Source organism: Ovis aries, chromosome 2 (genome assembly GCF_016772045.2).
Source record: "Ovis aries strain OAR_USU_Benz2616 breed Rambouillet chromosome 2, ARS-UI_Ramb_v3.0, whole genome shotgun sequence".
Classification (NCBI taxonomy): Eukaryota; Metazoa; Chordata; class Mammalia; order Artiodactyla; family Bovidae; genus Ovis; species Ovis aries.
This window is the reverse complement of record NC_056055.1, coordinates 105409474-105531369: the sequence shown is the minus strand read 5'-3', so window position 1 is coordinate 105531369 and position 121896 is coordinate 105409474. Positions and strand designations below refer to the sequence as shown.

Sequence of the window (121896 nt, the reverse complement as noted above, 5' to 3'; positions counted from 1 at the left end):
ACTTGACCTCCTCTTGACCTCCTGGGGCCTCCCTGGTGGCTCAGATGGTAAAAGAACCTGCCTGCAATGCAGGAGACCCAGGTTGGGAAGATCCCCTGGAGAAGGGAATGGCAACCCACTCCAATATTCTTGCCTGGAGAATTCTATGGACAGAGGAGCCTGACAGGCTACAGACATTGGGGTCGCAAAAAGTCAGACACGACTGAGCAACTAACATTATTATTGACCTCTTCTAAGGATACATTTGATTTGAAAAATCAACCCAGTCTGGTGAGCAAGGAGGATGAAATAAAGCTGGATTTTACCATCTGGGGTGAAGCACAAGTTATGACCATATAAGGAATGAGGTCAATCTTCTGGAACTGTGTGTGAAGGTATATATATATATCCATTCTCTGAAAGCCATTCCTAAAGGGAAGTGGCAAAAGTGTTTTCAGCTAAGACTTCATCATCAGAAAACACATCTTCCCCAAGGCTAATATAAATCCTGGTAGGTTTATTTTTGCTTCTGAATCTTTTTTGCTACTCTTTGCCAGAGTTATCAATTACTCATCTTTCTGGATGGTAGATGCATTGAATAGCTTTGGCTATTTCATAGCCAGTTTAAAGGCTTTTCCAATTTTATATCGAATGCTTGTTATAGTTTTTTATCCTCACTTGCTCAAAAAATAACGCGGGTGCTGTGAAGGGTCAAAGACCTTCAGTTACCAACTGGGTATAAGCCATCTGAGAGGCAGGAAGCTGTTACCAACAGTTCTGAGTGGGAGCGGATTTGCCTGTCTGGGTTCTTTTCCACAAACCTTAGAGTCACCCCCCTCAACCCCACTCCACTTTTAAGATGAAGCAAGTAAGCAAGTCTGTAAGCCTAAGTGAAGACAAAATGGACAAAGGAAAGGTTTTTCCCCTCCTCTCCTACTGGTATGGAACCCTTGGGGGGCTTGTTTGGATTAAACCATAATGGAGAAGATGGCAAACAACTCAGTGTGACCCTCCAGTACGTAGTGTAAAATAAGGTGGACTGGTGAGTACTACCTCGAAGCTCTCCTTCACACTTCAGCTACCAGTGTTTGCCAGCAGCTCTAGAAATGGCCCCCTTCCTGGGGCAGCAACTTCTAAAAGGCCACAGGAACTTCAGTTAAGGGCTGGGTTCAACCCACCCTAGGAAACCAAACCTAGAGGTTACCTGTCGAGTCACAGACTAGTCAGTAGCAGGGCTCAGATGCATGTCCTTGTCACTAACCCCCGGCACCTACAGAGGAAGTCTCGGCCAACTGTCAACAGGAGTGGACAGAGAAGTGATTCAGCAAAGGGGCCTCGGTGGCTCAGGATTGCTTTGCAACGGGCAGCAGTGAACTTCTTAGAAAACACCGCGGAGGGAGGAGGAGAAGGGAAAGAGGAATACAGATAAATTTATTAGTTAAATACTGATTTTACAGCCATTTCACCTTAAGACAACGTTAGCAGTTTTGTGGGTTAGGGAAGGGTATACAAGGGGTGGGGGGCGGCTTTCGTAAAAGAAAGCCGATGTAAATGATGATTAAAACAGATCTTGGGTTTAAAGATAACCCTGCTACCGCCGGGAGGATTGCGGGGCGGGGGCTGGGTGTTTGTGGAGTAGCACAGAGGAAGGCCAGTCAGCTACACTCTGCGGGCAGCCAGGGCACGGAAGGCAGCGACTTCGCGAGCCCCGGGTCACGGGTAGAAGAGTAGAGACAGGAACGCGGAGAGGAGGCCGATTGCCGAACCCAGGGAGCGGCAGGCGCCCCCTCGCGCCCTTGTATCTTCTCTCATCGCTCGTCGTCTTTCTTCCATGAGTTGTGTTGTGTTTGTTTAAATATATATTGGAAAATCCCTAGCATTTTTGCCTCCTGGACAGACGCCTTCTGCTGGAGAAAGGACGCGGGTGCAGGCAGCGCGCGCCCCTCAGATGGACTCGGCCCGCGGCCCAGGCAACCCGTGTGTTTCCAGGGAACCACAGCGCATCCGCAAGTTCCAGGCCAACAACCCCGCCCCACGCAGCGCAGCCCCAGCCTGGTTGGGGGAGGCCGTCCACCAGACATCCTGTCCAGAAGGATCTCAAGTCTTAGATGACTGCTAGTCAAATTCGCTCCAGCAGCAGAACCTTTTTTGTTCTTAGGAACCCCCCTGAGCGTGATCGGGCGGAAGCAGGATTCGGGGACTAGTTCAAACTGCAGGCTGAGCAGAATCACCGAGAGCAGCGGAGGGGAGTTTCTTTGCAGAGGCCTCGAGGAGGGCGGGGGTGAAGAGAAGGAGCGATTTGAGCCGCGGAAGGAACTTGCAGGGAGTCGAGGTTGCCAGGTAGCGAGTTTGCGGAAGCCACTCTCCCCACGCAGCATCTGGTAACACTGGCCCTACACGCAGTGTTTCTGGAGTCAAGATTCAATATGAGGGATGCGGGCGCACTGAGCCCGAAGGGGAGTGTTGGCCGAGGGCAGGACCGGCCGCGGGGCGGTCCAACAACAGATGCCCGCTCTACCTGCCCTGGGATCCCCGGTGCCCGCAGCACCGTGGAAAGGCCACCAGCTTGGGTGCAGTGGTGGAAACAGGGGAGGACTTCTCGTCTCTTGTCGGGGGTGACGGGGCAGGAAAATGAGAAAAGTCTGCAGCTCCGTGGGAGGGGCTGAGGTGTGCTCCTAGTGAAGGGGGTGGTGGGCTCCTCCTGATCAGAGTCTGAGCTCTCCAGTCCCCCACCTTAAAAAGGTATGCGCTAAAATCCCCTAAGCAAATCATTGACTTCAAGTTTCTTCCCAGTTGTTGTCTGGAGTCATCCCAGACAGAGCAGGCCGGCACCCTGGAGCCCAGAGCCTCATCTCTGCTGTCCCCCGTGTCCCCAAGTCCGGGCAGGAATCCGAAGAGGGAAGGGGTGATATTATGCAGTGATTATGTCCCCATGACTGTCAGCCAAGGCCAGGCTGTTCCAAGGGTCCTGCTTGGAGCTGGCCTGTGGTGACTGGCTGACAGAGGACGCGTAGCCTTGCGGGGAGAGCTTCAGAGCGGAGAGGACCGGGTGGATGGAGGACCCATGGCCGGACATCGCGCTGACCGAGAACGTCTGAAAGTGAAAGGTATAAGATACTATCAGCGGGATCCTTCCTACCGCAGAGAAGAGCCCTGCTCTGTAGCTGTGCCCAGGCTGACTCCCACCCCAGGAAGGGGACCAGAGGACAGGGTCAAAAGACAAGGGCGGGAGAGGTACCATGCCGCACTGCTGGCCCCCTGACCCCTGAGGTATGAGAGGCAAGGGATCTTCCTGACTGACCAGCTGCTTCTGAGCACTGACCCAGTAACTTCTGGTTTCTCAGACGCCTTTGATGATCGCATCAGACATTTTCTATAATCTTAGCACCATCAATGTCTATTTTCCAAATAGAAGCCATTCCCCCCTGCCCAGAAGGGGCTCCTGGCTCTCTTGGCCCCACAGGACCAGTTTCTCTTCACTCTGACAGCAGAAAGCTCACTAGGACATGCTCACCTCAAGTACAGGAGGAGAAGAGATCAATTAATGGGAGACTATGACCAAGTTTGGAGGGATTCTGGTCCCAAATTGGGGAGCCACAGAGGGAAGAGGGTGGAGGAGTAGGGTTGCCATCATATCTGACAGAGGGACATGAGGGTCCCGCTGGCCCATCTCTGGACACGTGTGTGAAGCTGGACCTGCAGCCAGCTCTCATTACAATAGCATCCTGCCTGTGATCCCTCATCAACCCCAAGCCTCCCACCCTGCCCGCTGCAGCTTCCACAGGCCAGGAGGGACCTCATCCTACTGTTAAAATCTACCTACCGTCAAGGTCAAGCCACCCTCACTGAGGAGAAAGACTTGCTTAGAAAGCCCCATTCTGCTTCCCACAGCCTGGGATGGGTTTGCCACTTCCCCTAGCGAGCCCACAGTCTAATTCGGGTTGCAGTCATGCTGTGTGCCAGCCCGTCTTCACTGGCCCTGGCACAGGTGTTGCTGTTTAGTCACTAAGTCGTGTGTGACTCTTTGCAACTCCCTGGACAGGCTTCTCTGTCCACAGGATTTCCCAGGCAAGAGTACTGGAGTGGGTTGCCATTTCCTTCTCCAGGGGTTCTTCCCAACCCAGGGATCAAACCTGCGTCTTCAGCATTGGCAGGCGTGTTCTTTACCATTAAGCTACCAGGGAAGCGTGGCACAGAGTGTATCACGGTTGTGTTTCCAAATCGTTGTAGCTTGATCAGATATGCTGAAATATACCCCTGTGTGGACAGCCCCTTGCCTTGGCTGGGGGCCTGGCCACCTGGAGTCTACTTCCCCATGGGCAGTACCTGCGACAGGGAGCTGCTGGGCCCGTAGTGGGATGACAGCCCGGGCTCTGTTTTGATGGGGCGCATCTCCTCACTGCTGCTGGCGGCCACACTGCTGGAGCTGCTGGAAGCGCTGGTGGTGGGAGGGAGGCTCTCACTGCCTGAGGGACCTGGAACAAGGCAGAGTCAGGACACCCAGCCCAGGGCCCGGGACACATGGATGGTGGCCCTTGGAGCCAGCTGGGGCAGATCAGCGCTAATGGCTCTGTGTCACTTGCTGGGGAGAGAAGAAGCAGGGCCCTTCATCAGGCCAGGGTGGTCATTCTCATGATGAAGCAGGAGCAGCAGAATTTCAAGGGAACTTCTTCAGGTGACTGGCTCATCCCCCCTTATCCCAGATCCTTGGGGCCACATATGTCTCAGGATTCAAAACTTTTGGATTTTAAATGGGGCAAGACCTGTATATTATAGAATACCTGTGGCAGGGTCTGGGACAACACCCAGTAATTAAATACATTAATAGTTCTCCAGCAAAATGTGAATACTCACACATGGGATAAATAAAGATTATAAATAGCCTGTGTCAGTTCAGATTACGTCTTGCTGCCAAATCTAGCTCCCTAGGTTTGGAGTTTCTGATGGGGGATCGTACACCTGATCCTCCAGGACTCCACCATGTAAAGAGATGAAGTTCCCAGGGGAAGGTGCTGGGCATACACACAGTGTGCGAGGAGGGGGAAAGGCCGGGGACCAGCTATGAGACACTGCACGTTCTAATAATACGTGACTGCCAGAAGGGGCAAGCCACTGTGGAATCTGGAAAAGGAGCACTTCGGTCATGTTCTCAGTAGTGGAACAGGGAAAGTCATCCGAACTTGTCAGGCCTTACATTAGAAGATAAAATTTCCATCAGATCAGCTGACTTATTTTCTCTGCCCCTGCCACATTTTCCAGTAAAATCTTTGACAGTGGTACTGACTGAGAAGGAAGTGCTCTTTTTTTAGACTTTTTATTTCGTATTAGAGTTTAGTTGATTAACAATGTTGTGATAGTTTCAGGTGGACAGCAAAGGGGCTCAATCATACATATATATGTGTCCATTCTCCCCCAAACTCCCCTCACATCCAGGCTGCCACATGACATTGAGCAGAGTCCCCTGTGCTACACAGTGGGTCCTTGTGGGTTATCCATTTTAAATATAGCTGTGTGTACATGTCAGTCAAGCAGGGAATGCTCTTGGTAGGGGACCCAAGTAGTCCTCATCTTGAAATCTAGAAATTGAGAGGCAGAGTGTATATTGAACAGAATATCCATATTTCCTAAGTGAAACCACAGGGGGTTTTAATTCCAGCTCTACCCATTCACAGCTATGTGACCCTTGTTAAGTCACTGCCCTCTCTGAGCCTCAGCTTGCTCATTAGTAAAATGGGGATCATAAATGGGGTCTAGTGAGGGTCTTTAAGGATCAAGGAGACAGTATTTGTGAAGGAGGTTTATAGAGCACAAAGTACACACAATGTCAATTATACACTAGCTTTCAAATCAATATCCAAATCTAACTGAACACAACTCATGGCCCCTGTGTTTCTTGACCCCAAAGCGAACCAAAGCGAACCAAAGCGAACCAAAAGGACTTGAGTTCTTGAGTAGCTGCAGCACTAAAGATGGAGGGACTGAGGAATTTTCCTTTTTCCTCTGAGACCAGTCTAGCTGGACCTCCGCAATCTTTGCAACTGGCAAAAATCCGGCCATGACAAGAACTGAGCTTGCTTTAAAAGCTCCCAATACGTTCCAATGCAGTGTTACTTTTGCATTAAGTTATTCATTCTGTCCTGAAAGGCGAGAAATGGATGATGCTATCATCACACCTCTGCAGCCTGGGCTGGCCCGCATGAGCATACACGATGCTCATTCACCCTGAGGGCTACTGAGTTATTCATAGAATTACACAGAGATCTTTTTCTCACCTGCTGGTGTCTTTGATTTGTTAAGGTTCTTGGGCTTCCGTTTTCTGGTTTGAATCCCCTCTTTCCGCATTGCAAGAGGCCTGGGGACCTAGGAGGTTGCAAGTCAACACACATGGTTTTCCAGTTGTACATGATCTGTGACAGTATTTACACAACACGCACACACACTCACACAAATACACACTAGGAAGGCCAGATCTGTACAATTCCTCTACAAACTCTGGCACTGAGTCTAAGTGAATCAGGCCTGGAATTCCTTTTGAGCAAGAAATCAATTCTATTAAAAAGATGAGTTGAACACTTACATTTTGGGATACTGTACTAGACCCTGGGGAAACAGACTTAAAGACACAGTTCCTTGCCTGTAGAGTTCACAGTGTGTTGGGAAAGACAGACAAATAGAAAATAACCAGATTTATAGGTGATGTGGGAAAACAGAAAAATAAAAACACTGAACTCTGCCTTGGACTGGGGGAGGGAAAGTGGCAGACTGGCAGGGTCCTCTTTCTAGTATTTTAAAATAGTGTACCTTGCCTACATCTGGGTTCTTTCAGGCCTGGCCAACCAAATCGTTCAGTCCCTGGTCTATGCTAGTCTCTCCTATGGGACTAATACAGGCCACACCTGCAAATACCAAAGGAAAAGCCACAACCACTTTTCAGATATGAACATGGAATTGTTAAAGAAAGAAGTGTGGGGGATTCCCTGAGAGTCCAGTGGTTACGACTCTGCACTCTCACTACCAAGGGCCCAGGTTCATTCTGTGGTCAGAGGACTAAGCCACCAGAGTGGCTGAGAAATAAAAGGCGGCAGCAGCATACGTGAACTTGAACTGCCTTCCGGTCAACCTAGTCAGATGAGACAGCACCTCCACCTCTGGAGGAAAGCGTCCTTCCCACCCAGCCCTCCTCCCCTCCGCCCACCTGGAGCCTTCTTGAACACCATCCTGACTTCAGAAGAATCCTGCCCTCATGTGCACCCCCACCCATATTAGTACTTTAAAAACATTGTCATAAAATGCAAGCCACATAAAACTTACCACCTTAAGCATTATTAAATGTATAGTTCAACACTCAAGCATATTCACACTGCTATGCAACCGTCTCCGCCATTCATCTCCAGAACGCTTTCATCTTGCAAAACTGAACTCTCTGCTCATTAAACAGGAACTCCTTATTTTCCTCTCCCCTTACCCCCTGGTTGTACTTTCTTGGGGTATCTTTTCCCATATACTAATATGAGTCGGTATACAATCAAATAGATCTTTTTATGGCTTAAGAGCTTTGAAAACTTGCTGAAGAAGAGCTCTCCTCCCATCCCCCAGGTTACATAACCTGACCTTCTACATTTTCTTCTAGTATTTTTACTGTCCCTTTTTAAAGAAGTTTTACGTTTTATATCTTTAATACACCCAAGTTTATTTTTGGTTTTGGTAGGAGGTAGAGGCCAAGTTTCATTTTTGTGTTTCAGACTGTGTCAGTACAAGCATTCTTAAAAACCTATTCTTCATCCATTGAATTGTTACCTTTGTTATATATCATACTACCACATATACAGACTACTTTTGAGTCTCTCCATCAGTAAAACAGGAATTAGACTTATGTAGTATTAAAGATGGAAGTGATGTTCCCTAGCAATGTCTCTGCTATGGTCTGAACGTGTATCCTCCTCAAACTGATATGTTCACAAACCTGTAATCCAAGGTGATTGTGTTAGGAGGTGGTGCCTTTGGAAGATGATGAGGTCATGAGGTTGAGCCCTGATGAATGGGATTAGTGGCCTTATACAGGAGACCCCACAGCATCCTTGCCCCTTCCACCATGTAAGGACACAGTAAGAAGTCTGCCACCAAACAGGGGGTCCTCCCTTGATCTGGCCTCTGATCTCAGACCTCCAGCTTCTAGAACCACAGAAATTAATTCTTGTTGGTTAAGCTGCTCAGGAGGGCTTCCCTGGTGGCTCAGACAGTAAAGAATCCATTTGGAATGTAGGAGGCCTGAGTTAGATCTCTGGGTAGGGAAGATCCCTGAAGAAGGGAATGGCTACCCACTCCAGAGAACTTGCCTGGAGAATTCTTGCCTGGAGAATCTCCCTTGGACAGAGGAGCCTGGCAGGCTCCAGTCCCTGGGGTTGCAAAGAGTCGGACATGACTGAATGACTAACACACACACACACACACACACACACACACACACACGCTGCCCCGTGGGCCTCCCAGGGGCTCAGTCAGTAAAGAATCCACCTGCAATGCAGGAAACCCCAGCTGCCCAGGCTATGGCATTGTTTCAGCAGCCTTAATAGACTCTGGACCTTCCAGATTGAAGTATATGTAAGAAGGAGACAATGAATTATGATCTGTGGGGAAGAAGAGGGATGAGACCCAAGCTGTGGAGTACGGGACGTGGTGCGCAGGGAGCCTTACGCCATGGAGCTTCATGTAGAGGCCGCAGGCATTACACACTGGCTCGCCCTCGGCGTTGCGGCGCCACAGCGTGGTGGTGGTGGTCTGGCAGTTGGCGCAGGAAAGGCCCACTCGGCGCGAGGCAGACTGCAACACAGGAGACAGACCCTTCAGGCCCAAGGCAGGTGCCGCGGCATCTGCTTCACCAGGAGCAACCGCGGGGCGGGGCCACTGCAAGGGATGCTCCGGTGCTGCGATGCCCGGATGCTGGGAATCGGGTGCCCCAGCCTTTCACGGGTGCATGGGACCGAGGGCTGGGCTGCCGGAGACAGCAAATCCTGGTCATTCCTGCTGCGTCAGCGACACTATCAGTCACTCACGTCAGGGAAGAGCCCAGCAACCACTGGGCACTGTAGGCAGTAAAACTTCTCCCCAAAGTTGAATTAACCTGGGCCTCAGGGGTGGGAGTTGACAATTACTGTATCCCAGAGACTTCAAACACTGACTTCAAGAGAGGGAAGCAAGCTCCACGGTTTATCCCCTCTGTTCTTCCTTCCCTAGTATCTGTGAAAGCTATTGGTCAAAATTAAATCATGGTGGGAATGACCAGGAAATTAGGAGCCAAAACTTGCTTCTATCTCCTCCCCAGCCACAGGGCCCAGCACACCCTCACATAATCTTTGGGTTTGTCAGCAGATCAACTGAAAACGGAGGAAGTCACAACATAAAAAGGAAGAGTCGGCCTTCCTCATGGGGTTGACGTGAGCACAGGAGACACACCACACAACGCGGGCAAGGCATAGCCTCACTTTTCACTTCTGCATAACTAAGGGGTTGAACTAAACGGCTGGATCATCCTCACAGTTCAAACTAACACTGAAGGTGGAAGAAGTGACTCTTCGCCACCCACCCAACCCTTCAACCTGCACCTTCTTTGACAGATAACTTGAAACCCCCAGATTCGAAACCAGGAGCTTCCCACCGAGGCTGAGCCCGAAGCCAGGAACTGAGAGAAGCAGAGACGCAAGCCCCCTGCGCCCTGCGCTGGCCCCGCGGCACCAGGCCCCGGCTTACCAGGCGGCGCTGGGGCTTGATGAGGGGCCGGTTGATGCCGTTCATCTTGTGGTAGAGGCCGCAGGCGTTGCACAGGTAATGTCCCGTCCCGTCCCGCCGCCACAGAGGGGTGGACATGGCCCCGCAGTTGACGCACTCTCTGCCTTCCGAGAAGTCATCAAACATGTCTACTGGGTGGGAAGCAACACAGAGGATTAGCTCTCTGCTTACGCCCGGAAATCTCACATCGGACAACCCAGAGACCACAGTAACAATGGCCTTTCCTTGCAAGGAGGGGCAGACGGGTCACCTTGGGCTGCAATGTTCTTCCTCACTCTGCCCTCACCCTGGAGGACCGGCTCCGAGGCCTGTCCTGGGGGGTGGACATTTTAGCGCCGACATCACAGACACAGCAGGGCTCTCCCTGGTTGCAACAACAGGAAGGGAGGGCGGCAGAAACCACCAGCACCTGGACCTCCCGCTCCTTCAGAGCTGGGGTCTCACCCGACACTGAGTTCCACTCAAGACCTTCTTTCTCTCTTTTTTTCCTTTCAGAATTGAGATTTCAGTTTCTTTTCAGTAAAAAGATAATAAATATTTACTTCAAGAAAGTTAAATGCTGAAATGTGTGAAAAGAATATAGGAGACACATGTAATCCTATAACTCAAAGATCACCATGTTATTAAGTTTGTTCTATTACATCCTTGGTAATACTTTATATATTGACATAGGTTTGCCTACTTGAGGTCAGGCCATGTCATTTTGAGCCTGTCTTTTCAGTTCATATCAAAGCATTTTCCCATATTAGAAATTCTTCAGAAACTTTAGTGTAGATTATTCCATCACAGAAATGCACCATCCTTTATTCTCACTGAATTTTTACTAAGCCATTACCCAGTTTCTGATTTTTGTAGACACAGCTCATTCGGTAAACCACTCTTAGCATTTCTGGTTATTTCTCAGGATATTCCCCTAGATATAGAATTACTGAGCCAAAGGGACTCTCTTTTTTGAAAGCTCTTGAAATTTTCAAACTTCCCTGCATGAGAAGGTTGTAATTCATTTTTCTCATTTCAATATCTGTATGATTATGCTATGTCCAAGTCTGACATTTTTCTTGCTTACTGGAACAAAGAAATAAAGGTGCATATTATGAGCAATGATGCCTTAGAGTGGAACCCGTCCACAGGAACGTGGCCATCCCTGCCACTCCCCTGCACTCGATCACATGCCCCTCCCTCCCCCGCATGCCCCTCCCTCCCCATCCCCTTTGTCTTCCATGGTCTATAGAAATTTTTAAATATTTACTTATTGATTGATTGATTGACTGATTTGGCCATACTGGGTCTTAGTTGTAGCATGTGGGATCTAGTTCACTGACCAGGGATCGAACTCAAGCTCCCTGCATCGGGAGCTCAAAGTCTTAACCACTGGACCACCAAGGAAGTCCTAATGTCTATAGAATGTAACAACTGACATATTTCACTCATGTCATCCTGCTGAGATAGGTTGGGCCAGTTTTCTTATTCCCTGTTATCTATATAAAGCCTGGTTAAGAACTCCCAGAAGTCTCTCTGACTCCACAGTATTGCTTCCTATTTTGGCAAATTTTATGTACTTTCTAATTTTCTGTCCCTAAATACAGCCATTCTGGTGTCCAGATTGTTCTCATCCTACTACGAGAAGCAAGAGTGGATTTTTCTCTAGTTCACGGGGAGACTTGAGGAGGAGGGTAACACCTTTCTCTGCCATCAGGACTTAGCCCCCTTGCCCTGGGGGTTAAGGTCTCACATTCTGCCAGTTCTGTGGGCCCACTACCTGCTCTAAGGGAACATGAGCTAAGAGAGAAAAGGATGGTGGGGGGCCCTCCCCTCAAGTCTGGGTACACAAACAGTCATTTGCACCTGCAAACAAGTAACTGTGAGTCAATAGTGTGCAGGTGTGAGGGGCTGTTTGCTCAGTCTGGGGAGCTGAGCACACACAGTCACAAGAGAGGCTATTTTTGCACCCAGGTCACACTGAGAACCCTCCAGCAAGGTCACTGGCCTTCAGAGCCCCACATGGCATGACGACTCCTGTACTCAGCTTTCCTTTCCCAAACCTGGGGCAGGCGTCAACAACCTGCACGTCACCCTCCACCCACCACTGCCACCCCATCCTTGCCTGCTTGCCCTGCTGCCCTGACCCAGCCTTTTGGTGAGAGGGCTGGAAAGGCCAAGGGAGTTCATAAAAGGCCCTCAGACCAAGGAGAGGCGCTTGCAATGTCCTCATTTGTAGCGTGTTTGGAATCAACACTAGATGGCGCTACAGCCTCAAAATACATACTCCGCATTCGGGTCTAACTCCGGACAGAGGCTTTCCACAGCACCTTCCCATTCCAAACCCAGTACAACTCAATTCTTCTTTTTTTTTTTTCAGGCCCAAATGTGGCCCAAATGGGAAAACGAACTCTTATTTAATTACCATCCAGCTTTCAACATTTTGTGGCCAATCTTGTCTCATGTATACCTCTACCCACTTTCCCTACCTGATTTTATTTTTAAAGAAACTCAGACTTTCTGCCATTTCACTAATAAATATTTCAGAACGTGCCTCTCACAGATAAAGAGTCACAGTCTTCTCCTTTTAAAGATGAGCAAACCAACCTCTTTCCTATGTTCCGGTTCATTTAAAGAAGGCTGCACAGAGGTTTCTCAATCCATTCCTCTTTTTTTGGAGGGAACATTCCCTTTTCTCTTCACCCTTACTGTTTTACATCCCAGACAAGGTCTCATCCCAGGAGCCTCCCCAGCAGTTCCAGTCTCTCTGCTGGTTACTAGCCTGACGCGTTGAGAACCCAACACCAAGGTTTGTGTTAGAAACACCTTCTCACCTGCCACACGGAATGGGTTACACAGTCAAGCAACTATTTTACAGGCTGGGGAAAGGCACTGGAGGTCGGCAAGTATGTATTTGTCACTGACAAATATTTACTGAGTACCTGCTATTTAAGCACTCTGATAGAGGTCATAGGAGCTATGAACACCAATGCCCTGGTTGGGCAAACTGGGCCAGAGTATCAGCAATGAATAACAGTATAAATGAACTCATTTGGGCCATGTATCTTTAAAAAAAAAATGGGGGGGGGGCTGTGCTGGGTCTTCATCGATGCACAAGGGCCTTCTCTAGTTGTGGCAAGTGGGGGCTACTCCCTAGTTGCAGTGCTCTGGGTATACAGGGGCTTCTCATCGCGGTGGCCTCTCTTGTTGCTGAACATGAGCTCAGTTGCTCCACGGCATGAGATTGTCTCAGACCAGGGATGGAACCCGTGTCTCCTGCATTGGCAGGTGGATTCTGTACCATGGGGCCACCAGGGAGGCCCTGGGACACATATCTGAAGCAAGTTGGGTATTATGGTGGCAGAGACTGCTTGTCTGAGGTAGAAGGCACCGAAGTCTGACCCAGAGTGAAGAGTCAGGCGTTAAGCAGCCAGAGGAAAGCTGTTAAGGGCGAGCTTCCTAAAAGCATCATAAACACACTATGTCTGCCTACAACCCACACCTCCAAATGGGCAAAGTCTCCAAGTCTTCTACCAGGTCTTGTCACCTGACCTACCCAATGGAATGTTACACAGACGTAAATGAGACAACCCAATGATAGAGAAAAATGCCTACCTCCCATGCTAAATAAAAAATGCAACCTGCAAAACATCCTATACACTGTGAGGGCAGCTGAGACCGCCAGGAAGGGGCTTCTTAAATTAGGCTAATAAATTGTGTGGCTTGTTCATTTTTCAAAGCATCATTCTGAAATGTTATAATTGCTTAGCTTTTAAATATGATGAAAAAATCAGAAAACAAAAATTTTTGATCATTTGCAGCAACTCCCACTATGCCATGGGGGAAGGGACCTTTTATTCTCTTACATCTGACACAAGCAGGATCCTGATGGGCCGAAGAAGGGAAAGCAAGTTCAAACACTGCTGCTGAGCTCCCGCGCTGGGGGAGGTGGGAGGCGACAGGCTGGGAGCCCCAAACCAGCACTGACATCTGTGTGAACCTTGGTAACAACCGCCTCATTACATAGACGTGCCCTGGGTGGGACTTCCCGAGGGCAAGTGGGCAGCAGCCGGATTTCTAACGAGGAAGGCCATGGCCATCAAAAGCCCCACCCACCCAGTGCCGGGCATCTTGGGATCCAGACCAACCACCTAGGCAATGGGAATCCAGCTCTCAGAAGTGGGTCAGTATTACCCCATATTCAGAGGAAAGACTTGTAATAAAAGTTGTAAAGTACTTTGCAAATAAAAGGAAAAAAAAAAAACTCACAACAATGGCTGTAAAGAGGTCTGCAAACACCCAATGAGATAACAGTGATGGGTTATTGTCAGGGCTGGAGGGGTTGGGAGAGAGTGGGAACAACCAGGGAGAAACTGGGAGCTGGGATTTGGGGAGAAGGAACAGACAGAAGAGCTAGATTTGGAAATCTGACCTTTTCTCAATTGTAAGGTGTATCACTCTCAGACTTGACCCAGTTTGAGACTCATAGGCAGAGTGAACTTGCAGGCAGGTTGACTGGTCTGGGGCTGCTCCTCATGGGAACTCTTAATTCATGATCATTTTAGCAACCAAAAGCAGAAAATGAATTGAGCCCTCACCCCAGGACTGGGGATTTAACTCCTCACTTCCATCCATGCCCAATTTAAAAAATGTTTTAAAGGAGGGGCACAAACCCAGCCTGGTTTGTTCTGTGTCCAATTTATTAATAGTACGGATATGCCTAGGAATTAAGGCAGACTACGCCCACCCAAGTGCCTGCAAGAAAAATGTGGGCCAGGAGGTTGAAGGATCCCACCCTGACTTCCCCCATGGCTAGCTGACGCAAACACGGGCTGGGAGCTGACCTCTCCCGGCCGCCTCCATCAATCTTGGGGAACCCACCCACAGGCTGGCCAGCAAGTCAGGGCTGGGAGAGGGGCTGATGGGAGAGGAAGAGAGGGGAGGTGGTGGGGGAGAAGTGAGAGGACTCAGAGGCCGGGATCACAGTTGGCAGCATCCACTGGGTACTGCGAGAAAGCTGTTTTGTCTCCCTACAGACAGAGAGCGCGAGCTCAGGCTGATGGACTTGGCCATGTTCATGCCAGCCGCTGGGTTGGAGCAGCAAAGCTGGCTCTGCTGTGCTGCAAAGGTGCCCCTCATGCCTTCCCTCTTCAGGGGGGCTACCACTTGCTGGGTCTTGAGCCAGAGCTGGGAGAGAAGAGACCCTCCTCTCCCCCAGTCCTCAGATGCTGAGTGCACCAGGTGCCTGTGCTTCTGGTGGGGGCACCAGAGCCCAGATACCTGCCGTGTATGTGTCTGCTCTGCCTGCCTTTGAAGCAAGTGCTGGACATAGAGATATACTAGGCAAAGCATAAAATGTGGAAGTGTTAGTTGCTCAGTCATCCCCAAGTCTTTGTGACCCCAAGAACTGTAGCCCACCAGGCTCTTCTGTCCACGGCAAGTCTCCAGGCAAGAATACTGGAGTGGGTTGCCATTCCCTTCTCCAGAGGATCTTTTCCACCCAGGTCTCTTGCATTGTAGACAGATTCTTTACTGTCTGAGCCACCAGGGAAGCCCATATTAGGCAAAACTGGGGCAAAAATCTCTGCCCTAAGTTGTCTTGATCTAGCTGGGGATGCACAACTCAAAGCAAATAATTTTATTAAATGCGGCAAATTGCCATGAAGCCTGGGCTTCATCACCAAGCCCCACCCCTCACGCCCACCCCCAGCACATCCTCAGCTGTCCCAGGTCACTCTGCAGTCTATCTGGGGAGGGAAGACACACAAACACAATGGAAATTACCCATGCCCAGAGCACTAATTCAGTGGTGCAAAATCAAGGCCAGAGTGGGTGCGAGGCCAGGCCGGGTGAACAGAGCGGAGGGGCTGCCCAGAGATGGGACAGAGCCAAAGGGGCTTCAGGACGTCCAGCCCCACTCAGATGTCCCCTGCTGAAGCCCAGCCCCGAGTCCCATCCAAAGTTCAGCGGACACTGTGCTTCGATTTCCCGACAGGCCAGGCTCTGTCCCTGGGCTGGCGCCTTGGTTTGAGGCACGAGCAGCAAACAAATCCCAAGGTTTTTGGGCAGCGACTGAGCCTTCGGTCTTCTGGGCTTCGTCAGGCCCGGCCGGTGACAGGCAGCTGGGCGGGGAGGGCAGACACAGCTCAGGCAGCGACCGGCTGGCTGGCAGGATTAGAGCACCTATTTTGGAAGCTCCTGCTAAACAGAAGCGGTTCTTGCTGGGCCGGGCTGGAGCTGCCCTGCGGAGCGGGAGCTGGGGGCCTGCCTCTGAGCGCCCGGCAGGGCACGTGGGAGATGCACAGAGAGTACCCACTACATCCCAACCCTGACCCACGAGGGGCGGGATAGCTTTAGCAATTTACAAACAAGGAAGCTGAGAAGAATCTGCATGAAACATGAGACCCACTACATTTCCTTTTCTTTCTTTCCTTTCTTCCTACTTTTTTTTTGCCGCACCATGTGGCTTATAGGATCTTAGCTCCTGGACCAGGGATCGAACCCATGTCCCCTGCAGTGGAAGCACAGAGCCGTAACCACTGGACCCCCAGGGAAGTCCCTGAACTACATTTCTTAATATCGACTGAGCGATATGAGAGACCTTTAAACTTTTATTCAGATGACTATTGTAATCGTACTGGAAATAGATGTCTACCAACACACATACACACTCCAGTAGCATTTACCGAGGAACCTGGCCACCAACACACACACACACTCCAGTAGCATTTACCGAGGAGCCTGGCTTTGGACTTGAGGTGAGAGTTAAAGAATGAGTCAGGTTAAGAAAATAATCACAAGTAAGCAAGGACATCCTGAAAGGACATCATGCTGCCAAGAATTAATACCACCTCATATGCTTTGGCCACCTGATGTGAAGAACTGACTCATTGGAAAAGACCCTGATGCTGGGAAAGATTGAAGGCAGGAGGAGAGGGGGATGACAAAGGATGAGACGGATGGAATCAGCGACTCGATGGACTTGAGTTTGAGCAAGCTCTGGGAGTTGGTGGTGGACAGGGAGGCCTGGCATGCTGCAGTCCATGGGGTTACAAAGGGTCAGACACAACTGAGTGACTGAACTGAATATGTTAAGAAAAATGACACGTCACACAGAGAAAGACTCCGTGGGGCAACCAGTGATGACACAGAAGCAGCTGTGGGAAGAGACAAGCTTTTCCATTCTGTGGACCAACTGATCCTTTCTTGAAGCTCTACAGGCTCCCAAGCATCCACCTCCATTCCTGTTTGGTCTGCATTCACAGCAGGGACAGAGTGGGAGGGAGGCCCGAAAGAGGTATGTTAGTGGGGTTCAGAGAAGTTAAGTCTTGTCCAGTAAATAGAGGAGCTCAGATTTCAACCCAGAGAGACTGGCCAGTCTCTTAACCGTGGGCCCAGAGTTCCACCAGGTCCTGCCGGCAGATGGATGGCTTGACCATCTTGCCGGGGGCCTGATTCTCCTCCCAGTAGCAGACAGTGATTTTTGAACATGAGCAATTAAAAAATCACTATGTGCAAGACAGTTGTGACATGACATGTTAGCAGCGAGGACCACAAGAAGTCCAGCACCGACGTATGCCTGTTTACCCAGCTCACCTGCATCACAGAAGCATCTCAAGGCATGTGCGTTTCAATGCCGTTCAGCACACCAGCTTGGGAAATGCCTCCTGGCCTGCCTCTCTGTGACCCTCAAGAGTCCCCAGGTATAGGGATATAATTAGCGTGTAAAGATTTCCCCATGACTGAAGGGGTAGTCGCTGACGTGGGAGAAATTTCTGGGAGCTTTAGGTTTGTATTTGTTTACTTGGCCGTGTCTTTGCTGCTGTGCGAGTTTCCCTCTAGTTTCGGCGCGGGGGCTGCTGTCTAGTTGCAGTGCTCAGGTCTCTCACCCCGGCGGCTGCTCTGGTTTAGGAACACGGGCTCTAGGGCGCGAGGGCTCATCTAGCTGCAGTACACGGGCTCAGCAGTTGTCTCCTGGGCCCTGGAGCACAAGCTCAGTAGTTACAGCTTGTGGGCTCAGGTGCTCCATGGCCTGCGGGATCTTCCTGGATCAGGAATCAAACCTGCACCACCTGCACCGGCAGGTGGGTTCTTTACCACTGAACAACCAGGGAAGCCCTCTGGGTGCTTTAGAACTCACAGTTGATCCTTGGTGAGCATGGTGTCCTGAGCCTCCCGCATTGTGCACGGTTAAGTCCATGAAGGATACAGACCGCCTCATGGTTATCCGCGGCGTTAGGTTCTGAGCATATTTACTTTGCTTGCTGTATCTATAAGCGAAACACATGTAGACTCCCGGGAGAGGATCCCCATGGCCCCTTTCCACTTGTGATGCATGGGCTTGGGAAACTGTCTTCAAAGTAGACAAATAAACAAAGAAAGAGACACTCAAAAGATTGTGTTGTGTTTTAATTTCGATTTTAAAACTCTTCCTAATGTTGATATTTTATCCTTCTAACAATAAATGTTTTTACAAACACTGTTTTGCCAAGTGGTCTCCTGGTCCTCTGTGGGCTCCCCCTTCCCACATCCTGTCCATTTTTACCCAGTGGATGAGCTGCCCAGAGGCTTCCCCAAGGGGCCTGGGGAAGAACCCTGCAGACATGAGTGAGGACTCTGTCAGCTGCGGCATCCAAGAGACACCCTGTCCTGCAGCCCTCCGCCTCTAAACCTGGAACTAGCGGCTCCTCCTCTTTGCACCCCCCCCCCCCCCCCCGCCCACTCCATTGGACTGGCTAGGGTACCACATAACTCGTCATTTACAGTAGAACACTTCTGAGGGAAAGGTGCTTGTTACTAATTATTCTGGGTTACCATTTTGTTGTTCAGTTGCTAAGTCGTGTCCAACTCTTCGCCACCCCATGGACTGCAGCACGCCAGGCCTCCCTGTCCCTCACTCTCTCCTGAGTTTGTCCAGGTTCACATCCATTGGATCAGTGATGCCATCCAACCATCTCATCCTCTGCCACCCTCTTCTTTTGTCTTCAATCTTTCCCAGCATCAGCATCTTTTCCAATAAGTTGGCTGTTCACATCAGGTAACTGGCTTAACATCAGATGTATGGCCACTCTTGGCAGAACTCAGGTATAAGACCTACAACCCTGACACTTACTCCCCCGGGGGCCCCCGGACACTCATTCCTCCCCAGTGTCACCACCTCCCAGAAAAGGTGTATGCAGAATGCAAGGAGAGAGGTGCCCCAAACTGCTCTGAACGCTGGCTTCTCTAGTTGGCCACTGACGTCTCCCAGCTCCCCGGGTTCAGGCTGGGTTTAGCCTTTGGCTCAGCTACAGCCACAGGAGCCCTGGGTGGGCATCGGCCACAGAAAATATTTGCTGCTTCCTGGACTCTGGGTACTGAGCCCAAACACACCCTCATTCCTTCTCTGTGCCTGGTAAGCTCTGAGCAGCTCCTCATCCTGGTGCTGGCTCCTGGAGGGTGGGCACACAAGTCTTGAAAACTGGAAGAGATGTCTGGGTGACTATGTGGACATTTGGTGGAGGAAACCAAGGTCCAAAGATGGTGAGTAAGTCATTTAAGTTTCCAGAACATTCTGTGACCTGATCTTTGCCCTCACCAGCCCCATGCTGCTCTGAGGCTGGTTCACTTCATCTGCAGTGCTCCGCACACAACAGAAACTCAGAACATTTTGACTGAACAGATTTCAAAATCCAGCGCCCTATAAGCACTCAGTGAGGCAGCAGTCACACCAGTAGGACAGTGTACATCTGAAGGCTCTGCTCCTGCCCTACCTGATTGCCTGGTCACTGAGATCCATGTTCCTGGACACACATCATAATTCAGGTGAGGGAATTATCTACACAGGGCCACAAGTTCTCCTAGCTATAAATACACATATACACATAGTGTACATATACACCCATCTGTGTGTGTGTGTGTGTGTGTATATATTATACACCCATCTGGGTGTGTGGATAGATGGATATGGGAAAGTACTCCACGAAATGCATTAAAAATCAGCCAACTCTAGCGATAAAATTGCTCTAATAATTCATTAAGATATATCAAAAAGACTCCCCAATGCTCCCAGAGATAGAGAGAGAGACAGACAAGAAGGGAGAAATATTTATATGTTAGGTGTTAATGGCAAAACACTAGCAACAACTCAAATATTCACTGGTAGGGGAATGAGTAAGAAAACTAAGATACAGTAAAAAAATTAAAAAAAGAAAACGAGTCGATTTTTTAAATGACAATTAGTAGACTATGTCAAGAATTTTCTCTTCCTGTAACACAGTTCAAAATTCATTAAATCAGCAGCTAATTAAGCAAGCATCTTTGTATTTGGGGGAACGGCATTGGAGGCAGAGGGAACAGCAGTGTGAAATCCCTGAGCTCAGGGGAAATGGATGGTTAAAAATAACATTAATACTGTGAAAGAAGCCGGTCACAAAGATCAGAGGGCATGGTTCCATTCATATGAAATGTTCAGAATCCACGAGCAAATCCACAGAGAGTAGATTAGCGGTTGCAAGGGGCTGGGGGAGAAGGAATGGGAATGTCTGTTGATAGGTACAGGGTTCTTCATGGAGTGATGAAAGTGTTCTCAAGTTGACTGTGAGACAGACACACAACTCTGTGAACATACTACCATCCACTGTCGTGTACACTTTCAATGAGTGAAATTTACAGCCTGTACATTACATATTACTTGCATAATGCATATTAATAAGGCTATTGCAAAATAACTAATATCATGTTTAATTTTCAAAAGCATCTCTGCCTAGGCACCAGGGGATTGGAGATGTCGACTTCATTCCTTTGGTTTCCCAGGATCCTCCCATTCCAATGACCAAATGCCTTCTGCACATGGACCTCAGGGCTCAGATTTCCCTCTCAGGACTCAGGTAGCCACTAAGGCACAGGCTAGTCTTCCCACCCCACAGAAGGGGGAGGAAGGTCCTTTCCACAGTGGGCAGGACCAATAAGTGCAGGCATGTACGTGACAAGCTACTCAAAAGCTGCCTGCCAATCTCGCTGTCGACAAAGTCTGGCGCTGGTTCTGGCTCTGCAGAGTCCAAGCCTCCCACCAGCCTGCCTCAGTCACCTAATTGTGCCCTGGGAGAGGACTGTGGGTAAACACACAGACCGGACATTGATGGAGAGCAGCAGATGGGGACAGGGAGGTGGGCAACATGAGGCTATCTTGGCAAGAGGATAAACACAAGCGCATCTGATCCAGAAACCCCACTTCCAGGAGTTTATCCTGCGGATGCGCTGGCACTTTCATAAAACGCTGCACGTGCAAGCATAGTTACAGTGGCACTTTTTTCCTGCAACAGCAGAGGATTCGGAAAACAACTTATGTGTTCATCAATATGGAACTGTTATTAACTCAATGAGGGTGTGCTGTGTAGCCATGAAGAATGAAAACCTTTTATACACTGATAAGGAATTCTTTCGGAGAAGGCACTGGTACCTTCTCAGTACCCACTCAGTACTCTTGCCTGGAAAATCCCATGGATGGAGGAGCCTGGTGGGCTGCAGTCCACGGGGTCACTAAGAGTCCAACACGACTGAGCGACTTCACTTTCACGCATTGGAGAAGGAAATGGCAACCCACTCCGGTGTTCTTGCCTGGAGAATCCCAGGGACGGCGGAGCCTGGTGGGCTGCCATCTATGGGGTTGCATAGAGTCTGACACGATTGATGTGACTTAGCAGCAGCAGTAGCAAGGAATTCTTTACAAAATATGCTATGAAATATTAGAAGGTAAGAACAGGGTATAGACGACTCTTTAAAAAAGAAGAGGCATCTGACACTGCTGTATCTAAAATGGATAACCAACAAGGACCTACTGTATAGTACAGGGAACTGTGCTCAGTGTTATGTGGCAGCCTGGATGGGAGAGGAGTCTGGGGGAGAATGGATACATGTATATGCAAGGCGGAGGCCCTTCCCTGTTCACCTGAAACTATCACATTTGCTTGTACGCACACCAAGTATCTCTAGGAGGACAGACAAGAAACTGATAATACTGACTGCTTCTAGGGAGACTATAATCTGGTGGCTCAGAAGTACTTTTCAACTGTATTCCCTTGTGAACCTTTTGAATAGTGAACTATGTTAACTTACCTCCTCATTGCAATTAAATAATTCTTTTATAGGTTAAATAAAGCAATAATAAATAAAGCAAATAATCAGCCCCCACCTGCATCACCACTGTTTCGTGTAGTGATGTGTTTAATTTAGGGCAGGGAAGATTCCTTTTTCTGATTTCCCATCAGAGCATCTTATCTCCCACCACTTCCCAAGTAGGTTCTCAGTCTAACTGACCCACTGTCATCTCTCAGAGCACCCCAGTTCTTATCCCGAGGTGCCCCCAAGTCCAGTCTTCTCGACCAGCTCAGGTCCCAGCCCCTAGCGAATCCTGCTTGGTTTCTAATGCTAGGCTATACCCACGCACACTGCCCGTTTAGATCCTGTTCCTTTTATTAATTAGGAAGACTGAGAAGGTGCTATGGCCAGGCCCTTTATCAGGGCCGTTGGAGGAGACTTATACCAGGCCAGTCTGGGCCCGTTTGACTCTGCAACCTCTCTTCAAGTTTGTGACAGGTTGGAAGGACGGAAAGGAAATACCGAACAAGTTGCCAGACCAGCTCCCTCAGGGATCCAGACAATGGGTCTGCAGGGAAAAGCCTTTTCCTTCCAGCCCAGTGGCCGTCCAAAGGAAACAACTTCCCTTTCACCTCCTGGAATGGCAGCAGCCAGCCAGCCAGCCGGGGAGATTTATGGAGATATAATGTGACCTCTTTATTGCTCTGAATGCTAGGGAGGCATTTCAAGGAGATTTACGCCTTTTGGAAGGGGAGGGGAGCTAAGGTGTAGCACTGTATACATGGGACTACTTTCCTCCTCTGGGGGTTTCTTAGGGATTATTTAATCAAACCCAGGTTAAATTCAATCACCAGCAGTTTATATTTTCTTCTGCCGCTAATCCACCTAGTTATCCTGCAAGCTTTTTGCATGAAACGTGGATTCTAAGGAGAGTCAGGAGGGCTCTGTTTAGCTTTGCGTTCACTTAACATAAAACAAAAAGAAGGATGAAGATCACTTACAGTAGGGCCAGGAGACTGTTCCTCCCCGGCAATGGACCCGGAGAGCACACATTCTATGCACCTATGTTTAGGACCTTCTTCGTAAAATGGAAGTGTTAGACCACATACCAAGGTCCTTCCTAGTTCAAAAATTATCCAGATTAATACCAGATCAAATGTATAAATGACTGTCAGTGATTTTTCTGTCATTTGGGGTTTTTTTAAGCTGCATAACCCTTTCTTCAATGAAAATTTTATTTAGGATTGTGAAATAAAGACAGAGAAGTGCAGCTGACTGAGTGAAAGGATGGCCCAGACTTTTCCCAGATCCCCCCTTGATATATTTAAACTCACACAGTGGCCTTGTGGGGGTCCTCCAACCACCAGAGTACGCAGAAGTATAGCTGCAGGAGTGTTACCTAGGACTCTCTACCAATGATGTGAATGAGAGCCATCTACTGCTTCAATACCACAAACTACATTTACCAAACTTATATGCTGGGAGCAGCGAGGACCAGCTCCAGAAGTGTTACAAGCCAAAACATTCACCAACAGCAGCTTTACCTCTCTTGCTTTGGTCTCCAAAACTCAGAAATAAAATATTTGGAAAAGATGATTTCTAACTCCCTGGGTTGTTTGTTGCTGTTGTTGTTTTTAATGTGGACCACTTTTAAAGTCTTTGTTGAGTTTGTTACAATACTGCTTCTGTTTTATATTTTGCTTTTTTGGCCACGAAGCATGTGGAATCTTTGCTCCCTGACCAGGCCCTGAACCTGTACCCCAAGCACTGGAAGGTGAAGTCTTAACCACTGGACCACCAGGGAAGCCCCTTGCACTCCCTACTTTTTGAATCATCTGACTTGGCACTACATTGGAACTCTTTCCATTCACGTATATATGTATTGCATTTATCCCTATATTTATGTTTAACTTGTATAAATCATTATCGCTTTAATACAAACAGTACAGAAAGATGGCACATGAAAGATAAAAGTCTCCACCATTACCACTATCCTGCTCCCTAGAAGCAACGGAGGTGAACGATTTTTCTATTTCCAGACACTTTCTATATTCTTAATTATAATTTTCATATTTAGAAATTACAAAAAGTATCAAAAATAACATAACAATTCCTTTTATTCTTTATCACCATCCCTTATCCAATCACTGTTTTGAATTCACTGTATATTCTTCCAATTCCTGTTTCTCCTCTTACACACACAGATATGCATCTCTGAACATTACAGGCATGGCTTTGTATAAATTGAAATTTCACTTTACACGAATACCCTCATACTGTACATCATGTTTACAAATTTGCTGTTTTAAAAATGTGGAATATTTCAGTAATTGAGAAGAAAAGACTATGACACCACTTTTGAAGCCGGCACCTGGCTTTGCTAAGTCTTAACATTTTTCCATATTTCCTTCCCGTTTTTTAGAGAAATAAAGCGCTGCAGATGGTTGATTCCTATCGTCCCAGTCTCCTCTTTCCCTCAGTGGATCTTGAATATGTTTACAATTCATGTGAATGCTTTTACTTTGGTAAATATATGTGCACAGTTTTTCAAAAAAATACATAGTATTTTGGCATGTCTTAAGCTTCATTAAGCTTCATAGAAATAACATGATATTTGTAGCTTTCTGTAAGTTTTATTTTTGCCTGTTACTATGTTTCTGAGTTTTAATTATGTTGACACATATGGAGCTACTTTATTTGAGTTGCTTTATAGTTTTTCTTTACATTAACAAGGCATACTTAATTTGTCAATTTCATTATTGATGTATATTTAGGTAGTTTTCAATTTTTGCCACAATAATCACTGCAACAGGAATCTTTGTACTTATCTACAGGATGTATTGCTGCTAAGTCGCTTTAGTCATGTCTGACCTTGTGCGACCCCATAGACGGCAGCCTACCAGGCTCCCCTGTCCCTGGGATTCTCCAGGCAAGAACACTGGAGTGGGTTGCCATTTCCTTTTCCAATGCATCAAAGTGAAAAGTGAAAGTGAAGGCGCTCAGTCGTGTCCGACTCTGTGAGACCCCATAGACGGCAGCCCACCAGGCTCTCCCGTCCATGGGATTTTCCAGGCAAGAGTACTGGAGTGGGGTGCCACTGCCTTCTCTGACAGGATGTACTAGGCTTGTTCAAAACCGTCCATCCCCTGTAGTTATTCACTGCATGTGTCAGACCTCTAGAAACTAGCATGTTAAACTGAACCAACTTGATGGGAGTAACTTTCCACAGGACTTATTTTCCAAAGAAAACATTGCTTCAGTTCAGTTCAGTTCAGTTCAGTCGCTCAGTCCTGTCCAACTCTTTGAGACCCCATGAATCACAGCACACCAGGCCTCCCTGTCCATCACCATCTCCCAGAGTTCGCTCAGACTCACGTCCATCAACTCAGTGATGCCATCCAGCCATCTCATCCTCGGTCGTCCCCTTCTCCTCCTGCCCCCAATCCCTCCCAGCACCAGAGTCTTTTCCAATGAGTCAACTCTTTGCATGAGGTGGCCAAAGTACTGGAGTTTCAGCTTTAGCATCATTCCTTCCAAAGAAATCCCAGGGCTGATCTCCTTCAGGATGGACTGGTTGGATCTCCTTGCAGTCCAAGGGACTCTCAAGAGTCTTCTCCAATACCACAGTTCAAAAGCATCAATTCTTTGGCGCTCAGCCTTCTTCACAGTCCAATTCCCACATCCATACATGACCACAGGAAAAACCATAGACTTGACTAGACAGAACTTTGTTGGCAAAGTAATGTCTCTGCTTTTGAATATGCTATCTAGGTTGGTCATAACTTTTCTTCTAAGGAGTAAGTGTTTTTTAATTTCATGGCTGCAGTCATCATCTGCAGTGATTTTGGAGCCCCAAACAATAAAGTCGGACACTGTTTCCACTGTTTCCCCATCTATTTGCCATGAAGTGATGGGACCAGATGCCATGTCTTAGTTTTCTGAATGTTGAGCTTTAAGCCAACTTTTTCACTCTCCTCTTTCACTTTCATCAAGAGGCTTTTAGTTCCTCTTCACTTTCTGCCATAAGGGTGGTGTCATCTGCATATCTGAGGTTATTGATATTTCTCCCAGCAATCTTGATTCCAGCTTGTGCTTCTTCCAGCCCAGCGTTTCTCATGATGTACTCTGCATAGAAGTTAAATAAGTAGGGTGACAATATACAGCCTTGACGTACTCCTTTTCCTATTTGGAACCAGTCTGTTGTTCCATGTCCAGTTCTAACTGTTGCTTCCTGACCTGCATACAGGTTTCTCAGGAGGCAGGTTAGGTGGTCTGGTGTTCCCATCTCTTTCAGAATTTTCCACAGTTTATTGTTAGCCACACAGTCAAAGGCTTTGGCATAGTCAATAAAGCAGAAATAGATGTTTTTCTGGAACTCTCTTGCTTTTTCCATGATCCAGCGGATGTTGGCAATTTGATCTCTGGTTCCTCTGCCTTTTCTAAAACCATCTTGAACATCTGGAAGTTCACAGTTCACGTATTGCTGAAGCCTGGCTTGGAGAATTTTGAGCATTATTTTACTAGCGTGTGAGATGAGTGCAATTGTGCAGTAGTTTGAGCATTCTTTGGCATTGCCTTTCTTCGAGATTGGAATGAAAACTGACCTTTTCCAGTCCTGTGGCCACTGCTGCGTTTTCCAAATTTGCTGGCATATTGAGTGCAGCACTTCCACAGCATCATCTTTCAGGATTTGAAATAGAGTAGCAAAATTATAAGCCTACTAAGGCACATTGTAAAACCTTTGAAAAGTAGCGCAGCAAGTTTTGTGAATGGAAATGTAGTACTCAAATTACATCTGCTCTAAAAGTTGTAACAAATATAGATGCATTAAAGAGAAATATATATATTCAACAAACACTTACATTTGGCTTCCGTGCTGTTTAACAATGTAGCAAACATCTTTTGCTAGGTGATGCTGTAGTAAACATCCCCAGAATCTCGGTGGTTTACTATGTTGAAGTGTTATTTTCTGCTGCTCACACTACACCTCAGTTGGCTGCAGTCCTGTTGTATGCGTGTGCTTCGATTCAATCTGAGACCCAGGCTGACAGTGCAACCTCTACCTGAGTCACGCTGGTCTCATGGCAGGGGCAAAAAAGTGATGCCAATGCTACATAATGACTCTTAAAACTTGTGCTTGGAATCTGCACAAGTGACCTGTAGTCACATGGCCTTGATCAAAGCAAGTCTCACAGGCAAGCCTGTTATCAGGGTGGGAGATGTAACCCTCCCCCTGGAAGAACAGTGCCATCGGCCCTGAACACAAATGGGATCACACCATACAGACCTTTCTGCAGCCTAGTTTCTTCATGGAAGCACATGTATTTGGACACTCCCTCCACCCTCCCCCCCAAAAAGGCCTAAAAATATTAGATCTTTATTGACATAGGATAGGAAAATGGACTGAAGTTCGCTTATGCCCAGGACTTTCTCTTATAATCAACAGCCTGGGGCTGATCAAACTCAGATCCCCACTCCTGCAGAGGGACAATCCCTGCTGGTATCAATCTGCCCTTGTTATCAGAGCCATTTTGAGCGCTATCTGGTCTAAATTTTGGTTATAAAACTATGCCCCCTGAAAAATAAGGTTTTTGACAGTGCGGTCACAATATTCTTTAGACTCCAGAGAAAGCTTGAAAAAAATTCTCTGTAAGAATCCTTGCCCTTAGGAAATAACTCCTCCTGTGCCTTAAGAGGGGCTTCCCTGGTGGCTCAGATGCTAAAGAATCCATTTGCAATGCGGGAGACATGCGTTCAGTCCCTGGGTCGGTCAGATCCCCTGGAGGAAGGCATGGCAACCTACTCCAGCATTCGTGCCTGCAGAATCCCCATGGACAGAGGAGACTTGCGGGCTACAGTCCATGGGGTTGCAAAGAGTCAGACACGACTGCCCAACTAAGCACACACTGTCAGCAAAGACCTATCTCACTCTTTGAAGAGTATTTATTAGTTTTACATGGTGAAAGTACATTTGCATTTTAATCCATAATCCCCACAGTTGTTTAGCTGCACCTGGATATCTGAAAGGATGCACTGCTCATTGCCAGTCTTTTTAGACCATGGGTTCCCCTTTCCCAATGCCTTGGCTGTCTTTCAGCAAGCAATTTTTCACTGCAAATACAGCAGGGCTGTAATGAACATCACTGCCTTAATTTCTGTGCCAGTACCTGTTTAATCTGTTTTGATTTCTGGCAGGACAAGTTCTCTCTTCTTACATCTTATTCATAAAAGCTATCTTGGCTATTCTTGCACAATAACTCATCCATATAAATTTTATAATCATCTTGATAAGTTGTATTTAAGAAATCCTGTTGGGATGTTTGCTGGGACTGCATTAAATTTATAGATTTTCTTTGAGGGGGAATCTGGAAGAAAGGATACTGCTAAGCTTTCCAATCCAAGAACACAATATCTTTTCCCATTTATCCATGTCTTTTTTATATGTCTTTAAGTTTTATAGCTTTCTCCACAGTGATCTTACATGTTTGTTTACCAAAGCTGACCATTCTTTCATCTGCAAATAATGAAAACGTTGCCTCTTCCCTTCCAGTCTCATTTATTTTATTACCAAGTAAATAAATTTATACCGGCTAGAGATCTGAGGGGTATGGACTAGTTCTCAAAGTCTTTCCCTCAACGTGGTTTGAATTTCCATCATATTTGAGAGTATTTCTAAAGGTGGGGCAATGCGTTTTTTCCCACTTTTCACTAGAGGTGAAGACATTTTGTTCCTAAACCAAGATATAAGCACATGGATATCAGACCATATTTTATATTCATTTATTGCATTAGTTTTCTTTTCTTTTTCCTTTTTTCACTCTCAGAGTGTCTGCTGGGCCTCAGCGCCACCAAGAAATGTCACAACTTCCTCCAAATGGCTCACCAACTGGACAGATTGGACATGGATGAGGATGGGGACCCAGGCTTCATATTCCTGCTCGTTGCCTGTTGTCCTCAGACCCTACGGAAAGGGCCTCAGACACTGCTTTTGCCCCTAGCTGCATAAGTCATCCTTCAGAGGTTCCTATCTTTTTCACTCTATTTCTATTTGTGCTAAAGTCATTAAAATCCACCCCCTCCTACACACACCCCAAGACTTCACCCTCACTGACTTTCAGAGGGTCAGAGCTGGACATGAGGCATATGGTTCCAATCCACTTGTTTTTACAAAGGAATCAGAAGCTGAGGGAAGCCCATATGGACAATGTAGTTTTCACCTTACAGACAGCCTGATCACCTCCTCTGAGATGGACACCAAGGCCACACCACTCCCATAATAGAGACAGAGGTACAGAGAACCCTGGATCCCAATTCCAGCCCCCCAAACCAGTCAGAGGGAGGAATGTCCAGGAAGATGCATATATTGGGTTACTTAAATAAATTAAAAAAAAACACACACACAATTCCTCCTTTTCTTCATATTCTTATCCAAATCCACTGAGAATCCAGCAGCCACCATGGGATAGGTACACTTCCTGGCAGAAATCCACCATGCAGGCGACCTGCCCCCTGCTTTCTGGCGAACACAACTTAGCACCATGATGGTATGAACCAAGTGATGCTGGACTTGAACTCTAGGGAAGAGTCCACTGAAGAGGCTCAGTGAGGAAGGGGGTCTCACTTACTCCCAGATTCCCAGAGACAGACCCTGTCTGGGCCTCCTCAGGGCATGTGCTCTCTTCCTTTCGAAATGCAACCCAAAGGGTTTGTTTTTCCCTCATGGACTGTATAGTCCATGGGGTCGCAAGAGTCAGACACGACTGAGCAACTTTCACTTCACTTCACTGCATACATGTGCCCCCATATGTAGAAAAAAAATCAGATGTTAAGCTGGATATGTCCAACTATATCCCTAAATGTACACTAATACTGAGAAAGAAGGTAACTCCTAACAAATATTTACAAAGCCCCCATGTAATTCCACCTGGCAACCTAATCTTTCATTAGTAGAACTGAAAAATTCCTATTTGAAATAATATCTGCTTAGTGATAATAGTGACTATTTATTAATGGGTGACTGATGCCTAACACTTAAGGGTGCTATGCTTTAAGAACATTATTCCTGTTACTCTCAATAACCTGATGAAGTGGCTTCTATGCACAATGGGCGTGAACAGTGGAGAACACTGCAGTGAGCAGTGAAGAAGTGAAGTGAGTGAAGTCACTCAGTCGTATCTGACTCTTCGCGACCCGTGGACTGTAGCCCACCAAGCTCCTCCGTCCATGGGATTCTCCAGGCCAGAATACTGGAGAGGGTTGCCATTTCCTTCTCCATAGCAGTGAGCAGTAGAGCTGGAATTTTAAATCAGGTGTCTTGACTCCAGACTCGTGCCCTCAACCACAAGCCTCTTCTGCCGCTCTGTTATCAGCTGCCAAATAATAAAAAGATGGAGGTCCCAACACGAAATATAAGCAAGAGTTCCGAACATGCCAAAAAAAGGTCTGGCTAATGGGCTCTGCCTTCACCGGGAACAGCTGGTCAGACGGTGCATTCGGCCAGCTCTCCCTGGCCCAGCAGATATATCCTCCCAGTCCGTCTCCCCCCACTGCCCCTTCTGCTTTGTCTTGGGAAAACGGTCCCCTTTATTAATGCCATTCCTGGAGATGTGTTTACACAGGGCAGGAAACTTAATATCAACATTCCCTGAAGGAGAGTGTCTTGTCACTTCTGTGAAGCACTTCAGGCAGGCAGAGACCAGCCTTCCAAATCAACAGGCACTTACGCCCTTTAAACAGAGTCTGATGGGAGAGTTTGTTTCTACAGAGAATCTTGGAGTTCCTGAGCCCGTTTGTTATGATGAGGTTGAGAGGTGGTTACCCGTATACACAAAACCCTCCTGGGTGCCTTAAGAGGCTCTCTAAAAAGGATCTCAAGGAATCTATTTGCAGTGAGAAGGAGGGAGAAGCAGAGATTCAGACACTCAGTGAGTTGCAAAGGACAAATCTGCCAAGGGAAATGCTGCAAGTCTCCATACGCTGGCAGGGGGAGATGGTATGGTTCTGGCTCCAGGGCCAGAGTCCTGAGAGGTTGCGAAGGCTTGGTGTGTGGTGGGGAGGTGGGGGGCGCGGCAGTTTAGAAAGTCAAAGAGGGCACCACCAGGGCCCAGCAGAGCATCACAAGATCAAGGAATGAGGTCGAGTGAATTTTACAAGGTGAACGTGGAGAACACTGCTGCTGCTGCTGCCAAGTCACTTCAGTCGTGTCCGACTCTGTGCAACCCCATGGACGACAGCCCACCAGGCTCCCCCGTCCCTGGGATTCTCCAGGCAAGAACACCGGAGTGGGTTGCCATCTCCTTCTCCAATGCATGAAAGTGAAAAGTGAAAGTGAAGTCACTCAGTCATGTCAGACTCTTCTCGACCCCATGGACTGCAGCCTACCAGGCTCCACTGTCCATGGGATTTTCCAGGCAAGAGTACTGGAGTGGGGTGCCATCGCCTACTCTGCACATAACTATCGATTTTTTTCCAGCTTCCTTCCTTGGTTCCTCTTGCCAGGCATCTCTTTACCTGTTATCACTCCCACCTCCACTAGAGGCCAGTGCTGCCTAGCCACCTCCCCCACCCCCACTCTCCCACCAACTCTCCCCACAACCTGGGGGCTCTCTCCTGTTCTCAAGGCTTCAAAGAGAGTGATGATCCCAGACTGGCTCATCCGCCTCCTGCCACCTACCTGTCCCTCCCCCATGCCTCAGGACCACCATGTCCAATACCCTGACCCTCCCCTAGATCCCCTGTTGCCTCGTTACCTCTGAGAGCACATCACTGGAGTTTTCTACACTCTCCTCTCTCCCCTGGCCTGCTAGGTTTGGGCTGCCTGAGCCTGATTCTTTTTTTTGTTTGTTTTAATCTTTGTTTGGCTGCGTTGGGTCTTAGTTGCAGCATGTAGGCTGTAACTCCCTGACCCGGCTCCCTGCATCGGAAGTGCAGAGTCTTGGCCACTGGACCAACAGGGGAGCCCCTGAGCATGGTTCTTACAACTCCTCGGCCTCCTCCCCTCCCACACTCAGTCCCACCAGGTCCTTCTCCTTGTCAAACTGCTCATGCTCCTCCCTGGACCTCTGCCTCTCAGGTTCCAAGGATGATCCCCTCCTCTCAGACAAAGTCTCAGTGGGGCCAGACTGCAGGTATGAAAATGTGAGCCGAAGGGGCCACAGACTCTGATGAATTCCTGATTTTATCTTTTCAGATAATGAACGCTCACTTAGTATCTTCCCTGTAACTGTATCATGTACGGCAAAATGAGTGAGGTGGGATTCTTACCCTGGAAACACTTCCTATGTAGTAGAACTATAATCCAGATTAAAGGGCAGCACCAAGGATAGACAGGTGTGTACAGGTTGAGAACGCTGGTCGTGTACAAGTCTCAGGAATCCTGTCTGTGGGCGAGTCGTGCATTCATGACAAGATCCAGCTCTGCTCCCTCTGGGCTACCGAGAGGCAGCATGAACCTGATTTCTTTCATTCTTCCTTGTTTGCTTCTGTTTCTTCCATGGTCAGGTGAGTAAGAAGAAACAAATGTGTTTGCATTAAAAAGCCAGAATGAAATGACTAGGGTAGAAGGAAAAATGAGGCCATGCATGCCTAGTCGCCCAGTCGTGTCCGACTCTTTTGCGATGCCATAGATTGCAGCCCGCCAGGCTCCTCAGTCCATGGGATTCTCCAGGCAAGAATACTAGAGTGGGTTGCCATGCCCTCCTCCAAGGGATCTTCCTGACCCAGGAAACAAAGCCGCATCTACCGTGTCTCCTGCGTTGAACATGGATTCTTTACCACTGAGCCTACCTGGGAAACCCTACGTCTGTGTATACGTGTTCTCAGTTTATTGTTTTCCAGTCATGTTTTCCCTGTTCACAAAGCCCTGAACTCCTCTGCCTGATTTTCAAGGCCCTCCACATGTGGCCCCAAGGTGTCAACCTGGGCAACCCCAAAAGGAGAACCAGGCTGCAGGAGCACCTGGAAAAGGTCCAAGATGTGTGTGGGGGGGGAATATCCAAGATGCCCCAGGTGGTCCTGCAGGGTGGAAAACTGTATCAGGGAGCAAGAGGCAGGGGACGTCGCTGTGAGCAACCAGCTCACGTACTTGCTCAAGAGCCCAGAGCCCAGGGCTGGAAACACTGGAGGTAAACCCCCAAATCAAAACAGACAGAGCAGGTCTCAGTAACCAAGCTTCAGTGTTCGCATCGATACTGCTTTGCTCAGACTCTACGGACGGCATAAAGCAAACGAGGAATTCTGTTGGGGTTTTCTGAGAATGAGATTCTTGATGTGGATGAAAGGATTTAAAGATGTAAAGATGCATGAGAGATGTAAAATGGTGCAGTTGTCATGGAAATCAGTATAGTAGTACCTCAAAAGCCACTCACAACTACCACAGGATCCAGCAATTCCACTTCTGGGTATATTCCCAAAAGAAATGAAAGCAGGAACTTGAATAGATATTGGTGCATCTGTGGGCAAACGGCATGATTCACAACAGTCGAAAGGCAGAATAACCCAAGTGTCCATCAACAGGTGAATGGATAAATAAAATGTGGCCTATCCGTGCAACGGAATATTATTCAGTATTTAAAAGGAAGGAAAGAGACTTCATTGGTTGTCTGTGGTTAAGACTCTGTACTTCCCATGTGGGGGTGAGGTGAGGTGAGGTGAAGTTGCTCAGTCGTGTCTGACTCTTTGCGACCCCGTGGACTGTAGCCTACCAGGCTCCTCCGTCCAGGGGATTCTCCAGGCAAGAATACTGGAGTGGGTTGCCATTTCCTTCTCCAGAGGATCTTCCCAACCCAGGGATCGAACCCAGGTCTCCCGCATTGGAGGCAGACGCTTTAACCTCTGAGCCACCAGGGCAATCCAATGTGGAGGCATGGGTTCAATCCCTGGTCAAGGAACTAAGACCCAACGTGCCATGTGGTGCTGCCAAAAAAGGAAGGAAATTCTGACACAGGCTTACAACATGAATGGGCCCTGTGGACATATGCTATGTGAAACAATCCAGACACAAAAGGACAAACACTGTATGATTCCACTTACATGAGGTAACTAGAATGGTCAAATTACTAGAGACAGAGAGGAGAATGGTGGTTGCCAGGGGCTGGGAGGAGGAGGAAAAATGTATAGAGAGTTTCATTTGGGGGGGATGAAAAAGTTCTGGAGATGGAAGTGGTGATGGACGTGTGAACATGTAGACACACTTGGTGCCACTGAAATGATAGCTAAAAACTGTTAAAATGGCCAATCTTATGCTGTGTGTATTTTACAACAGTTATTACAAAAGGTGCATAAAGGGAAGTGAAAGCCTTTCAGTCCTAAATTTGAGCTGGAAGTATTAGCTTCACCACACGATGTATTTTATCTTATCTTCAGGTGGACAGGGGAAGTATTTCCTATCTTTCCATTTTGAATGACTCATCCAATAGCAAAGAGCTCAACTAGCAGAGCCAACTCTAAGAGTGGTGTCCAAACACCATTTCTCATTAAATGGAGCCAGTGTTTCTTGGAGACATGGCCAAACCCAGGTCTGGGAGGAGGAAGTGCGTAAGAACTTGGAACATTTCACAGTATGCAAATCAGGAAAGGATCAAGCCAAGATTTTGTCAGAAGAACTCAGGAGACAATTTGAACAAGTTCCCTCTGGCAAAGACGGGACAGTGTGAGCATCAATTAGGATAGCAAGGAAACAGACTAAAACACATCAAGTATGTTTAAATCCATGAGTTCTTAATTATACTAGAAAGCTTTTATTTCACTGGTAATCTTGGAAAGGATGCTAGTGAATGAATTCATTATTTTGAACACTGAAAAGTAAAGTGAAAGAAGCAAGCATTTATCCTACTTTTCTTATATAAACTGCATCTCAGAGTAACCAAATATTTGATAAATTAAACAGTCTTTTTGCTGTCATAGATGTATTTCAGCTAATAAATGAAGAAGGAATGAGAATATTAGAATGTCACCATTTGCAACCCCCAGTGAAATAACAGATCTAGGCAAGGACCGTCAGCTGCTGAACGCAATCTAGTCAATTTTTCCAATCACAGATTTACACAAAAGACCCGGGATGGGGGTCCTCTCTCATGGTGCAGTGGCTAAGAATCCGCCTGCCAATGCAGGGAACACGGGTTCAATCCCTGGTCCAGGAAGATCCCACATGCCTCGGAGCAGCTAAGCCCAAGCACCACAACCGCTACGCCTTCAGGCTACAACTACAGGCGCCTGTGTGCTCTAGAGCCTGTGCGTTGCAAAAGTGAGTGGCCCCCACTCTCCGCAATTAGAGAAAGCCTGCTCGCTGCAACGAAGATCCAGCACAACCAGAAACAAACACACAGTTAGTTTACAAAAAACATGGGACAGAGAAACTCATTAGATGAAGGGAATGTAATCAATAAAATCCAGGTTGTGGGGAAACCTAACGGAAAAGACTAGTTTCTTTAGCAAATATTGCTGCTGTTCATTGGCTAAGTCGTGTCCAGCTCTTTGTGACCCCATGGACTCATTTCACCACGTTCCTCAGTCTATGGGATTCCCCAGGTAAGAATACTGGAGTGGTTGCCGTTTCCTTCTCCAGGGATCTTCCCAGACCAGGAATTGAACCTGCATCTCCTGCGTTGGCAGGCAGATTCTTTATCCCTGAGCTACCACGGAAGCCTAGCAAATATACTCCAAGAAGAAAGAGCGAAAGGTTAAAAGAGACTTAAGAGACATATTAACAAAGAAGCGAATGGACCTTATTTAGATCCGGACTTCAACAAACTGTTAAAGAAAACTAGACAAATGGGAAATCTGAACACCAACTGGATATTTAATATTAAGGTGTGATGGTTAGTTTGTATCAGAGTGATGCTGATCCTCAGGCTACCTTTTTGTCAGGGTCCCCATATCTTTTAGAGATATTTACAAAGTATTTAGAGATAAAATGATAAGTTGTCTAGAATTTCCTTCAAAATAACATAGCATGAGGGATGGAGGAGGTACAGATGAATACAGCTGGTCTTGAGTCAACATTTGTTGAAGCTAGAGGGATGAGTAGTTACTCTCAATTTTGCATATGTTTGGAAATTAACATATTTTTAAAAATGTGTATGAAAGGCAAGAAGTGAGCTTAAAAATCTTCATCTTCACCTCTAGCCCCCCGGGAAGTAGGCGCTACGGCATCTGGCTTTGCAGACCTGCATAAACAGTAATCTCCCCTGTCCTTATCTGTATTCCTATTCAGGACACTCCTGGTCCCTACACCCCCCTTTGAGAGGCAGAATCACTAAGAAGGAAGTGGGGTTACAAAAGAGGGTGGGACTCCATCTCTGAGGTCAGATTAGCCACACCCCATCCTTCCCAGGGCAGGGAATCTGGGTTTGGGAACTAGAATCAACCTGGATTTTTGCCCCTTCTTCCACCTCGTCATGGACACAAGCCACATAGCAACACTGTGCCCTACTCTAAAGCACGCATAAACAGACAACAGCTCCTCAGCATCCTATACTGTGTCTCCTCCTTTCCATATGAGATCTTTCTCTAATTGGGAACAGCTGGGTGGCTCAGGTGTCAAGCATCTGCCTGTCAATGCAGAAGACACAGGAAACTCAGGTTGGATTCCTGGGTCGGGAAGATCTCCCGGAGGAGGGCATGGCAACCTGCTCCAGGATTCTTGCCTGGAAATCCCATGGAGAGAGGAGTCTGGCGGGCTACAGTCCATGAGATCCCAAAGACTCAGACATGACTGAGCATGCATACACACAGAAATGCAGAGGAAAGTTGTCATCACCTTGTAAGGGTGAGGCAAAAACAAAACAAACAAGAGCCACAAATTTTAACCTGTCTACACTATAACCAAAGTGATGGATCCAAAATGCTACTTGAATCCTGCCCCTCCATGAAATCTTGCCTTCACGAGGCCAAGTCTGAACTCTCCAGATGCTTCTGCTGGCAGCATGCTCCCCACACTTCACCCCCAACACTGCAGGAAAGCCAACTCAAGAGCCTCAGCTTACCATGTCTTTCCCCCACAGGCAGCAAACTCCTAAACTTCTTTTCAGACCCTCTGTAGGAGTCCAGGCCTGCAGGAAGCGGGCCTCTACCAGTTTAAGCATCCTGGGCTCTCGAGGAACCCAGATTTACCCCGCTGAGTAAATCTGAGTAAATCTCAGTGTGCTCTCCACACATTGAGACCCTCACTTTTTTAACTCCCCTGCCAGATGGTAAGCTGTCGGGATGAAGAGACAACCTTGTTCATTTTCAATCTCCAAAGCCTAACAAGTGCTCAGCTCCCAGGAAGCAGGGAAAAAAAAAATCCGTTGGCTGGTTGGCTGAGACGAATGATGTGTCTGTACTGGTATCGGTAACAGAGCTCTCCCCTCTGCAGGTCTCCAAGAACCTCAGGCACTGAATGGGTTTAGTTAACAACAGAAAAACAAAACCAAAGGGACAACACACTGAGACCCCAACACTGGAGTCATTTAACCCATGCTTCCCCACAGATGTTTTTTACCTTTTCCTAAAGTATTTTATTTTGTACAAGAAAAATTTAAAAAAGTAACCCATCAAACCTGAAATTTCAGATACCATTGCTCAAAATGGGATTCTCAGGTGGTGCTAGTGGTAAAGAACCTGACTGCCAAAGCAGGAGAACCTAAGAGAATGTAGGGGAACTTTCGGTTCCTGGGTCGGGAAGATACCCTGGAGGTGGGTATGGCAACCCACTCCAGTATTCTTGCCTGGAGAATCCCATGGACAGAGGAGCCTGGTGGGTTATGATCCATGGGGTCACAAAGAGCGGGACACGATTGAGGCTACTTAGCACACACACATGCAGTCATGGAAACCTACACTGCCCAGAATGAATGAAATCGAATGGATGCCCAGCAAGCTCAGAACCATTACATTACATGTACCACTGCCGTGAGGAAAGACAAAGCCAGCGAACCATTGTCGTGGGCGATGCCATCAGACCCTGGGTTTTAAAGGTTATTGATTTATTTCCACCCTGCGGCTTGCAGGGTCTTAGCTCCCTGACGAGGGTTTCTTTGCCTTTTTGATTTGGCTGTGCTGGGTCTTAGCTGTGGCACGTGGGCTTTTAGCTGCAGTGTGCAGAAGCTAGCTCACTGACCAGGGATCGAATCTGGGCCCCAGGCGCTGGGAGCGTGGAGTCCGAAACACTGGACTGCCAGGGAGTTCCCCAGACCCTGGATTTTTTTAAATGCCCTTTTCTCACTATTTCTCTGCCTGGCCTGATTTCTTCACCTTGACAGTGCAGATGCTCAAACTAAGAGAGGCTTAGTAAGTTGTGCAAAGCCACAGAGCAGGAAGACGAGAGCATGAGGCAGGACCACAGGGACTCTTGGCGCCAGACTGTGATTTCACCTCCGTGACCTCCCCTTCTAAAGAGTGGGTCGAGAGCAGCACACTCCTAATTCCCGCATGTCAGAGCCTCGAAAATCAACACATCCTGTAGCTGGTCACCTCCCTGCAAGAGGGCAACCACTTAAAACTTAGAAAAATGCCCTAGGTTTAAAATGGCTATGCATAACATACTGTAAGATTTGAAAACTATGCTCCCATTTGATCGGCTATTTATTACTGCCCATTCTTTCAGTCATTTTCCTAGTTTTCCTCTATTTAAGGCAGCAGTCCCCAAACTTTTTGGCACCAGGGTCTGTTTTCGTGGAAGACAGTTTTTCCACAGACGGTGCAGGGGGATGGTTTTAGGATGATTCAATCGCATTATTACATTTATTGTGCACTTTATTTCTATTCTTATGGAAATAATAATTTCTGTTATTATTATATCAGTTCCACCTTAGATCATCAGGTATGAGATCCCAGAGGTTGGGGACCCCTGATTTAAGGGATCAGTCTTTAGGAGCCAGTCTGGGTCACTAATCTTATAAAAACTTTCTTCAATGTTTAAATAACTAAACAGTAACTTTTTATGACTGTTTAAATATATAGATATGCACATGCCTGTATATGGTAACTAAGAAGTCAAGGATTAATGCCTAACAGTGGTTATCTTTGGACGGTAAGATTACAAACTCTGTGCACTGGTTTATAACAGTTTTTCATTTCTCCATAGTAAATACACACTGTTTAATAAAATAAAAATAATTAAGTTTTATTGATACTATTCGGGAAAAAAAAAAAACTTTTTCTGAAGCCATCTTTGACCTGGAAAATATTTTCTTTTCTCAAATAAGCAGTATTTCCCTATTAAATGTACGCTCAGAGAGAACCACATTCTTTATTTAGGGTCAAGTTAAGTTCTCTCTATATGCTAGGGAAAGGTTTTATTTGTTGTTTGTTTTCCCCGCCTACTCAATTTTGATGGGTAACCTGTATTATTGCCTCTCTTTACCTGGTTTGATTTATGATCTTGGAAGTCAGGTCATTCTCTGCTGGGTCGAAGAAAGAAGTGAAAAAAAAAAGGTCTCCCCAGCTAATACCTGATAAAATATCTGAAAAGGTCATGGCAGACCTTGACAGAAACACATACAACTTCAACCCAATCTGATAAAACAGCAACTTGAAAACTTTTATCAGAAGAAAATGTAACTTGCCATTTCCCAGCTCAGTTGACTGAACTGTTTTTTAAATCTGAAATGACAGACATCATAAGATAGGAAAAGCTGCAGATAAGAAGCCAAATTGGGTTGTCTTGAATCAGATCGGATTGTCTGCCTGGGTTCAAACTCCCACACCTGCTCTGAATGTGTCAATGAGAGTCTCTTGGCATGGTCCCCGAGGGGTTTGGAAACAGTGCAAAAGTGGTGAACTTTGAGACTTCAGCGTTTATTCTGCGATTATAATTAACCTGCTCACCAGTTGCTATCGATCAATACTGAATGGCGCTGATAAAGTCTGACTGGATTTCCAGAAGTAGAAATAGAGATTTAAACTAGGAAGCAAAAAAAGGAAGATCAAAAAAATATGTTAAGGACCAAATTCAATTTTAAGAAGCAAAACTGGATCTGTGACTGAGGAATCTCAAAGCTTGTAGCTTAGTAATCCGCAAAACTTCCCACCAAATTCTGGCAGGAACTCCTTGATTTCTCATCCTCAAAAAATAAAGTCAGTTTATGACGATTCAACACAGAGTGACAGCCTTATGTTCTTTGCTCATTCCACTTGCAAAGGGTGAACCAAATGGAATGGGTTACTTGTCTGGACTATATGCCTCCTTTGGCAGAAAAAAAAAAAAAAAAAGATTATTTAAAGACATGAAGGCAATTCGAGGGCTCTTGCAAAGTACGGAAGGCCAGAAAACCCAATTCCCTTCATTCAGATAAGAGGCTTGAATATTCTGGCTCAGTTCTGATTACAGAGCAGTAATAGATAAACCCGTAGGCCCCCTGCCAGAAACGAGAAAGCTTCCACTGATGGCTTCTGTGATCAGCTCAGACCAAGTCCATGGGCTTTTCCAGCCTAGGGTTTTATCCACTATCTTGATCCAGCCCTCTATTCACATATTCACTAAACAATATAGTTACTGTGATTCCCCTATTTCTTTCTCAGCTCTGACCTTCAAAGAAAAGGCAATACAGAAAACTCTAGAAAAGGATTTTTGTGAGAGGCATATGGTTTTGCCCTTCTTCTGTAGCCAACAATCCCCAGGGATAAGCAGAATTTTCTAGTTTGGAGGGTCTCAATCCTGGGCAATCTCTCTTTTAATTCTCTACACACCCAAATACAAGATGCTGAAAGGAAGCTTCTGTGAGGCAGGGACTCCTGACACAGCGAGTTCTGCAGCATCAAAGTGAGACGGAGAGACACTGGTAGGAAAACAGGAAAACACAGAATAGGAACCGCAGTGGGGAGAGAGAACAGGCGGAGAACAAAGGAATACACAGACTCCTGACGTTCACATGAGACCTTTGCCCACGACAGACCTTCTGGGTCTGAAAGGATGAGTGCCCTTAATCTTGGCAAGTGAAAGGGTGAGAAGAAAGCATGTTCCTGGAAATGGAGACTTACCTGGGTTCTAAGTCGGACCTACTGTTTGCTCGCAGAGAGAACTGGGACAGGTTAATCTTTCTGAGCACCAGTTTCCTCTTCTGCAAAATGGAAATCACAGTCTCTAATTCTCAAGAAGAACTTACAAGTCCCTCTGACCTGACAACTTCCTCATGGAACGGATTCGGCTTACTTGCATATGTGCACGACGTGCTGTGTGCTGTGCTTAGTCACTCAGTCATGTCCAACTCTTTGCAACCCCACGGACTGTAGCCCGCCAGGCTCCTCTGTCCATGGGGATTCTCCAGGCAAGAATACTGGAGCGGGTTGCCATGTCTGCTTCCAGGGGATCTTCCCAACCCAGGGATCGAACCGGGGTCTCCTTCATTACAGCTGGATTCTTTACCAGCTGAGCTACAAGGGAAGCCCCATATGCATGATACAGGCCTTGTGTGTGTTTGTGTGTATTACAAGATATAGGTTCCTATCCCTAAAATGTTGTTAGCTGGTTTCAAAACATTCATGTACCCAAACTTGTAAACTTCTTTAGTATAAATTAAAATACTTCAGAGGTTACTCTTATTATAACCCCACTCATATTATCTTCCCTTATGTTCTTTAGAAAGAAACAGAACAGCTCTAAACAGAAGAATAGTTTCATTAGCCAATAAAGCATTTAAATAATCCTGCCTGGAGAGTGTTACCCGAGACCACTTCATGGGCCATGGCGGGGCAGTGTAACAGAGTGACACTTTCCAAGCCATGAGAGAGACTTTTCACCTGCAACTTTTGCAGGACTGCAGGTCAAAGAAGTCACCAGCAGGCAAGTACTTTCGGATGTCAAAAAGGCCCCTTCAAGATCTGAAAACAGCAGTATCCCGGGACCTGGAAGAACTGCCCACTTCTAGAGCAAAGCAGTGGGAAAACCAGGGGTCCTTTCTCTTTCTTAAGCAAACAGAAGCAACAACATTTGCAACCTGCTTCAGCTCTAAGTTCAGTACACCTTAAAGGTCTTAAAAGGACAGGCTGAAAAGAAGTGGTTAAAAGACTTACTTACCTTGCCCTGGAGGAAGGTAATTTGGTTTTCTAACACAATCCCATCACTGCCCTGGGTTATTAGTTTTTCTGGTTCTAGCCCCATATAATCTGAGTGAGATGTACCCACACCAAGAATGGCGGCCAGTGTATGCACCAGTGAGGGCATCTTAGGAAGTCATGTCAGTTGCGGGGGCCGGGGAGTGGTATCTGACAATTGCAGGCTGAGATCTGCTTCCAGAAGACATTACTGAGGGTCAGATAAGGGTTTTTGGACCCCTCAGTAAAGCAATCTCCTATTGGATAAGCAAAAATCAAAAGCCACATTCAATAAACAACAATTTATGTTTTAAAGTGCTTTTCCTGTGCATCCATAAACTCTAAATATAGAACCCTATTTTTTTTTTAAAGAAAGGAGACTTTCAGGAAGTTAAATCATGAATACTTATGTGTCTTTAAAATTTTAACTGGTTTCATGTTTTTTTAAACTGGTAATATAGTCATATGACTCAAAATTAAAAAGGTTCCACGTGTATACCCATATCCACAGCAGCACTATTCACAAGTCAAGAGGAGGAGACAACTTGTGTCCCTGACAGATGAAAAAACAAAACACAGCACATACAATAGAATGCTGTTCAGCATTAAAAAGAAAGGAAATTATCACAGGCTACAACATGGGTGAAACTGGAGGACATTCCCTTGTTGCTGTTGTTAGTTACTCAGGGTTCAACTCTTTGTGATCCCATAGATTTTATAACCTGCCATGGGATTTTCCAGGCAAGAATACTGGAGTGGGTAGCCATTCCCTTCTCCAGGGATCGAAACCCACATCTCCTGCGTTACAGGAGGATTCTTTACGGCTGAGCCACCAGGGAAGACCATAAGTGAAGTTAGCCAGTCACACAAAGATGAATACTGTTTGATTTCCACTTACATGAGGGATCTAAAGTAGTCAAAATCATGGAGACAAAAAGGCAGTTACCAACGGCTGGTAGGGAGGTGAAATTTGGAGCTGCTGTTTAATGGGTATAGAGTTTCAGTTTTGCAAGACAAAAATATTCTGAAAATCTGTTTTACAACAATCTAAAAACAACTTAGGCTTTCCACGTGGCTCAGTGGTAAAGAATCCACCTGTCGGTGTAGGAGATGCGGGTTCAAACCCTGGGTTCCGAAGATCCCCTGGAGGAAGAAATGGCAATTCACTCTAGTATTCTTGCCTGGGAACTTCCATAGACAGAGGAGCCTGGTGGGTTGAAGTCCATGGGGTCACAAAGAGTTGGACATGACTGAGCATTCACACACAACAACACTGCTGAACTGTACACTTAAAAATGGTTCAGATGGTAAAGGAAATCAACTCTGACTATTCACTGGAAGGACTGTTGCTGAAGCTGAAGCTCCAATACTTTGACCACGTGATGGGAAGAGCCGACTCATTGGAAAAGACCCTGATGCTGGGGAAGACTGAGGGCATGAGAAGGGGCGACAGAGGATGAGATGGTTAGATAGCATCACCGACTCAATGCACATGTATTTGAGCAAATTTGGGGAGATAGTGGAGGATAGAGGAGCCTGGTGTGCTCCAGTCCATGGTGTCGGAAAGAGACATGACCTAGCCACTGAACAACAACAAAATGGTAAAAAACAAAACAAATAAACTTTCACTTTAACCTCCCTAGATGTTAAATGTATTTTCTTGTTATTTAATGGGTTAATAAAGAAGCAAAAAAATGACAATGAAGAACGGTTAGGATGGTTAAAAACTCAAACAGTTCCAAAGCATATATGGTGAAAGTCCTTTTCCCCTCACCCCCCATCCCAACGGGCAAGCATTGTTACAAATTCCTTGTGAATAGCTCCAAAGAGGAATTAAACATTTTCAAACATACATAATATTTTCTTGTCCTTTTTTAAAAAAATACAAATACACATCCTGCACTTATTAATGTCTCGGAGAGGATTCCAAGATTATTCTAAGTTCGTTGCATAATGAACTTTCTAACTTTTTCTGGACAGCTTTTTGCATATTCAAAGAATATCAATTCTTTTTTTTCCTCAACCGTCAATTTTTTTGAACTTCCTAAATTTTCACGCTGACAAGATATCCTATTGTTTGTATGCACCATATGTAGGTAAACAGTCCCCTAATAATGCACATTTAGATTATTTCCGATTTTGGTTGGAATAATTGTTTCCAATGACAAACAGCGCTGCAACTAACACATGCCCTTATATTTGCAGAATCAATTCCTAGAAGTTAAATTTCCAGGTCAAGGGTATCAGTTTTGTAATTTGTCAGATATCACAAAGGGCTCTCCATAAAGGTTGTACCAATTTTCACTTCTATCCACAGGTATCAGAGTTCCTGTTTCCCTACCTCAGAGTATGTTTGTTTTCTTAGCTCATTTAAGGTTAAAAAAAAAAAAAATAGGGAGGGATACCAAAGAAAGTGTTATCTAAAACCATCTCCCGTGCATCATTCTACCTGAGTGCTTAGAAAGTACCTAGCAAATGCGGCTTGACCTTTCGATGGGACACAATTGGGCAGGTGACACACCCCTGGCTCCCCCCACACACCTTCCCCATTTAATTGGTTCTCCAGCCAGTACCACAGTCCAGCCCCAGCTCTGACTGACCTACTCGGGTGGTCACCGGAAAGTTAAACAACTTTGGTTTCTCAAAGACTGACGAATCACTCTCTAGCCAAACAAGCTACTCACGAGTCTATCTCACAAAGCTCCCTGCATAAATGAACTGGCTCAGAAAGCAACTGGCTTTGTTGATAAGCAGTTACCAAAAGATTCTAAGAGTTTGTTTATGGTGTAGGTTGGTCACCTACACCATAACCAAACTCTTAGAATACAGCGAATAAGACAAAGCTTTCAAAGAAACCTCTGGCTAACACTGAGTGTTACACATGCATTTTGTTGTATTGTTACTTTTTAAAATCAACGCTTAAAATGATTCTAAATTGTTGAGATCCTTTAAAAATATAATCACTTGTCTATTACACAAAATAATTATTATTTCATCATAAAATATATTTCCATAGCTTTCCAGTAACATCTATCACAATGTTATTTTCTTTAAGATATATTTACATATAATTTCCAGTTTCCTTTTCAGCCTTAAGTATTTACAAGCATTAATTGGTACAAAAATCAACTTTATTGTGGTGTAATGTACACACAATGAAATACTCCCATTTTACTTAATTTTTCATTCAAGGCCTCACAGCTTGCAGGATCTTAGGTCCCCGACCAGGGACTGAAGCCACACACTCTGGCAGTGAAAGTACGGGGTCCTAACCACTGGACCACCACGGAATTCTCAATGCTCCCACTCTATTAGTACACGTCCATGAGTTCTGACAAATGGATATGCCTACTTAACAGCTGTGAGTGGGTTCTCTACAAGGAGACAGCTATATCATCCTGCACAGCTAACTCACATGCACCCCTACGTGGACCTGAGCCCTTGAACACAGCTCCACGGGCAGATGGTCACGCAGTGTATCCTTAAGAACTTTCAGCATCCACATTCCATTTCAACAACTACAATCTCATGTGTGAAAGTGTTCTTCTCAAGCCTAGTTAGTATCTGCTCACATAGAGCAACACGTTTAAAGGCCACAGATATTGTGTTTTAAACCTTCTGGCCATGTTGTGTGTCGTGTGGGATCTTATTCCCTGACCAGGTATCAAACCTATGCCCTCTGCAATGGAAGTTCAGAGTCTGGACCAACGGACCACGAGAGAAGTTCTTAAAGGCCATAGGCTCTTGCGTTTTAGATACCTGTACACAGTCACTCTCTCTCTGTCTTATCTTCTCTTACCCACCCTGTGACTTCTTCCGCCAAAACTGTTTCAGTGGTTTCCCAAGGTTTCCGGAACCCTCTCCCACCTGACTTACTCCTCCCCATGGCCCTCCAGTTGGCCTCTTCAGCAGCCAAAGTGTGTGGTTTGTCCCGGGCAGAGAACTGTGGCAACTCCCTCTTGGATTTCCACTGAAATATTTGCTAAGTGCCCAGCCTCTGCCAGGCACTTAAACATGAGTGACACTCTGTACCTGGCCTCAGTAAGGTCACATAATTCCATTAGTGCAGCCTAATTCACGAATTCAATGGTGTGTCATGCACATATTGAACTTGGAATGAATTAACGTTTATATACGTTGCAGTCAAGGCAGAGTAATTCCTTCCACCTGAAGTCCAGAGCTCTACAAAGGCCCTTGTTTGCTTTTTATTACTTTGGGTTTTCCCTTATTCCAATAACCAAAAAAAAAAAAAAAAAAAGAACTCTGGCAAGATGTGAACTATTGTTAATATTAACACTTAATACTTCATAGAAAATAAAAGTATTTGCTTCTTTCTCCTCACTGAAATTAAAAACAGTTTCTGAGTGAAGGGTGAGTTAGTCTGTGTGGTTTTACCTATAGTGACAAATAGATTATTTAAACAAAAACCAAACTGGGTTGCATTATTTCATGGTACCAGGCTATGTGACTTGTAAATGAGGGCATATGTTTTCTTAATCTTTTTTTTTCAAATTGCAGGCACTTCTCCTGGTAAAGTTCTCTTTACCCTTCAGTGCCAAGTGCAGACAGTACCACCCTGGTGAGGCTCCCAGGCTCCTAGCCGGCAGGGAGGCACACCTCTGTCACCTCTCCTCTGCTATCAGTTCACGGTCCATAGCTCCCTGCTGAGGCACTCACTGGCCTTCATGTGTCTTTAGGGTGATCAACCATCCCCATTTGTTGGGGCCTCTCCTAGGTTTAGCATGAAACATTACCAATCCAAAAAAAAAAAAAAAAACAAAAACCCAGTCTTTAGAAAATCAGAACTGGTCACTCTGCATTGATAGCAAGGGACTGTTTAATAAAATAGCCATCATTCCTGAGATGCCAAAGCCAAGTAGTTCACAAACATTACAGTATTTTTCTACTTTAAGACATTAAAAGTAGTTACAATCATCTCACTTTACAGAAAAAGAGAGGAGACTTAGAGAGGTAAGCACCTTGCCCGAGATCACAGGGGCACCTGGACTCGAATCCAGCCCTGCTGCTGTCACACCCCCACGTCGTACTGGGTCTTAGGTGCTGCTGTTGCCCACCAGGCTCCTCTGTCCATTGGATTTCCCAGGCGAGAATACTGGAGTGGGTTGCCATGCCCTTCTCCAGGGGATCTTTTCCACCCAGGGATTGAACCTGTGTCTCCTTCACTGGCAGACAGCTTCTCTACTGCTGGGCTACCAGGGAAGCCCTTCACTGGGTCTTAGGACCTGGTGTTCATTCCACACAGCAAGCCCACAAAAAATACAGAATCATCTTCATCCTTCTACCACTCAGCATCAGTTAACATGCCAGCGATGGTCCTTGATAAAGCTGCGAGGCATTTACAAGAGGGCTCATGTGACGGGAGGAACATGTGAAAAGCACATGCGCACATGCTGCTTTTAACTGGCTCTGATATGAGTGCCACTGGAGAACACACTGGAGGTGTGAATGCCGACAAACTCAACATGCCTCCTCCCCTCACGCAGGTAACACGGAACCTTTCACAACCTGACCACTTAGAACACTTGGCTGTGCACAGAAGAGAAAATCCAACTGCTTGGCCAGACCCAACGGCTGTCTTCAGGTGGGGCTTGCTGAACTAGGAGGACCCAGAACAGAGCACACTTCTCAGCAACACCACACTTCTCAGCAAGGATGCCATCCTTAAAGGTCAGCTTGCTGACACTGGAATGCGGGGAACTTTACTGACTCCAATCCCCTCCTGCCTGGTAGGGGTTACGTTTTTTAATCTAAATACTCACTGAGTGCACGTCTCAAATGGTACTTTTTAAATTTTTTTTTTAACATTGCTGCGGCTGTAACTCTCATGACCGCAAACCGTCCCCCATCTTTGGATTTCAGACTTCTCTTTCTTCCTCTAACACCAAATTCTCAGTCCAGGATTACAGGAGTTTAGGAAGCAATCTCCCTAGCCCACTCCCAAGTTAAAAGAAGTAAAATTTTGTGAACCATTCCTATTTTAAAATGGAAGTTCTAGAGTGAGTTCTAGAGAGAACCCAGGAGCGTTCCAAGAACAGGAGGACTGAGGGCCCCACCCCTAGTACCCCACCTCCAACTGCCATTGTATGGAGATGCTGTCCAGCCACCTCTCGAGGTCCTCCCAGAGGTTAGCAGCCTGGGGGAGGGGGTCCTCCTCCCTGCGGATGGTGGTGGGGGGGGGTATGCCGTCTGGCTCCCCCATGAGGGGGAGGGGGAAACTGGGCGCCACATCCACAGTTAATCAGTTTACCTAAGATGTGTATTTGGTCCCACACCCCTAAGGACCTTCCTAGGCCACCCAGGGTCAGAGAATAATTTAAAAACCTTCAAAGCCTGGATCCTTCTTGGAGCCAGCCCGAGACTGGAAACCTGGGAGGGACAAAGCTTTCCTCTTCAAAGTGAGAACAAATGCGAAAGGATTTAGCACTTAGTAGGCAGTCAATAAATGTTAACGTTATTTCTCAAGTCTGGGCTTCCCTTCCTCCTCTAAAGCCACTTCCATCCAAACCTGATTCTGTCCCTTCCTGAAATTCCACAGGACCAAAGGACATTTGAATTCTGAATTAATGGTGCCACTTTCTTTTCCTCTCAGCACGGAAGCCCTTCCTGGGACTTCATTTTGTTCATCTGTAAATCAGGCCAAGGGGTACACGCATGCTGTCCTTCTCAGGTCTGACATTCAAAGGAACTATAACATTGTGCCTGTTACAATTATAACTTCTAACCCCAGCGCTAGGGACAGGAGGAGGCTGAACACGTGGACCTGCGCCACAGTCCCCACAGGTGGGCATTAGAAAGAAGCACCTCTGTGCCAGGACACCTACCTGGGGAGTGCTTCTAACGCAGCCTTGGGCACCCGGGTCTGGCCGACCAGCCCAAGGTCACAATACGCTCTGGCCCTGAGATATGACCCAGAGACACACCCCTGGCACTGGTCCCAACTGAACCCATCTCCACTGCTGTGCTTAGCCACTCAGTCCTGTCTGACTCTTTGGGACCCCATGGACTGTAGCCCACCAGGCTCCTCTGTCCATGAAGGTTCTCCAGGCAAGAATACTGGAGTGGCTTGCCATGCCCTCCTCCAGGGCATCTTCCCAACCCAGGGATCGAACCCAGGTCTTACTCATTGCAGGCGGATTCTTTACCGTCTGAGCCACCAGGGAAGCCCTCTCCATTGCTAGAGTCCCTCATTTGTTCCCGGTGCGAAATACCCAACAGGAAAATCTACCACCCAGAGGGATCCTCCAGCTGAGCCGCCATATGGGGCCAGAAGATGTTGGGCCCAAGCCACGGAATGAGTTCCCTGCGGAGGACGGAGAGGAGGTGAGGAGGCGGTCTCAGCTGTACACCAGGGGCGCCCGGTGGCCTCCCCAGTCACCCAAAAATGGGCGCTGCCTGGGTGCATGTTGGCCCAGACCCATCCTACGTCTGGGGCCGCGCGAAGGGCTCCCCCAGCCCCCGCCACCCTGCAGTCGCCTCTCCCGCTCATAGGATGTAGAGGGCAGGCCCAATCTCACTGAGCAGAATCTGGGCTCCTTGGAGCTGTGGCCTTCACCGCCACCATCACCCTGGCCGCCGGGTTCGGTCTCCCAGTCTGCTTTCCTTGGAAATTCACGCATCCCTTCTATCTTCTGCCCTCACCCCCACATATTGGTGAAAATTAGATGCCCCAAACAGGGCTCCGGGCTGCCTCTGTTCCGGCCCCGGGCACTCGCACGCGGCATGCAGCACTCACCGAGATTGGGGTGTCGCGCGGCGGGGTTGGCTCGGCCGGGCAGGCTGTGCAGGACCGGGCTGTCGAAGGGTCCGGCGGAGGCGGCGGCGGCCGCGGCCCAGGACGCGCCCACGTCGGCCATGTAGGCGGGGTAGGGGCTGGAGTAGGAGCCCGCGAAGCCGGCTCGCCCGTACTGCTCGCGGCCCGCCAGGCCCGCGCCGGCAGCCCCGCCGCCGCTGCTGTAGGCCGCGGCTTCCCGGGCCGCGGCGGCGGCGGCGGCGGCGGCCAGGGACCCAGTGGTGCCCGGGAAGGAGAAGCGCGGCGACACGGGCGGCGGGGTGTAGGCGGCTCCCTCGGCGCCCGCCTGGCTCCAGCCTGGGCTGCCCTGCTGCGTCCCAGGCCCCGCGCCCGACGGCGCGGCTCCCGAGCTGCCGCCCGAGGCGGCCCCGGAGGCCGCGCCCCCGCCTCCGCCCTGGAGGTAGGACAGGCCGAGCACCGAGGAGGGCACCCGCGGCGTGGGCACGTAGACAGGCGAGGACGCGGCGCCCGCGCCGTGCATGAAGGCACCCGGGCCGCCCGCCTCGTAGGGCCCGGGAGGGGGCCCGTGGTTGGCGGCCATGGCCAGGCTCTGGTACATCGCCCCGCGCGCGCTCGCAGCGTCCGAGTCCTCGGGCCAAGCAGTAATGCGGGGAGACAAAATAGTAACACAAAAATTTAAAAAAAAAAAAAAGCGAATAACGTAGGGGGGAGGGGCTGTCAAAAAACCCGAAGATCAAAAATCAAAGGTTAAAAACAAACACAAATCCTTCAAAATTATATACATATTAAATCCAGCGTTGAGCAAAAAGACTGAGGTTCTGGTTTACTCAGGAAAATCCCAGATTGAATTTGCGGTTGTTCCCCTTGGTGGTGGAGCTGAGAGGTGGGGGGCGAGTCCACTAAAGGTCCTACAGGATCCGAAGGCGCGGGATGGCGCCGGGGCGCGGAGGTCCTGCAGGGCGACGCGGGCCGGCGCGCCGTCAGAACCCCCGGGCCTGGGGCACAGAGTGCGGTAGGCTGGCTCCAAGGCTGAGGCCCGGGCCGGCTCCTTTCCTCCGAGATGCAGCCGCGTCTAAAGAGAGAACGACAGAGGGAAACGAGGTCATCCAGTGCTTTCAGGGCCCATTTCCCCTGAGCTTGGTTGCTCCTCTCGCCCTACAAACAATATCACCACTCTCAGGGGCCCAGCTCCTCGGAAAGCTGATCTGCAGAGGCCCCTGGGGTCTGACTGCTGCAAGGAAGCCTCGGGGAGGGGCGCCTTAGAGACTTAGGGCTCTGCAGTTATTGGACGTGTAAATTACTGGTTGTGATCTTGATCAGCGTTTTTCTTTTTTGTAATGCTTGTCAGGAAGGACTTTAATTTTACCTTATTTCTAGCATATTCTTATCACAGTATTTTAAAAGACCAAGGGTTTTGGGTTTCCACGAAGAACCTAGAAATCTAAGAAATCTCTCCCCAACTCTTTTCTTCCCCCACCTATCCCCAACTGATCCTGACTGTGAAAGAACTTTAGATTGTCCGTGGAAGACAAGGACAAACTTTATAAAATAAAAAACCCCAGCAACCTAAGAAAATTTTGTTTGCAATCTTTTCTGTTTGTTTGGGCTTTTTTTTTTTTTTGCTTTTAAACTAGAGGCAGATTCTAAATATTTATAAATGAACACAGCGTCTGGTAAATCTCAGTGAAAAGGTTTGTGAACTCTTATCTATACAACTATACAATGTGGACATCAAATTAGACAAGATACACATTTCTTACAAATAGTTTTATTTTGGAGATTTTGCAGACTGGATACTAAGATGAGAAAAGTGAGAGAAATGTACAGTCACTTTACGGAACTACGGAACTCACTGGATCTCCATTTCATTGAGTGGGTTTTTCACATGGAATCACAGGTCCAGCCATGTATAGAATCAGAACACCAATGAGACTGCTTGGGGGACAGAAACAGTTTGTAGGACTTGATTATTTCCTTGCATCCTGTGTTTGATTTCACCAGGCAATTTTTCTGATAAAAACTAAGCATGCTACGTTCTGAAGCACCTGCTTGGTTCCAGGTCATTTTCTTTACAATTCCACTAAGTAGACGTTTCTCTCCTCGTTTTACAAAAGGCAGAACTGAAGCATCCAAAAGTTTTAAAACTCCTCTAAGATCAAAGTACAATTAAAAGAGGTGGGGGACAAGATCTGAAGGACTCCAGAGTTTAAGTTTGTCCAGTCCATGCCCACCTTTCTCCTTAAGAAAATGCAGCTAGTCGATTATTGCAATAGCAAACTTATAGAGTTATTAACTGAATTATGTACTAGATCCAGGCTCTGCCACTTACCAAATGAATGACTGTAGACACATTACTTAACCCCCATGCTTCAGTTTCTTCATTTGCAAAAATTCAAATATTAAAGGTAATTATCTTGTAGGGTCACTGTGAGGATTATAAATTCTATATACTTCGCTATTATTACTATTACAAATTTCTAATGTATCAAAACAAAGTGCTTCTGATGTATTATGTACTATAATAAATGGGGCATCTTTATTCCAGTAAAAGTTCTGGAAATGGAATTTCTAATATCATATATAATGCTTTTCATCACTTTTACAACATCACTAATAATAACTGGATAGCACTATATTATATAGTCATATGTTAACTCTTAAATGGTTTATTATTTGCTTTCAAAACTCCGATAAATTATTGGTTTGGTGAACATTTCCTTCCAATAAGTTTAGTTAGAGGATGGATATTAAAAAATTTGACCTGAAATCATCAACTTTCCCCTTCAAAAATGAACACAAAAAATTAATACCTAAAGAAATACCTAGGCTTCAATAAGTAAATTACACAGATTTACCTTAATAAAATATTCAGTATTTAATTTTAAAATCCAATAGTTGACCTATTTCATTGAATTTTTCTGGAATACTCCCCTCAGTTCTAAAACAAATGTTATACATTTCTTTTCTCACATAGTTGCAGGAAAGGAAGATTTATAATTTTGTAATCCAATTTCCAATATACATACAGATGCTAACTTAACAAGCTTTAAAATGTAAACGATGAAAATGCCATAAGTCTAACTTGTCTTTACTGCATTCTCTGCCTTTTTAAAATGGCTGATACATTACCTAAGAGTTGGATTACTGAACAATAGAAGGTGGAGAAAATACCACGAGAGACCTTTCTGTTAAGAGGAGAAATTAACTACTCCCTTTAAAAGACTGTTGCTCGTTTCTGTAATTGAGACTCCGGCGCAGGCCACCCAGAGATGATACAGACAGAACTCCCGAGAATGGCAGAAAAGGTCTGGCCTCTGGAGATTCGGACTTGCGCCCAGTTTTCCCCTCTCCTCCTGATCACTCATCCCAGTTCACCTCCGATTCACAGGCCGGACAGGAATGCTTTTTTCCTTCCTGAGTTAGGGCACAGCCCTTTTCTGATAAATTTCTGCCAGCGGGAGGATGGAGAGCGCCCTAACGTTCCCGTCCATTTACAGTCACTCCTGCTCCTTCGGTTCTGCTGGCGCCTTCACCCGCGGCCTGCTGCCTAGAAAACTGTCACACCCGAACACTAGCCGGCAATTAACGAACCTGATCGCGGAGTGGGACGTGGAGATCCAGAAGTGGGGGTGGATCGGTGGGGATCACCCCGTCACCCTAATAAAAACTTTCTCTCGTTTAACCCTCTAACCTGCTCTAGGCTGCAGTTCCTTTTCTGAGAAACACAGGAAATACTTCCCCGAGGCGCTTCCCCAACCTTCCCGGCAGCGCTGGCCCGGACTCCCACGAGCCCTGGGTCCCTCCCCACCCTCTGCGACCAACCCCAAGGCCCCTCGTTTTCTCCGCCTGGTGGCAGCTCACCACCTGGGCATCCTCTGATCCCCTAGATGACCCCCCGGCCCAAGGTCAAGCGACAGAATTTCGCGGACGGGGTAGCGAGCCCTGGCCAGTTGAGGGACATCGCTGCTCTCCGCCGGGTTCCCGCCCTTCCCTACCCCCCAGCCCACCCCAGCTAATCTCAGCCAGAAGCACTGTGGGTGGGTGGGGTTGCTAGCTGCGTGAGGGGCGTTTAGTTCCCTGGACCCCGGATGGGAAGACTGGGAGGCACAGAAAGAGCGGGCGCTCCGCAGCCATTCCCGACTTCTGAGCGCCTCCCCGGGGCCCTGAGGCCCAGCTGCGCCGCCTCCCACCGCCACTCTGTCGCTCATGGGCGACAGTCCTCCGTCTGAGTCTCTCCGTTTTCGAGCCGCTGGGCGGCCGGTCCCGCGTCAGTTGGTCAGGGTGATTTCTCACGGCCATCATCGCCACCAAGGCCCAGTCCTGCGAGGTGCAGCCAAGGGCTGGGAAATCCGCACGAGGGGCGGGGATTTAAAACGTCCAAGTTCACAGAGAAAGAATCCAGAAGCCCGTAGAAGATCCCTCTCCACTTTCCCCCTAAATCTCACTTAGCTTTAAAGAAACTGTTGAGCCAAAGGAAAGCCGGCTGTGGGCAAGGTTAGGGACCCGGGATGACCGACGTCTCCTTTCCACTCGCTAGTTACCTCTCTCTACTCCCAGGCAAGCCCGCACGGAGGAGATCGGGGTTCCGCGACTAGGGAGAAAGAGCCGGGAGAGGGATGGGAAAAGCCGTACCTGCCGGGGCTCGAGCTTCCTGGAGGCCAGCGCGCGCTCCCCCGGGCGCCGCGGCAGCTTAGGCGGCGGCAGAGCTCCCGCAGCCTCCCCGCCGGCCGCCGCGGAGTCCCCCGGCTCGCGGCGCGGAGCCCCTGGCCCCTGCGCCCGGCTCGCCGGCGTTGACTGGCCCGCGGGAGTCACGTGCAAGGGAAGGGGGCGGAGGGTGCGACCGGGCGGCTGCACCTCCACCGGGCGCCGGGCTGCGGGGCTGTTCAAAAAAACTCCCCCAGCAGGCAAAGTCCAGGCTCTGGGATCTCCTCGGAAAACGGCAAAGTGCTTCCGCCCGGGCGCGGGGCTTCACCCCACCTCACGCCCTGCTTGAAGTCGATTCGATTTTGCGGTTTTGCCCTGGATCAGCTTTATTAATGAGACCTCCCCTGCCTTCCACCTCGTCCCTCCTCCCCACGCCTCCTGGTGGTCGGGTTCCAGCCGAGGCTAGGGACGCGGTGGGCGAGGGGCGGGGCTGATAAGGGGAAGGTGACCTCTTGGGAGCGACCCTGGCTCGGGTGTGGGGCACTAGGTCACCGGGGAGTGCCCCGGCTGGCTGCAAGGCTCCGGGTGATAGTGGGTAGTGGGGATCCTCGTAGTCCAAGATCCCGGGTAAGTGGAAGAGACACCGAACTTTGATGGGCCTCCTCAATCGGAGCGCGGAGACCTAACCCGCCCTCCCTTTTACCGTCGCAGTAGCCCAGGGAGTCCGTGAGGCTCCTGCCTACAGTTTTGTGTTTATGCAAAAAGTCCACGCTTTCATGGCGAAGCTCCCAGCCCCTGCGGCCTCCTGCCTTCCGATTTTTCCGTTTTCTCTGAAGCCTGCGGCGCCGCCGCACTAATCTAAGAGACTTAGCAGGCAGGGGCTCGGGGAGCTCGGCAACCCAGCGGGGCTTCTCCGATGAGATGACTCTTCCAGGGGCTCAGCACCCCGTCCCGAGCCGGGCGAGAAGGGTGGCAGGCCTGAGTTTGGAGCCGGCGTCAGTGCCTAGAGGCCCCAGCGCAGCGGGGCTGCGAGCCGGAGAGTCCCTCAGACAGGTCTAAAGGTTAATAGAGCAATCACAGGGCCCTATTACCGCGTAAAAATAACCCATCGATTACCGCAGCCTTCAGCTCCAGATAACAGCTGGCCGGTGGCTCTCAAGCTTTCGGTTAAACACCCCCCCACCCGCCAAAGGTCGTGTTTCTATCCCAAGCGCAGGTTTCTCAGGCCAGATTGGAGGGGTCGGGAGGGGGCCAGGATACCTCCCTGCAAGAAACCTGTGCGCCTCCGAAGTAAGGGTACAAGGCGAGACCCGCTTCCGCAGTCGGTAATCGGTCTTGGATTCCCGGCCTGCGCAAGGGCGATCCGGGCGCCGAGAACCAGGCTAGGATTCGGGGCTGGCTGGAAGGAAACCCCCCAAAGGGATCGTGGCCAACTCGTGGGGATTCTCAGGAAAATCCCGGAGGAAGGACTGAGCGCGGCTGCGCGGGGAAGTCTCTTCCCTGAGCGAAAGGTGCGGAGATCTAGAGGGGCTCAGGCGAAAGAGAGAAAACTGAGGTGCCCAGCAGAGGGGCGGAAGGGCTGCGCGGTGGTTGGATGAACCGACGCCGCTCCCTGGGCTGCTGCCCGCCGGGTCCCTTCGCGCCCCGGAAGCTGAGGGTGGCGTGCTAGGTGTCGGTCCCTTCTCCAGCTTCCCCCAACTCCTCGCCAGCGCCTTGCAGAGTTTGGCACTGCAGATCCCAGGCCTGGGAACTCAAGCCGGGTGGGGGGGGGCGGGGGGGGGGGGGAGGGTCCTGGGGATCCCCGAGGCTGGACCTGGGAAAAGGCGCTTTCGCGGGGACACTCCGACCAGCGCACTTTCAGATGCAGCCGAGAAGGGTACACGGCCCCTGCGCTCTTGGAAACGGGTCCTCCTTCCCACTGGAGTGAGCGAGAAAGCCACGAAGAAAACGGCCTGCGTCAGGGGCCTACGAGGGCTTTCTCAGGAGTTGAAAGGCTGAGCTCAGCCGAACAGGAAGCTGCGTCGGCATCTCTCTTCTCCCTGTAAATTTGTGGCTCCAGCGATGCCCCAAGTCTCAGAGCCGCCTCCCGTCCTCGCGACCCCCAGAGGGCGAAAAGGGATGAACCTGGGGACTGGACCTTGGAGCTTAGCATCTGGCGGAGCGGCCATCTGGGAGTCCTCCCCAAAGCCAAGGACACGGCCGCTCCCACACAGGCTACCTCCACAGTGCCGGGTCGGCCGCGGCGCGAGGGCGCGTGCTGCGGGTCGCATTAGCCGGTTCCGGCGGCGAGCCTCGCCCCACTCCCCCCACCCCCAGTCTCCAGTGCAATGGAGGGGTCACTTAGCAGTCCCTGCTGTATGTGGCTGTAGTGAGATCCCTAATGGAAAAGCCTGCTTTTTCTAAGCGCTTCCTTTCGAGGCAGCCGGGATTCACTAGGGGGCCGCTCCAGGCAAGGCCTGCGACAGAGCTCCTTTACCACCCCCAACACCCACCCCACACCTCACCGCCCCCAACCCCCAACCCCCCGGACTCTCCTGTGTACTGAAGCCCAGGAGTCCATGAAAGATTCCTTGCTTCTACGAAAGCTACTGGGACCGAGAATTTTGTGTCGATGTACTCTGTGTGCTCCCACCTTTGGGCCCAGAGCCCCAAGTTTCTTCCCAAAGGGCCCCCAGCTCAAGGACAGTCCAGAGGGTGGTTGGCGAGCCGCCCGCTCTTTTAGGGTGTTTCTTTTTCCCTTGCTCTCTCCCTCCTTCCTTCGCTCGCCCCCTCCCTCCCTTGGGCGAGGCGGGAGCCGCCAGGGCCGGCTCGCCGTTGCCAGGAGCAGAGAGCATTTCAAGGCCTCACTTGCCCGCGGGCTGGAGGAGGTTTATCGGCTGCCGCTAAGTTCCCAGGCTTCTCCCACGTTCAGGAGGCCGCTAGGAAGAGGGGCGGGGGGAGGGGGGCGGTTGTGCTTGGAGGTTCGGACTCCTGGCTATTTTTAAGGAGAAGGCTCTGAATTGGCCTGGGATATGGCCCAACCCCATTCACGTCCTCTTTCCGCCTTTCTTTCCCATAGTCTGCAAGGAAAATGTAATACTGTGAAATTCTTTGACCTCTTTTCCTAGGATTCTGGATCTAATGAAGAGTCAAGTGGTGAGATTTTTAGAGAAACAAGAATTACTAAGATGTGCTTTACGCTTAAAAAAAAAAAAAAACCCCAAGCCACAAGAATAAGATGCGTTTTCTTGCTCCATTAAGACCTCTGGGACTTGAGCCGGTCCGTACCTTAGAGACAGGTTTGTAGGCAGGACACGTTGGACAAAGGGATCGGAACTCTAGTTCCCTGAAAAAGAAGTTAATAAGCAGTGGACGATGGGATTCACAGTGACACCAGCGAGGGTCTCTCCGTGTGGGGTTCTCCGGATTTCCTGGTGGGACCGGAGCGGGCTTGCTTTAAGCCGAGCCCAAGGCGGTGCCACAATCTCGGTTCTGGCTGGTGCAGTCGTTGGGGACCCCGCGGAAATCTACCTCGGCAGCCGCCAGCCCTAAAAACCAACGACGCCTGAAAGAACAGTGGGCCCCCAAAGTCTTCTAATCAAGAAACCCGCAAAGAGAGAGGACTGGGGAGGGGACCGGAAAAGTCACCCCTTGTCCTGTGTAACCAATTCCTCCGAGGTGTGGACGATACTCTGCGAGCCTGTGCACAAGGACTCCGGGCAGACGGGCGAAGGGACCCGCGCTGGAGCGTTTGCCGGCTCCAGTCCCCTCGCGGCCCTCCAATTCCCCAGCCGGGCCTCGCGCTGCGGGCGATTCCGTCTCCCTCTCCGACAGTCGGTCCTCACTCGCGGAACCCGTACTGAGAGCAGCGCAGCCCTCCGCGAGCGGAGCACCGAGGAGCAGCGTGCGGAGCAGGGCCCGTCCCCGTGGACGGAAAGAGGCAGGACGAGTTAAGCTAGGCTCCCTCCTGAGCCCTGCGCCTCGGCACTGGGGATTCCCGGTGGGAGGGGGCATAAGACCCTCGCCCCCTTTCTGCGGGCGCAGTGCTCTGCACCCCGGAAAGGAGTTGCCAGCCTTGAGGCCGGCAGACGTGCGGGGAGAAGGCAGCTCGGCTTCTTAATTGTCAAACTTGTAAAAATACTCGGTGTTGCAAGGCGAAGCCCTGCTCTCACTCACAGACCGCAAACGCTTCCTCCTGCTTCCGGCCCTGAGGACTAGAGTTTTTGGCACACCCTACCATATTTTAGAGTCATTTCCAGATTACAGAACACTTTCGAATTCCTTTTTTTTTTTTTTCCTTCGAGGAAACAACAGCATCGCCGTGCTAGAGGGAGAGATATTCGCGTCCTCGAACAAACCGTAACTCAGAGACCCAGAGCGGTTAAGACCCTTGATGGAGGTGGCAAAGCCAGAGAGCTCTGAAATAGGTCTCGAATTTAGATTTCTGAGTCTTAATTCTTTTATCTATTCTACTTAATGGAGAAGGAAATGGCAATCCACTCCAGTATTCTTGCCTAGAGAATCCCAGGGACAGAGGAGCCTGGTGGGCTGCCGTCTATGGCGTCGCACAGAGTCGGACACGACTGAAGCGACTTAGCAGCAGCAGCATTCTATTTAATATCGAGTTTCTACAACGAAACGCTTTTGAAAACCCTCGTTTTGCTTTTCAAATATTCTAAATTTCATTGAATATGTCTCACATTTAACAATTAAAATCAAGGTTAAATAAAACAGCCCCTGCCTCATAATCTAAGAGCCCATGGGAAGGGAAAGGCTAATACGAGTCTACGTTTTCATTAATTTCGGGAAGGATGCCAAACGTTTTTTGAATGGGGAGAGTGATCCTCAGGTCCCGGGGCAGCAGAGGCCAGAACTGAAACCCGGTCCAGGCGCCCGCAAGTCCCGGCTTTGTCGCCAGCGGGGCGCGGAGCGCGGAGCACCGGGCGCCTTGCGGCCAGGCTGACGCCCTCATGCCTCCTTTTCCTTCTCCCAGCCTGGCTCCCTCTCCCCTTCCTCACAGAGGACGTCGGCGGGGGTTGGGGCCGGAGGGCAAGGGAACAGTCGCTAGCGCTAGCGGAAGCTTCTGGCACCCACAGCCCTGGCTGCCCTGAGCCTGCAGAATCTTTGAGCTGACTGGAGGGGCCCTACTCTTCGGGACCTAAGCTGCCGCCTCTGGGCTGTCTCTTGGTGATGTGGGCACCATTCTTTCACTTGTGGACTCTCCCTCCCTCCTCCTCTGCCAGGGACTATTGAAGCTGCAGCACTGGCTGTGCCCAGTACAGCGGAAGAGCACATAAGTGTTCCTGGAATACAAAAAACCCTGGATTTGCTTAATCCCTAGGCCTTCTGTTCCCCAAAGCTAGAAATTCGTTTATCTGTGGTTGTTTGTACACGCCCCTTCCTGCCCCACACATGCCAGAATGCAGGATGTATAAGGGCAGCAGGGGCTGGCACAGAGTAGCTGCCCAGTAAATGTTTGTTGAATGATTACAGCTACAAAAGGAATTGCTAATAGAATCTCTCAGGGTTGCTGGGAATTGGAACACAGAACCCTCTCTCAAAAGGGAGTGAGTCTCCCGGCACACAGTAGGTGCTCAGGCACCAGCATTTCTCTAAGTAGAACCCTGAGGCCCAGGCCAGACATGGGGAGAGGAAGGCCCACTCTGAATCTCTGGGGAGTGTTTATCTGTGCAGCTGCCTACAAATCTCCCACCAAAATCTAGGCTGTCTCTAAGGAAACCCAGAGACCAAGGACTCTGGAGTCTGTAGGAAGAAGGGATTTCCAGGCGCAGTCAGGATTTTAGAGGTTGAGTTCTGCTGGGAACCGGGTTAGGCGTTGAGGCTACAGCGGCTGGAGACTGAAGCTGCCAGGCTCCTTGGGACAAAGGCCGACAAGCGAAGCCAGGTGTGTTGTCTCCCGGTAGGGAGGGTGGAGGGCCCGGACCCCTACATTTTGGAAAGCTGGAGGAACCCTGTCAGTTAGTAGGACCAAGAAAAAAAATGAGGGAGGAATGGAGAGAGACAGAAATAAGAGGAAGCTGAGAAAGGGGGGAGAGCAAAGAAAGCAGGCAGAAAGAACAGAGAAAAGACTGGCCTGAGAGCCCAGAGGGGCTTCCCTGGAGACTCAGCGGGGGATGGGATTCGTTCCATCCTTAAACAACTCATTCATCCAGTCAATCATCTTATTTTTATTGAGCACCTACTCGGTGCCAGGAGCTTTCTGTGGTGCTGGGAGTCAACATAGAACAAAATAGAGAAAATTTTTTCCTGGGAAGCTTACATTCTATAAGAGGAAGACAGAGAAGAAGTCAAATACAGAGGCCGTGTGGCGTGTTAGGGAAAAAAACAGCTGGGAAAGGACTGGTGGTGGGCACAGAGTAACCGAGACCCCGGAAAAGAGGGGGTGTCGACAGGAGAGGGAAACACAGACTCCGAGAAAGAAGAGATAGGAGTCAAGAGACCAGGCGACAGAAATAGAGAGTGCGACCCCCAGGGAGAGGGGAGGCCAAGGAGGGAACTGGGAACGAAAGGCCAGGGCTCCGGATGGAGGAGAGGGGACCCCGCAGGGCGACTTCAATTCCAAACCGTGCCCCCACCGCCCCTCGCACCCCGCTCCCAGGAGGGCAGAAGTAGTGACAGGGTTCCAGCGCCTGGAGAGCTGCCAGTCCAAGACCCCAACACGCATGTCGGGACCTGTGAGGCCACCGGAGACGCGGTGTTCCCAGCACCAGCCTGGGCCGGTTTCCGCACAGGCCTCCCCCTGCACCCTTCCTGGGGCCACTGATCCCGAGCTGACCCGGAGCTGGAGAAGACGCCCAGGCAGGCGCCGCGACGTGGCGGCAGAGCGAGAGACAGGAAAGTGTCAAGGAAGCGCAAAGCTCAAGTGCAAAAACAGCATCTCCTCCCTGCCCCCCATTCCCTGGAAGTCTCTCCACCCTGGGCAGGCAGCTCCCAGAGCCAAGGCCGCAGGGCTGAGCTGAGGACCTGGGGGCTGGGGGCTGGAAGCCCGGCGATCCTGCACGTGGGGGAGGAGCCTCTCTGCTCGGGCCTGGGCTTCCCTGTAATGGACCAGAGGCCACCACTCCTCAATGGCAGCAGGTGCCTGAAGAGAGTGGGCTGCCCTCTCTCACACACCCCTGGGCACTTGGAGATAATTTTTTATTGTTGTTGTTTAGTCACTTAAGTTGTGTCCAACACTTTGTGACCCCATGGACTGCAGCACACAGGCTTCCCTGTCCTTCACCATCTCCCGGAGCTTGCTCAGACTCATGTCCATGGAGTCAATGATGCCATCCAACCATCTCGACCTTTGTCATTCCCTTTTCCTCCTGCCCTCAGTCTTTCCCAGCTTCAGGGTCTTTTCTAATGAGTCAGCTCTTGGCATCAGGTGGCCAGGGTATTGGTTATTTATTAATTATTTGTAAATTATTGGTTTCTTGCAACAGCAGAAGAAGGAAGTGGAAGGCATAGAGCTTCGCACACAGCTCGACCTACCTATTTCAGTCAAAAGAGTATTTGTTGTATTTTGACCTGAGTGAAGAGAAAGACTGGAAGATCCCTGATGGTCCGTTCTCTCGGCTAGTTTCAGCTCCCCTGGTATTCACTCTCCTGCATCTGCCTGTTTGACTGAAAGACTGAAAGACTTTAACTTTAAAGTCTGCTTTCTTCCACAGCCCAAGCCCTTTGTAGCAGAGGTGCTAATCAACAGCAAGATGCCAAAGGGCCAGAAACTAAAGGCGGGAAAATAGAGAGGCAAGGGTCCAAACGAAGAAATGGACTAATCAGCACCTAGATGGGGAAGAGTTGGCAGGGTTTTGCTCTGGGAGGTGGAGAGCCTAAGGCAGGAGCCTCTGCACACAGAGCCTGTCTCCCCGCCCCCACCTCATACCACCGCTCACAGAGGCTGGAATCTTTCCCCTGTGAGGGCAAGAATCTTTGCACCTCTACCCCAGGAAGTCTCTGGAGATGCCCTGTTCCCATCACCCACACACTTCTTGGTGTGGGGTAAGGATGGGATGGAGTATTCAGAGCAGACAGAATAAGACACAGCCTTACTTGACAAGAGCAATCAAATTCTCCATCTCTAGGTGAGTAATTGGTGTTTATTCCTCTTCAAAAGCCCTGAACTCTCTTTCCTTTTCTCTTCCTTCCCAGCTTCCCCACCTCCACATACTGTGACATCCCTGACTTCCTGAACATGGCTGTTCAGCAGATGAATTATTTGCAACCTGCCTCAGGATAAGACAAGCTCAATGTAAGTTGTGTTTTAACCTATAAAAGAGGATTGCTGGCATCTTTAAACTTACAGTTTTATTCATAATTGTCCCAAACTGGAAGCCATAGAAATGATCAACTGGAAAATAGATAAATAGAGGGACATCCATGTAAGGGAATACTACTCAGGAACAAAAAAGAATGGACAACAAATACACCCGACAACATGAGAGAATGTCAGGTGCACTAGGGTTGCATCAAAGAGGTGGAACTCAAAAGACTAAATGAACCCATTTATCTGACATTGTCACAAAGGCAAAACCATAGGGATAGAAGAGAGGTTGGCAGGGGCAGGAGAGTGGAGGAGAGGAGACAGCAAAGGAGGAGGAAATTTGGGGGTGTGTTGGAACTACTAGTCTATATCTTGATTGTGGTGGTGGTTACACCATTTGTATGTTTGACAAAACTGTACTCAAAAAAGGGTGAATTTACTGGATGTAAGTTTTACCTCAATAAATCAGAAAGAGGGGATTTGAAAAAGTATCTTTGAAAAACCAGGGGGTTGAAGAGTATTTCTGGGGCAGGATAAAATTCTTCTCCCTTTTCTCTCTGTCTCCACACACACCCACACCAACACCCAGATCCCCTCCCCCCCCCCCCCACCACACACACACACCTCCAGTCTTTAGTGAGACTTCACCTCCCTGGTACACGTTTCACTCCCACCTAAGATACTTCAGAAAAGTGATTTATATACAGAATACAGCCTTGCATCTCTTCTTTTGGCCCTCCTTATTTCAGGAGGGTGGTTGTTCTCTCATCCTGACAGTCCCCGGAACCAGGTAGCAGAAGCTCAGAAATTGCTAAGTCACTTTCAGTCACATTGCTGCTCCCCAAGGCAACCAGCTGGCAGGAAATGAAGGGTGGAGAGACCCAGCTGGCCAGAACCTAGTCAGTCAGAGACTGGATTTTCTCCGGCTGGTCCCATGAGGTAAGAGTAAGCCAAAGTGTGTCCTTGAGAGCATGAGTTTGGCCCCAAGAAGAGAACTATATTTCCCTTTCCATTTGGTGAAAAATGACCTTTTCTGTAAACGATCATATTCAACCCTCACAACAGTTCTGCAGGATAAGTTGTTCTGACTCTGATTCTCGTATCTATTTTCATTACACTTAGCTACAGTTCATGACCTGCCTGTGGAAGGGCTACCATGTAGGTAGATAGTAACCAGAAAAAAGTGCACATTATTCCAGATAAAATTACACTTTTTACCTGTATCTACAGAAATCATGGTCTAGTGGACATCACAAGCCAGCCCAAAGCCACTGACTACCTGGACCACAGGATGGCTCTGATGCCTTTCCCGCTCAACAAAAGTGGTGTGAGTGTGTGTGCACTCAATTCTAGCCCTTCCAAGAGTTGCTGATATCATTGTTTCTAACTCCAATCAAACGAATGCTGACATTAACAGACACCCATTGGTCTTGGCTTTAATCTCATCCTGTTCACGTGAATTAAAAAACCAATAGCACCAACAATCACAAAACACCACCATCTACAGAGACAGAACAAAACCCCACAAAATACTGTTTCCTGTTAGAAATAAAGCCAACAGATTGGCTCTGTCGATTTCTCTGATTCTCCTCCCCACCCTTTGAAAGCTTGCTAATTTGGCAGTGGAAGATCCAAAAGGTGGGAAGGAAAGGGAAGTAAAAAGCATGTAGGAAGCCACAACTGGGAGAGCCTGTGACCGTAGCATATCCTGGGGGAAAAAAACTCTGGGGGCCAAGAGAGATTTGATCCTACCCCCAGGCAACCTTGAGTAAATCAAGAGTCAGTCTCTGTCTCTCCTGAAATGAGACAAAACACCATAATCTGAGAGTTTTTTCAGCTTCAGTGTCCAATGAACTTGTATTACTTGGATTCCCTTACAAGTGTTGCAATTTACATAGCAAACATGAATTTAAGGCTTGCTGTATGCCAGGCATCAGGCAAACTGGAGATCTAAGGAAGAACACAAGTCTCCACCTCCAGACTGGTTCAGACCAGTGAGGAAAAAGAGCTCTGCAAACAGGCAAAGGGAAAAGTGCTGCAACAGAGAAATTAGAAGAGAAACCACCTTAATGCCTGGAGGGGCGGAGAGTGGGGCAGTAGGTGGGAAGAGGAAGTAAATAATTCAAGGAACTCTATTATTTTTATATGTAGGTGTCCCCCCCCCCCAATACATTTGCCTCACTTACTCTTCTCTTTCTAGACCTCAGCACGTGTGCGCGCGCGCGCGCACACACACACACACACACACACGCAGGCGGCTATCTGACTTGGGGCAAGAGATTGTGTGGACCTTGTAGAGTTCATGCACTAGCGGGCACACCGAGAACCTACAACACGCAGGACTTCGTTCATTCCACATATTTGATGACAATCATGCATGTGTGTGGTGGGTCCCGCCCAGTGCCCAAGTGGCCGGCGCGTGGGCTGGGAATCCGGGGTCAGGAGACCTAGGCTGTCGTTTTCATCGCCACCAGGTTGCGTGACCTCAGGCATGCCCGCTCCCCACTGTCTCAGTTTTCTCATCTGTGAAATGGGAGGGCTGTGTTAGATCATTTCTAAGCTCCCTTATGGCTCTTTAAAAACAAATGAGCATGTCCTTAAAAGACTCTGAAATTAAGAACTGGAATAAAGTCAAATACTTGTTGATGGATAGAAAACGCTGCTTCCGAGCTGCGCGGGGCTGTTTTCGAGCCACGTGGAGTCGGTCCGGCTCCTCGGTGACCGCTGGACTTTGCTGCCCCGCTCTCCCGAGGGGCCGTCGGCTCCCGGCCAGCGCCCGCCCCCCGCGCGGGGTGCCCTGCGCCTCGGGCCGCGCGGGCGGGTGATGGATGGCCGCGGAGCCGGCGGCCTGTCAGGCCTTATTGATGAGGTGCGCGCCGACAGCCGCCGCGTAACCCGAGGCGGCGGGCGGCGAGCGCGGGGCGGCAGGCGGGCGCAGACTCTGCGGCGCTCGGGGTCAGCCCCCGGCCGGCCGCCCCCGCCCCGCGGCGCGCCCCGGATCGGCTCCGCGGAGGGGGCGGCGGGCGCTGGAGCACTTCCCCAGCCCGGCGCCCGGTGCGCGGCCCGGCTTCCTCCAGGCTGTGGCCCGGCTTCCCGCCCCCGCTGGCCCGCGCCGCTTCCCCCGGGCCGACGCCGCAGCCCCGCGCCCGGGCCTCGGCTCTTACCCGGCCGCCGCGGTCCGCGCCAGGGTCCCAGCCCGGAGCCCGCCCCCGCCAGCCGCGCGCCCGGGGGGAGGAGCGCCTTTCCCAGCGGTGGGGCCGCGCAGTGTCTCTGGCCACACGGCTCAGGACGGGAGTCGCCAGTTTCTCAGGCCCGCGAGAGCGCAGCAAGAGCAGGACCTCGGCGCACACTCCGTTTGAGCTCACCGAATTTTTAGATGATGATAGAAACCAAGACAGGTAGACAAATGAAAGTCAGTTCACCTACATGTAAAGACGGCAAGTTTCCAGCTTGGAATCCGCCCCCCTTCCATTTTTGTACATTTCTAATGTTCCCATTGCGCTTTTATAATAGCGAATACACGTTACTTGCTTGAAAAAATACGATCCACCTTAGTTCCCGCGCAACCTCTCGCTCGCTCTCTCGTTTCCACCCTCCTCCATCTTGTTTTTGGTCAGTTTTCCCTCCCGTTGTCTTTCAGACCAGAAAAGCGGGCACTCTGACCTCCTGACAAGTTTTGGAACTAGGGCAAGTTGCCTTCTTCCTCTGACTTTCCACTGAAAGCCCCCAGGGTCACCTTCTCCCTTGGTGACACTCATGTGGGCGGAGGGGTCATGATCACAGCACCTGCAGAGCACTTCCGGTGAGAAGTGGAGGAGTAAGTCCGCTCTGGAGACAACTTAACAGGAAGTGCTAAAGGGCTCCCCCCACCCCGCCCCGCCCCTCACCCCAGTCTGAGTTGAGGGCTAGCTCCGACAAGTAAGGGCCTTCATTCTACCTTAGATGTGACCTAAGAACTGGGAACAGGTAGTCTTTTCTTCGGGACACAGTAGGGAGAGTGGGAGGAGGCGGTGTGGCCCAAGAGACTCACAGCAAAAAGCAGCCTTGGCCAGGGAGTCGGATCTAGGGGTCAGATGTCTGGTGGAAACTCATTGGTGTGGAGCTGGAAGTTTTGGGCTGTAATCCTGACTCTGCAGGACCACAGGCAAATCGCTTCTTTGTGCTTTTGTTTTCTGTCTGTAAGTAGCAGAAGCTGGACCCTTCCCTACACCAACACTTTGTGGCTCTAAAGCTCCCCAAGTGGGCATCTCCAGATGGTGCCATTCTGTCCCTCTAAAGGTTCTATAACAAGGGGCTCACTGCTGGTCCCACACAGAGGGAAGGTAGGAACGCCAGACCTTTTAGTCTGAACTCAATTTTAGCCACAGATAATGAGTGTGTTCAGCAAGAAACCCAAAATGTCTATAGCATGTCTATGGTAGAAGGCTCAGACTGCAGACAAAACTTCCATTTCCTAGACAGATGCATATTGAGTAACACCTACCACTGGGCACTTACTATATCCAGGCATGGTGCCAGCGACGTCAAACAGATTGACTATCTCATTTATCTAGGCAATCACTTTATTCTCCCATTTTACAGATGAAGAAACTGAGACACAGCATTATTAAATAACTTGCCTAGCTTACTAGCTGACAGGGCCAAGATTTACAAGCAAGTAGTTTGATTCCCGAACCCAAATGCTGCTACTATGAGCAAAGCATTGGCACTGTGAGGGATGAAAAAGGGAAAAAAACAAGAGCTTTATTCTTACATTGTTGCTTTTAGTGGCTAAGTCGTGTCCAACTCTTTTGTGACCCCACAGACCAGATTCTTCTGTCCATGGAATTTCCCAGGCAAAAGAGTGGGTTGCCATTTCTTACTCCAGGGGATCTTCCCAGGGATTGAACCCATGTCTCCTGCATTGGCAGGTGCATGAAAATCCATTTTTAAAGACTTCAGTTCCCGGAATCGATCCCTTCCCCCCTCCTTATCCACAGATTTTACCACATTAGTTCCTTTTAATCTCTCCACATGTCTGCCTGTCTCCATAACCCTCTCTTCCAAATTTCAGCTTTATCAAGGGCAGAAATCCTATTTGGTATCTCTGTATTTGCCATAGCTTCTAATATGTAATAGATGTTTTTAAAAGTTTGTTGAATTGAGCTCAGAAAATGGAAGTTTTCAGTTTGTCTTCATATAGTATAAACCCCTATCGTTTATGACTGAAGATGAGGTACCATGCTATGTGCGAGCTAAGTCGCTTCAGTCACATCTGACTCTCTGCAACCCCATGGACTGTAGTCCACCAGGCTCTTCTCTCCTTAGGGATTCTCCAGGGAAGAAAGCTGGAGTAGGTTGCCATGCCGCCTTCAGGGGATCTTCCTGACCCAGGGATTGAACCCGTGTCTCCTGTGGCTCCTGCACTGCAGGCAGATTCTTCACTGCTGAGCCACTGGTGGGATACGGCAAAACGTGTGCTGTGGTCCCTTCCACTGTGCAAACACAGAACAGCTCACATGCAGAAGAGGACTAATGAGGCCTCACAAGCATCTTAGCCTGAGTGCCCCTATTGTGGGAATGACTATGACCCGTGTGCCTTTGCTCTCTTATTTTGACATTGACACTGATATGGAGAGCTGGAGTTGCAAGAGGCCTTGGGGATTCTGGTCCAATCCACTCATTCAACAGAAAAAGGCTACAGGCTTGTGCAGAGTCACACAGCCATTGAATGGCAGAGCTAGGAGTAGGTGCCTTTAGAGCTGGTCGTACCCTATTCTTCCATTTCAGTATGCTGCTGTAGGAACTGATAGCTCCCCTCTATAAATCTGAATCCCAAGGCCAAGCTTTCCTCACCCTGATGCTATCACCAGGGTGAGAGGATTAGCGATAAGGCACACTGAGCTCTGGGGTAGCCAGAGTACATGGTGAGCCCTGCCACCCCCACCCTTTGCAGGAAGGTGAGGATGGTGACCAGGCTCAGCCCCAGTGAGGGTGGGAGGGGGAACAAGGCTGCAGTAAAGGGTCTCAGGGAGTCAGAGACATTCAAAACAACAGTCATTCCTTGCACCTCCTAGACAGAGGATAAACCAAGACAAAAGGGGCACTGGGTACCTAATATGTTTCTGGACAATGGCTTTCAATTATCCTCATAAACATTCCAGCCTTCAAAATGAAATAAGATAGCAAAGTTGTGGGCAGGTTGAGAGGTATAATAGACAGGGCTCTGGGCTTGGTCCTTGTCATGACCCTTATTGTTTCATGGGATGAGCCCATGTCCCAGTTTATGCCCCCACGTCCTGCGTGACTATTTGTAATACACAAGTCACTCATCATTTCACATATATGTAATGATCACCTTTTGCCACTTGGACTATCTGAGCTTTGGGTCCCCATCTACAAATTAAAGTTTCATACTGTTGTGCTCAGTCATGTCCGACTCTGTGACCCCATGGACTGTAGCCCACCAGGCTCCTCTGTCCATGGGATTCTTCAGGCAAGAATGCTGGAGTGGGTTGCCATTTCCTCCTCCAGGGGAATCTTCCTGATCCAGGCATAGAACCCACGTCTCCTGTGTCTCTTGCATCAGCTAGAGAATTCTTTACCACTGAACCACCAGGAAAGCCCCATAAATTAAAGGGTTTTGAGTAGATATCTTGGAAAATGCTTCCATTTTACGAGAGTTGGGCTTCAAGAGGAGCCTCACAGTGGCTTTTGTCTGGGCAGCTGAGAGCAAAGTCACTATGGATCCGTGACTGCCCTGTTATTGGCATTGACCTTTGGGCCTCAAGGCTCACCCTTGGGGTACTGGGATTGACTTTTTAAAAATAATAAAATAAGCCAGTCCTCCTGGAGAACAACATGAGAATTCATTAGAGCTCACCTTCCAAATAAGCAAATCAACTGTTAATTTTATTCATCATCAGCATATGTTACAAATATTCTAACATCTGTTCACATCCTAGGGGACACCCTCCATCTCTTCACCAGCTTGTTTGTATTTAACATGGAGCTGAGTGGAGGAAATGTGGTTTTTTTGGATTCCTTCTTAACTGGGGCAGTCAATTCACCGCCTTTTTTTTTTTTTTCTGCCCGTGATGGTTCCCAGCACTGCGCTTATGATAAAGAAGTGTTGTGGGGGACAAGGTTGTGGCAAGGACACCTCCTCAGTGTGCTTCTTGTTGTGGCTTCCCCAGCAGTCAGGGCAGTCTCTCTTTCCTCCTTTATACCCACTAACTGAGGTTCAAGTGTGTGTGTGTGTTTTATTTCGCCACTTTATTAAGCATAAAATGTCCTTGATGGCTGGAATAGTATTTAATCATTCTCTATACCTTCCACAGCGCCCTGCGTTCAGTAGGTGCTCAATACACACTCCAAAGGATGAATTAGGATGGGATGCATCTGGAAGCTAAATATGGAAGTCTGTATGACAAAAGTGTCTGTTTGTGAAATGCAAAAATTTCTTTCACTTTTTTTTCACATTTCAGGAGACCTGGGAGCCAAGCCACATTGTAAATGTATGGCTTCCTGAACCACTTTATTTTCACTGTTTTGATCTCCCATGTGTGGGGGCTCTTAAACTGCTATTTGCTTCACTTTATAACTTGCACCTTGGAGAGGCTGGATGATAAATGAGAGATGAATAATTCCTTATTGCTACTTATCTGTTGAATCTATAAACTAGTGTCAGCATTTACTCAGTTGGGTTTAAAGCTATGCCTGGTATACTTATTAACCTGCTTAAAATAAGCCATAAAAATGGGCTTGGTAGGAAATTGTTTTAACTAATTTTTAAAAATGACATTGGTCATTTCCCACCAACTTGTGGGGTGACCTTTGGCAAATCACTTAACCTCCCTGAGCCTCACCTGTAAAATGAAAGGGAGGGGGGTAGTTAAATAAGCTTTAAGAGACTCTGCCATTCCTTCCTCCAGATTTTCAGATGAGTAAATTACAGGATCCTGATGAGACCTTTTACAAATCAGTTCGTCCAGACCATCTCAGGAGTCCTTGGCATACTCCTGGAGGGTGGAGGAGGCAGCACTAGCTAGATAGAGCAGGGCATTTTGAATTTTATTCTGTTACTTATTAGCGATGTGACCTTTGGCAATGCAACATCTCCAAGTCTCAGTTTCCTCACCTATAAAACGGGCATAATTCTATTAATATCCACACTGATTGCCCCAGAGAGCAATCAAACGTGAGGATCAAATGTGATATGTACGTGAAAGGACTCCAATAAATGCTACTCCTTGTCCCCAATTTACAAATCGGGCAATCGATTGAGGCAGTTTGCTTAATCAGTTTGTAGTGGGGTCAAGGGAAGGCTTGTTTGACCTCTCTCGTTCTATTTTGATTACATGTGGAAATTATTTTAAAATTATATAAAGGTTGAGTACTTAAGGATACTTCCCTGGGGTCAGTGTGTGTTCAAGAAAACCTTGCTTGATGAGACGTTCATGAGAATGCTAAATGGCACAGTCATAAGAAAATCAGCCTGTATCTACTGGCCCACAGATCTAGGAAATCCTAGTTAATAGCAAAATAAAGCATTTTGTAAAGGCTTTGGAAATATGCACCTTTCGTAACTCTGGTTGTCCTTACTTCTTCTTATACCCCTTGCTTTGGGATGTATCCTGGCCAGGTGGAGGGTAGATATGGTCTGTCCAAGGCTTAAGTTTGTTCCCTTCTGAGACAAGGGAAACCGGTGGTCGATAAGGATTTTTGTTGTAGAGAATTCAGTCAGCAAAGATGTCTGGAATGTGCTCCTGTGAGATCACTCTTTAAGACATCACCTGCTACCATGACTGTGCCGTGAAGGGGGCCTGCAAATGTTGCATGAAGATAAATACGGTGCCTTACTAGAGCCTGGCTTGCCTCATAGATGGAGCAGGATGGAGAGAAACTCACTCCAGTTTACAAAAAACTTAAACTCTGCAGTTCTACCAACATTCTATTCCTATGCCTTTATTACCAAAGCAACCAACCAACCAACCAACCAAAGGCTGACCTCAAAGTTAAACAAATAAACAAAAAGTATAGAGCGTGGAGAGAGAGGATGGGAAGGGTATTTTAAGTCTCTATCCCCTACTGTATTCAGACTCCAATTTTTAAAATTTGCTTGTTTATTCCATAATTAATATCAATGAAATCAGCCTTTAGCTCCATGCTACTTTTATCTTCTGTTGACCCAATATGTTACATTAAATTAAAAATCTCAGTACAAGACCTTTGACGGCTCCCTGAGTTTATGATGGGGTTTCCATTTCTTTGTGTTACCACCTTCCCCTGCAACCCCATCACACACTGCACATATAAAGTGGAAGGAAGGCAGCCTTCTTTATAAACTGCTACTTAATCCTCTACAAATTAAAACTATTTTACTAAATACTTGTAACTTATTTTGTCCTACATTGCGTTCTCAGTGGTTAACTTTCTTGCTTTCACAAAGGTCTTCCCTTCTGAAAACACTCTCCGGTTTTTAGGCCACCACTAAATGTCTGCCTTCCCTCCTGCTCTTCTCCTGGGTCTGAATAAGCAGCTTTTATTTGCAGTTGGACAAGCACCTGGCCTCACATTCCAGCACATCCTTCTGCCAGCAAAGGGAGTTTTGAGAAGAAAAAGTTACAAGAACTTAGACTGTTGTTTTCAATTTCAGAAACACTCAAGGTTGCAAGTGAAATTCTGAGACAATCTGGATGACTTTGAAAAGATTTTCTAAAGGAGGAGGGGGGATCTGTGCGGAAAAATCACTCCCACCAAGTGTAAATGTCTCTAGAGTCCAGGACTGTTTTTGGAATTTGAGTCCATTGAGTTTCGGAAACTTTAAAGCTGTATTCTCTAAAATGAGTAAGTGTTTGTCATAAGCACGATAGTCATGAAATCTTAGGAAGCAAGAGAATTGGTCTTGGAGCTGACCAATTATCCCCACCCCTCTCAAAGAATTTCTTTTTCTAGTTTCAAGGAAACAGGAGCTCATTGGAGTTCATTTGGAAAATACAAATGAGTATAACACAGGAAAACACAACCTATCCTTAACCACATCACCTAGAAGAAAAACAGAGAACAGTAATGTTCTCCCTCTATCTGATTCTCTCTCCCCTCCACCCCACCCAGCCAGTTTCACACTGTATAAAGTATTCCATAATCTGCTTTTTATTTTTTAAAAATATGAGATTTCCCATGAGTTAAATATTTTAAGAAAAAAATAGTTTGATGGCTACATTATGGATTTTGCACAGTTTATGTAACTTATTTTTCAGAGTTTATATTATTTTCTATTTTTCACTAAACTAAATATGTGTTTGAAGGGTCCTTGTCAAGTTCACACAAATATGGGCAAGCAAAGCAGCTCATAAACCTCTGATTACTTCCTTGGGGTAAATTGCTACTACTGGAAAAAGTGGGTCAAAAAATATGAATATTTGTGGTGTTTTGGATATGTATTGCTAAATTGCCTTCCAGAAAGGCTGCACCCAAAATTCCCACCAGCAACACTCAATTTTGGGTGAGATAATTTTAAAACATAGTTATCAATTTTGGAGTAAATGTCTACCCCTTAGCAGACAAATTAACTATTGAAGTGTTTTGAAGTTATAGGTTAAGAAATAAACAAAACCAAACCCAAGAGGGATATTGATGCTAATGAATTACGTTATGGAGATTATTTTAGGGACTGGGAGAGGTCCTCTCTGCCCTCTAAGGTCTGTGAAGATTTCAAAATACGAGAAACAGAAGCACAGAAATGCTAAGTAATTTGCCCAAGACAACATAGCCAGCGGGGGGCTTCCCAGGTGGCTCAATTCTAAAGAATCTGACTGCCAATGCAGGAGACGTGGGTGTGGGCTCAATCCCTGAGTTGGGGAGATCCCCTGGAGAAGGAAGTGCAACCCACTCCAGTATTCCTGCCTGGAGAATCCCATGGACAGAGGAACTTGGCGGGCTACAGTCCGTGAGCTTGCAAAAAGTTGAACACAACTTGGCCAGTAAGTAGTGGAGGTGGGATTCAAATCACATTATTCTAACACAGCCTAAATTCTCACACTCACCCAGTGACAGTGTGCACCTAGTTTCTCATCAGTTCTAAAGTTTCCAGAATGTTCTCTGTGATGAGGTCATTATCCAGAAGTTGCCTTTTGTAACTTTGAAGTTTTTAAACAGCAAATGACAACAATCTCATTATTAATGATGGGGTATTTTATCTTTGAAGAAGGTGGTATCCTCCAGTACTGAGAAGCACATTCGTATATCTTATATCTAGAATATCCAGAAACAGAAGTGAAATAACTTGCTCCAGTCACCCAACTTGTAGGTAGTTGTGTTGAGACAAAATCCAAGCTCTGAAGATTGTTTGGCTACTGCTGACCCAGCAGCAAATACCCACTATGGGAGGGGGAGGCAGGCCAGCTGGACTAAGGCCCATAGTGCCCAAACATCACCTGGGGGTAGTATCCTGTACTTGCAGGTTCCATTCCCAGGGGAAGTCTGAGAGGAAGGTAGCCCAGCTGGTTAGCAGGACACCTAGGGGTTCACAGTAGCTGGTGGGGCTTAGCATCCTGAGCTTAGGTGAAGGCAGGCAGAGGCTGATTTCTCCCAGAACAGACTTTCCAGTCCTGGGAGCCACATTCAAGCCCACGCAGGCCTCGTCGCCTGCCTTCTGAGGAGGGGATTCCTGCATTGAATGGTAGGCTGGACCGGATAACCCCTGAGGCCCTTGCAACTCCCTGTGTTTCTGATTTGTATGTTTTAGGGGAAAGAAGTGAGCAGTCACAGGGCTGGAATAGTTGATCTAGGGTTCCGCCTCTGTCGCCAGCATAGCCCTCATCTTGGGCAAATAATTTAACCTGTCAGAATGAAGCACAATGCCTGGCGGAGAGAAGCTTTGTCAATGTTTGCCGAATGACTGAATGAAAGAATGGGTGGATGGATTTAGCTCTCCCAGGTCCTGGGAATCCTGGTGAAAATTGGAATCTTACAGTGCCCTGCAATTGGGGTGGAGTATGAATGAGACATTGTGAAGCGTATACTGAACTGCCTAAGATAAAACGTATAATACTCCAAACCCAAAGGGATCCTAATTCGTCCTTACACTGATAATGAGTAAATTGTAATTCACCAGCATTGGAAGTACACCAAGCAAGGGTAAATTGTGAGTCCACACAAACTCTGCTTCACCAGTTCCCCCCAGCCCCCACCCACACCCCATCCAGGCTCCAATGGGCCAGCTCAGTGCCTCCTAGTCCTGGTGGGGCACGCCAGCCCCTATCCCTCCTTCCTCCCCCGCCCCAGATAAATGCCGAGGTCTAATGGATTGTTCATGCTGCTGTCCAGATTAGATAGCTGGCCCCTTCGTTATCGCAGCTGGAGCAAACCCGGGCAGCCACCACGCTGAGAGCTTTCTAAGGCAGCCCCGTGCCAAGCCTAGGGAAATGGCAGGCAGGCCCGGGAGAGCTGACAAATCCTGTGGCTTCCAGGCTGTTTCCTCCTAGAACTTCTTCTCAGAACTTGCCCTGAACCCTAACTCCTGCCGCTACTCCCATAGCATTTTAGGAAGCATGTATCTGATGTGCTCAGTAGCTACTATCTGCTGAATTCTAGGGAGAAGTTCTAAGACTTGTAGATTCGGCTTGTCAAATTTCCAGAAGCTAGGAACACTTTGAACACCCTTCCCATGCACTCCGCTCCCCTTCTCTTCAACTAATACTGGAGAGATACTTTTGCAGTAACAGGGTGACCGGTGGGGTAGTACTTTTCCTAGTTTTTGTTGTTTTTGAATCGTTGCAGAGGAAGCATAGCTTCCTCTTATGTTTTCTGACCTCCACTTTGAATTCCCTGTGGCCATTTTATCTGATAATGATCTCGTTTCTTTAGAGTTTCTTTGTTAAAATTTCTTGAAGAAATAAACCTCAACACATTTTCCCCTGGTATGAGCTATCTTTTCGTGATCTCCAGTCATTTTCTGAAAATGAAAAGGATCTATTATTAATCAGCACTGTTATAGGAAACCACATTTCCAAGTAGGCTCTAACAACAAATTTGGCAGAAAACATATAATAAATGCTCAAAATAATAACTTATCTGCAAGGAGAGACTAATTGTTCTATCATTATTACACTAGAACTACTCTGATATAACAGAAAGCAAACAAAATCTTAGCTGATGAACAACTGAAAGTTATCTATTTATACCATATCAGTTTCCTGCTAAATCTTTGGAGTTAGTGGAAAGCCATAATAAGTCGTGTGGTAGGACAAATCAACTGGCTCAGTAGTAAATGTTCCTACAACATCAAAAAACAACAATATCAACACCACTGCATGATTTTGAGAGAATCAGTCTTGTTAGACATCCAACTAGAAGCTGGATTTGTAGGGTGCTATTTATTTAGAGGTGGGAATTTAAGAAATTCCTTAAAGGCAAGAAAAACCTGCTACCATGTAGTTCAACATTCATGAATTAAAATAAGTCGCGAACAGGAAGGCTGCTGATTCATCCAACAGGACATCATCGGGTAATTTCTGGGTGCGAACTGGACACGCGAATTAATAAAAACGAATTCATCATAAGGAGTAAGGGTCTTGGGCTGGGATGAGGAAAGATTAAGCCAGACGCAGAGGAAAATTTAAAGGCGGGGCGGCTAAGTTAAGAAGAAAATATTAAACGAATAAAGAAAATCCCTAAGAACGACGATTGGGGTGGATGAAGGAGACATTACACCTCTCAGTAGCTAAAGAAAAAGCAGCAGCCATTCCAACCCCAGCCCCACGCCGACGCACGCCCCCGTCTCACCGGAGCCTGGACCCCGGCCTCCTCTCCCCCTCCCACCCCCATGCGGGCACCTGCGCGGGCTTTGCAGCCTCTGCCCCCGGGTTTAGGGACGGGCCGTATGGGAAGGATCTGCCAGGAGTTTTTATCCAAGACTAGGAGGAGGTTCCCTGGGGAACGGTCGAGTTTGGGGCGCGGGCTGAGAAGTGATTAAAACTCTGCCCCCCAGAAATCCGCGTGCCCAGGCCCAGGAACCCTTTATCCTCTGTAAGTTCCAAGTCCAGAAGCTGCGCAAAATCTACCTCCAGCCTCCCGCGGGCAGGGAACGTGCCTGAAATACTACGGGCTGAGCGAGACTCCCTGAGCCCGGTGTCCGTGGCCGCTAAGCCTGCGAGCCCGGGTGCTTGTCATTCATTCCCTTCCCCAGTCCCGTAATCCTCCAAACCAGGCCCAAGAAATGGCTGATCAGTGCCGTTCGGAGCCTGCGGAGGCTCGCTGCGACCCTCGACCCTGGGGATAGGGGCGAGTGGATGCTCCGCACGGGATGTTGAGATGCAGAACAGCCGAACTGGGGATTTAGTGCGTAAGAGTAACCTTTCTGATTAAACTCCTACTGTGATTCTTGGCCTGTTTAGGGACCTCGCGGGGCAGTCGCGACCGGAAAGACACCAGGGGGACGGGGCTGCTCTACAAGCCTTGCTACTCCGACCACGGGGGCAACGGCGTCTGGGGCCGCTAGGGCTCAGCTCACAGAGGGAGAAGCGGAGGCGGCAGGCAAAGTTAGCACACCTCCTGCCCGCCACCCAACCCGTACCGCGCCCCCCCCCCCGCCCCCGCCATAAGTGCGTCCTGAATCCTGCATCCCCAGACCCCTAAAGGGGTCTCCCTTGCAGAGGGCAGCTAGGGCGGCGTTCTGATCAGCGCCGGACTCAGGCCCGAGGTCACACCACTGACTGCGCCTGCGGCCTGGGCTTTCTCGCCTACCAGCCCAGCTGCGCCCAGGAAGTTCGGTTGTGCTGGCTTCCCAGGGCCTGAGACCCGACCCTGGAGACCTCGGACTCGACACCCGTCCGAGGTGGCCTGGCCTACCTAGCACCACAACAGTTGAAATAAGTTCAAACCAAATCAGCTTCGCCCGCGCCAGGAATGCGAGTAAGTTGGAACCCCGCAGCCTCGGGGACCAAACGCGGGAGAGTGGAAAGAACTCAAGGGGGGTGGTGTTTATTTGCGGAAATCCGTCGGTTCTAGGCGCTGTGTCAGCCGGGATCCTGCGAGCCTCCAGGGGAGCCCCCTCCAGCAGCAGCAGCAGCAGCAGCAGCAGCAGCAGCAGCAGCTCACGCGCATCTGCTCCCGTCCGGGCTTTGCACTAGACTGCTCAGCGGGAGGGACCAGATCGCGGATGTTAACTACCCCAATCTCTGGTCCAGGCTTCCATGCACCGGTTTTCCGCAGGGCTGCGTACTTATCCGGGCTCGCTCCCAGAAAGACCTTCTCAAATGAGGAGGAGTGACTTAGCAACCGGTTCGAGGCCCGTTGCGGGGAATCCTGGCGACGCGCTGTAACTTTGGGCAGAATAACCACTTCCAATCTTTCTTCTCGCCATGCGAGGAGTGGGAGAAACAAGAACTCTATGCAAAAGGAACTTGTAAACTTTTAAACGCCATACAAAAGAGATTAAAATGGATGACTAATGATGAGCACTGTCATCCTTCTAGTTTCTCTCATTTTGGAACAACTCCCTGGTTCTTTCAAGCATCCCAGAAGTTTTATTGAGTGTTATTATTTGAGAGTCTCCACCTCACCCCTCCTCCGTTTCTTAAAAAAAAATTTTTTTTTTGTTTTCCCCCCAAACTTTTCGTTTTTTTCTTCAAACTCTCGGCGAAGTGACGATTGATCGCTGGGGATACGGTTTACTTTTGGAGGTCGCCGCCTTCACTGCCGGTCAGGGGGCCGCGCCGCGGGGACCCACCCAGCCCGGCCGCCCGACTCCTTCCTGCGGGCGGCGCGCTCGGCACCGCGGCCCAGTCTCGGCCCCGCGCGCCCCCACGCCGACGCCCGGACCGGGACCTCCTCGGTCCTCCGTTCCTTTCCATTTCGCTGGCAGCCTCAAGATTGCTGTCTTCCCTTCCCGCCCCTGTCCTTCCCGACCCTGCGCCGGAGCCTGACGCCGCCTGGTTTATTGACCTTAGATCGGCTTCGGGGCTTTATCAGACCCGGCGGGGGCGTCCCGCGGCGCAGGCCCGGCGGGCGGGGGGCCCACCCTCCGCCTTGCCCGGTGGTGCGACGGGAGCCCCTTTTAAGCTTTTTCTGGGAAGCTTTCTTTGCCATCCCTAATTCTAATTCGGAGAATTTAAAGAAAAACCGTCCGAATTCGCTTGATCCCGGAAAAAGCCGAAGCAGGGCCCCCCCCCCGTGCTAGGAGTTTTTCCCGGTGTCGCCCGCCCCTTTATCCAGACAGTTCAGGTGAAAGTGCCTCCCCACCCCACCCCCCAATTATTCGGATAATTGTCTCAAATCTCCACTTGGTGCTGTGTTTAGACAGTTGGAGATTGATAGCTTGAATTTCTTCAGGCTCTGCGCTGCCCCAGCCCTAAACCCCCTCGTTTCTACTGTCCCCAGCGCTAAACCATCTCTGCACTTACACATGCTGAACTACAATTTTCCGCCCCATAAATCACTTGGCAAATATAACAAAGCATTAGGAAGTCATTTGAAATGGATATTTTATTGGGCTTGAGAAATAGAACGGGATAAAGAGCAACTTATTAATATTTCCTCAGTACCAACCGCAGGAAACAGATTCTCGCCTCCCTGCCAATGGAACTCACAAATGCAAAGTCACTTTCAGGAATGAATTCTTTAGAAGAAACAGGATATATCTATTTTGCTAAAAATGAACTCTAATGAATTATGTTTAAGAAGTTTATAAAGTAGGACTTTAATGTACCCTTTTATGCTAGGCTTCTTTATTCAAATAAGACTAACAGTAATAAGCAAACAAAAACCAACGCATTCCTGCTACTAATAAAAAAGTCAAATCAATTTTGTGATGATGAATCATGGGATTCTAGTAGCCTTTCACAGTAAGATTTTCATTCAGTTCAGAGGGGCACTTTCTTGATTTTGCCGAGCTAGAAACCTCTCAAATTCCCTTAATTTTGGAGAACACACAGAAGCCCGAAAATAACAACCTTTGGGGAAAATGGGGAAGGTGAAGGGACTCGGAGTTGGGCAGGGCAAAGATAAGTCAGGCAGAACTTTTGAACCACCTGGCTGGAAGACTGCGAGAGGGAAACACAGGAAAAGTTTCCATTCTCTGCTTTGCAGAGCTAATATTTGTAGTAACTGTACAGACGCCGAGATTTTGCACTAACTCCTTCCCAGTTCCCGAAGAACGCTGCTTAGTCCTTGAAGGGCTACAGAGTTAAAATCTGCCATTATCTATTTCCAACCTTTGGGCCAGCGGAAAAAGTTCAGCCTGCCTGGTTTCAAACCCCGCAGAGCCTTCATTTTTAAGCACTGATTTGCCGTTCTCAACCCTCTCAAAGCTACCCCTCTGTCCTTACCACTGTATCTCCCTTTCATTGCGGCTCAGCCCTTTTCTCAGCTACTAATAAGATCCAAAACTCATTTGTCCAAGGAATGGGTTTATAGGGAGCAGAGGTAATTTTGATGTGTTTGCAAAAACCATATGCAACCAAACTCTTGCAAGTACAAACTGAACTCAGAAAAGAAAAGCATAATAAATGAGGTACACCTGCAAGACCCACCCTCAGCCCCTCCTTCCCATCACAAGTCTGGCTCCAGAATTAACGAAAAATTAAACCGGACACCAAGCTGGGCTGACTTTCGACCTGTTAATAGGTAAAGAAAATGATCAGATCCTGAAGGCCATGAGGCCTGTTCACTAACTCACCAATGGAACCAACGAAAAATGCCAGTGAGATTTTTTTCTGCCCTGAAAGCATCCTGAGCAGGTCTGATCTGGGTCAGGAAAGGTTCTAAGCTTTCCAACCAGGTTCTCAAGACACAGCATCCACAGCAGGGACTCCAGGGGAAAGAAAAGCCATCTGGGTGTGTTGGAGGAAGCAGAGGCAAGAGGCCCAGGGACAACTGGTCAGATCACTTGATATTTTTGCATGGTGCATATTCATCTATTTTTTTCTTGAGAGACTGCTCATTCCCGTCAACTTCTGATTGTTCAAGCAGGAAGCCGAATCAGGAAATGGAGAAACTAAAATGCCACCCGATTGTAAGAAAGAGAAACCGAGAAAATGAACCAGAGAGCGAAAGTGGGAAAGGAAGCCTTGCCTCTGTGACTTGGCCTGCAAAGAATCTCATCCTTCCTGTCCCCAAGGCCCAAGAGCCCCTGTGCACCCTCACTCCACACTGGCTGGTCCTCTCCCTGACCTCCTTCCCCACCGACCGTCTCTCCTCCAGCCCCTCTGCTCCTGGCCCTCCCGACTCCCTCGGTGCATCTCCTGCTCTGCCCTGGTGAAGGGATCACCAAGGGGGCCAGGTGGGGACTCACCCGGAATGGAAGCGATGTTCCTGCAGCTCCTCGAAGCGTCCTTCAGTCCCGGGGACTCCAGGCTGTTCTCAGCGGGTGGGAGGGAGGCGTTGTGAGCTGTCTCCCAGCTCCCTCGGAGCTCCCAGCTTTCCCCTCGGAATTAGATAACAGGAAAAATAGATAAGAGAAGTGGTTCATTAATTCAGCAAGCCCTTTTTTTTTTTTTTTTGGTATGTGTGCAAGTGGAAGGAAACCCTCCTAGGAACTGAAGCCCTAGTTGGACATTAAAAAAATAGTAGTGTTCACACGGTTCCAGAGATGCTTTTGAAAGTTCGCCCGCTCAGAAGGACCAGAGAGCAACAGGAAAGAAACAGAAGGAATCACTGTTCTTGGGGAGAAATGCTGATTCAGAGCATGGCTCCTCTACCCCAAGTCCCTCTCAGACTCTAGTCTTGTCCTTCTGAGTGGGGAGGGCTGCCCTGTGGCATTTGGCTGGCCTGTGTGGTCGTCCTCTGAGGGCAGGAGTGATCACAGCACCACAATTCTTCCCAGCGTGGCAATGAAAAAAAAAATAAGGTCTTCAAAGCACTTGCTCTGTAGCATTTTCTGGGCTCCTCAGGCTAGGATCAGGGAGGCAGATTACATAATAATAAGCGATAAATGAGACAACTGAGCTCAGAGAGGTTAGGAACATGCCTGTGGTCCAGTCACTCAGCAAGGAAGGGGATGGAGCCCATACAAGAACAGATTGATTGACTCCTATTTGGGGGGGGCTCTAAAATCACAGCAGATGGTGACTGCAGCCATGAAATTAAAAGACACTTGCTCCTTGGAAGAAAAATTATGACCAACCTTGACAGCATATTCAAAAGCAGAGACATTACTTTGCCAACAAAGGTCTGTCTAGTCAAAGCTATGGTTTTTCCAGTAGTCATGTATGGATGTGAGAGTTGGACCATAAAGAAAGCTGAGTGCCAAAGAATTGATGCTTTTGAAGTGTGGTGTTGGAGAAGACTCTTGAGAGTCTCTTAGACAGCAAAGAGATCCAACCAGTCCATCCTTTTTTAAAAAATATAAATGTATTTATTTTAATTGGAGGCTAATTACTTTACAATATTGTATTGATTTTGCCATACATTGACATGAATCCGCCACGGGTGTACATGTGTTCCCCACCCTGAACCCCCCTCCTACCTCCCTCCGCTAACCAGTCCATCCTAAAGGAAATCAGTCCTGAATATTCATTGGAAGGACTGACTCTGAAGCTGAAACTCAATACTTTGCCCACGTGATGTGAATAACTCACTCATTGGAAAAGACCCTGTTGTGGAAAAGATTGAAGGTGGGAGGAGAAGGGGACAACAGAGGATGAGATGGTTGGACGGCATCACCAACTCAATGGACATGAGTTTGAGCAGGCTCCGGGAGTTGGTGATGGACAGGGAAGCCTGGCATGCTGCAGTCCATGGTGTCGCACAGAGTCAGACACAACTGAGCGAATGAACTGAATCCAGTAATAAAGAAATCAATGGGTTCTTAAAATTGAAAGAGACCTCAGAATTCAGTATCTTTCACAAAGCAGGAATTCCCTGTGATGTGATCAGTTGCATTCTAATTGAATACCCTTTGTGATGGGAGCTCATCCCTTTACATTGCATGGAGGTACAGCTCTACTGGCCACCACACTTCCCTGTCCCCCAGGTGACCCAGAATTGCGGGCTATGCCAGGCACACAGAAAGGGACAGGAGGAGGCAGCTGCAGCATGATTTGAGGAACCAGGCAAACCAGGTCTCTTGACAGGTCTGCTGTGGAATCCTCTGCTGTCGCATCTGGCACTGTTTAGGTTAAGTTTCTCCTGTGGAGTCAGTGTCCCCCAAGGGCAATTCTTAATAATAATAATAAGAAACAGAATGCCTTTTTGTTTTTAACATATTTCCCTCTTCTCGGTCTCCAGAATTCTTACAACAATCTCTGCACGGAAAGGAAAGGACAAGTTATAAGTAAGACAAGTTATTACTTATTTCCAAATGTAGTCCAGAAACCCAGAACAGAAAAGGTAAAAGAACTGCCAGAAATTAAAGAACAAATGTTTGGTGGAAAAGCAACTAGAGAGATGAAGGCCTGGGAAAAAAGGGCAAACATAAAGGAAGATAAATATGTTTTCCTTCCAAGAATTTTTAGTTATGAATATTTTGGGAAGTGATAAATAAGGTGTCTACTATTGTTATCCGTCTCTATACTCTTCCCCTGCCAAATAACTTGTAGAAACTATGCCACAGGAAGATTTTAGTGTACAACTCCCTGTGATGTCAGATCATTAAAATTCCTAAAGTGTGGGCTGAGCAGGACAAGACGGTGATGCAGAAGCAGGGTCATACCTGCTTTTTCTTTTGGGGGGGGGGATCTCTTAATTTTACAAGAGGACTGCCCTTTCCCCTGTAGCCTCTCTTCATGAAGTTTAAACAATTATTATGGTAGATACGTGTATTTATATATATACAGTATGTAGACACAAGCACAGTGATAAGGAATCCGCCAGTCAGTGCAGAAGATGCAAGACATGTGGGTTTGATCCCTGGGTCAGGAAGATCCCCTGGATTGGGAAATGGCAACCCACTCCAGTATTCTTGCCTGGAAAATTCAATGGACAGAGGAGCCTGGCGGGCTACAGTCCGTGGGGTTACAGAGTCAGACATGAGTGACAGAGCACACACACATACATATAAAATTCACCATCTTGACCACTTTTCAGAGTTCAGTTCAGTGACACTAATTGTATTCAGACTGCTGTACAGCCATCACCACCATTCGCCTCCAGAACTTTTTCATCTCCAACCGAAACTCTGTCCCCGTTAAATAACACTTCCCCGTTGCTCCTCACTGCAGGCCCTGTTACTCATCATTCTACTTCCTGTCTCTTTAAATTCGACTACTCCAAGTACCTCATAAAGAGTGGAATCATGCAGTATTTGTTCTTTGGTGACTGGCTTATTTCACTGAGCACAGTGTCTTCACGGTGTATCCATTGCTGTAGCCTATGTCAGAATCTCCTTTCTTTGGAATATTACTCAGCCATAAAAATAAATGAATTTGAGTCAGTTGTACTGAGGTGGATGAAAGTAGGGCCCATTACACAGAGTGAAGCAAATCAGAAAGAAAACACACGTATTGTATATTAACATATATGTATGGAACCTAGAAATGTGGTACGGATGAAGCTATTTGCAGGGAAGGAATGGAGACGCAGATGCAGAGAATGGACTTGCAGATGCAATGGAGGAAGGAGAGGGTAGGACCAATTGAGAAAGTAGCATCGACTTTTATACATGATCATGTGCAAAACAGATAGCAAGGGGGAAATTGCTGTATAGCACAAGCAGCCCAGCCTGGCGCTCTACGATGACCTAGAAAGGTGGGCTGGGAAGAGGGGAGGAGGCTCAAGATAGAGGGGTGTGCTGTGTGCTAAGTCGCTTCAGTCGTGCCTGGCTCTGTGCAACACTATGGACTCTAGCCCGCCAGGCTCCTCTGTCCATTGAATTTTCCAGGCAAGAATACTGGAGCGGGTTGTCAGTTCCTTCTCCAGGGGATCTTCCCAACCCAAGGATCAAACCCACGTCTCCTGTATTGCGGGCAGATTCTTTACCATCTGAGCCAATGGAGGGGATATATGTATTAATATAATTATGACCGATTTGCATTGTTGTATGGTAGAAACCAACACAACACCACGACGCAATTTTCCACCAATTCAAAAAATAAAAAGAAGAATTTCCTTCCTTTTTGAGGCTGAATAATATTCTATTGCACATGTATAACACTTTCGTTTACCATCATCCATGGATGGCCATTCTGCCTATTGTGAATGATGCTGCTATGCACAGGGGTGCGCAAACATCTGTTCTAGTTCTGTTTTCAGCTCTTTTGTATTATATCCACAGAAGTGGAATTGCTGGATCGTGTGGCCCAGTGTAAGCTAAATTTTTTGAGGAGCTGCCGTACTGTTTTTGTTTTGTTGTTTTGTTTTCGGCCCTGCAGTATGTGGGAACTTAGTTCCCCCAGCAGGGATCGAACCCGTGACTCTTGCAGTGGAAGCACAGAGCCTTAATGGCAAGACTGCCAGGGAAGTCCCCGTCATGCTGTTTTCTCCCACCCCTTGTGGAGTTCTGATTTTAAATGGGTAGAGGATGTCTCCATCCCCCTAAAAAAATGAAGAGCTGAGGCAGCTGCACCCACTTACTCCAGCTGGGGTTCTATCCAGGCAGATCGATGCCTGCTCAGAGGCTCCCAACATCAGCTCTGCTGTCTACTACCTCCATCTTCCACACGTGACCACAGGTTGGGGTCCTCACAGCTTCACTGTCCAGCCAACAAGGTCAAGGAAAGAAACACAAGTCGGAGACAGCACGCTTTTATGTTCAGAAATTTTAAAAGCAAAAATAATCACGGGAGCATTAATGAAATCTCCTGTATTTTTGTTTCTTCCCATGTTACTGAACTTTTTTGTGAGGTAGAGGCAAGCCCATTTTTGTCCCCTGTGGTTTCAAACTTTCCAGAGGTTTTGTGTATTTTGGGGAACCTGAAACTCTGTTGTCCTGAGGCCTAGCCTGGGGCTCTGGCCATGCAGCCCAGGTCAGGGCCGGTCTTTCCTGGGAGGGTGGGAGCCCTTGCTCCCTTACCGCCCATGGGTGGGGAGTAGGGTGGCGAGATGTGCCCAGGAACTCAGGTTAGGAGAGAGGTAAGGAAGCCCCCTGCCAGCTGCTCCTTCGTGTGTTGGTTCGACAAAGAACTTACTGTCATCTAAACACCCCTGCTTGTTCCGTGTTGGGGCAGAGGGTAAAACCCAGGGGTGATGAGGATGGTGTTAACTGCTGATGAAACCAGCCAGAACTCTCTAAAAACCACTCAACCCCCACCCCCTCCGCCCCAGGGAGAAGGTCAGAGAGAAGACTTCTGAGGAATATTCAATACAGATCTGCTCGCCCTGACCTTCAAACATACACACACGCGCACGCTCACACACACACTTTTTTTTAAACTAGTTTTTATTATGGAAGTGTGGCATAGCCACTGCTAAAATTAAAAGTACTGTGGAAGGTGAAAAGTGACAGTCTTTCTCACCGCCGTCACCTCCCCCTTCATCAGATCCCTCTGAAATTCTGACTTTTCTTCTGAAGACTTTTTTCCCCCCCTGGGTGGTTTGACATTGAACATGTGATTAAGAGATAGCCTCCAGAAATTACATTTCTTACTCTTGTGTGAGCAAATTAATGGATATTTTTCAGCCTCAACCTTCAAATGTGTGAAATGGGTATGAACATAATTTTTATCTCATAGGGTTCCTGTGAACCTGAGATTCCTGAGAGGGGAATCACTTAGTATGTTGCCTGGCATACAGATGAATGAATGGATAGATGAACAAATAAATAAACTATTACTAACTGTGGACAGAAGGAGAAGCTTGAATTCAGCCCAGTGGCCCTGTTCAGGCTACCTATGCTGACCTGTGTCCAGGCAGGAGCTCTGTGGACAGCTGCTTGACAAGTGTTGACCGTCGGTGAACGCTCCGCCTGGCCCTGGAGCTCGTGGCTGAGCTGTGTTTGGCAGCATATTGTTGTGACAGGACTATTGGTAAGTGTGTCCCCTGGGGCCGGGAGGTCCCTGTGATGTGGGCAGAGGTAAGGACAGTTTGAAGACAAGTGGCTTCTGGGCCAGGCTCTGGCTTGGCTCTGTATATCCACTCTGTTCTGACCTTTTTTCTCTGTCCCAGCCTGTCAAGCTTTGATTGAGATACATTTTGCATATCATAAAATTCATTCTTTTAATTTAAAACAAAATAAGTATTGTTTTATTATGGTAGAAATCACATGATATAAAACATGCTATTCTAATCTTATTTAACTCTAAAGTTCAACGGCGCTTAATACATTCACATTGCTGTGCGACTCTCGACTTTCACCATCACCCATCTCCCCAATTTTTCACCTTCCTAATGGAAACTCTGTCCCTCTTAATAACAACACTAGCTCCCCATTCCCGTCTCCCCAGCTCACCTCACACCCTGCGCCTGGCCCCTGGCCAATTTGAAGGTGTACTCAGAAGTTTCCTGAGACTTTCTAACCGGAGATACTTGTACTCTCTGACTGTATGAATTGGACTATTCTAGGTACCTTGTATAAGTGGAATCAAACAGTAAAATTCATTCTTTTAAAATGTACAGTTCAGAGGCTTTTAGTATAATCACGAGGCTGTGCAAACCATCACCACCATCTAAACTCAGAATGTTTTCCGGTCATAATTTGATTGGATTTAGCAGGTTTATTCGGAGAAGGCAATGGCACCCCACTCCAGTGCTCTTGCCTGGAAAATCCCATGGACGGAGGAGCCTGGTAGGCTGCAGTCCATGGGGTCACTTAGAGTCGGACATGACTGAGCAACTTCACTTTCACTTTTCACTTTCCTGCATTGGAGAAGGAAATGGCAACCCACTCCAGTGTTCTTGCCTGGAGAATCCCAGGGATGGGGGAACCTGGTGGGCTGCCGTCTATGGGGTCGCACAGAGTCGGACACGACTGAAGCGACTTAGCAGCAGCAGCAGCAGCAGCAGGTTTATTGAAAATTTCTTAGAGAAAGTCCCTGACTTTTTAGTTCTAGTGGCCCTTGGGGTTGTGTTGGTCTAACCCCATTCCAGCTTCACCTTCTGCGTCTGCCTCCCACCTGATCATACCCGGTCCCTCCTGCTTTTCATGTTGACTTGGTGAACCAGGACCGTGGCTTCGAATGGTGGCTCTGCGCTGGGTTCTCACCCTCACCAGGCACCACCCTGAGCTCTCCATGTTCACGTTTTCTTATCCTTTTATTCATTTTTTAAAAATATTTTTGAAGTATAGTTGCTTTACAATGTGTTATTCTTTTCTGCTATACCACAAAGCGAACCAGCATATATACACTAATACGTATATGTGGAATCTAGAAAAAATGGTGCACATGAACCTATTTTCAAAGCAGAAATGAGACATGGGTGTAGAGAACAAACGTATCCTTTTATTTATCTAGGTTCACAGAAATCCCTTGAACCCTGACATATTCCTCACTGTGCCGCTGACTCTCTGAACTGGCTGACTCTGATACCGTGTCCTCCTCAGCTTGGGGATGTCCTCCTATCCTCCCTGCTAAATCACGCCGACAGCCAACTGTGTCACAGGTGACAGTCACCAAGTGTTCACATTGTTCTCACTGGACCTTCCCATTAATCCTCTGTGTTCAAGAGGCAAAGCCCTCTCCCTCCTTTGAAACTGCTCCTGGGCATTTCCCCCTCAGGAGAGCCGTCTGAGTCCTGCCCCTCAGGACACTCCAGCTCAGCACTTCATTATTAACGCTTTACTGGCCTTTTACTCAACCCATGTCTTCATAAAGCTGAGATTCAATGTGCTCATATTTGCAATCTTCTGCTGCTATGCTAAGTCACTTCAGCCGTGTCCAACTCTTTTCGATCCTATAGACTGTAGCCTGCTAGACTCCTCTGTCCATGGGATTCTCCAGGCAAGAATACTGGAGTGGGTTGCCAATGCCCATCTCCAGGGGATCTTCCCGACCCAGGGATCGAGCTCATGTCTCTTATGTTGCCTGCATTGGCAGGTGGTGCCACCCGATCTCCTACCTCTCGTGCTTATGTGTGAATTGTGCATTTGGGTTCATCTTGTTTCTCTTTTTGGAAAGTGAAGTCTGCAGGGGTGGGGACCACTTGGTAATTTCCCTTTCAAGGGCAGAGAGGACTCCTTTGGAGGGCTGGTCCTGGGTCTTGACTTCTCTCATCCCTTCTTCAAGTGGCAGAATCCTCTTTCCTATGGGATACTTGTTACTTGTGGCTTAGTTGGAGCAGGTATCCCAAGCTGGCCAATTTGAAGATGTACTCAGAGTTTTCCTGAGACTTTCTAACCTCAAAAATCCATCTGTCTATTCCAGCTGGGTTCCAAAGTTGGTGGGATGTATGTCTTCAGGCTGTGTGTTTGGAAGAGAGCCTGCTGGATCATGAAGACTCTTATGACATATTTTAATCCCCTAGATTCAACTCTGCCTTTATTAAGCTAATCTGAATTATTTTAGACTCTTGGAACTGAAAAAGTCCTAGGCTGCACAAACAGAATAATCCATGATTCTGTTGACTTGATCGGTCCTTATAAATGTGGAGATTGTGGAATCAAATAAACTAAATTTCCTTTCTTCTTATGGTTTGACAAGCAATTTATATCAAATTCAAAATGATCACGCCTTGCTGTGACATTCCATGTTTTAAAAGGAAGACGATGCAGTCATTGCTCTCATCCCAGACCAGCATCTCTGCTTAATTGAAAGAGAGACATGGTACTGACGTGGGAGGAAACACATTACAGCCCCACAGCTCTTCTCTTTACAGGTTTTTCTCACAGGAAAGTCCCTTGGCTGTTGATACACCATGGATTCACATACATATATAATCATAGGAAGATGCAAAGACAGTGCAGAGTACGTGTACTCTTTACCTGTTTCCCCCAATGATTACATCTGACGTAAGGTACAATATCAAAACCAGGAAATTGACATAGTGCCATGTGTATAGTTCTATGTCATTTTATCGCATGTAATTAATGGTTGATCTTGTATTCTGCAACCATACAGAACTCATTTATGCCTTCCAGAGTGCTTTCTTTTTTAGGTTCTTCAGGGTTTTCCATATCATCTGTGAATAGCCATGCTTTTTATTTCTCCCTGAATTCCTTTTATTTCTTTTACTTGCTTTATTATTTCGGCTAGAACTTCTGGTAACACTATGTTGAACGGAAGGGTTGGGAGTGGAAATCTCATCTTAGTCTCAATTTTATGGAGAAACCATTAAGTATGACGTTAGCTATAGGTCTCTTGTAAATGCTCTCTGTCAGGACAAGAAAATGTTCCTCTGTTTCTGGTTTACAGAGAGTTTCATCGTGAATGGATGTCAAATTTTGTGGGAAGCTTTTTTCTGTACCAATTGATATGATCTCATGACTTACCTTTTTTTAGCCTATTAATGTGGTGAATTACACTGAATAGTTTTCAACTACTGAACCAACTTTGCGTCTCTGGAATAAATCTCTTAGTCATGGTATGTAATTCTTTTGAGCTGTTGTATTCTATTTGCTAACATTTTGTAAAGATTTTTGCATCTATATAAATGAGAGACATTGGTCTGCCATGTTCCTTTTGTGTATTTTTCAGCTTTCTTTTGGTGCCACTAGCCTCATAAAATGCCTTGGGAAATGTCTCTCCCATATATATTTTCTGGAGGAGACTGTGTGGAGCTGGTGAGATTTCTTCATAACACTTGGTAGAATTCTCCAATAAAATCCTCTGGGCCTGGATATTTCTTTGTGGGGGTTGGAATAAAATGATAAATTCAGCTTTCTTAAGAGTTACAGGGCCATTCAAATGGTCTATTTTATATTAAATAGGTTGTGAGGAACTGGATTTCTTTAGATTTATCCTGTTTGAGCTTCATTAAACTTTTTGAATCTCCAAGTTTATATCTTTTGTCAAATTCGGAAATTTTAAGTATTTTAAATTTTTAAATTTTTAAAATTTATTCTCAGCCTTACCCATTCCTTTTCTCTTCTGGAGCTCCAGTGACTTGAATGTTAATTCTTTTATTATTAGACTGAAACAGAATTTGTTATTTGTCTGAAATTCAAATTTAACTGGGTGTCCAGAGTTTTTATTTGCAAATGTGGCGACTGTAAATGTGGAGAAAACTTGCGACAATTTTGGGGTCAGTGGATGGAGGGGTGTGTTGATGGGAATGGTGTGTGTATGCATGCGTGTGAGCTAGGTCACTTCAGTCGTGTCCGACTCTTTGCAACCTCATGGACTGTAGCCCGCCAGGCTGCCCTGTGCATGGGATTCTCCAGGCAAGAATACTGGAGTGGGTTTCCATGCCCTCCTCCAGGGAATCTTCCTGACCCAGGGATCAAACCGGTATCTCTTCTATCTCCTGCATTTCAGGCGGGTTCTTTACCATTAGCGCCACCTGTGTGTGAATGGGGGGTGGGTTCCTTATACTTGGGGGTTCCTGGGGCACCTGCTCATAAAAGAAACCTGTTCTAAGGTTTGGATTAGTCCATTATGAGCACCCAGAGCTCAGCATAAATGAGTGTGCTATGAAGGTGGTGTTTGAATTGGGTCCTGATGGATTTCCCAGGAAGGTAATCCACATACAGACCACATGGTGCTTGCTCGTTGCACCTGCTGTCCTCAGGGTTCTTCTTTTATGATTTGTTTTTCTCAGGTCACTCACGCACACTGACTTACAGCTGCCTCTGAGTCCTCCCTTTGTCAAGCTGGCCTCTGACTCATCAGTGGTGGCTGAGTCCACAGGCCAACACACTTGGGTGCTTTTGGGCTAAAGGGGAAGAAACCGAGCCAGGAGGAACCAGGCTGAGTCAGTGCTTTTCTGGGAGTAAAGTCTCCCCTTAGGAAGGTGAATGAACTGTTCTCACCTCGGTCCACAGTCACATTTTCCTGGTCTCAGTGGAGAGTGCATCCTCCCCCGTCCTCCACGCTCCCCACCGCCCCCCACACACTCTTGTGTCCCAGGACAGGTTGTTCCTGGTTGTTGAGTAGTGAGACTTGAGGATCTCATCCCTTTTTCAATGAAAAAAAATCAATACAAACATTCAGAGTCAGGTTTGTAGCTAGGAAAGTTCTGGAAATACATGTCCAACTTAAAGCTAGTTCACCGGGGAGAGCAAGATAAGAGACTGGGGAGTCACAGTGGGGTACACTTTTACACTTCTGCATAAAAACACTTTGGCAAAGAGTGTCACAATTTAAGAGACCAGCGCCAATGCAGTGACAGTAGAGACTAAAATGTAAACTAAAACACACCCTCAGGCATGACTATTTCCATTCATTTTGAAATGCTGCTCTCCCCAGGCACACACACAGCACAGCTGCGATCGTAGTATAGGTACTGTTTCTTTTTCATTTTAATTTTTATTGGAGTATAGTTTCTTTAAACGTTGTGTCAGTTTCTGCTGTATTGCAAAGTGAATCAGCCTATACGTATACATATGTCCCCTTTTTTTTGCATTTCCTTCCCATTTAGGTCACCACAGAGCACTGAGCAGAGTTCCCTGTGCTTTACAGTAGATCCCTACTAGCCATCCACTTTATACATAGTCCTGTATATATGTCAACCCCCATTGTATTCTGCTAGGTTGCTTAACATTGTATCCTTGCTGATTCTCTGCCTTGCTAAAAATTCTAAGTATCACTCTTCAGGAGAGAAGGATGGACTTTGAGCTACCAGTGACTTGCAGCTCGAACTTATCATCCCTGGATACTGACCTGACCAGCAGAGGGAAAGTGGGGAGGGGAGTGTGTGTGTGTGTGTGGTTTTTTTTTCCCCCATTTGGAAAATGAGCCACTGGAAGTAGGTTCTCTCTGGCGATCTCTCCAGGCATCATCTATCACCATCCCGAAGCACATCATACATAATGATCATTTAGACATAATTCTTTGTAAATCTTTATTTAATCCACCAGCCTTCCTGTTTTAAGATCACTTGGTGAAACACAGCTCATTTATCCTGATGATAGCTACATGGTGGTACATACAGTTTTCCCTTTCATAGGTGGAGAAACTGAGTCTGGAGGTGTGGGTGATTTATCCCAGCATCAGCCTCTTATCAGGGCAGCCCTGAGCTTGGCTTCCCCGTGTTATGGTTGATGGATTGCGGATATCTTCCTGGAGCAGACAATATGGGAAGGCTTAGGTATGATTATTTAATAGATTCATCATCTTTCTGCCACCTTCCTTTTTTTTTCCCCCTCTTTGGATTCCAATCACTAATTCTCTGATGCATTTCTTTGGGACGTATTCATGAACAGGTCCTTGGAACACACACACACACACACACACACACATACACACACGATAATTTGGTCGCACCTACAAAGCAGATAAAGCCAAAGAGAGCCTGCAAAAGAATCTATAGATAAAAAGTCTGGTATCTGAGCAGGTAACACCCAATTACAACAGAGCTGTGTTGACTTACACTTTTCCTTATCAGGGGAATCAGGGATTCATGTAAATCAGAAAAGGATTTGATGGATGCTACTTCATTGGGGTTTCCAGCCAAAGGACAGGTCTGGTTAAACAAAATATATATCCTCCTTATCTACAGTGGCAAGTCTCATGCAACTCCCAGCCTCTCTTCCACTCCTCCAAGCCTTATAAAGACCAGGGCCTTATCTGGAGTTTGTAAGAGCCTCATGTCTAGCAGAGTCTGTGCTAAAATCACTCTGACAATGCCGCAACTCTGGCCCAACCCAAGGCGTTTGGGCAGACAGACAATCTTGTCTTATCTTCAACTGTCTAGGCAATAAATGTCTTTTTCTTCAGATGCATGTTTAGACTGCCCCAGGGGAGAGGACAGGTAATGTCTTGCTTGATGGAAGAAGACTTGTAGATTTGAGGGACTTTAAAATTGGTCCATGAGGTTCAAGGGCCCTGGTGGGAAAGAACAGGCTTGAAGGGAGAAGTTGCTGCCTCATACCAGCAACAAATTGGTGCAGAAAAGAGCGCACCCCTAACAATCATGGAGAAGGCTCCTCGGGGGAGCACGAAGCCTGAGTTTTGGAGATAAAGAAATAGGGATGGACTGAAGCAGAGAGGTGAAGGTGGTGAGGGAGGGTGGCTGAAATTAGATGTGAAGGGGTGGCTGAGATTTTGCTGACCTCTAAAGTCTGTTGGTGTCAGGAAGGCGGTTGGGGGTGGTGAGTGGATGCGGGAGGTGGAGTCAGAGACCTGGGTGGGGCTCCGCCGCCTTTTACCTGCAGGGAGGCCTGGACCAAGCCCCTCCCACCCCGGCTCCTGAGTTGGTCCTTGGCGAGTGTGCCCAGGGATGCAGGAGGGCAGCAAGAGTGCCAGCCTTGCCTGAGCTCAAGTTCATGGCGCCAGAACTTGCGCAGGGTGATCTCATCTCATCTCATGCTTCAAACACCGCAGTGAAACAGCCTCATGCTTCCTGGATAAAGCACTTCAAAATTGTATAGGTCTGCTGGCATTTTTTCACCAGCTGTTTAGTGTAAATTTATTTTCATTTTTTAGTTCTGATTTGCATGTCCCTAATGATTCGTGACATTACTTTGCCAACAAAGGTCCATCTAGTCAAGGCTATGGTTTTTCCAGTGGTATGGATGTGAGAGTTGAACTATAAAGAAAGCTGAGCGCTGAAGAATTGACGCTTTTGAACTGTGGTGTTGGAGAAGACTCTTGAGAGTCCCTTGGACTGCAAGGAGATCCAACCAGTCCATCCTAAAGGAGATCAGTCCTGGATGTTCATTAGAGGGACTGATGTTGAAGCTGAAACTCCAATGCTTTGGCCACCTGATGCGAAGAAATGACTCATTGGAAAAGACTCTGATGCTGGGAAAGATTGAGGGCAGGAGGAGAAAGGGATGACAGAGGATGAGATGGTTGGATGGCATCACCGACTCAATGGACATGGGTTTGGGTAGACTCCAGGAGTTGGTGATGGACAGGGAAGCCTGGTGTGCTGCGGTTCATGGGATCACAAAGAGCTGGACATGAGTGAGTGAGTGAACTGAACTGAACTGAACTGAATGATTCATGAAAACACCTTTCATGTACTTACTGGTTCTTTGTGTGTTTTCTTTGGAGAAATGTCTATTCAAGTCCTTTGCTCATTTTAAATGGGGTGATCTGATTTTTCTGTTGTTGAGTTGTAGGACTCTTGAGAATCCCTTGGACTGCAAGGAGATCCAAAGAATCCATCCTAAAGGAAATCAGTCCTGAATATTCATTGAAAGGACTGATGCTGAAGCTGAAACTCCAATACTTTGGCCACCTGTTGTGAAGAAATGACTCATTTGAAAAGACCCTGGTGCTGGGAAAGATTGAAGGCAGGAGGAGAAGGAGGTGACAGAGGATGAGATGGTTGGATGGCATCACCAACTTAATGGACATGAGTTTGGGTAAACTTCAGGAGCTGGTGATGGTCAGGGAGGCCTGGCGTGCTGCAGTCCAAGGGGTTGCAAATAGCTGGGCATGACTGAGTGAGTAAACTGAACTGAACTGAGTTGCAGGAGTTCTTAACATAGTCTGGATGTTAACTCCTAATCAGGAATAGAATTGGCAAATATTTGATGTCATTCTGAAAGATGCCTTTTCATTTCATTGATTGTATCTTTAAAAAAAAATTTTTTTTTTTGGCCACTCCCTACATGGCTTTGCTGAATCTCAGTTCCCCCACCAGAGATGGAACCTGGGCCAGGGCAGTAAAACCCTAGAATCCCAGTCTTCAGACGCACCTAGGTTTGATGTATTCCAGCGGATTTTTTGTTTTTCTTGTCTGTGCTTTCGCATCACCCTGTCTTAGTTTTAGGCCATTCTTGGTCTGTGAGGCAACCAGGGCTTGTAACATTACACTAGCTTGAGAGAGGCATTTTGTCGAGTGTCTTTGAGGTGTTTGCTGCCTTCTCCCTTCAACTGACTCTAGTTTAAGATCCTCCTAAGTTACTTTCTAAGGTGACCATTTTGTCTGCTTCAGATGCCAGCCTGTGATTCATTTTATTTTTGTCGCTAAAAATTATATTTTAACTGTAAAATTAATTCACACTCACTGGATATGTTTTGGAAAACATATGCAAAGAAGAAAGCAGGAACCCCTCATAAAACACGTGTTCAGATAGAGCCTCATATCACCTTCCAATGTAGTTCTCTCCAGGCTTCACAGCGGGAGAGGGGGCTGGTGTATAGACAGAGAAAAAGAGCTACACAGATGCAGATGCGTATTTTCATAGTTGCTGTTATCCTGTGTTTCATTCCTTCTCTCCCCCTAGACCTCCAATATCCACGCTCTCTGTCTCAGCCTCTTATGTCACTGAGAAAACAGGGGCCACCCGTGTGCTGCCAGCCCCTGCCTGTCTCTGGGCTCGTCTGCCTCTCCTTCTCGTCCGGGCGCACCCACACTGTCCTTGCTGTTACACGAGCCGCTGTCTCCCTGCCTTGTGGGCTGACTCCATTCCTTCCCCATGTTCAAGGACGTGGCTCTAGCAAACCTTCCTTCTCTCTTTAGACTCACCTGCTCTTTGCTGGATTGTTCCCACCACCATCAGACACAGTATGGTAACTCCCTTCTTTAAAGCTAAATTCTTCCTTCTTTAAGTCCATATTCCCCTGAAAAAAGTGAAGACCATACACCCATTCTCTGAGGGATGAGCAGGGGCTCTTGGTTGTAGCATGAGGTGCTTATACCGAGGTCACGGAGGAAGTGCTGGAAGGGACGGCTGGGGTCAGCATGCTCAGGGCTTTGCGCGCACCATTCTGTGTAAGGTGGGGAATCTTTTAGGACTTCTGGGCATGAAGCCCTGGGGGCCCCTGGTGTTGCCCAGCGAGGTAACTACACAGCAGTGAGGAGGGTGGGGAGGTCAGTGTCCCAGCCCAGACGGGAGGGAATCACAGCGGCATGCGTGACTACCTATGAAAAGAGGGTTTCCTCACTTTTTGCAAATGGGCCAGAGAGGAAGATGCAAAGGCAGGTGGTTTCTACAATGCAGAGTTGGGACGTCGTCCTGGAAGAGAGGCTTCCACCACAGAGAGAGGTGGTGAGGTTTGTCACCTGGGTCTTCCAGGGAGTCAGGATGACTGATGAGGGTGTGAGAGGTCCAGGGCTCCCTGGGAACAAGGGCAGGCTGGTCCTGCTGCTCCCTCCAAGCCCCTTGGGGCGAGTGGTCCACAGTTCCCCACCCCCGGGCTTGGAAGGAGATGAGGAGGATGCTTCTGGGGATGGTCTCTTGGTTTTATTCGCCACCAGTTATTAATAGTAACAAGATGAGAGAGGCTCCATAGAATGGATTTCCTGGGAAAGCAAGAAAAGGGAGGACTTTGGCATCTGGGATCCAGGAAGGAAAATGGGGTGGTGGTGAAGGTTTGGGGTGAAGCCCAGAGCTGCTCCTACTCCCTTGTTACAAGTAACTAGATCGCAGGGATACGGATAGGCTGGGAGATGGGGTGAGGCAGGAGAAGCAGAGGAGTCATAAAGGCGACTTGGCTTGGGGAGAAGGGCCTTTTGGAAGCAGACAGGACCGGGCTCAGAGGGGACCTGGTGAGCTTCGCAAGGTCTCCTGGGCTCCTCACCTTGTTGAGGTGAAAGGTGACATGTTCACTCCTGGACTTGGAAAGGAGGACCCTCCCAACCTCTCCCCTGTTAAAGGGAGCACCAACGGCCAATTGGTTATTTATTTCTTTCTAATCCTGTCGTTTTATGGGGCCGTAAACGAGGGCAGCAGGGAATTAATGAAAAAGGTGTAGCCAAGACAAATAGCAGAGTCCTTGCCCATGTGGCACCGGCAGGCTAAAGGTGTGCGTGATGCAATCCCAGGCCTGTGCTCCCAGGAGGGCAGGGTGGAACTGCCCGGGCAGTCTGGGCAGCCAGAGGGTGGGCAGGAGGGACGAGTGACCTTGACCCTCAAGGGATGGCCGACAGAGGTTCTTTCCCCGAGCAGTGAGGTGGGCACAGGCAGGTAGCCAGATGGTGGGGCAGCCAGCATGAGGTGGGGTGGGGAGGCCCCAGGAGTCATCTTCATTCTGGAAAAGTGAAGCAAGGGGTGTGTGTTTCAGTGGGTGGCTCAAGCAGGCACTGGTATAAGGGCCACAACCGCCCAGCTCTACAGAAAGCGACCAAGAACCTCCAGATCCAGGAGTTGCTAATTAAGGATGTTTGCCCCAAGGGAACCCCCACCCCTCCTCCCTGTGGTGGTGGTGGTTGTTTATTTGCTAAGTTGCTTCTGACTCTTTAGTGACCCCATGGACAGTAGCCCAACAGGCTCCTCTCTCCATGGGATTTCCCAGGTAAGGGTACGGGAGTGAGTTGCCTTTTCCTTCTCCAGGGGATCTTCCCCACCCAGGGATGGAACCTTAGTCTCCTGCTTGGCAGGCAGCTTTTATACCACTGAGTCACCTGGGAAGCCCCTCTGTGGTTGGGGATATATTTAGTCCTGATGAGATTAAGGGACCCATGAAGCCCTCATGGGAAGAATCCTCCAAAGCAAGTTAGTGAAGAGTAATCCGGGGGACTTCACTGTGGGTCCAGTGGTTAAGACTGTGCTTCCATTTCAGGGACATGGGTTCAAGCCCTGGTCAGGGAAATAAGAGCCTGCGTGCTGCAAGGATTAATAATAATAATTTTTAAAGTGCTTAAATAATAGAAAAGTAATCTGGACACCTGGGGGCTTTAGCGAGGTTTGAAAGGGTGCAGATGCAAAAAGGACAGCTGCTGTCACGGCACGGCTCTATTGGAGGTGTGGTCCACAGGGCCAGGCCAGTGTGGGCTCTTGGGTGGTTATCTAGTGCAGGCCAACTGATTTGGGATCCAGCAGCAGAGCGGGTGACTCACCAGGCTGAAGCACTTGATGCAAAGGATTCTTAAAATTCCTAAGTTTGACCTTGAACACGTTATGTGAAGTGAAATAAGCCAGCCACAAAGGGGTGAATGCTGGATGATTCCGCATACACGAGGTTCCTAGAGAAGTCAGATTCACAGTGACAGAAAGTAGAAGGGTGGGTGCCGGGGGCTGAGGAGAAGCGGGGGGAGTTAGTGTTTAACGGGGATGGAGTTTCAGTTTGGGAAAATGAAAACCTCCTGGAGATGGACTGGGGCGGTGGCAGCTCAGCAGTGTGTGTCCTTAACACCACTGAGCTGTGTACTTGAAAATAATTAAGATGGTTCATCTTGGGTGTATTTTATCACAACAAAAAATCCTGATTTGGGGCTTTCCTGGAAGCTCAGTGGTAAAGAATCTGCCTGCCAACATAGGGGACACGGATTCGATCTCCAACCTGGGAAAATCCCACACTCCGTGGCGGCAGCTAAGCCCAAGCACCACAGCTACTGAGCCTGCGCTCTAGACCCCAGGAGCCCCAGCTGCTGATGCCCGCTCACCCTGGAAAGGTGCTCCACAACAAGAGAAGCTGCCACAGTGAGAAACCTGTGCCTCGGAACTAGAGAGCAGCCCCTACTCTGCAACTAGACAGAAGCCCACGCAGCAATGAAGACCAAGCGCAGTCAAGAATAAATAAAAAACTTCAGAATGCTGATTTCACTTTGCCTGGACTCTCTGCATATCAGTCTGACTCTGACCTTGATTTCACTTCCTGAGCCGGGAGATGGTGACTGATTGGAAGCCAGGCATCCTGTCACCATCTGGTCATAATACATGTATAAACACCACCCTGCTTTCAAGTCAGTCTCCTCTGAGTGGAGGTCAGACCTCCAGAGACTGCTCACTTGGAGGGGAAGGTGAATGTCAGCCCTGGGCCTGCAAAGCTCTGGTCTACGGTCTGAAGTCTCAGCACCCAAACCCTCCCTCCACCACTCGCACCCCCTGCCCTCTTTAGCGTCACTGCAGAGAGGCGGGCACAGCTGGCTGTTTGGAAGAAGCAGGATTTTGGGTTATGGGTACATCTGAGCTTACATCTCCATCATTAACAAGCAAGCTGCTAACTCCTTGCAAACCTTGGCTTCCTGATCTGTGAAAGGGCTAATATTGCATATTCTTCAGCAATGTGAGAGTTCTATCATGTAGAATATGTTAAACATAGAGCACAGTGCTTGCCCAGAGGAACTATTCAACAGGTGCTGATTACCTTTCCCTAGCCTCCCACCAGCCACACTTTTTGTTTTCCAGAGGCAGGTGTCTTTTTCTTTTTGAAGTATAGTTGATTTACACTGTTGTGCCAATTTCTGTTGTACAGCAAAGTGACTCAATTCTATACACATATGCATTTAAAAAATATTCTTTTCCACTATCGCGGTATCATAGGAAATTGAATACAGTTCCAGGAGCCTGGCAAGGCACAATGTATGGGGTTGCAAAGAGTCAGACATGATTAAGCGACTAAATAAAATACTGAACACACAGAACCCTACAGAAATTGGGAGCTTTGGAGGAAAAATACATTGGAAGAGTGAATATTTCCACCTATCACTTTTGCAGGAAGTCGAGAGAGGTTGAGACCTGTAGTGAGGAAGAAAGAGCCGAACAGGGGACTTCCCTGGTGGTCCAAGGGCTAAGACTCTGCGCTCCCAACGCAGAAGGTCCGGTTCAAGCCCTGGCCAGGGATCTAGATCCTGCATGCCTCAACGAGACCCAGCTCAGCTAAATAAATAAATACTTCTTAAAAAGAGCTGAGGAGACGGGAAGCAACAAGGGTGGGGAAGGTGTGGAGAAACCAGAACCCCCGTGTACGGCCGGCAGGGCTATGAGATGGGGCCGCTGCTGTGGCAGACAGCATGGCGGTTCTTCAAAAAATTACAGAGAATTGCCAGGTGACCCAGCAATTCCACTTTGGAGTACAAATCCAAAAGAACTGTAAGCAAGATTTTGACAATAAATATTTTGACATCCCTGTTCATAGCAGCATTATTTGCAGAAGCCAAAAAGGGGAAGTGTCCATCAGTGGATGAACAGATAAACCAAATACGGTCCATCCATACAATGGAATACTATCCAGCCTTAAAAAGGAAGGAAATTCTGATCCAGGCTACAGCATGGAGGAATCTTGAGAACATTATGGTCATTGAAGAATCTGGTCACAGACGGACAAATACTGTAGATTTCACTTGTATGAGGTGTCCAGAGTGGCCCAACTCACAGAGACAGAAAGTAAAATAGGGGATTGCCCGGGGCTGCGAGGAGGGGAAATGGGGACTTAGTGTTTAGTGGGTACGGAGTTTCAGTTTCAACTACTGCGGTTGATTTTGAAAAAGAGCTGAGGACATGGATCCAGGCAGAATTGACTCAGGCGTTTGGGAAAGATGGGTGACCCCCTACTTTCCAGTAATGACTGACAGAAGGGTCTTCTCTCAAACTTGCTGGATGACACTCCTCTTCTTTCACGTCCCAAAGCAGCAAAGATGGACCACATTAGGGTGAGGTTGGCTTTTGCTAAAGGCCTGGGTAATAGGAAAAGGGTGTCACCTCTCAGGACAAAACACAGCAAACACATTTAAATGCAACACTGGAAAAGGAATGCTAATTAAAAGTAATAAAAATATTATAATATAGTTAGTATACAGAGGAAGAATAAAGTTTTGACTTACTTTGTTATTAAAAAAATGCAACATTGGGGGCCTTCCCTAGAGGGTCACTGGTTAAGACTTCCTCCCCCAATGCAGGGGGTTTGTGTTCCATCCCTGGTCAGGGAACTAAGATCCCGTGCGCCTCAGGGCCAAAAACCCCCCAAATATAAAACAGAGCAACATTGTAACAAATCCCATGCTTTAAAAAAAATTGTATACCTTTAAAAATAAATGCGGGACTTTCCCGGTGCTTCAGCGGCTGAGACTCCGTGTTCTCAATGCAGGGGGCCCAGGTTCGATCCCTGGTTAGGGAATTAGATCCCTCATGCCAAAGCTAAGACACGGCACAGTCAAATAAATAAATATTTAAAAATCTTTAAAATAAATGTGACGCTGGGCATGTTGTCCAGGGTTCTGTGGCCTGGACCGGAGGATTTGGTGTTGGCAGCTCCCCTGTGCATGGCGCCAGCCACCATGCTCTTCCCTCTCTCCCGACCCTCCTCTTGGTCTCAATTTCCTCCTTCCCAGACTCTTTGTTTCCTCCTTGTCTGGTTGCCCAGAAACTCAAAATTCCTTTCAGTTTATTATGCAGGACAAGGCAGCTCTGTGCATGGCTGCTCGGAGTGGTGGGAGGTGCTTTTCTCTTCCGAGAGTACTGGGTCAGGCGTCTCCTGCGAACAAGAGAGAATGTTGGTGCAGCCGAATGGGAGCAGATGACGGCTCAGCCACCGCCACACCCCATCACTTACCCTGACCTGCGGGTCGGCTCCTGCGGTGAGGGAGTCCAGCAGGCTGTGGCCGTCTGGCCTCGGCTCTGCAGCAGCACAGGACAGGACACGGGTCTGTCCAAAAGCCTTGGGGATGGTGTTCCCAGATTGGAGGCTGACGCCCCAGATGGGAGGGCCATCATCGAGTGTGCAGATGAGTTCTGCACTTTTTCCATGCTGGTTCTGGGATTCCACCGGAGGGAACAACTCAGGGAGGACCACGAATGCTGGTTCTGCCCCACCTTAGTTGGGTGACCGGGCGAACGGGTCCCTCTGCACCTTCTGTGAAGAGTAATCATGGCTCATCTTATGCGGTTGTTGCAAGGAGTCAGTGAGATACTGTGTGCAGAAGAGTTTTGTACGTAGCAAGTACTCGACAGAACTCAGCTGCTGGTGTGGTGGTTATTGTGGTGGCTGTGCCAGAGCAGTCATGGTAATATTAATCATAATAAGAGTAGCAGCACAGAAGGCAGTGGCCACCCACTCCAGTCTTCTTGCCTGGGAGATCCCATGGACAGAGGAGCCTGGCAGGCTACAGTCCACGGGGTCGCAAAGAAGTGGACACAATTGACTCACACACACACACACGCACACACACACACACACACGCACACGCACACATGCACACACACACGCACACACACACACACGCACGCACACACACACATGCACACACACACGCACACACACGAGAGTAGCAGCACAGTTAATAGCAGCAACGGTAGTGGTAACAGCCACAGGTAGTGCTGCTGCTGCTGCTGCTGCTAAGTCGCTTCAGTCGTGTCCAACTCTGTGCGACCCCATAGACGGCAGCCCACCAGGCTCCCCTGTCCCTGGGATTCTCCAGGCAAGAACACTGGAGTGGGTTGCCATTTCCTTCTCCAATGCAGGAAAGTGAAAAGTGAAAGTGAAGTCGCTCAGTTGTGTCTGACTCGTAGCAACCCCATGGACTGCAGCCTACCAGGCTCCTCCGTCCATGGGATTTTCCAGGCAAGAGTACTGGAGTGGGTGCCATCGCCTTCTCCAGGTAGTACTACTAGTGGTAATGTTAATGGCAGTACTGGTACTGGCGCTGTTGAGTGGCCGTACGGTTAATGGCAGTAATAGCTAATGTTCACAGAGTACTTAATCCACCCAAGCCACTGTTTCAAGAGTTCCACACGTGTTATTTCAATGGTTAAAAGCAAGTTCTTGCAGTTAGATGTTTGGGTGTGAACTTCACCCCGCCAGTACTGGTGAACACGTGGAGAAACTGGAACCTTTATGCACTGTTGGTGGGAATAAAGCCGCTTCCGTGGGAATCCGTACAGGCAGACCTCATTTCACTGTGCTTCGTTCACTACATTTTTGTGGGGTGTTTTTTGGGGGGGATTACTATTATTTTTTCTTTTTACAAATCGAAGGTTTGTGGCAACGCTGCATTGTCAGATGGTGGTAGCATTCTTTAGCTATAAAGTATTTCTTAATTAAGATATACGTATTTTTTAGACATAATACTATTACACGCTTAATGGACCCATCAAGAAAAAAAGGGAGCGAGCTTAAATCAATAAAATCAGAAATGACAAAGGAGAAGTTACAACCAATACCACAGAAACACAAACAATCATAAGTGACTACTACGAAAAACTCTATGCCAATAAAATGGACAACCTAGACGCAAGGGACAAATTCTTAGAGACATGCAACTTTCCAAGACTGAACCAGAAAGAAATAGAAAACATAGACAGACCTATTCTGAGTAATGAAATTGCATCAGTAATTTAAAAACTTCCAACAAACAGAAGTTCAGGCCTGGATGGCTCCATAGGTGAATTCTACCAACGCCAGGAATTGAACCAGCATTTCTTATGCCTGCTGGATTGGTAGCGGGGTTCTTTACCACTCTGCCATAATTGAAAAAAAGAGGGAGGAAAAAAACCCCGTCTGTTTCAGCTTCCTTTCTCCTAAAATGGGGGAAAACCTCTTGCACTTCTGAGGCTGTCGGGGTTGAGAGTGTGAACGGAGCCGTCCCCTGAGAGAAGTGGCCAGTCCCGAGTGGTGTCCAGTAGCTGGCAGCTATGGCAATGTCATTCTGCTGCTCCTTCCTGTGTGGCCCCGGGCACACCCCTGCACCTCTCTGGGTCGCAGAAAAGAGGGACTGGCACCACCGCCAAGTCCCCTGTCATTCCCCAACCGTGATGCTCCGTGCCGGCTGCCTGCTGGAATCCCCTTGCCTGGAATGGACGTCTCGAGGGGGGACCTGACACGTCTATTCTGCCAGCACTGAGGGCTGAGCCCGCGGCTAGGACAGTCCAGGCTGGGGTGATCTGTGGGGAGAGCCAGGGCAAGTGACTCATGCCCCATCACCCAGAAAACTTGTCTCCAGTGGGTTTAGGACAGAAGGTCCCGGCGTGTGCCTGTGTGTGCATGTGGCTGCGTGTGCCTGCGTGTGCCTGACTGTGGGTCTGCACATGCAAGTAAATGCTTGTGTCCGCCTGGGGTCAGCTGGAGGTGGGAATGTGCGGGAGAGGGAGTGCTGGGCTGGGCTGAATGTCACACTCCTTGGGGACAGGGACAGTAAATCTCTCCACCACATTTGTAGATGGCTGCATCCCTTTGGCCTTGGCTGCCCACCAGGGAGCCTTATAAAGAATCAGAGAGCCTGAGGTTTGAGTCCCATTCCTGAGGCTCTGATATCGCTGGTCTGTGGTGGCTTGAGCACCAGGATTTTTCAAAGCTCCCCTGGGGGTTTCCACTAGGCCCTCGGGGCTGAGGAGGGGAGGCCCCGGCCCAGACCTGCCGGGGCTGGGCCCAGTCCAAGGGCCGAGGAAGTTTGTGTGGTGTGTGAGGGAGGCTACCTGTAAGCTGTTTATTGCCTGCTTGAATTACTGGGTAAATATTGACCTGCGGCTCCGGTGGCCCAGGAGCTACCTGTTGTTTCCACGGGCACATCTCTGGCAAAGTGGGGGCTCTGCCAGGCAAGAGATGAGTGATGCAGAGGCAAAAGTCCCCCTGAGGGACACGGTGCCAGGCCTTGAGCAGACACCGGGCTTGGTGGGCAGCCAGGCAGATGTGCGGCAGAAGGCAAGGAGCGCCGCTTCTGAACTTGCTTCTGTGAGCTGTGAGAACATGGGCAAGTGTTTTGAGCTCTCTGAACTTCCGTCTCCTAGTCTCTACAACAAGGATGAGAGCAGCTGCCTGCAGCCCTCTGTGAAGAGTAAATGGCACCGCACAAGACATACCCATCCGTCAGCAGTGGCCCAGTGCATGGCCTGTCTCGTTTTCTGGACTGGAGAGCCTGCTGGCTGCCTGGTCCTCGGGACATCACTACAGTTCTCCTGCTGCTAAGTCAGCATCTCGGAACCAGTGGGACCCTGACCGCTCCCAGGGAAATGTTGGAGGAGACAGCTCAGTCCCTTCCCATTGGGGGCTGATGCCCTCCCAGCCCCCAGGTTCTGACCTCCCAGGACCTTAAATGGGACTGTATCTCAAGATCTTTAAAGAAGCATTAAATAAGAATGAGGTAATTGGCGTGGGCCCTAATCTAGTGTGATGCTATTGTTCAGTTGCTCAGTTGCGTCTGATTTTTGTGACCACATGGACTGTAGCACGTCAGGCTTCCCTATCCTTCACCATTTCCTGGAGTTTGCTCAAACTCATGTCCATTGAGCTGGTGATGCCATCCAACCATCTCATCCTCTGTCTCCCTCTTCTCCTCCTGCCTTCAATCTTTCCCAGCATCAGGGTCTTTTCCAACGAGTTGGCTCTTCACATCAGGTGGCCAAAGTATTGGAGTTTCAATTTCAGCATCAGTCCTTCCAATGAATATTCAGGGTTGATCTCCTTTAGGATTGACTAGTTTGATCTCCTTGCGGTCCAAGGGACTCTCAAGAGTCTTCTCCAGCACCACAGTTCGAAAGCATTAATTCTTTGATGCTGACTCCTTTATGGTCCAACTCTCACATCCATCCATGACTACTGTAAAAACCACAGCTTTGACTGTATGGACCTTTGTTGGCAAAGTGATGTCTCTGCTTTTTAATATGCTGTCTAGCTTGGTCATAGATTTTCTTCCAAGGAACAGGCACCTTTTAATTTAATTTAATAATTAGTCTTTTAATGAAGTAATTGGGGTGGACCCTAATCCAGGATGGCTGGTGTCCTAAGAAGAGTGGATGAGGACACAGACGCACGCAGAGGGATAGCCTCATGGGGACACAGGGAGGAGACAGCCCTCGACAAGCTGGGGAGAGAGGCCTCAGGAGAAACCAACCTGCTGACACCTCCGGAGCTGTAGGAGGGTGCCTTTGAGCCTTTGAAGCCCCCGGCCTGTGGGGCTTTGCTACTGCAGCCCCAGCAGACGCGCAAGCCCCCACTCCAGACCCCACTCCATGTCAACGGCATTGGCAGGTCCCCTTCTCCTGCAGCTTCTAAATCTGGACCTCTGCCTCCCCCCTCCCCTGACAGAATCAGCCGCTAAGTTGTAAAATATCCCAGCTTTTCCCATCACTGTCGTAACCCCTCAGCCAGCTGCGCCCTCTGCTTTCTTGCCACTGCGTCCTCTCTCAAGGGCTGCCTGCTCCAGACCACCCTCCACACACAGTTCATCTTCCAGGTTCAAATGTGACCGTGTGACTGGGTTCCTCCCCATCTGCCCAGCCCCTCTTGCCTCCTTCACGACAGGCCGTGCTCTAGCTGCACAGACTCTTCACGGTTTCTGGAATGCGCGGCGTTACTTGTACATCCCCAGGTCTCTGAGCCTCTGACCCACTGCCTGAGTCCTCTTCCTCTCTCCCCTGCTATCAAACTCCTATTCATCTGTCACAGCCCTTTTCTAATGGTCCTTCTTTGGAAGCCCTCTTGGACCTTCTGGGGGGCAGAATCACCCTTCCCTCTTTTCTCTGCCCCCATGGACTTGTGTGCAGCCCCCATTTACAGGCAGTTTTGAGAGCTCTTTCTGCAGGTCTTTTTTCCCTCACCCAGAGTGTGAGTGGATGAGATCAAGGACCAGGCCTGATTTATCTCACATTCCAAGCACCTAGTTCAGCGTCTGGCCTGGTTGGTGTCCAGTAGCTGCTTCTCAAATGCAAGGGTTAGTTGAATAGTTTAGGCCAGGGTTTGGGGCCAGACAATTCCATCTGGGAGGTGTCTTGCACATTGCAAGACATTTAGCAGCCCTTGCGGCCTCTGCCCACTGGAGGTGGTAGACCCATTGCTCTCAAATTGTAACAACCCATTTACCTCCATGGGATTCTCCAGGCCAGAATACTGGAATAGAGTGGGTTGCCATTCCCTTCTCCAGGGATCTTCCTGAAACGGGGATTGAACCTGGGTCTCCTGCATTGCAGGCAGATTCTTTACCATCTGAGCCACCAGGGAAGCCCATTTACCTGCAGTCACACCCAATCATCCCTGGTCCCAGAATCGCCCCAGCTGAGAACCACTGGGAGACCTGCAGCGATATTTGAACTTCTCAAGAGCAGCATTGTTTGCACATCCAAGGGTGGAATGACGCTGACCTTGATTTTCTTAGAACACCAATCAGAGAAAAATAGCAATTTTTGGAGGCTCTGTGTGTGAGAAAGTTGTAGCCAGGCAGGGGCCCTTACCTAGCAATAAAGTTGAGGAAACTCTTATTTTCTGAAGTTTTGGCTGGAATTTCCTATTGAACTGGGTACAAAACCAGTGGGAGTGGACATGCATGCAGCAAGCAGAGGCTCTGATGGCAGGTGGGATGATGATTTTCAGAAATTGGATCCATACTCATTCCACGTCCTTCCAAATTCAACCTTCTCTTTTCCTTTATGGATTTGTCCCCAAATCGCTTTGGTTCTGAAGCTTCATCAGTCTCCTCAGTAAGTATCAGGGCCCGCTGAGCATTCTGCATAGAGCCCACTTTATTAGATTTGTCCACTAAGCGTCTGGTCAGCCCTCTGCATCCCTGTCTACCTCTGTCCCTTGCAGGCCCAGCCTGGTGACTTAAGGGAGGGCAGGTTCCCTCTCAAGATGACCCAGACTGTCTCTGGGGGCCTCTGTCTTGGTGGAGAACTGGGGCCTCTTTTCTGATTTCCCTGCCTTCAGTTTCCTCTTTTACGAAAATGGGGTCAGAATACCTACCTCACCTCGAATGTCAAGTGCCAGGCACTCAGGAATGTCAGCTTTTACCCATCCCAGGGGCCAAGGTGCAGAGCTTGGTTACTCAGCCACACAGCAGAAGACAGTGGACAAAGCTGCTCGTTCTGAATCAAAGGAAGCTCTTGGGCAACAAAAACCTCTTACCTGGCACACCAGCACAGGCCCACAAAAATTCCCTTCTAACCCCATCACTGTCTACTCTTGTCCTCTTAAAAATCAAATGCCCTTGAAAAGGTAGCATAGTGGGCCTTACCAAATAGAGTGGCAAGATAAAATACAGGACAACCCAATTAAATTTGAATTTCAGATCAACAACAAACAACTTTCAGCATAAGTGGGTCTGAATACTGCACAGGACAGACATACTCAAAATTATTCACAGTTCATCTGAAATTCAAATCTAACTGGACACGACATATTAAAAAATTTTTTTTGTTTGTTTTATTTCTTGGCCACATGTGGAATCAGTTCCCTGACCAGGAACTGAACCCGTGCCCCATGCATTGGAAGTATGGAGTCTAACCACTGGACCACCAGGGAAGTCCCAGGATGTTCCGTGTTTTTTACGTGCTCAGTCTGACCACCATACTTAACAGCCATTTACGTCTTGGGTAAATTCGTTTGCTAGGCCCTTTTCAGGAGGCTGGTTTTGGACAGGAAGAGAACATGGAGCTCACGGAACGGCCTCTTGGTGGTAACCAGTGACAAAGACTGCCTGACCAAACAGTAGTCAGGCTCCTGAGCTTTCTCCCAAGCCCATCTGTGTGCTTCCTTGCAAAATTTAGTTTTAGGAAGAACCCTGCTAAGTCAGTTTAACCAAATCTCCCCAACTTCAGTATCTGATCACCTTTGATATCTGATCAGGTTCCTCATCCCACACCATACCCCAGTGATGTCTGATTGTCCTGTCTCGCCTTCATCAAGAATCCTGGATGGTCCAGCGGTTGGGAGTCTGCCTGACAATGCAGAGGACACAGGTTCGATCCCTGTTCTGGGAAGATCCACACGCCTCAGGGCAACTACCATACTTCTGCAACAAGAAAGCCGCTGTGGGGAGAAGGCTGTGCACTGCAGTGAAAGAGCGGGCCCCCTCCCCCACTCCACCCCCAAACCCCGCCGCTGCAACTAGAGGAAACCTGTGCACAGCAACGAAGGGCTAGCACAGCCTAAATACATCAGTAAGTGAGAATTAAAAATGAATCCTGTTACGTCACTTTATGAAGAAACTTCCTCAGCCCTGGTGTTTCCTCCCAGGAATTTTCCAGCCACTAGTCCCCACCAGGCTCCTCGGCTATAAATCCCCACTTGTCACTGATATGTTCAGAGTTGATCCCATCTCTCTCTCTCCCACTGTAAAACCCCATTGCAGCGGTCCCTACACCTGTCCTGAATGTCCTGAATAAAGTCAGCATCCCCACCTTTAACAAGAGCTTTGATTTTTTTTTTTCTCTTTGCTCACAGTATGGTAGCCCTGATGGATCATTCTGTTTGGATGGGTTCACCACCAGCTGAGTTTTATCTGTCACGAAACAGCTTAAAAAAATAAGGAAGCCTAGTTCCCAATGATTTTGTGGCTTTTACATGAAACATGCATGTAAGGCTTCTGTGCTGGCCCCTTTTCTCAACATTTTTGGCAAAGATGACCAAAAAATAGCTTCTGTGGAAATTATTTATTTAGTATTAATGGGGCAAAGTTAGATCTTGGCTAGACATTTCAAGTAAACAGGATCACTCTGCATGAAGTTGTTTGAAACCAGAGATTTCCTGTGACCCCGAGTTTTAACAAGAGCCAGAGAAGTTATATTTATAGAAATCCCGTTAATTTTACCCCACCCCCTCCCACATTTAATCCCAAATACAACAAATCCCGGAACGTCTGCAGACAGTGGCCTGTTTGATGGATGAGACCAGGAGGTGATCCCTTGATGCGGTTGTGCTGATAAATGGAGGGCTGGGTTGAGGCTGTTACAGTGGGACGGGGGGTGGATGCCAGTGGGTCGACAATATTTTCAAGAAGCTGCAAACACAACCAATTAATAAAAACATTAACTCCCAACACAGAGTGTCATTCGGTCAAGTTTCTTGGAGGGCTTTGCAAATCGCTTCTGACCTCAGCAGCTTAAAGGAGTTCCCAGGCAGAGCTGGCAGCGCTGTTGCCTTCCATATTTCTTCTTGAGCAATCCACTGTTTCCGTATGTGTGCCTGCATGCTTCATCACTCAGCAGTGGCTGACTCTTCGTGACCCTGTGGACCGTAGCTCACCAGGCTCCCCTGTCCATGGGATTCTCCAGGCACGAATAACGGAGTGGATTGCCTTGCACTCCTCCAGGGGATCTTCCCAACCCAGGGATCAAACTTGTGTCTTTTAGGTCTCCTGCACTGGTGGCAAGCAGGTTCTTTACCACTAGGCCCACCTGAGAAGCCCCTACTGTCTCTGTATAAATCCTCAATATTTGCTCAAGGGCTTAGTGGAAGCCCCTATTGCAGGCTATCAGTTGGATAGACTGCTGCAAGATGATTATTAGAAATTTCTCCTCCTCAAGGACCTCTCCAGTCTAGTCAGAGCTTAAGAACTAGGAGAGATTTCCCAAGGAAGAGAGAAGATTCCCCTAGTCCCAACAGAGAACCATCAAAATGTTGTGGAAGGGTCGTGGTGGAAAGACCATCAGAAGACTCAGGTCTCAGCCCTGGCCATAGGTGACCGTGGGCAAGTCACTTGGGCAGTCTGACTTCTACTTTTCTCATTGGTTAAACAAAGGAAAAACATCGCCTATTCTGCTGGGTTGTTCTGAGGGTTTTCTAGTGAGTGAAGTATAAATTGTTACTGTAATGAAAGACAGTGCGCAGGCATCTGAGCTGAGGCATGTCCTTGGACCTAGGGCAGTGAGAGGATCCACGGAGGCCGTGGGGACCTCTTGGGGTCAGAACTCCAGCTTCCTGATAAGGGCGTTCAGCCACACCTGAGCACAGCCTCACTGCTGACCTGCGGTTTCTCCGGGTCCCTCAGGTCACCACAGTCCTCCCTTCAGCTGGCGTCTGTCTGACTGCAAGTAGCTGTACTTTTAAATGATAGAGAAAATAAGACCCCAAACGAGAAAACATCAGAATGCTTTGCAAATAGGATTAGTATCAGTTTGTGTGACCTTTGTTTCAGATATGTTATGCGCCTCCACGGGTATATGTGTATTGGACTGCAGTGAAAAAGATGCTTTTCACCATGAATTGTGCTTCAAAAAAAAAAAAAAAAAAACTAAAGTGCTGCTCTGTGTGTGCATGCTCAGTTGCTCACTTGTGTCCGACTCTTTGCGACCCCATGGAATGTAGCCGGCCAGACTCCACTGTCCATGGAATTTTCCAGGCAAGAATACAGTGCTGCTTTAGGCAAAGACAAATATGATTTCATCACTTGGGCAGCTTTGAGTCCAAAATAAAGCCAAGGAAGTGAGTGCTGATGGAGTCACCAAGGTGACCAGTCCAGAAATACCTTCTTGAGTCACAGGATGGGTGTCATGACACCAATGTCGTGCCTGTAGACAGGTTCGAATCCCAGCTCTTGGCTTAGCTCTGAGCCTTTCTAACACCCAAATGCAGTGGGCTGGCTCCCCTGAGCTCCAGGGCCTCTCCCAGTGTGAATATTTTGAGGTTTGTTGCCTCTTTGGCTCTTCTCAGGGAACTGTTTGGTGAGAATCTCCTGCTCTCCGTATGCCCTCTTTTCTTTCTTAAAATAATTTTAAATTTTAATTTATTTTTGGCCGTGCTGTTGGTGCAAGGGCTTTTCTCTAGCTATGGGGAGTGGGGGCTACTCTCGAGTTGCAGTGCCCAGACTTCTCACCACAGCAGCTTCTCTTGTTGCAAAGCGCAGGCTCTGGGACGCGAGGGACTCAGTAGTTGGAGCACGCGGGCTCAATAGTTGTGGTGCACAGGCCTAGTTGCTCCGTGGCAAGTGAGACCTTCCCAGATCAGGGACCAAACCTCTCCTGCATTGGTAGATGGATTTTTTACCACCGAGGGAAGAATCCACCCTCTTTCCTTAAAGATGCTTTGGCAGGGGCAGGACTTTCTGTTCTGTTGCTAGCTACTAGCTGCAGAGTCTGAGTGAACTGCGGGAGTTGGTGATGGACAGGGAGGCCTGGCGTGCTGCGATTCATGGGGTCGCAAAGAGTCGGACACGACTGAGCGACTGAGCTGAACTGAACTGAGCTGAACTGAACTAGCTGCAGAATCCACAGATCAGTTGTGCTGCTTGCACACAGCACGTGGACCTCCGCCAGGGTTTGGTTACCAGGTTCGGGTGGTGGCAAAAGCCGGCAGCACCCGGGGTGGCTGTGAGTGAGTCAAGCATTAACTTCCAATGGGCTGACTCGCCGGTGCCCCGCTGATCATCCTGAGGCCATTCTTGGCTATATGCTCTCAGGGGAGAGTCGGTTACCCTTGTGAGGATGTATGCACATTTTCGGTGCCATACTGCCTGATCGGGCAGCCCAGCCCCTGGGACCTCTCTGTTGTTGTTCAGTTGCTAGGTTGTATCTGACTTTGTTGACCCCATGGACTGCAGCCCGTCAGGTTCCTCTGTCCGCGGGATTTTTCCAGGCAAGAATACTGGAGTGGGTTGCCATTTCCTTCTCTATCTGCCCCTTAGCAATTTAGGTACATTTTTCTCCCCTCCTGTTTCCCAGCCTGGGTAAGCCCTGAGGCCTCCCGAGATTTCTGTGAATGACCAGCCTCACTTCCTTATGGGCCATGGTCTCTGTCCTTGCGTTCTGATATACCAGCTCTGTTCACCCTCCTGCCAGCTGATGCCACTTTGGGCCCTGAACTTACATGAGAAATCTAATCACGCTTGTGTTTCGTAAGGTTAGTAAGTTGGCTGAGGCGCTAGGTTTTATGGAGAGGGATCACCACATGGACATTCTTCCACCATCTTTCTTCCCTCCCCCCTCACTTCACATCCTTTCCCCAAACCTGTGTTCTCTGCAGCATCTGGGCCCGTGAGGTCAAACTCAGGTCCTCTGGGGAGGGTAGCCTCCTGAACTCTGCATTCCGCTCCTGGGTGCTTCCCTACCGTAAGACTGTCTTCTCCTGGGCCCCTGGGTTCTGGCGAGGAAGATGACTCTCCATCTCTTTGTAACTGTTTTTCTGTAGACTTTTTTTTTTTCCCTCTAGTAATAATTTTAAACTTACAAAAGAGTTGCAAAAACAGTACAAAGAACTCCCACATACCCAGATTTCCCAAATATTAACATCTTACAGAACCACTGTACAATGATCAAAATGGACATGGATGCACTTTCTTATCTAATCTGCAGGTCTTATTCAAATTTTCCAGCTATTTCACTAACGCCCATTTTCTCCGGGATCCAATTCAACAAAGGCTCACGAGCTATATTTAGTGGCTATGTGGCCTTAGTCTCCTTTCATCCAAACTCAAGGTCAGGGGTGAGCAAATATTTTCTGTAAAGGATCAGAGCAGATATTTTAGTCTTTGCAGGTCATGTGCCCTCTCTTACAATTATTTTTATTTGTTCTAAGGAAAGAGCTGTCAAATTAAGTTCAATGAATTCGGTAGATGGAAATAAATAATCTCCCATTCACAGTGCCTGCTAACCATCTGCATTTAGTCATTGTCTTTTTTATATGTATTTATTTTTAATTAAAGAATAATTTCTTTACAATATCGTGTTGGTTTCTGCCATACATCAGCACGAAAAAGCCATAGGTGTACATATTTCTCCTCCCTCTTGAATCCCCTTCCGTATTTATTTTTTATATATTTGTTTCTTTGGCTTCACCAGGTCTTAGTTTCGGCGTATGGGATCTAGTTCCCCAACCAGGGGTTGAACCCAGGCCCCCTTCATTTGGAACATGAAGTCTTAGCCATTGGACCACCAGGGAAGTCCTGTGGCTTTTAAGCAAACTGTTCCAGTGAATGATCTGTCTACAGGAGATGCCTGAGTTCTCGCCATCCCTGTTTCTCAGGCCAGGAGGAGCAAGCGTTTTCTGAGACCAACAGCCTCAGCTCAGTTCAGTTCAGTTGCTCAGTCTGGCTCTTTGTGACCCCATGGACTGCAGCACACCAGGTTTCCCTGTCCATCACCAACTCCCGGAGCTTGCTCAAACTCATGTCCATCAAGTTGGTGATGCCATCCAACCTTCTCATCCTCTGTTGTCCCCTTCTCCTCCTGCCTTCAGTCTTTCCCAGCATCAAGGTCTTTTCCAATGAGTCAGTTCTTCACATCAGGTGGCCAAAGTATGACAGCTGAGGCAGGCGCTGTTGAGCAGCTGCTAAGTCTAGACTGTCTGTTCTCCCCGTTATTCAGACACAGGCTCTGTCCCCAGTGCCCCACTCCCCGCTACATGCCCCACCATCAGAATGCCTGGGGAGCAAGCTGTTCTTCAAGTTTCGCCTGCACACTCAGTTTCTCAGTTGTGCCCGACTCTTTGTGACCCCATGCACTGTAGCTCACCAGGCTCCTCTGTCCATGGAATTCTCCAGGCAAGAATGCTGGAATGTGTTGCCTTTCCCTATTCCAGGGGATCTTCCCAACCCAAGGACTGAACCGTGGTCTCCTAAGTCTCCTGGAAAGGCAGTCGGATTCTTTACCACTGAGCCACCTGGTAAGCCCGTTCTCCAAGTTTCCTCTTCCTCAAAGTGAGACCTTTGGAATCCCAGACAGGCGGAGTCAGCTGAGGATGGTGGGACAGGGCAACGGGAGTAGGGGGGAGGGCTGGAGGGGCAGCCCTGCGTCTCCCCGGCACTCAAAGCCGTCATTGTTCTCAAAGAGTTAACCGCATACCAGGCTTGCAATTAGCAAGGAATAATGGGGTGTGATAGGCCTCGAACAACGGCTGGAACTGATTTTCAGTCCTAGAGTGAGAAACGGCCCGCTGACTCCCTTCCTTTCTTCCTGGTAACTGGCAGGCAGCGGGCTCAGTGGAGCAGAAATCCTTGGGGTGGGGGAGGGGACGGCAGGGGAGCAAACTGCCTGAATAATTTAAACAATGCAGCCCAGCCAGGCTAAATGGAGCTTATCAAATGTTACACCTCTTAAAGCTGCAACCAGAGGCGGTAGTATATTAACTGTAAAGCCCTCCTTCTGTGCAGAGGGAAACCGAGGAACAGTGAGCTTGCTGCTCACTGGAAAGAAAGGGGAGTTTGAGGCCCAGAAGGAGAGAGAATTGGGTCCTTTTTGAGGGTCAGATCAATAGTTCAAAGTGGATATCTGAGGACTGGACCGGACAGCATTTACTGGGCACCTACTGTATGCAAGGGCGGCAGGCTCCTATATTCAGGATGTTTTCTTTAAACTTTGTTCTGGGTCTAAAAGTCACATTCTCTTATTCATTGTTGCTGTTCATTCACTCAGTTGTATATGACTATTTGCGACCCCATGGACTGCAGCACGCTTCGGCTTCAGCATCATTCCTTTCAATGAACGTTCAGGGTTGATTTCCTTTAGGATTGACTGGTTTGATCTCCTTGCTGTCCAAGGGACTCTTAAGAGTCTTCTCCAGCACCACAGTTCAAAAGCATCAATTCTTGGGTGCTCAGCCTTCTTTATGGTCCAACTCACACATCCGTACATTACTACTGGAAAAACCATGGCCTTGACTACACAGACCTTTGTCAGCAAAGTGATGTCTTTTCTTTTTAATATGCTATCTAGGTTTGTCATAGCTTTTCTTCCAAGGAGCAAGTGTCTTTTAATTTCACTGTCTGCAGTGAGTTTGGAGCCCAAGAAAATAAAATCTGTCACTGTTTCCACTTTCTTCCCACCTATTTGCCATGAAATGATGGGACCAGATGCCACAATCTTAGTTTTCTGAATGTTGCAAGAAAGATACACTCCAGTCCATACATACAAGTGACTTTTCAAATGTGTCTCTTAGTAGTTCTTTTGGATGTTGACTAAATACACCTCGAAGGACTTAAGTGGCTATTAATGATTTTTGATAATGATTAAGAACATTTCTTCATGCTTTGGTTTCCTTTGCACCCAAGAATTGTTGAGTTTTTGAAATGCAGAAAAATAAACACAATACATATTTTAACAGCTTTGATTTACCCTGGGAATAAACTCATTCAGGCTATTCTATTATAGTCACCTGCAGTTGTGTATCATTTGTTTGTAAAACATGGGCTTCCCTGGTTGCTCAGAGGTAAAGAGTCTGCCTGCCAATGTAGGAGACGCTAGTTTGATCCCTGATCCGAGAAGATTCCACATGCCACAGGGCAACAAGGCCCGCATGCGGCAACTACCTAAGCTTGTGCTCTAGACCCCAGGAGCTGCAACTACTGAGCCTGTGAGCCCTAAAGCCTGTGAGCCGTAAAGCTTGTGCTCCACAACATGAGAAGCCACGGCAGTGAGACGCCTGTGCACTGCAACTGGAGAAAAGCCCCAGCACAGCCAAAATAAAATAATAAACCCATCACAGGCAGCATTTATTTTCACTTCCAGTTCAAGATAGACTATATTGTTTGTATTTTAAAACCAACATATCTTTACTTTCTGCCTTTTTCTAATTCAAAGATTTACTTTCATTTTAATAAGTGAAAGCAGGGTGTCATGTTTTGCTTTTTTTCATATTGCTTAAAAGTGAAGACATCAGAAATAGTGTGACTATTACAAGCTTTTGTGTTTTACAGATATTCAAGAAGAATTTACCTTTTATTTTTAAGTTTATTTTAGTTTTGTTTTAATAATACATGGTTTTATGATTTAAATAATTAATTTTAATTATTTTAAAGTTTACATTTTATAGTTGATTTACAGTGTTGTGTTAATTTCTGCAGTGTAGCACAGTGACTCAGTTATACACGTATATACATCCTTTTCCATTATGATTTATCCCAGGATATTACATATAGCTCCCTATGCTATACAGTAGGACATGGTTGTTTATTTTATTTATACAAATATATTTAACTTTTATTCCCTTTATTTATTTCTAAACATTTTTATTTCATTTATTTTTATTTTACTTATTTATTTTATTTTTTATTTTTACATTTTTATTTATTTTTATTTTTGGCCAGACCAGGTGGCTTGTGGAATCTTAGATCCCCAACCAGGGATTGAACCCACGCTCAATGAAAGCACAGAGTCCTAACCACTGGATTGTCAGGTAATTGCCCCCTCCGTTTTTTTTTTTTGGTACCTAAGTCTCCTTGAAGGGCAAGAGGAGCCAGGTGAAAAGCAGTTCCAGGGAGCAGAGGCAAGTCTATGTGACTCTAAACCTGCCTACTCGCCTATCTCAGGGAATTCCACCTGATTTCAGAAGATCTTCTCAGAGAAAGAAGGCAAGTGCTCACGGCTGAACGTTATCACCTATCCCTCAGCTTCTGTACCAGGCTCCACTCTGTCCTCCTTAACCCCCAAGCCACCCCTCTTTCCAAAGCCTCCTGCAGTTTACTAAAAGGTATGGGGTTTCCACTAGGTGCCAGGCTTGGTGAGAGATGACAGGGCTATAAAACTGCCCTTTTAGCCCATAGACCAGTGGGGAAGATGTTGCTGTAATCAGTAACATCCATTTGGTACAGAAAATGTTTCTCATTTTTAGTTGTGGTCAGTTATACATAATGTAAAATTGACATCTTAACCATTTTTAAGTGTATCGTCCAGTGGTGTTAGGCACGTTCACGTGGTTGTGAGTGTTTCTGTGTGGGTGCATCAGGGCACAGAGGATAGTTCATTCAGTCAGGGATCAGAAAGCTTTATTGCTTTTGTTCTGCTTTTTAAATTTGACACTGGAAAAGTGGATTTACAGTGCGGGGCACTACAGAAACGTGGAGAGAGGTGCTCATGTGTGATCGTACATTCAGGCCGCTTTCAGATTTGCCAGCTGAGAGGCTAGCTCACCGGCGTCACACAGCCGGGGATGGGAAGGCCTGGATTCAGGACTCTCAATGAACATTACGTCCCCCTCTTGCCCAGTGGCTTTGAGGCTTAGACCCTGAATCCAGGAAAGTGATGACACCTCTGACAGCAACAGGGGAGTGGAAGTTTCTGTAGAGGATGAAGATGGCTCACAGTGAAAGATTTCAAAGGAATTGAGGGTACTGCCAGTGGCCACATCCAGCGAGTAGTTAGACACTGAGAATGGGAGCCATTTTACCCTGGCTTCCCAGCCTGGGAGAGGGCTCTGGACAAAACGTTTCCATAAGTCCAGCCTTGCGATCAAAGGAAATTGCTTCTCTATACCCCTGTGAACACATAGGCACATGCGGGCATGTTAACACGTGCATAAGACACACATTGGCACATGCTTACACACACACACACACACACACACACATTGATACACACACTTTGACATACAAACCAGTGCCCTCATGCAGGTGACGTCCACAGCCCATGGCTGCAAAGGTGTTTCGCGGTGCTTTTCCTTCTTGTCCTCGCCTGGAGTTTCCAGCACTTGGAAAATGTCAAGCGTGGGAGGCCTCTTAGTCTTGGGTTAGGTGAAAACTCCCTCTACATATTTGGAGGGCGTCCAGGCCCTGCGAGTGCACTCGCAGCGGAGATAACAGTGACCTTGCTGGCAAGGGAGGACAGCCCCGCTGAGGCCAAGGAGCCGTGCTGGCTGGGCTGAGGTCACCTCCCCTCCCCTGCAGCACCTGGGTTGACTCTGATGGCAAAGATGCTGGTTCAGCGTTGGGTGAGAAGACGTGGCTCTGGTCTCAAGAAGGCCCTGCAGGTTTCGGGGGAGGAGACTCCTCTGCCCCTGGGGGCCCACAACGAAGTGTGTTAGTCGCTCAGTTGTGCCTGATGACTCTTTGCAACCCCATGGATTGTAGCCCGCTAGGCTCCTCTGTCCAGGGGATTTTCCAGGCAAGAAAACTGGAGTGGGTTGTTGCCATGCCCTTCTCTAGGGGATCTTCCCAACCTCAGGATTGAACCCAGGTATCCCACATTGCAGGCAGATTCTTTACCACCTGAGCCGCCAGGGAAGCCCTCAGGGAGGAGAGTTTGGGGGAGGAGACTCTACCTTTCCCCCTGGAGGCCACAGGCTGATGGTCAAATGTCCACCAACCCCCTGTCTTCCCAAAGGCACCCAGCATGCCTCTGCAGAATGGTGACAGGTTCTGGGTCCTACCAGGGCTGCGTCTGGCTCCTCAGCAGCTCGGAGGCTCAGCCTGGCTGGGCCTGACTGGGGCAGCTCAAGTCTCAGCATGACTGGTGTGTAACTGGAAGCCATGGAGGTTTTCTCATCTAAATGTAATCCTCTCTGTGGTCATCCCTTTAAGGGACCAGCCTGTCATGTTCAGTGACCACAGGTGACAGGGTCTTCACTGCCTCCGGGAGCAGCCTATGGCAGAGGGGAGGCCCCCTGGGTTCCTGCCCGTCTGTCACTTCCACTCACTTGTTCTGACTGTGCCACTTGGGTTAGGATGAACCCTCCTTCCCCCAGACAGCCCTGTGATATTGGAAAATAGCTGGTATTCATGCATTGGGAAATACTGAGAGGGTTCCTGCTGGGTGCTGGGCCAGGCCTGAGAGCTGAGGGCAGACATGTGCTTGGTGGTCTGGTGGAGGCGAGGACAGGAACAAAGCTGGCCCTGGAGGGTGATAGTCTGCAGGCTGGGAGACTCCCTGGGGGCTGGGCGCTGCCCAGAGGAGAGGAAGCCACGTGCTGGAGGGCACATGACGGCTACTCAGGCTGGGTGCTGGAGCTCTGTGTGCTCCAGACAGAGGGGCTGGGACATGGGAGTCCAGGGTACAGCCTGGCGCCTGCACTGCAAGTGATTCAGAATGTGTGGGGAGACCGACAGCTTACCCCAGGTAGGGCACCAGCTGGACCTGATTCCGAGGCCCTAGCAGGGCCGAGGGAGGGCACAGACCAGGGAGTTTTGATAGGGGAAAGGCAGGATCAGGTGTGGAATTTAGCAAGGTCATGCCAGCTGCCAGGTGGAGAAGGCATTTCCAGGGTGTCCTCTGGCTGGAGCAGAGAGTCCAGGGGAGGTGGCTGCAGGCAGCTTGGCCAGAGGCACTGGGTGCCTGGGCTAAGGTGGCAGCCGTGGGTGGAGGGCAATGGGTGGGGTCAAGAGACGGTAACACGTGGGTCCAAGGAGAGTTGGCAAACTTCTCTGGACGTGCAACTTCAGGTCTGCACGTACTCACTGGACATAACCTTGGAGTGCTTCACCAGCCAACTCAGCCCCTTGGGTTGGGCTCCTGTTTACAATTTGAGGTAACTTCAAGCGTGGTGCCCAGAGCAGAACAAAGGATTTCAGCTACTGTCTGGATGGTGTGGATTATCTCAGCCTTTTATCTCTCTCCTTCCAGTCTGCGCCCTCTCTGCCACCAAGGTTGACATCTGAGGTCTGGTAGCTGGAGCCCACACATAGAAACACACTGTCTTCTCAAGGCCATGAACCTTCACTCTGGATCACTCCAAGCCGTGTGCCCCTGTCTGGAACCCAGGCAGCTGGTTTTTAGAACCTATTAACAGGAACTCGCATTTATTGTTTTTCTTTGTATTTTTTGTAAGAAATTCACTTTTCTTAGATTCAGTGCTTGGTGCTTGGTGGTCTGGTGGAGGCGAGGACAGGAAGAGAGCTGGCCCGGTAGGGTGACAGTCTCCAGCCCCTTTACCCTGAAGACACAGCAGCCGTGGGTTAGAAGCTGTGACGCTTGGCCTCTGAGTTGATATGTGACGTTCCACAGTAGTTTCATCCACTGTGTAAGAGGAATTTTATGTTTTCTTAAAAAAAATATTTTGTTTAAAAAGCTTACTGCTTGAAACTTTAAAAAAACTTTAATAAGCTGCTTCCCAGGATATTTTTCTTTCCATCTTGAGGAAACAATGAGTTTCCATTTGTATGGAGAAGAGAGGCAGCAAGATGGTGTTCTGGCTTCTTCTCCTCCGTGGCCCCCAGGAAAACTAGGGGAAAGACATAGCATGCAGACCAGCCCAGCGTGAAACATCTCACTGAGGTGTTTCAGGCTCAGCAGCCAGCTGGGCTTGGCCTTCCAAGACACCATATAAAAGTGCAGTGGCAGTGTGTGCGTATGTGAGTGTGAGTGTGTATGTATGTGGAGTGGGGGCCAGGTTATTGGGGTGGAGGGAAGGGAACTGTTTGATTAATGGGTGTCCTGTGAACCTGCACATTTGGCCAAGGCTGCATTCCTGGGCTTTCAAACCCAGGGCAGTTTGATAAGCTGAGACCAAAGTCCTCTTTCCTCCCCGCAATGAGAGCAAACAGGGCCACTTGCTAATCCCAGCCCTGGCCTCTGGGGCCGTCTCTCGGCAACCAGCCCACCAAGTGGCCTTTCACAGGCCAATCAATGGGGCAGCTCTGGGGTCGGGAGCCCGATAGCCAGCCTGTCTGAGTGGGGTGGGAGGGAGGCCGGGACACACCGACCTCCAGCACGCAGTCGGAGGGCCATGCGTGGCCAGGGAGGCCCATCACAGTCACGGCTCCGCTGGAGCTGGACTTCTCCCCTCCTTCCCACCACCCCTTCCCCACCTGGGCAGCTAATCAGCAGGACTCTCTCCATTCCTCTAGCGCCTGCCTGGAATGTTCTTCCCAATCCCCGCCGTCTTCAAGTCTGCCCTGGTTCCTCCTCCTCTAGGAAGCTTTCTCTGATCACTCCAGTCTACATGGATCCTCCCTTCTCTGGATCCCTGGAGCCCTCAGGGTTACGACTCACGGTTTAGTACCAGGCACCTCTTCAGTGGGTTTGCGTGTGTACCAGGCACCTCTTCAGTGGGTTTGCGTGTGTACCAGGCACCTCTTCAGTGGGTTTGCGTGTGTACCAGGCACCTCTTCAGTGGGTTTGCGTGTGTTGTCTCGCTGTCACCAGCTAGACTGTCAGCACCTTGGGGGTAGGGCTCACACTCTGGGATCATCCCTAGCCCACCCAGTGGAGCGCACACTGGAAGCTTTAGGAGGGTCATACCAGTGCGGATGGAATGGGGGAACAGGGGACAGATTGGGGTGGAGGTAGGGGCTGAAGGACTTAATCCCAGGAAGATGTGAACTTTGAGATGAAAGGCAGTACGGGGGTCGGTCTGGAGAGAATGTTTATTTCTGGGGAGCCACGGTAGAGAGCTGAGGGGTGTCTGCTCATCCTGTCACGTGTGTCCACCCTTCCCTCTGAGAACTGTTTCTTTTCTTGGCAGGAGCTGAAGGTATGGAGTGGCATCCGCAT

The 121896-nt window shown here is 48.3% G+C and overlaps 1 protein-coding gene and 2 long non-coding RNA genes across 6 annotated transcripts in view; 2 read left to right on the top strand and 1 right to left on the bottom strand.

Moving 5' to 3' along the window:
* Positions 1 to 1391: 1391 nt before the first annotated feature.
* Positions 1392 to 80862, bottom strand: GATA4 (GATA binding protein 4). Of its 4 annotated transcripts, none has more exons than XM_060411039.1 (7): positions 80155 to 80862; positions 49589 to 50678; positions 9727 to 9896; positions 8674 to 8799; positions 6252 to 6339; positions 4306 to 4454; positions 1392 to 3073 (listed from the first exon to the last, which is right to left on the bottom strand). In XM_060411039.1, the coding sequence occupies exons 2-7, from the start codon at positions 50202 to 50204 to the stop codon at positions 2891 to 2893; spliced, it is 1332 nt and encodes a 443-aa protein (XP_060267022.1). In that variant the 5' UTR covers positions 50205 to 50678; positions 80155 to 80862; the 3' UTR covers positions 1392 to 2890. The 4 variants fall into 4 exon arrangements, with proteins under 4 accessions (XP_060267022.1, XP_042099485.1, XP_014948762.2 ...); XM_042243551.1 differs by having other exon boundaries at positions 80770 to 80862; XM_015093276.3 differs by lacking the exon at positions 80155 to 80862 and adding an exon at positions 54239 to 54350.
* LOC121818671 (uncharacterized) lies at positions 77013 to 77958 on the top strand. Its single transcript, XR_006058694.1, has 2 exons — positions 77013 to 77390; positions 77487 to 77958. It is a non-coding gene; the product is annotated as an uncharacterized LOC121818671 (long non-coding RNA).
* A 40236-nt stretch (positions 80863 to 121098) lies between the features above and the next one.
* The window catches only part of LOC121818543 (uncharacterized), a 9154-nt gene continuing 8356 nt past the window's right edge, over positions 121099 to 121896 (top strand). Inside the window, exon 1 of the long non-coding RNA XR_006058509.2 lies at positions 121099 to 121896. This exon is cut by the window's right edge and continues 548 nt beyond it. This is a non-coding gene — a long non-coding RNA (uncharacterized LOC121818543).

What these genes read in the sequence shown, in the direction of transcription:
- GATA4 (XM_060411039.1), bottom strand. Translation starts at nt 50,204, where the DNA reads ATGTACCAGAGCCTGGCCATGGCCGCCAACCACGGGCCCCCTCCCGGG. An exon ending in CGCGCGACACCCCAATCTCG is followed by an intron (nt 9,897 to 49,588) that starts GTGAGTGCTGCA and finishes CTTCCCACCCAG; the next exon opens with TAGACATGTTTGATGACTTC. An exon ending in CCAGCAGCTCCCTGTCGCAG is followed by an intron (nt 3,074 to 4,305) that starts GTACTGCCCATG and finishes TTTCACTTTCAG; the next exon opens with ACGTTCTCGGTCAGCGCGAT.